Source organism: Tripterygium wilfordii, chromosome 5 (assembly GCF_013401445.1).
Source record: "Tripterygium wilfordii isolate XIE 37 chromosome 5, ASM1340144v1, whole genome shotgun sequence".
NCBI classification, from domain to species: Eukaryota; Viridiplantae; Streptophyta; class Magnoliopsida; order Celastrales; family Celastraceae; genus Tripterygium; species Tripterygium wilfordii.
The window spans coordinates 9,451,286-9,592,157 of NC_052236.1; the positions used below are offsets into that span (position 1 = coordinate 9,451,286).

Consider the following 140,872-nt stretch of genomic DNA (forward strand, 5'->3'; position numbering starts at 1 on the left):
TTTTTCCTTTCCGAATGCCAATGTCGTCCGGTGGGCTTACAAACTCTTCCAACAGTAGCCCCAGGAACCCGACGGCGGGCCTTACGGCCACCCGACGACGCTTGGACGCAGTCGATAGAAATTCCAATTTGTCTGACGATGAGGAGGACAACGTTAACCGCTCTGCCGCTGGGCCCCACCACCATTATCACAATCACCATCACCACAATCATCACCATCCCGTGATCAAGTATCTATTGTTACGGAGGAAGTGGTTGTTGTTTATGCCCGAGGCGTGGTTGTTTGGAATCGAAGAAGGGTGCCAGTGGACTGTTACGATGGCGGTTGCATCAGTGTTCGTGAAGTTTTCGTTGTTGAGACTTGAGTGGACATGTGGAGGTTCACGGTAAGAGGTCGGATAATGGGTTGCTGATCTTACAGACGTTCAAGGACGATTGGTCTTTCGCTCAACGCGTTGTGGACGAGAAAATGGCTTCCAGGCCCAAGCATGTTCTGGAAAAGTTACCTGTAAGTGGAATGGAACTATTTCTTCTTTTTTCCTTCAACTTTCTGTTTGGCTACTGTGAAAGTCGTGGGTGGTAATTACGATTAAGCACTTGCGCCAACCAATTTGCTGATGGATGGTTTTGGTTTTTTTTGTTTTGCAGACTCCAGCGATATGGATGAAACCAAATAGCGATAACTACTATCAATGCATAACTCCGCCCAGGAATCAAATAAGTATGTGCTACTTTCTAAACTTTAATTTATCAGGGATTGTCTGCAATTCTATTAAGTGGTCTGATTTTTGTATTAATTTTATTTAGAGCCTGGGAAGAAAACAAATGGCTATCTTATTGTTCATGCCAATGGTGGATTGAATCAAATGAGAACAGGAGTAAGTTCTATGCTACATAACTTCATTATACTTTGCAATGTGATGTGATGCTTAGTCATTATGGCTTCATCTCTAGATGATAGTTAATAAATTGACTTGCAGATATGTGATATGGTGGCTGTTGCTAAGATAATGAATGCCACACTGGTTCTCCCTTTACTAGATCACGAGTCCTTCTGGACGGATCCTAGGTAGGGTTCTCAATTATTGTGGTTGTCAAACTATGTTCTGGTTCTCATGTTCTTTTTTTACTAGTAAAGTTTTCAAAATACTTCTGTAGCAATTTCAAAGATATTTTTGACTGGAGACACTTCATCGAAGTTCTGAAGGATGATATTCATATTGTTGAGTATTTGCCGCCTAAGTATGCAGCTTTGACTCCTCTTGAAAAGGCGCCTGTTTCTTGGTCGAAGGTATATAAGTAGCATCAATTTATAGGAGCACAACTCTTTATGCTTTAATTTCTATATATGTGGAGACGTATCTCAAGTCAAGCACTTGATTCACAGGCTAGTTACTACCGACAGGAGATGGTCCCTTTGTTGAGGAAACACAAAGTTATAAAGTTTACCCACACTGATTCTCGGCTGGCTAATAATGGGATTGCGACCTCCATTCAGAGGCTAAGATGCCGTGCCAATTATGAAGCACTTCGTTATGCCAAGGAGATTGAGGACCTTGGAAAAGTTTTGATTGATAGACTAAAAATAAATTATGAACATTATATTGCTCTGCATTTGAGGTACCATTTTTATCTTGAATCTCCATTGTCTCTGCATTTTGCGAAGGCACTTAACTGAGGTGTTGAAATGTTGATTTCAGATATGAGAAGGACATGCTTGCGTTCACTGGCTGCAGCCATAACCTTACTGCAAAAGAGGCTGAGGAACTTAGAATTATGAGATATAGTGTGAACCATTGGAAGGAGAAAGAAATAGACAGTGAAGAACGGCGTCAGCAGGGGGGATGCCCTATGTCACCTAGAGAAGCAGCTATGTTCCTCAAGGCCATGGGTTACCCTTCCACTACAGCTATCTTCATAGTTGCCGGGGAGATATATGGCAGCAATAGTATGGCTGCCTTCAGTTCAGAGTATCCAAATGTTTTCTCGCATTCAACTCTAGCGACTGAAGAAGAGTTGGAGCCCTTCAAGCCATACCAGAATCGTCTTGCTGCATTAGATTATCTTGTTGCACGTGACTGTGATGTTTTCATATATACATATGATGGAAATATGGCTAAAGCAGTTCAAGGGCACAGGAGGTTTGAAGGATTTCAGAAGACGGTTAATCCAGACAGGTTTTTCATCCTACCGTGCTCTTATTTCTATATACCAATTCTCGTGTTACCTGTTTGATTAGAAATGACTCTACTGATGACATTTCTTATGTTTCAGATTCAATTTTGTTAGACTGATTGATCAGTTTGATGAGGGTTCTATATCCTGGGAAGAATTCTCTTCAGATGTTAAGAAGTTGCATTCAGACAGGGTTGGGGCACCATACCTTAGACTGGTGGGAGAGACACCGAGGCTAGAGGAAAATTTTTATGCAAATCCTCTTCCAGGATGCGTTTGTAACTGGTCTCAGGAGCAAATTAGTAGACTCAAATTTGAGCAGAGACGAAGTCTACGGATGGCATTACAAAGATAGGAACTAGTTAGGGAGAATATCTGGCTTTATACTTAGGGATTCTTTGACAACCATTGCTTAATTTAGCGGTGGTTGAGATGGGTTCTTGAATTGAACTGCATAGAGTGCAGAAGCTGCAGCTGGTCGACAAGTTACGAGCTTTCTCCGAATGGTTTGACAAATACACAAGTTTCAATTTTGTTGCACAAATAGAGAACCCATCCAGCAGTTGCAAAGGTTCTTAAATTTATGGGCAGATCAGGTTAGTGTCACAGGAACAAATGCATACTTGTTTTCAAGTTGTATATTTCATTTATTCATTATTCTTTCCATAATTTGGCTGCCCAACTCAATTGCTGATCATTTGAATGCAGCATCTAATAGCAAAAGGTTCTCCACATGGTCCCTGCAAATATTTTGCTTTCTTTATAGTTGTTTCTGTCACTTGCTAGCATCATGCAGGGACAAGCTATTATTTAAGAGATTATCTTGGATCATGCCGGTTATTATTCTTTGCAGACTTCATTTATTAACTTAATGGTATCCATGAGAGATTTAGCTTATAACACAAGGAATGCAGTTATCTCCCTGTTCTACGTGACATCTTCATTCTCTACATTCTAATTTCTAAGTTTAGTATTTGTTCGGTGACAACGATCGGAAAGTTCGAAAAGTCGGCCTCTCATCCCTTCCTATGGAATCAATGAGGTCGTTCCAAAGAAGCAATGTACTCAAACTGGTAAGTTAACAGACTGGACTTGGAAATAAGCTTTAAGCACTCAACAATGACAACGAAAAAGGATTAGCGAAGTCCTTTTAATATACGCAATAACAACGTAACCCTAACCATGAGTTGGCCAAACATGATTTCTGTTTGCATTATCAAGCTTTCTTTTCCCGGAATCTATCAAATACAATCTGTCACATTGCTCTCAATCCCTTTCTCCTTCATAATACTCTCAATATGGGAACTGAAGTGGTAACAATTTTATATCATTGTAGCAATACCCACAATCAAAACACCAAATGGATTTACTAAATCAAACACCCAAAAGTTAAATATGCAGAGAGTCAAAGGCTCAAAGCAATAAGTAAAGAGACAAGATTTACGTTGTTCGGCGTAAAGCCTACGTCCTCGGACGGTAGAAGATAATTTCACTATGTTTGAGATGTGATACAAGTGGAGAAACCCAGCAAATACAAGTAGATCAAGCTCACAATAGCTCTCTCTCAAGTTGGATATAAAACCCTACAATAAAATCTATTTAAACAAACTGGGTGTTGGGTCAGTATCCGCCTATCCGGACAGCAGATATCAGCAACTGAATTATGCAGAAATGAGCCAACAAAACCACAAATATCACTGATGAATCTATCAGAATTCAGAGTTGGTCTTATCAGAAATTCACACCCTGGTACATGTTACCAATATTGTCCACCTTGAATGGGCTTGATGAGTCTAATGTTTTAAGACGAAGTCCACTCCTGGATATTGAGGCTACGTCAACTAAATGGGCCCAAGTTGTTGATTTCATTATCGGCCCAACGATCTCTCCGGAATTAGATCAGCCCTTAGGGTTAGCGCAAATCATATAATGCGCAGCCCTGACGGGCGAGAGGAGGTGTAGATCGTTATTTCAACCTCTCTTTGCTTCCGCTTCGGGGACCTCTTTCTAATCTCTCAAGGGTATCTGTCTATCGTTTCTCGTGTACTTCAATTTAGGGTTTTCTGAATTTTGTATTTTAGATTTTGAAGATGAGCATCGGTGATGGATTCTCACAATCGTTATCCTTGCACTTTGATTGACAGTGAATCTAGATGCTCATGGGGACTGTTATTTCTGATATGCTTCTACATCTTCAGTTCAATCTTGTCATTATGCATTTTCTCTTTCATTTTTATTTCTTCGTTGAAATTCTGTTTGTTTTCTGTTTTCTGGGATCTATGATGCGACTGATATATACTGCGTTATCTTTCTGCAAATTCCTACAAGGAATTGAAGATAATTGTAGCCTTCTGAGATCTCATCATCTATTTAAATACTGTTTTCCTCCATATTATCCTTTATTAATGTTTAATTGTTGAGGGATGATATCAGTGACTAAATGTGGTTTTTAGGTGACATTTTTAATATTTGATTCGTTCATTATGGATGTTGCTTTAGTTTCACCCTTGTGTTTTTGTTGATGGATGGTATATGTAAGTTAGTTTCATAGAAATCCTTGCTTGATTCATAATTTTTTAGTGGCAATTTGAGTTTATCAGCTTTTGACATGAGCAAGTTTTTAGGAAATGTTCTGTGAAAACATATGATCCTCTTGGTTGAATGAAATGTTGAAGCACAAATGTATCTGTTCCATTGATGAATGATGATGGTTGACTTTTCAATTTATGCTTGTGTTTTGACTCCTCTTTTTTTTTTTCTTATTAATAACTGTTGTTAGACTTAGAATAATAAAGGGGAATAAAACAAAAATTTTGACCTTGTATTGATATGGCTGAAAATATTGAGGGCTTGCTTGGATTGATGTTTTGGAGGGTTAAGGAGGGAGTGATAACTTCACATTGCTTGGATTGTAGGAGGGAGAGTTAAGTGGGGTGAAGGAGGAGGAATGTTCCCCTCACTTAACTCTCCAAGTCAACATTTTGTAACCCCTCCATTTGGGGGGTTTGTGAGGTGAGAGAAAAATTTTGTTTAGCATTTCTTAAATCATCCCATTAACTCACATCTCTTACCTCTCATTAACTCTACCCTCTATCCAAGTAAGGGTGAGTCATGGTACTCCCCCTCCCTTAACTTTCCCTCCATTAACCCTACTCTATCCTTCATTTTTCAATCCAAGCAAGCCCCACTGAATTGTTTTTTATACTAGAAAATTTTTCCAACTCTATTATAAAAAAAGAAAAAAGGAGTTTTCTTCGACTCTGCCTTTTCTCTTTTGGTATTCCTCAGCTGGGGAGAGTAATATTATTTTCTTGGTTAGCCATACACCTCTGATTGTGTTGCCGTCGAGTAGACTTGGGAGGCGAAATTGCGTGAGCTGCTAGCACATGAAAGGCAGACAATTAATCACTTTAAGGCCAAAGGTGTATACCTCGACTCCATTCGAATTATATATATGTGGGCAAACTTTGCTCACCAGTTTATTTTCTTTGTCTCAGATCAATACATGTTATATCGGAGTTAAATTCTCCCACAGTTTGTCCTCTCCTAGTGTGAAGGGCCTTGATTGTACTATTTAGAAAAATTAAAACAAGCTATGGAGTTCTCCAGCTTGTTCTCCTTATTCTAGCAATGGTGGTTGTTTTATTTTAAGCTTTCACATGAGCATACTTTTGCTGACATTGGATCAATGATGTACATTAGAAACTGCGTTATCTATCTGAAATTTCCTCAATGGAATTGTAGAAAGCCACGATGTTCTGAGATCCAATGCATCCTATTTTGCACGTCTTGGGTAATTTTCTTACTTTTGGGTTTATATGCGCTTTTGATTATGAGATTACACAGAATCTGTATGGGTAGTTCTCTGTGTAGTTTGATGGTTTTGTTGGAAACTTGCAATCTTGTGGTCCATTTCTGTTGCTGCTACAGTGTAAACCTTGCAAGTGCGGAGAAGGTTATAGGCTTTTTTCTCTCAACTTTTAACTAGAGGGAAAAATGTGTCAAGTCTCTACAGAGGTGTGTTAGTTTTCATTTAGTCACGGAGGATGTGGTTTCGCAATGGAAAAGGTTTGTTCTCACAGAGCAGGAGGAATCAATGCTCATTTGTGATGACAGTCATTTACAAGTTGTCCAAGAGAAAGTTGATATCTGTCTGCGCTTTCGCCAAACAAGGCCAATGAGTGAGGAACTAAGGAAGGGCAGTGAGGCTGGTGTTGGATAGAGAGGTTGCGGGTGCTGGCATGCAGGGGCGGGCTAGACAGATATTATAATTGAGACCCTTTAAATTTAATATAATTTTTATTTAAAATGTATTTTTCTTGCTTTTTGAGATGTAAAACACTAATTAAAATTTTATATTCAAGATTCTCTAACATTTTTTTTTTCAGTTGACAACAAAATCAATTCATTTAACTTTTCATGTGACATAGTTGACCGCAAATAGTTTTTTACAAGTTTAAGTTTCGTAAAACTTTGTTTTGTAGAAGCTATTGTTACGGATGTTGATAGTAAAATTTTATAAACAATCCTTGCATTCGGAAAATAATCTGACTTTTTTTTATGAAGTTTAATATATTAGTTGTAGTGTTTTTTCCTTCCAACATTTCTTTTAAAATTTTTAATTCTAAAAATAAATTAAAACCATCAATATCAGAATGTTTTTCAAATTTTAAAACATTCTCAAGTTTTAAAATTTTAAAACATTTTCAAGTTTAAGATAATTTTGTTTAGATCAATCTCATCTATCGATTTTAATATTTTTAAATAATATTAGAAACCGAAAATATTTTTATAAGTGGCAGCTAAACTTTGTTAAAGGCTTCAAGCTGTCTATCATAAATGCAAAAAATGACTTTTTGATAATTGGTAATTGAAACCTAACCAAAAAAATGAAATATGGTTACTTCGTAGGGGAGGGAAAAAAATCTATTATGGGTTGGACAATATCAAGGATTTACAAAATATTTACATGTCTAGACTCTAGTTGGATTAAATTTCAAACGTAATTGATTGATCCATGTACTTTAATCTGGACTGAATTTCAGATGTAATTAATTGATCAAGCTTTGTTTAAATTGAGATTGTTTGATTTGTCCTATTTGTTCAAACATCATTCCCTTTTTTGTGATAAAATATCGGATGACCCGACATACTTTTTTTTTCTTAAAATAAATTACAATTAATTGAAACAAGAATCTTAATAAATAAAAACACAAAACAAATAGTCATATAGTTACATTCAAGTTGAGAAAAAAAAAAGAAAATTATACTGAGTCAGTAACATCAATAATCTCAAGTTTCAAACCAGCTTGCCTCGTACAATCACCATATGTCATCAATCAATCTTTATATAGTTTGAATCGTGCATCATTTATATGTCTGAAATTTGGGTTCGGGTTTAAATCGATAATATTTTTGTGTTTGGTCATGATCTGGTTTTAAACCATATAAGATTTTGTGTTTATACCCAAATTTCAGACATATAACTTATGTCCAAACTTGATTTAATTCGAGTCGAACAAATTCGGTCATCTGAACTAGAAAAGAGTTTTGTAAATGTCAATATGATTTAGACGAACAAAAACATGCATCAATGTGCACTGTAAAATTAATAATAAAATTAAGAACAGATAAACATTTATATGATAGTTATTGTAATTCTAAAAACATCAATATATATGAAATTTAGATAATACCTCTACATTATTTGTGAAGAATTAGTTCTCATAGGTTATTCACCCCCACTTCAATGATTTTTTATAGTATGATGGGTTAATAGCCAATGACATGTTAGATGTTGAATTTGTTATATATATAAATTAAGATGTATTTTAACAACTCATATATATATATAGCTACACATTCTATGCATTATGCATGTACACGTATAATGCATAGAAAGAATATATTCATTTTTTAAGATAAAATCAATTATTTGTAATAATGTTGCATAGAAACAAAAAAATGTATGCATTATACATATACAAGGATAATGCATAGAAAGACATTGTCGATTTTTAAAGACAAAATCCATTATTTGTAATAATAATTTACTTTTATGACTGACATAACATTTGAGGCATATTAACTTTCCTTAATAATGCATAAGAATATAAAATGTGATTGTGATACAATGAATCACATTTTATTAATGAGATTGTTTATTTTTACAAAAAATATAAGATTCAATGATCACATTTTCTTTAAATTTTACTTAATTAAACATGTATGATACAATGTATCACAATTTTTTATTAATTTTTATAGATTGTTACAAAAAAAAGAGATCGTTTTTTAATGAAACATACAATATAAAATGAAATCATTTAAAAAAAAAAACAAAAATGCCACACTTAAATTTGTAATAATTTAAAGATAATGATTTGAATGCATGAGAATGCTCTAAAGTTGTTTTTTTTAGTATCGATTATTCTATTGTATATAGATTTTGTATCAAAGAAAAGAAATGAAAGTATTGAAAATCAGGATGGAATCTACCAAAATTGTATTCTAGTTATATCGGAGCCACTTGTTAAAGTGATAAGAATGATATGTATCACCCTAGTGATCAGGGTTCGAATCCCGCTTCGCTCGTTTAAAAAAAAAGAGAGGTTGCATTCTAGTTTTAGGTTTAGTGGCATTGCAAAATAAAACAAAAGTGAAGAAAAAATAAGAAAATTTTGAGGATTAAATGGTCAATGCGATGTCCAAAAACAACACACACTCCGTTTAAAGGGAAACCTCCCAAATTTTCAAAAACTCCCGCGCCGTGTCTTAAACCTCCTCTCTCCCTCCCTCCTTCTCACGCATTTCCCTCTCTTTTCCCTTCTCTTAAAAATCATAATCTGAATCTGATAACACAGTCAGCCTTTTCATGTCTCAAGTTTCTCCTCAGCCGCCGATTGAAGAAGCCATGGGAAGGCAAACCAGATCCAGAAAACCTGAAACTTGGGGCAAAGGAAAGGTTACTCCCGTCCAGGTCGCCTTCTTAGTCGACCGATATCTCTCCGACAACAACTTCTCCGAAACACGCTCCGTCTTCCGAACCGAAGCGGCTTCTCTCATTTCCAAATCGCCCGTTCGAGAGGTACGAATTTGACTTTCTCGCTTTCATTTTGTAAAATTGATATGAGAATTTAGGGGTTTTATTTATTTATGTACTGGTCTGTGAAGGCACCGAAGACTTTGTTGACTCTGGGGACTATTGTGAACGAGTATATACGATTGAAGGAGCAGGAGGTGATGTTGGATCAGGAGAGGGTCCGTTTGGAGCAAGAGAAACTACGGGTTCAGAATCTCTTGTCGGGGATGCAAGAGGCCATGAATGCTTACAATGCCAGTGGAACTGCGACTCCTGCTCCGATGATTCAGGCTCCTGAAACTAGACCAGTGGCCCTAGTTCCTCAATCCGACCCAAGTAGTGGATCTCCGGCAGGTACAACTCTAGATCCATTCTGTTCTCACATTAATTTTAATTTACCTAATATGATGGCAATTTTTTCCCTTTAGGTTTTTCACATTGTCATTCTTGAATGTGGATCTTGTAAATCCCCAATTACTAATGAATTTACGCTTCGTTAATCTCTCGCGAATCGGATCAAAACCCATCATTTTTTTACTTTGGAATCTAATTTGCTGTCTGGTTATTTGAACTATGGATCCCACAATCCTTAGGCATGCTTGTCGAAAATGCTCTCGGGGCTATTAGTTTTGTGGAAGAATTACTCTTAAAAGGTGTACAACTTCCTCAAACAAATTCGCATAAAAGTATTACACATCAGTGTCAAATTTCCTTAAGGATTTTCATCTTTTTGTTGATTGTGGAGGATTTATGTTGTTACTAATTGGTATTAGTACACATCAAGAGAAGCTAGGATGGCAGGAATGTATAGAAACTGTTTGACTGTTATGTAATACTCTTCTTTGTTATCTCTCATCAGGTTTTCCTGTGTATAATTCACCAGCCATCTTGCCAATGCCATTCCCTTCTGCTACCATAGTGGAGCAAAGAGCTTCACCTGTTATAGAAACGCCATTGATGAGAAAGAGAGCAGGTTCAGTTGTCATTCCTGGCACCGCTCCTGCTGCAAAGAAGTCTTGTCGTACATTGCCTTCCAAGAAAGTGCCACACAAAGGTTCATAATGAAACTAGTTATTTGCATAAATTGAGTTCTTGCGCTTTTGTTATCTTCAACTGACATTATTTCAAACAGGTAAACACTTGAATAATGCAGTCATGGATCAGGGAAGCACACAGCCCTCTGGAAGGGCCGTTGTACCATCACCACGCGTTCACATGCCTGTTGCACCACAGGTTCAGCGATCCAATGTAGCTAAAAGTTTGTTCAATCAGCCCTCACATTCACCTCCAACTAACACCTCTGGTCCTAATACTCCACCACAAGAGGCAGCCTCTTCTCAAAATGATAAGGTCATGACTCCGCTGGGTGTTTCTTCCACATCCAAATGCAGTAAAGACAATACTCCTCAAGAGATCACTCCCAACTGCACTATAATAACATCCGAGAGAGTTAGAGTGAGCCCATTCAAAGAAGTGGGATACTATACAGTGGAGAGAACGTGCTGTAATTCCTTCCCATCACCTTCAAAGACAATCTCAAAGACGCTGAACAAGAGGGATCAAGTAAAAGGAAGGCTTGATTTTAATGGTCCGGATGGATTAGTTGATCTGGACAAGCCAATTGCAACCAAGATTTCAACTTCTGAGCCTGATAAGGAAGTGGACTTGTTTGACATGGATTTCCTCAATCTTGATTCCCTTGGAGAAAATTTCTCCTTCTCCGAGCTGTTAATTGATTTCGATCTTGACAGTGAAGGACTTTCCTGTCCCTGCCAACCAACCTCGAGCTCTCTTGGGGATACTGCTTCAGGGTATTGTTTCTCTTTGATCTGCTTTTCATGTGGTGTTTATATACTTACATGCTCTATTTTTTAAAGTATCAGTCTTATTTTCTCTTCATCTGATTCGCTCTCCTATGGACAATATACAGGTCTTCTAATGAATCAGGAAATGGTATTATGGGGGCTGACCAAGTAATGTCAGAGTTTTCATCAACTGTAACAGAAGTAATTTCAGGGAAAGATGTGCATAATCAAGGTTATACATCTAATCAATATAATGCATTCACTCTGGTTCTTTCTGTAGGTTTACGGATTGAATGTATTGTTGCAGGGCCAGAATCTCTAACAACAATGAAGTCAGTTACAAAATGCATAAGAATTTTAAGTCCTGGTAAGTTCGCTTCCTCTCTTTTCATCTATTATTGAAGGCATGTGATTGCGAAAGAATAAGCTTTTTTTGGCTATTCATTCCTGGAGGTTAAATGAATATTTGGTTCCTCAAAATTGCAGCAAAAAATTCAAAGGGTTCTTTGGATTCATTCAATCATTCAGAGAGAAGCTGATCACCTTACCGTTGAGATGACTTAGTTCCAGTACAGCAAGTATTGAAGACGATGTCTAACCACAGTAATTGTTCAACACTAGCCAAATTCTTTGTGACTTGTAGAAATTTCCGAAGAGATTCTTCATTTGAATGTCATGACTTGCACTGCTCAAGCAAATATTAGATAGGACAAGATTATTTTCAGGCCAGGTAACCTTGGAGTTTCTCCACTTCATCTTGGCTTCCGATGAAAATTGGGGTGCGCTGATGTATCTGTTAGGAAAAAAAAAAGGAAATCATTTGAATCAGAATTTATATTGATTGTCCTGTGTAGTAATGGTTATCGCTTTACTGGTATATTTTCCAGCTTAGTTAGTATTGCTCCAAGTTTCATTGAATGAATTTGTGATTAAAACCATGTAATAGATGGAGCTAACTTTTGAACAGAAACATTACCTCTACTGGTTGAATATCAAGTATTCTCTGTTGACCATCTATTGCTTTGCCACCTGCTTGTTCTACTAGATAGCTCATTGGTGCGCATTCATATAAGAGCCTCAGGTTGCCATTTTTGCTGTTCTTGTTCTTGGGGTTGCCATAGATTCCACCACAAAGAAGCATTCTATGGATTTCACCAACCAAGCAGCCAATGTATCTGCCGGAATAGGGCTTGCCATTGGATCCCGGCTGCCTGAGGTGGCAGAGGTAGTTCTTCAACTTATCATCCCACAGATCATAGTTTCCTTCATTGAATGAGTATATCTTACCAGATGCTGGTATCTTGATATTCTCATGTGTTAGTACAAATTCCCCATAAGTGGGGTCCAAGGTGAAGGCATAGACACCTTTCCCTATTGAAAGTGTGAATACCACTGAGCTTGAATACAAGCAATAACCAGCCGCCAATAAGTTCCTCCCTGGCTGGCAAACGTTGACGATGCACCTCTGGTTTTCTTGATCGAGCTGCATTGTGTCCATAAGGGAAAAATGTCACAAATTGTATTTTGGTTTTCCAGTTATGACAGGGATCCAGGTTGCTAAGTTGTATGCACGGGATTTCACGTGCTTCACGTGGAACATATGGAGCTCACGAATTCACTTGAATCATGTGCATCCAAGTCAGCAATTGAGATAATAACTGCTATGATCCGTTATCATTTTCGTTTTCTTTTACGATTTTGAATGGATGGGGAGGATTACCGTGGATTCATCATCAATATCGATTAGGCATTGTCTGTCAGGGCCATATATGCCAAAGATTGATCCAGTAGTGAGTGCTGTGTCGATGTTGGCAGACCCGTCGATAGGATCAAACACAACAATGTAATTACCAGAGTAGGTTTCTTCAACTGCAACAGGCACATCTTCCTCCTCCGACGCTATAATCCCTGTTTTACCGCTCGATCTCAAACAATTGCAGAACACCTTCACAAATTCAAATCATGAAATCACACATTCTTCAATTGATTAGCTAAAACTGTGGCTCAAATAAGACGAACCTCATTGGAGATAACGTCGAGTTTCTTCTGATCTTCTCCTTGGATATTAATGGTGCCATGCCCGCCGGTGAGCTGGATAATGCTTGATCGCTGAAGAAGCGACGCGATCTGCTTGCAGGCCAATGAGATGCTGGAGAGGACTATAGTGAGCTCGGCATCGATGCTGCCTGCCTGTTCTTGCTTCAACAGCCATGTCGTTAGGTTTTCGATCTCGAAATGACTCCTCTTATTGCTATCTTTAGTCTTGATTTCCGGCTGTATCACCGGAGATTGCAGAGCGTTACAGCGAACAGTAGCAAAAGAAGTGCTGGAATGCGGTTGTTTCGAGCGGGGACAGAGATGGAGAAGAGAGAGGCAGGAAACGGAAGAGCGAGAGGTACGGAAGAGGAACTGCGACGACGGGGTTGGAATTGGAATTGCCACCACCATCTCTGTTTATGTTTGGGTTTGTTGCTGCAGACTTGCTTGCTTATCTTGGTGTGACAATTGTGTGAACCTGATTAGCTTGTGAGGACAGTATTTTGACCAACTTGCTGACGTGGAGGTGATGCCACTGGAAAAGTGGAGTTATTGGGGCTGCTGTAATCTGCTCTAACAATTTTGAACATTTATATTATTTTTAAAAATAATAAAAAAATTATATATGTGTAGTATTTTGTTTAATGAGTCTAACCATATTTTTTTTGTTTGAAATAAAAATTAAATTCATCGGAAAAAAAACATAGAAAATTTTAAGTTTATATCCAACGGTTCAAAATTATTATATCTTTTAGGTTTTTAACAATGATATATCGTTGGATTCGTATAAACGATCAAAATACAAATATAATTTTTTAAAAATTTTTAAAAAAATTACTCGAGGCTATAATGGAATTACAGCGGGGGTTGCTGTAAAAAAACTACAACAACCCCCAATAACTCGGAAAAGTGTGGCTATGGTGATTTTAGGCGCAGTAAGATCAATTGCAATGATATTTTTTTGTTGGGGCCAACAAAATACATTTGAGAATGTGTTTTGCAAATATGATTGAGCCAATAAAATATATTGATACAATAGTGTGCATTTGATGGCTTGACTTTTTTGTAATAGAGGTGAGACCCAATATTGATTTTAGTGTAAAATATATGTTGTGTGTGATGTGGGGCCCAACAATGAACAAACATATGGGCATTTGAAGTCTCATGCTCACATCTTTGCCACAACAAAATGAAGCCAATATATTTGCGTTGTTGGAGCATGAAAAATTTTGATAACCCATTAAAAATACACTTTTTGCAACTCATGCCCCATCAAATAACAACTCTAATTCTCTACAAATAACATTTTTCTAAATTTTGCGTTATTAGGATTTCGGAGTTATGATTTAGTGTTTAGGGTTTAGTTTTAGATTAGGAGTTTAGCGTTTAGTGATTAAGATTCAGGGTTTATGATTAATTTTTTTTTCAAAATTATCCACATTATAACATTAAGATGATCTAAAATACTAAATAACACAAAAAAAAACTAAAAAAAAATTATATTTGGGGAGATTTGAGGGGCTAACTACTGCTATTATTAGTTGTAGTAACTACAGCCTCCATCCCGATGGCACCTCGCTTTCCAAGTTGGCTCATATAATGTTAATACCCCACCTGCACTTAGCCACATGCTTGTACCCCAAAATTGTGTAAAAATCCGACCGATCATCCAACCGAAAAATGTATTCATTTATAGTTTAATAGTTCAATCGGGATAGCATTAGATTCGAATCGGTTCAATATAAAAAGAAATTCAGACTCATAATACTCACATAGAAATGCTTGAACATAATACAATATTTGCCAAGGATGTTCTATATGGTTTAAAATGTAGTTATAATTCATTGTCCACAAAATGTTCGAAAAAAATATCGTAATAAAATCACAACTATATCAAACAAATTTTAATAAATTCAATATGTTTATTAATTTTTCTTTGCACACATCACATAAATTAATGTTTTAAATTATTACAATCAATTTTATTAAAATTAATATTTGAAGCACATGTATATAGATATTTGTATTTATAGACAATTTTTTTTTTCATTTCTAAAATTAGTAGTTTTAGCAATGAAAACTGAATTAAAGCTGTTTCCATGAGACCATTGAATGATATTGAGGTGATCTTCATATATTTGTATCAGACGCAAGATTGGCTGTAGTGATTGTGAGTTTTTGCGTTGAGCATTACTAGACGAGACATCAAAGATAATTTAAGGGTAAAAAAGTATTTTTAATCCGTCAATTATTGGTCGGGTTTCATTTTCATCCCTTACGTTTTTTTTCTCCCTTTTTCATCCCCAACTATGAAAAAGTACCCCGTTTGTCCCTCAAATAAATCCGACGACGGGAAAATCCTACGTAGCATCCTATTGTTAGTCAGATCAGATTTCTCCGGTGTGACACATAGGTGTCACGCAAGCATTTCCCTACCCCATCTCACTTGAAGGACGAAAATGATACTTTCCAATAGTTGAGAGACGAAAATGAGAGAAAAAAAAACTTAGAGACGAAAATGAAACTCGTCCCATAATTGGAGATGAAAAGCACCTTTTTGTCATAATTTAAGTATAGTTCAAATAAATGTTAGTGAGAAGGTGGAGTGTGATAATCCTATATCTTGAAAAACGAGGGGGTCAAAGCTAAGTTGACCTTAACATAGGGCATATATGTGTATTGTACTCAATAAAAAAAAACGTGATTGAAGAGTTTCTTGCCATTTTATTTTCTCCTCAATAAGGGTATTCAAGTCTTTTCCTCAAAATAATCTCATGAGAACCATCCTCGTGCACAACATACATATATCATGTCAGAAAAAAAATAGTTGGTAGCTCCTTGGAATTGTTGTCTGATCAGGGGCAGAACCAATATCGAACATTAGGAGGGTCACAATTTTTCGAGGGAGTCCGAAGGCAGTGTTTGATCGAGGAATTATCAAGAATATAATAAGGTCGTTAAAAACATTCACAATAACCATTTAAAACGTTTATTTCTCATTATGACCTACTAGGTAAGCATGAGATATTGTCCTGAGTTGTTGTCATGACTCATGAGCTGACTCCATTAGTTGTAGGGAGTTGGAGGGAGTTGTCATGAGCCCACTCCATTAATAGTAGAGATACTACATCCGCAATTATAGGGATACTGACCATCCGTAATTATAGGCATGAGTTATGCTAACACTTTTCTGGATATGTATACATGTTGTAGTAAGTTGAGATAATGAGACAAGTGAGTCATTAATTGAACGACAATCACGTTGTCTGTAATGGATCGTCACCCATTAAGTCGTGGATTTGAATCATATCCCCTCTCCAAACCCTGTTTAAAAAAATAGAGATAATGAGAAGTACAAAAAATTTTTTTCCCCACCTCTCTCTTTCCGTCTACCTCTATTACACATGTCTATAGTTAACATGAGATACAAAAATTTAGAATCGGCCAGATTGGTTTAGGTCATATTTTCTCTCTAGGGTTCAATCTTCTCTATGGATGAGTTCACTTTTAAAAAATTTTATGGACTAACTAATTAGCAAACTTTTTTTTTGAACATATTACTCAAGTGTTATATAAGTTAACCTACAACACACTACCTGTGAGTATTACATCACAGGCAAAAAAAGTGTGTGGTAGAGGGAACTTATATACTACTTAAGCGGACTAAGAACAACCGATGTGGGATAAACACCCACACACAGCTGCAGGACCCAACGTATTAATCAAGTTTTTTTGAACATACTACTCAAGTGTTATATAAGTTAACCTACAACACACTACCTGTGAGTATTACATCACAGGCAAAAAAAGTGTGTGGTAGAGGGAACTTATATACTACTTAAGCGGACTAAGAACAACCGATGTGGGATAAACACCCACACACAGCTGCAGGACCCAACGTATTAATCAAGTTTTTTTGAACATACTACTCAAGTGTTATATAAGTTAACCTACAACACACTACCTGTGAGTATTACATCACAGGCAAAAAAAGTGTGTGGTAGAGGGAACTTATATACTACTTAAGCGGACTAAGAACAACCGATGTGGGATAAACACCCACACACAGCTGCAGGACCCAACCACTTTTTTTGCCTGTGATGTAATACTCACAGGTAGTGTGTTGTAGGTTAACTTATATAACACTTGAGTAGTATGTTCAAAAAAACTTGACTAATTAGCAAACTTGATTTGTATGTTGTTGTGTAGGTCGAATGAATTATTTGACTACATATTAGACACTTTGGAGACGTCCAATAAAATTGGAAATTAAAAATGAGTGGTCAGTTCTCATAATATAAACATCCATAAATTTACATAAACATGTGATATGTATATGTGGCTTCTTTAATAAAGTTTTTTTTTTAATCTATTTAGCATGCCTATTTGACTTGTCACCTAGATTATGTAAATTTATGGATAGGAAAATGATGGACATATATCATTTTGGTCCATAATATAATATTTCGTCTTACGAAAATGCTATATATCCATAGAGAATTTTTCCATAATCATACATAATCTAGGTGACATGGTGAATCCCTATGCTAATCTGGATAAAATTCAAATAAAAAATAGTTCCATCTCATTTTTGACCCATACACACTTTCCTTCCCCAATTTCCTTTCATTCCTACGTCTTCATCCCTTATTTACTGCATCTATCTCTCAAAAAGCTTTACTTTCTCATTCAGGTTCCTCATCACGGGAGCTTCACTTCTTGCCGCTGTAGTTTACCTCTCCTTTACCAACATCGTTTCTCAACAATCCCGTGCCAAGGCCGTAGCGATTTCGTCAAGGACCACCCAAACACCAGTTGGGCCTTCTTCATATTTCTCTAGAAATCATTGATTTCTTGTTTGATGGCTGAGATCCGTTTCTAACTTGACCTGTTGATCTTCTTTGTTCGCTCTGTCTACGTCTTCTTCAAACAAGCTACAACAATCATCGTCTTCATTGTCATCCGCGTCGATCAATGGTCGTCTTCATCACTGAGACACTTATTTGCTGATTTGTTCATATGGTGAATTGGAGACTCGAGCGAAAGCTTAGATCTATATACAAGCAAATATTTTTTGTAGAACGAAAGAGTTTCGTTCGTATAGATACGGAAAATGAAAAATGTCATTTTAATACTTACTCGACAAATGTTGGACACATAAGTCAAATTCTCTTTTTCATATAAATACATTTTTTTCCATATAAGTACATTTTTTAAAAATTTATAATTACATACTTCCACATTTATCATTTTTCTTCAATAGGCATGAATTTTTAAAAAAACCTATATCTAAGACACCTACTCTCCATCTCCGCCATTGTCATGTTTGCCTCCATCTCCACCACTGTCACTATCAGCCTCCATCTCCACCGCCACGGCCACCACCACCACGCCGTCCACCACCGTCGCTCCTCCACCACCATTGCACCTCCACAATCTTCTTCTTCTTTTATTTATTATCCTTCTTCTTATTCTTGTTCGTTTTCGTCTTTATCTTGTTAGATCTTAGATGTAATATGATATATGAGATTGTAATATAATATCTAAGATCGTAATCTGAGTTCAGATTTGAGATCGTATGTTAGTATTTCAATATTATTACATATCTGAGATTGTATGTTACTATTTCAATGTTATTGTTTGAAACAATAACATTACGCGAGAAAGCGTACCAGCTTTGGGTCTCCCTTTCTAGTGGCCATTTTGGACAAAATCCGGTTGGGCGTTGTGCGCCTCAATGAGGGAAGTATAACGGCGATGGTGATGTAGCGAATTGTCATTGAAATTGTCTGGATTTGAGAATTTCTCTTTCATGTTATTGTTTCAAACAGTAATATCATCATGTTGCTGTTGCAAAATTAATATTAGACTAATTTTGACCTACATTATCATGTTAATATATTGACGTTGTAATGCAGAACCATGAACTATAGATTGAGTATTTTTTAAAGTCATTCGTTCCAGTAAGAAATATGACAAGGGTTTTGTTTATTATGAAACAGTAACATGAACATGTCTGAGTGATTTTGCTAAACTTGACAGATTAATTATTTCAAATCTAGCACTCATAAATTCAAGGAAATCCTGAACGAAAATCATGTACCCAAAATCTACACCTAAATAAAAGCAATGAAGAATACAACACAATAGATCTAAAGTTTTTTAAACTTTAAATTATGAAAAAATAGATCTAGGGAGAGAGGGGAGAAGAAGAAGAAGAAGAAGAGAGAGAAGAGAGAGAAAAAGAAGAAAGAGAGACGGAGAAGAAAGAAAGAAAATAAAGAGACGAAAGAGGTTGAGGATATAAAAGTAAATGATCATCCCATGAGTACTTTTATGTCTATGTATTTTTTTATTGGACTTAAATGTCTAAAAATACATTAATGAATACCGACTAGACATTGTCCGTACGGAAAATGGCAAGGGTTTGCAGTTTTTGGACTCTACATGTTTGAACCAAAATTTTGTGGTGTGAACATAGCCGAATTGTGTGTGGATGTGGGCTCATTATTTTCAAATGGTTACTTGTTTGTGGCATATATATTGCGGGTTTCACGTGGATAATAATCTAAGAAGAAGTCAAAACAATGTAATAAAAAGCAGAAACAATGTAATAAAGGTTTATGATAGTGTAATAAGACATTGTGTCCATTTATGATAGTGTAATATGACACTGTCCATTTGGGACAATATAATTAGGCACTGTGTCCTATTTGAGGCAGTGTAATAAGACACTATTGGGAACAAACATCATAAAATCCTATAAAATAAGTATATAGAAATGAGTATCTATGCTTCTTTGAAATTTGAATTTAGTGTAAATTTCACCTTATATGAGGCCTAATATCAATGTTTTAATAAATTATATTTTTTTTTAGTATTGCATATTGTTATTATATTGTTTTTAGTGTTTCACATTGTTACTACATTGTTTTCATTATTCCAGATCTTATTACACTGTTTACGGAGATTGTGTCATTAAGAACGACCAGTTAAAACATATCAACAATGAGTCTTGTCGGAAAGAGTTTTACACGTTGATTCCGAATATGTAATTTTTTTTTAAATCCAATAAATATTTTGAGAGATAAAACGTTTTGAAATTTCGTTTATAAAAAAGGTAAAAAATTGTGATGTTATATGAATGATGTCAGCACTATGTTAGAAAGTAATTTGGACCAATTTTTTGAATAAATAAAAAAATTATAAAAAATAACAAATGACTTTTTATATGCGTTATGGAACGTTATGGACAAAATTTCTATGAATGTGTAGCAAACTAGCACTACCGTTGCATTGCATTTGGGAGACTCCACATAACTCGGGGATGATTGCTCGAAACTTCATTGCGAGACAGTTGACCCGTTTACCGTTTACTTTGGAGACATTATTAACTTTTCTTTCACGTTCGATCATGCAATCTTCGTATTGACGCGTGGAAATTTAAGCTCATAAAGCTTTATAGCTTCGATGTGAACAAGAAAGCCAACAACAAATTATTAAATTGATGTGAAATTTCTTTGAATCTAAAATAAATGGAGAATGACCAATCAATGTCGACATTGCCTATTGACTCGGTTCCTACCCATTTTACTTTCCTGGCTCCAGCTACTTTTCCAAACAGGTCAAATTGGCAACAAAATTTTAATCAATAAAACAAAAAATTATTTAGAGAAGACACACCAACTATAGGCATTTGAAATTTAATGACTATAATAAATCAAAACAAAAGTGGAGATCATATATTTATTGTGGGGCCTACTGCATCTATAATTAAAAAACAAGTGCGTAAAAGCTGGTGCGTATAATGGCGCCATGTGAGAAGTACTCATTGGAAGAATTCTCACATGCGCACAAACTATATGTACCAACTTATGCACTTGAAATTCATTGACTGTAATAAATCATAACAAAAGTATTTAAATTATTTATACTTAGACACCATCTAGACATGATTTAGTGTAAAAGAAATATGCTTAAAAATGTTAAGAGAGAAATTAATTTGTTGAACCAAACACACCCGATCCACTAGTTAGAGCGATAAGGATGATGTGATCAGGGTTCAAATCTCACTCTGTTCTTTTTTTTTTTTTTTTTTAAATTCATGAACCAAACAAAGCTACCCCAAGAAGCAAAGAAAAAAAATGTTGAATAATATTTAAATAATAATCAAGTCTTTGTCAATTGTTAGACGCGCTAATATCAAAGCCGCTACTTCAATTCTATAAATAGAGGGCATTTTATGTACCAAGTCAAGTACACATTCTCCTTCATTTTCTCTCCCTCACAAAACCTTTCATCTCTCCAACACACAAACCCAGCATCTTCAGAAGCTTAACACATCCATCCATGGATTCTTCCAAATTGGCTTTGGTTCTCTTCCTCTCCTCCCTCTTCATCCACGCAACTCTAGGTACCTTTTTTTTATATCATTAATTGTAATCTTAACGTCACAGATTCAATTTATGGAAAATTGATCGTTAATTTTTATTTTTTAATTTTTGGTTGCAGGGGAGATTGTGTGTGAGGAATTACCAACAAATGTTTGTGCTTTTTCGATATCGTCTTCGGGGAAGAGGTGCCTGCTGGAGACGGGTGCGACGGCCGGGAAAGATGAGCGGCAGTGCAGGACATCAGAGGTGGTGGTAGAGAGAATGGCCAATTACATAGAGACCGATGAATGTGTTAATGCTTGTGGTGTTGATAGGAACTCTGTTGGGATCTCATCTGATTTACTCCTTGAACCTCAATTCACATCCAAGCTTTGCTCCTCTGCTTGCTATAAGGGATGCCCCAACATTATCGACCTCTACTACAATTTGGCTGCTGGAGAAGGTAATTATAATAATATATTCAATATATATATGTATTCATTGATTGTCAGAAATCTCACCCATTACGGATTACTCTCATGAGTTTGTTCCTCTGAAACTCAATAACTCACCGAAACCCAACCCAATGAATCTAGAAAAATGCCTAGTTGATTGATTGTAAGAAAGTAGACTTACCCATATAAACCACTCGATAGAAATATTGTCTAATCGATGTGGGATTTATGTTCTTAACATAATCGTCAAGAACATGAGATTTTACGCTATAAGATTATTGCTTGGGAGTAAAGATTTCTCCCAACAAATCTACTTTTCTTGTGGTGGAAGCTTCCACTTTCTGTCTATTTGACAAGGTCCACCTAAGATTGATGTTTGCCTCTCCTCTGTTTTCTGTAAAAAAAAAAATTAAAATTTTAAAGGTTTTTTTTTTGAATACAGGTGCATTTTTGCCTGATATTTGCGAGGCTGCAAGAGTAAATCCTCACCGTTCGATGGTTGCGCTTATGAGCACCAGTGGCGTTACCGGGGTAGCACCAGGTCCTTTGGCTGCCAAGTCGAAAACAGTCGATATCTCTGATAGTCCTGCATCTGCTCCTGCTGAGAATGCATCTCCTCCGGATGAAGCATTGTCTCCTGGTTATATTTAAATTTTCACAACTAGAAATGAGAGATTCTCTTATAGGGATGATAAATAAATAAATAAATACATATATATATAGCGAGATTCTCTTATAGGGACTGTTTTTACAGTCTTAAAATACGGACTCTTACTTGAGCCGTCCGATCTCATCAACGGTTCAAATAATCTTACATATATATAGAGTTGGAGATTTTCGATTGTGAACTCTTGTGTTTTCATCTAATACAGCAATAAGAACACGTCTCAAGCTTTCCCTGTAACCAACCCCAACTTTAATTTACTCCCATACACACCTTTGATTTGTTTTGATTGACTTTTCTTCTCTCAATTAATAAACAATTAAACCCAATTTTTTTATTGTGTATTATAATCATTATATCTTGTTTCTTTTCACATTATTATTTTGATTGAAGCCCCAAATATAATTTACTTTGGTCCAAAGAAAATGGAGTATAAAACATGGCAATTGGTAAACTGGGAAAATATAGGAGAAAATGCGAGATTATGAGGAGATGGAAGGGGAGAAGAGGAGATGATTATTTTTGTACAATAAATTTAATTTAAAGGTTTGGGTTATAAAGTTCAATTCAATTTAATTGTATTGAAAAATAAATATGGGGTCTAAAGGGTAAACAAGTTCGAAGGTAATTTAATATAAAAATTATTTGATAAATTTAAAATTTTTTAAAAAATGTTTGTGAAATAAGTCTAAACTTGTGGCAAATAATGCTCCATTGTATTAATCTAAGCTATTTATTTCATTTAATGGTGATATTAATGGCCACATGCCACATCATCAAGACAACTACTTTGCAACAACCAAATTACTCAAAATTTTTATCGGCGTTCATTTTTGCACCCTCCTTTTTACTTGTTGCACCCCCTTTGTCAGAGATATGAAATGTGGGGGTCAACACTGCCACACTTGTACACATCATTCTAGAAGGTTGACCCGACACAAGAAGGGATGCATGATGTTTTTGGATCTCTAACACTATCTCTTGCCTATTATTGACATGACAATGTCTTTTTGTTTAGATAATTAATGTGTTTTTTTGAAATTGTGCGTAAAACTAAGCTCGTTTGTGCACCGGTGCATTACATGAGAGATTCGTATTGTGTAAGTTTCTCAGGTAAAAATGACAAGTTATGAAATTAAATTGTCTGATTTTCTATCAAGCTTAAATATTCAATGTAATCTCCCACCACTCTTACAAATTATGTAAATTATAACACAATGGTTTCAGAAGGAAATATAGAATGAGTACACTAAATGTATGATGCAAGTTGTTCCGTATATGATGTGATCCATGTAGCTGCGCAATCGTATCTGTATCTAAACCATTGAATCATAATGAAAAGCATCGAGTAACCCTAAACCCTAAACCTTTTTTTATTCCCCTCTTTCTCTCTCCTTAAACACATGTTTTTTTTTTGTGAAAAGTCGTATTCCACAAAAATCGCATGTATAACTTGAAGGAGATCTTTCATTATCTTTCGAGATCCACCCAATAATATAGAGTTACAAATTCAAAATAAATTATTTTAACCCTTGAAAAAAAGATAAACGAATCCTTCAACTCTTTTTACGCTCCATATCACGTCAAGATATTGCAAAAGAAAAAAAAAAGAGTGTAAAATTCAAGTCAATCCCATTTTTAAGGCACTCCTTAACATTGAGGCAAATCAAGTGGTGGGGGAGACAACTTCGTTGATTGAGTGGGCCCATTCTCAACCTCGAAAGCCATGGCCATGCCCCATGACATGTGCACGTCCAAGTGGCAATGCAAGAACCATACACCTGTACAATTCACAATTGGATATACAAAACAAATCACCACACCACACAAACTCGGAATAAATTTGATGTATAAAATACGAAGATCATATTATTACCTGGATTGTTTACTGTGAATCTGATAACCATCCAACCTCCTACAGGCAGGAGTATAGTATTACGGTACGGTGGGTTCAGCATATTGTACTTTTCACGATCTCTAATAGGGTCATAGTTTCCAAAGCCTTGAGCCAATACGTGAAAGCTGAACCCATGCAGATGCATCGGGTGGTGGATACCATATGCGAGTAATGCCGTATCTTGAAATACAATCTCAACCGTCGAATTGAACTTCAATTTCTTCACGCTCGTTGATTTTCTGGTTGATATCAATGAACGGTCTAAGCTAATGCTGGTGTTGGTGTAGTCAAATGGGGTTGGAGGATTGTCAGGGAAATCAGTGGTGTAGATTCCGCTCACATTGTAATAAAATGCTTCCAACATGGATAATCTTGTTGGCGGCACAAACGATGCGTTGTTCAAACTTGAAGCCAAGTTTTGCCCAAATGGGCCAGAGCAAGTCACATTTGTTCTGCAAGGGACAAGGCCCAATCCAACTGTGAATAACATATGCTGATCCACCTTACTTGGTATTGAAACAAAGTGAGGCCCATTTGTAAGCCCAGTGAGATTACTTTGAAACCTATGGGCCGTAGATGTGTCGATAAAAGAAGGCAGAACTGGCATTAATGGAGTCTTCGATGTATCCGCACCGTCGTACACGACCACTCCTCTCGTTGTGGTGTTCTCACCAACTAATGGTACGACGTCGTATAGGCTAGCGGCCATGTAGTAAGCCCCCACCGGTTGGTTAAAGGTGACGAGGACGTCTGTGGTCTGGCCGAGAGAAATCAAAACGACGTCGGTTACGTAAGGAGTAGTGTAGGAGCCGTCAATGCCAACAACTGTCATATTGTGATTTGCTATCTTGAAGAATAGAGTGTTATCTAGTCCAACATTGATTAAGCGGAGGAGAGATGTATTTCCTTTCTTGACATTAAGCTTAAACATTTCTGATAGTAGCCATAAAAAAATAGTAGGTGAGACAACCAAATAAACGAAAATGATAAAAGATCTTAGTAGTTGTTATCGTAGTTATCCCAACTACTGAGTAAGACGCATAAGATTCAAGTGAATTTGTGAGCGTGACCTCCATAGATCCCACATGATGCACATGAAATCTTGTGTGTACAACTCAACATCTGGAATAACTGAGATACTAGAGATCCCGATTCCCGATCATTATTGATAAATGAAAATACAAAGAGAAATAGAAAGAAATTAATTGTTACTCACGATTTTGAGAGCAAAGATAGAGATCTCCAGGCAATCCATTAATGAAGAAGGCAGTATTTGGTATAGGAGTGCCACCTGAGTCCAATGCCATGTCTTCAACATCAATGATACTCATATTCCACCACTCTCCTGATAACATACATATTACATGTTAATTTAGTGGTGAATTATAAGAAGTTAAATATAGTTAACAAGGAGATGGTACCTAACATAATGGGAACTTCACGGGCGGGTTTAGGGAACGGGTATGGATGGCCGGGTCTCGGGCGGATAATAATTGCCCCAAAAACTGTGGCACGGAGCCAGTCCTCATGGGCATGCCAAAAGAGGGTTCCCTCTTGGTTTGTAATGTTAAATTTGTACGTATAATTATGTCCGGTGCCAATGGGACATTGGGTTATCATACTAGGCCCGTCGGCCCATGGGCTTATACCAGATACACCATGCCTGCATAAGCATATGTGAATCAATGAGATTATTTATAATCACATGTGAATAATCAATATTCATACATGAATGAATGACATCAACCGCTAGAATAACCATGACTATCATTAACCAGAAAGACAAAACAGGGATGTCTTATTTCTGAAAAAGAAAGGATGATTATTTCTGTATTTTAGAAATCAAATATAATGAACTAGTCAAAAATAAATCTTTATCAAATTACCTATTTGTTGCCTATTTTGGAGAACTAATAAAAGAAAACATATCTATTATTGATAGATACAAACGTTTGTTGTGTTATCATAAAAGTTAATAAAATAATAAAGGAAACAAATGAAATCATTATTATTTTAGTGAAGTAAATAATGGGATGGGGGGCTTCAATTCCTAACTCCAATTCTCTCCAAAAACTATGTCAAATCATGAATTAAAATGTGTGATTGAGTATTTTAGTGTTCATAATGTTAGACTATTAGTAGCTTTTGGGAAAAAAAAATTCTAAATACTAAACTCTAAACTCTAAACCCTAAACACTCATTTCTAAGTTCTAACTCCTAAATTCTAATATTTCATTTTTTAAAAAAATCGTAATTTAAAATAATTTTTGAGGAAGAATTGGAGTTAAGAATTAGAGCCCCCTCGATTCTATAAAAAATATAATAAATAATCTAATACAATATTTGTTGAATAGGGAAACCGTAAATTAATTAGAGAACAATGACATTTTATCTGTATTTAAAGAATTTGTTATAAGGAGAGAGATGTACCAATGAATGGTGATGTTATAAGGAGATTTATTGAGAACATGGACAATGACGGTATCACCCTCGTGAACTCTTATAGTTGGGCCGGGAAACTTTCCATTCACGGCAGTTATCACCTGCTCTCTGCACAGCCTATTGAGAGTCAGATTTTGTACCTGCAATAACCCAGAAAGAAAGGGAAAAAAAACAACGACATATATGATTCAGAGTTGTAGAATCTGAAGACCAATCAAGAATCAAAGTAAGAAAGAACAGAAGAGAAAAGAAAAGAAGAAAAACAAGTGAAGGATATACATAAGAAGGAAATAATTACATGAAAATAGTGTTCGACGATGGCAGCAGAAGCAAGAGTTGAAAAAGATAAAAGAACCACAACAAACGCCATCCAAGCCATGAGTGGGTAGTTCGCCATTTCCAACTCTTGAAGGGAGCTTCAGCCTTTGGAAAAAATACAGAGAAACCCTTATTTATAAGATAAATGGTAACGCTACGTATCTATAATGAAATCATCCATAGGGGTTCATAATCTATATGAATGCTTACTAAGCAATAGAGACCTCACAACTTTTTACTTTTTACTTCTTAAACGAAATTTTAAAATGTTTTTTTTCTCTAGATTTAAAAAAAAATATATATTCGGATTCAATATGTAAAACTCTTTTCAAAAAGATTTATTGTTGGTCGGTTTAACCTGGACGTTCTTAATTACATTGTTTTATTACATTATTTTTGAAACAGTGTATAAAAATATGCAACACTTAAAACAATGTAATTATGTAATTAAAAGTGTAATTAGAGACTGTGTTAGTCAGAAACACTGTGTTAATAAGAAATAATGTAATATGAGACTGTGTTAAAACAATATAATTACTACATGATTATGAATAGTTATATATGAAAACCCAATATATATATATCATTTTCGTAAGATAAAACATGCACTCATGGTTTCTTCTAAAGAAACGTTTGAAATTTACACACAATATAATGGTAAATCATGTTGGGTTATTTACACCAACATCTGAAAGACCCTGGAATCTACGTGATAGGTTAGGCTTGGACTTGGACTTGGAAAAACGGACAATATCTTATAAGGATAGTCAAAGTTGGGCTAGGGAGTCAATTGTTATTTCCTAACTGTTTTATAAGTTAATTTTGAAGTTTATGAATTTTATTTTATATAGATGAGAAAAATAATTCAATTAAAAAAACAAATGCTTTGGAGGAAATTCTTTCATACCTCAATTGTTGACAAAAGTCCTAAATCGCTAAAATAAAGATCTAATTGACATGTTATTTCGTAGATTTAGTAATACGCATTTTAAAGTTATGAGCCCTTAGAGGCCTTGGAAGCCTTGTGACGGAATGAGTTGGGAAACCGGAGATTATCTTAAAAAATATAGTCAAGTGTATGTCCTAATGACATCATAAACATAATTAATTTTTTTTTTAAATTACAAAACTAGATATGATTCTGGCTAAAAAAAAAAAAAACACCATGCTACTTGATTTTCATTTTACGCTTTGGAGTTCAATCTTTTATCTTTTTTCTACTTTTAACTGTTTTCAGTATGCCTATGATAAGATTGGAATTTTACTTTTTTATCTTTTTACTCTATTTATTTCATTTTGTCTCTTTTATTGCTTTTTGTTATTAGTAAAGATGAGCTTTTGTGTTGTTCACGCAAAGGCACCCAACAAACACGTCACTAGGGATTTATTTTTTTTGAAGAGTTTACGTCACAAGGGATTTTGGGACTTCCAGAGCCCGCAATTCAAATCCATTGGTTTTATATTATGCCACATGTTTTGATCTTATGGCCATAAAAAAGGGTTATATTTTACCAATTTCTTTCCAAAAATAACATGACTTTGTCTCTCTCATCCATTCCAGCCTCGAAATCATATCACCGGTGACACCAAAAGCCATTTCCTTTGTCTCTCTCAACCTTTCCAACCTCAAGATCATCAAAATCTACCTCCATTCTTACTTTCCATCCAACATCCAACCTCAAGATCACCTCTTGGTCCATCCCTTAAAATCCAAGTCACCGAAATCCCATCCACCGGAGTCCGCAGTGCACGATGGCGCCTCTGTGAAGGTCGATCTGCCCCTCTTCAAGCCTTAGAGTGTGTTTGGATTGAGGGATTTGGAGGAAAGGGAAAGGGAAGGAAGAGAAGGGAAGAGAATGGAAGGGAAAATACATTTCCCTTTCTCATATTTCCCTTCTCTTCCCTCCCCTCCCCTCCAAATCCCTAAATCCAAATACACTCTTAATGACCTACCTGTAGTACCCGGTTTTCGTCCGGCCAAAAAATACAAAAATATATAATATAAAAAAAATATATAAAAACAAAAAAAAAACAAAACAAAAAAAAACAAAAAGAGGGTAAAGTAGCCGAAAGTGAGGGGTAAAAGAAAAAGGTAGTGGAAAGAAGGAAAAAAGAAAGGTTTTGGTGGGAAAGGAAGAAGAAAAAGGAGGCAGTAGGATCGGGTGTGAAAGGAAGAAAAAGAGGGCACAAATTGGGGAAAGAAAAAGAATAAGAAGAGAGGAGGCCAAAAAAAAAGAGGGAGAGGAGCCGAGGGAGAGGAGGAGAATTAGAGCCAAAATCAAGGGAGAGTGGGGGAGAAAACCTTTCGTCATTCAAGGAGAACTTTGATTCTAAGAAAAGGAGGACTTTCTATTGTTCTAAGAAGGTAATATCTCATATACACTTTGGTTCTCTGGATTCCATTTCCTCAGCTCTGTTTTCGTTTTATTGCAGATTCATTTTCTAGATTTCTTTGGGTTCTTGGTCTCTGTTTCCCTTTCATGTTTGTCATGTTTGTTCTATGTTGATGAATGACTGAGATTTGGCCCATATTTGAGACTCTTCCTCCTGTATGCATGTATGTGGTTTCTGTATATTTTGTATATTGGATTTGTTCGCTGTATTTGTGCCCTTGCATTTTATGTAGACATATGTTGATTTCTGTATGCATATATATATTGTATGTGTTTATATCTGTTCATATGTGATGTGTATATATATATATATGATATGTTACGTGGAGTGTATAATATATATATATATATATATATATGGCGTGTCTATGAGTTCATGTGTGTTTGTACGTGTATATATGCTGTATGTATATATATATATATTTATGTTGTGTATGAATGGATTTGCTTGAATGTATATATACACTGTAGGTATGGGTGTTTATATAGACCGTGGGTTATGTGTGTATATTTTATGTGTTTATATATATGTATATGTGGTTTGTAGATGTATGTGTATATTACCATATATGTTTATACGTGCATGCGAATTCTTAAATATTGGGTTTTAGTTTGATGTTATGTTTGGACATCCATTTGACCCATTCTTTGATTTTGGACATGGACTGGGCTGGACACTATTTGCGCCGGAGGACATACTTAAAAGATATGGGCCGGATTGGAGCAATGGGTCCCAAGGGCAATATTGGGTTTTTGTACATTTGTATAAATTTTGTTTTTGTCACGTATCCTTGTAAAATGTAAATCTTTGTAATAGTATAGTGGAAAATAGTGGAAATGCATACATAAATGTTTAGGGTGCTAAAAGCATATAGACATTAGGAGATGATTTTGTGAATGATGATTGCATTAGAATGCATGCCTAGGACTTTGATTTCTCGCGCTATGCCATGATGCTTAGATGTATGCTAGGATTGTTTGAGTGCAATAAAAAAATGAATGCAACAGTCATTAGAATTAATCCAAGCCGTCTCACATTAATAAAACACATCAAGATTAAATTATGGAATCCTTATGTTTTGATTAAATACCAAAGAGCCTTCAAGATATTGGGGTTCCATCGGCATTCATTGAAAACATTTGGATTTCGTGGATCCGGAAAGCAAATGTGTTTTTAGGGATTAGGAGAATTTATTTACGGACTCAACGGTGGGTTTAAAGATATTTGACTCATTCAATGAGCCATAAATGGATTCTTTCTTTTCTCATAAAGAACATAATTGTGAGTAAGGCTTGAATTGAATCTTTTTTTTCATTGATTGAGGGCCTTTTTGGTGCATCAACCAAGTTCCCAAAAATCTTCTCTCTAAAACCATCAAAACTCATTCCAATGTTCCTATCTAAATACCCTTTTTCCAAATCATCAAAAAATATCAAAACCCACTCCGATATGGATTTTTCATCCAAGACCAAGTAAAATGTTTTCGGCCAAGCCGGGAATGGCCGTAGTGATCCCGTGCATCTTTTTATCCAGAACCACTTCAAGTGGAGTCCTTTATTTAACATTTTTGGCCAAGCCGGGAATGACCATAGTGATCCCGTGCACCCCTTTTTTTACCAAAGACCACTTCAAGTGGAGTTTATTTTCGGCCAAGCCGGGAATGGCCGTAGTGATCCCGTGCACCCTTTTTTCCTTCTTTTTTATCAAAACCCATAAAAATAAGATTTTTAAAATCAAATCTTGGTCTAACATTAATGGAACATTTCCACCCATTTGATAATACATGATTTTCCGGGCATATGGAAAACTCATTAAAACATTTGGGACATACAATCATTTCTCAAAACAAAGTAGAGTCAAATAGGAAAACATTTTTGAAGGTAACCGTTTTCGGGAGTTGTGGGGTGCCTAACACCTTCCCCACGCTCAATAGACCCCCTTACCCACTTTTCTCGTAGACCAAAATGGATGTCCAATTGCATCCTAAAAATCAATTGGTGGCGACTTCATTGTTCATATAGCCGGTTGCTTCACTACCATGTCTGTATTTGTCAAATTTGGGCTCTCTCCTCGGTCCTCGGCCTCGGCCTCCATATTTATTTTATTATTTTATAAAAAATAAAATCTTCCTATCTCATCAAACAATAAATGAGCAGGCACATGACTGCTTTTTTGTTCTTGGATTAAATGAACAATTAGGTAGAATTGTAGACTCTAGAATTCCTTAGGAATTTGGGATCCCCCAGATCCGTATGGAGCTTCAAGTGATTCACAAAGATCAGTTGCTTCGGGACTCGCATAATACCAAAAAAGTTTTAAGGTGCTTCGCGTGTGTGGAAACTTGAAACGCCAATCATAAACACAAACCATATAAGGGCAAATGCAATGAGAAACAACTTACTGGGCCAACATTTTTGTTGGCCCGGTCCCACCTCTATTACACAAAAAGTCAAGTCAAACACGTATTCTAATACAGCCACATCAGCAAAACACAAATTTCTATACACTTTTTCTTCTCACACACTTTCTCTTTCCACCCAACCCAACAACATTCCATTCCTCCATATTATCCACAACAAAACTACACCAAAACATCAAATATCAATACATCCACATCAGCAAAACACTTATCCCAATATAGCCACATAAGCAAAACATATTTTGCAAAACAGCCACATCAGCAAAAGACAACATCTTTGTTGGCCCAATACCAGTTCACCATTGCATTTGCCCTTAGTCGAGCGATGTAGATGAGTGCAATACATGCCACCGTAAATTTTACGGAGCTAGTGAGAAAAACTTGTATTGCTGATAAGTAGTCTTGAGGGGCTGTTTGGCTTTGACATAAAATTTCAATTTATTTTGATAATTTATGTAAGTGACATTTATTAATTTTTTAACATTAAAAGATAACATGAAAGAAGAAATTTTTTTTGTCAACAGCGTAAAAAAATAAAAAACTACGTATATTGATTCAGGGTAGCGTGATGAGAGAACACATATTTAGACTTGTTGTTTGGAAAAATGAATATTAGAACAAGTCTATTTAAATTTGTTGATTCGACAAATAAATACCAAAATTAAGGCTTCAATACTTTGTTGATTCTAATGAACACCAAAGAATTAGCAATAAGACTAACTGTCTCTTAATTTTATTTAATCAAAACTTAAATCAATCAATAAGAGTTACCACCTTCAATAATAAATGGAATGAAATTTAGTGAAACTCTAAACACTTTTAACGAGAAACAAATACTTAAAATAAATACACCGTCTGGCACACAATTTTAAGTCGCATATATGTCACTCATGTGCCAAACACCAATTTTTGTACACAATTTTGAAATGCTACAAAGTAGCATTTTCGGACCATTTCAGATAGTATTTTGAAATGTTCCCCATTTGAACCATTTTACCAGCAATTTACTTCTTCTTCTTAACTATCCTCATCTTTTTCCTTGATTCAAGAAAATACCCTTGTTGCTAATTGCCTAGGTGGGAGGAAAGGATAGCAGAAGTGATCACGCCTCTGTAAAATCAATATGAGACAAAGACAAAAAATTTGATCTGACCGCACTAGAATCTTTTCTGGCACCAGGCACATCGATTGCTCGCCGACGACAATCTTCCGGTGTTGTTGAATCGGAGAAGGTAGATAAGATTGAGGTTGTGTATCATAGGCCCAAAGGAAGGCTTATTCACATCAAACCCTCCACCACCATCACCTCTGTGTCACTAACTCGTCTGGTGACGATGACCAGAAGTGGACAATCGCTGGCAGGAGAAGATGAGAGAGAGAGCGAGAGAAAGAAAACAAATTTTTATAAGAAATGAGATTCTTGGATCTAATGTAGGAGTAACATCTATTGAAGATATATAAATTACGAGAAAATCGGTTAAGATGATATGGACATGTCCAACGTAGAGATAGCGATGCGAAAGTGAGGAGGAATTAGACGATTTTTATAGGAGGGAGTAGGAGGCAGCGAGGTGGACCTAAAAAGACATAGCTTGAAGTTATAAGAAATGATATGAATTTAATAGGAGTAGACGAATGTATGATCATGATAAAAATGAATAGAGAAAACAAATACATGTGGTGGATTTCCAATGATGTTCTCATAGACTCGTGTAACAAACCCCAAGCTTTTGGGGTAAAGGTTCGGATGATGATGATGATCAATCTCAAGAAGGGAGATCTAGCAAACGAAAAAATATGTAATTATCTAGCAAACATAATTATTTATTTAAATATTTACATTTATTTTAGATACCTTTTATTTTATTTTAAATATTTATGTATTATTGTTAAAATAAAAAATATAATATCCTGACACGTAATTTGACACATCATTTTAAACAGCATATATGCTATCAACATTTTAGATAGCATATATGCTATCATTTTAACCAGCATATATATCCGCATATATGTTGGCATACATGCAACTTTCAAAATGGTATGTCAAACGAATCCTAATTGATTCAACAAACGAATACCATAATTAATACTTAACACTTTGTTGACTCTAGTGAATATCAAATAATTGAAAATAACACTATTTGTCTCTTAATTTATTCAACTAGAACCTAAATCCTTCAATGAGGGTTACAAATTTAAATAGTGAATGGAACGAAACCTAATCAAATCCTAAACATTTTTAACAAAAAATAAATTAACAAAATTACTTCTAATAAAAAATACTCTACTCCTAAAAAAAATATTAATTGATTCAAAAATAAGATTTCTTAAAATACTAAAATAAAATATTTAAAATTAATATTTCAATCTCCATATATATAAGTTGACATAATTTCTATTCTCACACCAATTAATAAAAATAGTTTCTATAAGACTGCGTATATATGTGTTGTCTTTGTAGAATACAGGCAGTAGGAGCATGCTCCTTCAAATATCCACCGTTGGAATATTTGAACACCTTTTTTAAGGTGATTCTTAACATTTCGGCAAATCAAGTGGTGGAGGAGGCAGCTTTGTTGATTTAGTGGGCCCATTCTCAACCTCAAAAGCCATGGCCATGCCCCATGACATGTGCACGTCCAAGTGGCAATGCAAGAACCATACACCTGTACAATTCACAATTGGATATACAAGACAAATCACCACACGATACAAACTCGAAATTAATTTGATACTTAAAATACGAAGATCATATTATTACCTGGATTGTTTGCTGTGAACCTGATGACCATCCAACCTCCTACGGGCAGGAGTATAGTATTACGGTATGGTGGGTTCACTAGATTGTACTTTTCACGATCTCTAATAGGGTCATAGTTTCCAAAACCTTGAGCCAATACATGAAAGCTGAACCCATGTAGATGGATTGGGTGGTGGATACCGTATGCGAGTAATGCTGTATCTTGAAATGCAATCTCAACCGTCGAATTGAACTTCAATTTCTTCACGCTCGTTGATTTTCTGGTTGATATCAATGAACGGTCTAAGCTGATGCTGGTGTTGGTGTAGTCGAATGGGGTTGGAGGATTGTCAGGGAAATCAGCGGTGTAGATTCCACTCACATTGTAATAAAATGCTTCCAACATAGATAAGCTTGTTGGCGGCACAAATGACGCGTTATTGAAACTTGATGCCAATTCTAGCCCAAATGGGCCGGCACAAGTCACATTTGTTGTGCAAGGGACAAGGCCCAATCCAACAGTGAATAACATATGCTGATCCACCTTACTTGGCACCGGAACAAAGTGAGGCCCATTTGTAAGCCCAGTGAGATTACTCTGAAACCTATGGGCCGTAGGTGTGTCAATATGAGAAGGCAGAACAGGCATTAATGGAGTCTTCGATGTATCCGCACCATCGTACACGACCACCCCTCTCGTTGTGGTGTTCTCACCAACTAATGGTACGACGTCGTAGTGGCTAGAGGCCATGTAGTAAGACCCCACCGGTTGGTTAAAGGTGACGAGGACGTCTGTGGTCTGGCCGAGAGCAATCAAAATGACGTCGGTCACATAATGAGTAGTGTAGGAGCCGTCAATGCCAACAACTGTCATGTTGTGATTGGCTATCTTGAAGAATAGAGTGTTATCCAGTCCAACGTTGATTAAGCGGAGGAGATATGTATTTCCTTTCTTCACATTAAGCTTAAACATTTCTGATAGTAAAAATAATACAAAAAGCGTATGTGAGATAACTAGATTAAAAAAAAAAAGAAAAAATTGTTAGATACCACATCGGTTTGGTAAACCCAAACCACGTGGTATACGTGAACGCCCATGTTCCTACAACAGTACGAGTCTAAGTACTATTAAGTGAGAAGATCTAAAAAAAACAAAATCTTGCGAGTCCGATGTATCCACGAAAACATGTAAATCCAATGCAAACAATATCTTTGATGTGGATAGAACTGTGATTTTCAACCAAAACAGAAAGAATATAATTTAATAAATTAAGTGTTACTCACGATTTTGAGAGCAAGGATAGAGATCTCCAGGCAATCCATTAATAAAGAAAGCAGTATTAGGTATAGGAGTGCCACCGGAGTCCAATGTTATGTCTTCAACATCAATGATACTCATATTCCACCATTCTCCTGATAACAAACATGGTAAATATTAATTTTACTGGTGAATTATAAGAAATTAAATAGACTTAGTAAGGAGATGGTACGTACGTACCTAATATGATGGGAATTTCACGGGTGGGTTTAGGGAATGGGTATGGATGGCCGGGTCTGGGACGGATAATAATTGCCCCAAAAACTGTGGCACGGAGCCAGTCCTCATGGGCATGCCAAAAGAGGGTTCCCTCCTGATTTATAATGTTAAATTTGTAGGTATAATTATGTCCAGTGCGAATGGGACATTGGGTTATCATACTGGGTCCATCGGCCCATGGGCTTATACCAGATACACCATGCCTGCATATTCATTTTTTTTTTTGCAATCATTGAGGATTGTTTATTAACTTGCTAGAAAAACCATGACTATCATTAATGAGAAAGACAAAACAGTGGGGTCTTATTGTGAAAAACATAGGATGATTATTATTTCTATCCAAACCTACTCTATAGATAAAGTAGTAGACTCCTAGTTTTTATTGTCAATGTGAAAAGTAATATCTTGTACACTGACCGCAGTCACATTAGATTATCTAAATATGATTCCTTCTGTATTTATGATAAAAAAATATAAATAATTTGTCAAAAACATAATTTTATCATATTATCTACGTGTTACCTATTTTGTGGAGCTGGTCAAAAAAAAATATTTATCATAAAAACTAATAAAATAATAAAGGGCAGAGAAGAAATCATTATTTTAATAAAATAAATAATATAATAGATAATCTGATGCATGCAGTATTTTGTTGGATAGAAAATTTATGAATGAAATAACAATAATAGTTTATCTTAGAGAATATGTTTAGAGAAATTTATAAAGGTCAGATGTTAAAGTCAAAACAAATAATTTTTTTTTAAAAAAAAGAGGACAAACAAAGAGAGATATGTACCAGTGAATGGTGATGTTATAAGGAGATTTATTGAAAACATGGACAAAGACGGTATCACCCTCGTGGACGCTTATAATTGGCCCTGGAAAATTTCCATTCACGGCTGTTATCACTTGCTCTTTGCACAGTCTATTGAGAGTCAGATTTTGAACCTGAAATAACCCAGAAAGGAGAAAAAACAACATATATTTTTCATGAGAGGTTGGTTTTCCTCCAAACAAACGGAGCATAAGAGTTGTACAATCTGATTATAGTTTCCAATCAAGAATCAAAGAGAGAAGAGAAGAGAAATAAGTGAAGGAAATTCATAAGAAGGAAATAATTACATTAAAATAGTGTTGGACGATTGCAGCGGAAGCAAGAGTTGAAGAAGATAAAAGAAGCACAACAAACGCTACCCAAGCCACGAGTGGGTAGCTCGCCATTTCCAACTCTTGAAGGGAGGAGCTGCAGCCTTTGAAAAAAAAATACAGAGAAACCCTTATTTATAAGATAAACATGGTCTCTTGTAAAGAAGCGTTTGAAATTTGCACACGATATGGTAGTTTCACTTTCCTTGATATATTAATTACAAAAAGTTTGTAAGTTAATTTCAAAGTTCATGAATTTTATTTTCTATAAATAAGAAAAATAATTAAATTAAAAAAACAGATGCTTTGGAGAAAATTCTTTCCTACCTCAATTGTTGAGAAAAATCCCATATCGGTAAAATAATGATGTAATAAACATGTTATAAACCAATGAGTAAGACATGTTTTAAAGTCGTGAATCTTGAAAGACTCAAGAAAACCTTGTGATGGGTTGGGCTTGAACTTGGTTTTAGGAAAACCGACACTATCTATCTGATAGTCAAGTTTTAGCTAACGAATCGATTGTCAATTACATGGTTTTTCCACATTATATATTTGACCAACCAAGTGGAGACTTATCATGAACATGTTGAACACAAGAAGAGGACACATTAAATGCACTTATTTATACTAGTGGTCCTGCTAATTGTGATTAATTTGCAGCGTTTCCTGAAAGTTGACTTGTACTGTTTTTTTTTTCCCTCTCCTCTCCTCTCCTCTTTTTCTTCCTCCTAAAACGAAGAGGGAGAATTTGAATCCTAATCATCAGAGTGATACACACAATTCTTACAACTTCAACTAGTGGCTCGGGGGTTGATAAATGTATAAAAGTCTATATATAAACAGTGTTATAGGTAGATATATACATATATAAGTCTATATATATAGTTGTATATATATATGTGTGTGTGCTACGAAAGTCAGAGTAATAGTTATATATATAGATATATATATGTATGTGCGTATATATATATGCAAAAGTCCAACGTAATAGTTATATGTATAGATATATATGTATATGTATATAAGTGTCTGACATTAATAAATGATCTTTGTATTGATATTTCATGTATGCAGCCCAACTTTCCTCTAAAGTCTTCAAAATACGGTATTCGTGAAGCTTATCAGTAACTTTTCACTTCTATAAAAGGACCAGACACTGAGACAAAAAGAGAGGAGTCTCTCTGGAGAAAGCAAAGAGCAAGAGAAGAAAAAAATATCAGAGAGTGAGCTAGAATCATAGAGAGAGTTCTGGAGTTTCATTTTCTCTTTTACAGCAATTCTATCACATATTCTTTCTAGAATTTTGTGAGATAAATTGCTGATTGTGTAACCTAGTATGAGGAACTAATCCTCTTACTAGGGTGATGATTGATCCACTCTATTATGTTTAAATAAATTTGGTTTGATTAATTGTTAGTTTATTCATGCTTTGTCAAGTGTTAATTAGCTATTCTTTATTGATAATTAAATCCTGATGTTTAGCTATCATGTAGGGTTGATTACCATGATGCAACTTGAGACATATGCCCATGTCCAATTTGAGACCAGCTTCTTGCAGTTGACACCGGAGTTACTTAGACATAAATGCCATATGCTAGGATCTCTGTGATCGCTACATAAGTTACCATAGGTCTTAATGCATTTTTTATTGTCCTAGCCAATCCATATGCCCATGGATGGTTGCAGTTGAGAATATACGTGGTAAGTCAGATGCCCATGACTATTACATAAATTAGGGGACTTGATCTTTGACATGCATGAATGAAATGAGAATTATTGGCTAAACAATTTAAATACAATAGAGTTGGTGAAATCGGATCCCTAGTGTTTGTCTAGTTGTGTTAATCTTTATTTATTTTGTTTCTACTGATAATTACGAAGAGTTGGAATTGCATATATTTAATATTCAGTCATTGTGGGTACGACACTCGTATTTACCACTTCTATACTACAATTGATTCGTGCACTTGCGAGTATAATTTGGGTTTGAAATCGCTATATTTTTAGTAGGTCTTAAATTTCATATCAGGTGTTAGAATCAGGGATATATATGTTATTTTCGTATTCTTATGAATCAATATTTAGTATACATGGATCCTCATAGATATCTTAAACTAAATCTTTGCTACACAATTATTCTATTAAAAACCATAAGCAGGATCACAAGTTGCAATTCAGTAGAGTTGACAAATCGTTTTTTTTTTTTTTTTTTTTTTCTGTCATGGGGATAAGGTTTTTGTATAGAGGTGATGATCCACGACTGGATGGATAGAAGTGATCTGAATGAAGAATATTCATTGATTGTTTGCCGCAAGCAACCAGTTTTGACTATGCTAATGCTCACATGTGATTACGAATTGATGACAATAATCCAACTTTCCACATTTAATTATAATTTTGTTTCCTTTAGTCAACAATTCAACCTTTCTTTAATGGTACGTGTGTTCACAGATTACATTTATTAACAGATATTTGTGATGGGAAAGATAATTTTCACAAGATCCTCCTCTTTTCTTTGAATTGATCAAATCCAAAAAGTCAAAGTCAAGAGGAAAAACAAAACCCAGCCTCTCTAGTCAAGTGCTTGGGCTTGACGGTTCTCGAGCTTAGTTGCAATTGCTCACATGATTGTTTTATTCCGCTAACACTCCTATGATCAAATATTCAAATGTAATACATTGAATTATTCTATGGTATTCTAATTAACGTGATCAACGCCAAGGTAGATCAAGTGGTGGTGGAGCCAACTTTGCTGATGGAGTGGGCCTAGTGAAAGTATTGAAGAAGAATGGTATTGTGTATATTAGCTCTCAAGATGGCACAAGAGAAGTATACAAGTATATATACTTGGCTACTAGGTAGCCCTACAGCATTACAAATTAGGGAGTGCCACTTGGCACATCTACAATGGCTAATCTAAAATAATACAAAACGGTGACGTTGAGTTGAGTTGAGTTAGCTTGATTGCTTAGTAGCCTCCCTCAAACTTGTGGGTAGTGAAACACTGTGAACAACTCCAAGTTTGTCTCTGAGGAAAGCAAACCGAGCGTGTGATAGAGGTTTGATAAGGCAATCAACCAACTGATCATGAGAAGGGACGTAGCAAACTTGTAAGGACTTAGACATAACTCTGTCCTGAGCAAAGTGCACATCAATGTCGATATGTTTGGTTCTTGCATGGTAGACAGGATTGGCAGCAAATGCTCCAGCACTGATGTTGTCGCACCAAGTGATAGGGACTGCTGGAAGAATAAAAGAGAGCTCATTTAGGAGGGACTGAATCCAAGTTAATTCACAAGCAACATTGGCCAAAGCTGTGAATTCAGACTCGGTGCTTGATATGGCAACAACATTTTGTTTCTTAGATTACCACGAGACAATAGTATCTCCCAAGAAGACACAGTGCCCTGCATCTGTGAACCCAATCAAAACTAATCTACCACAAGGTTTGATGTGAAGCCCTAAGGTTCGGGTTCTTTTCAAATATCTCAAGATCCATTTGACTCTTTGCCAGTGAATGTTGGTAGGACGCTGTAGAAATTCTAAGTTTGTAGACAATGAAAGAAATATCAAGTCTGGTGTTAGTCAAATATTGTAAGGCTCCTTTGCGCTTCTGTAGATAGTGGGATTGTTCATTGGATCACCAACAAAGGAGACAAAATGTTTGCCAACAAAGAGAACAACCCATATCCTTTAGAGTAAACCGTTGATTTAGTTTTTGAACAAACTTTCGGAGAGATTGTGGATCGTTGCCAGTGACAATTATATCATCTACATACATCAGCACCAGGACTTGATTCATTTCCTGAAACACAAAAAGAGAGGTATCATACAAGAGTTCTTGAATTTCCGTGCAAGCAGTGTTCTCCTCAACTTCTCATACCAAGCACATGGTGCTTGTTTAAATCCATACAAGGCCTTGCGAAGTTTGCATATGTAAGTAGGATTTCTAACATCAATAAAACCTTTAGGTTGTTGCATATATATTATTTCTTGGAGACTACCATTCAAAAAGGCATTGTTGATATCAAGTTGTCTCACAACCTAGTACTTTGAGACAACAATGGTCAGAGCATCCTTGATGGTGGATGTAATATCCCGTCCCAAAATAAAAATAAATAAAATGTCAAATAATAAAAATAAAATGAATAAAAAAAGACTTAGTTATGAAATAAAAAAAAATGAAGAGAAAAAGGGTGCAGTAGCACCCGAATTTCACAAATAAAAAAAAAGAAAGAGAGATTTATTTTATAAAAAAAATAATAGAAGAGAAAAGGGTGTAGTAGCACCCGATTCTCATTTTCACAAAAAGACAAAGGGTTGTCTCTTCCTTTTCTCTCCACCACCTCCGGCCAGCTGCTTCCGGCGACGTTCAAGAGAGTCTTCCGGCCGGCAAGGTACTCTCCTCTCTAAGACCACACACATGCTTCAATTTCTTACAAGAAAATAGAAGATTAAGGTAGTTTTTAAACTTAGGGTTGTGGGTATCAGTGGGTTTTGGGATTTTGATTCTTTGGGAGTTTACTTTGTTCAATAGCTCAAATTAGACTCTAATCATATTGTATTACTAGATTCAAGTGTGGGTTTTGAATCAACTCTAGAGAAGAGTTTGATTTCTTGAATTGAAGACACTAACAAGCTTCAAGGTAAGTGTATTAATTTTAAGAATAATGCTTGAGACCCCCAAAAAGTGATCACCAAAAGACCCCCATTTAATGTGGAGTGTTGGATGTGAAGTGACCCTACATGTGTGTTTTTAATCAATGACTATTTTAATGCCACATAGATTTAGGGGACTTTTGGGGATAATATTTTGAGGGTCTCTAGCATTGTCCTAATTTTAATTGTTCTATTTAAGGTTGGGTTGACATGAGAAATAATATATGGTGGGATCAAATTGTTTAACCTTTGAATTTAGGGTAGAATGTGGATTTCTAAGAAATGGATTGAATTTTAAAGTATGGAATGTGAGACTTGAGTGATTGGTGAATATGGAAATTTAACGAAGTTTATTTTATTGAATAGGTTAGTGAATTTACGTGGAGTATACGTTGCGTTTGTGGTAAGAATTTGTAATTCGCTTTGAGATAGGGAAATTTCATCCTTTGCTATTCTCTTTGAATATGTCTCCTATTAAGAACGTTATCTTTTCTTCTTGTTCATTATGATTCATTCTCGCCTTAATTGCACCTAAGGGAGAGCAACCCCACTTTGTGATTTCTTCGTTGTATGATTTGAGTTATATTGCATATCTACTTGTTCAATCTTCCATTGAGCATGAATTATTCTTGAACATGCATCATGTAGTGTATATATATATGTAGGTTGTATGTATATCCTATTGCATCATCATGTTGGACACTCATTGTAGTTGCATGGTAGATGTTGGGTATGGACCCGTATATCTCTTAGGTTTGAGTGATGTGTAATGTGGAATGCCGATGGGCCGTTCAGGGTTCCTATGAGTACAGGAATGCCGGTGGGCTGAGTCAGGATTCCATATGTGCTCGAAGCACCACGCGATGATGTCGTTGGGCTGTTCAGGATCCTGATATGTATAGGGATTCCGGTGGGCCAAGTTAGGATCTCGTATGGTGTGGTTATCTACTTGTGTTGGTGCACATGATGTTAGCTATCATATTGTTGCATTTGTGCCTTTCTTTATTATTTCGGCATAATATTATTCACTTACTCTTTATTATTCCCTACTGGGTCTTTTGCTCACCCTTTTCCTTTTCCTTATTCCCTCCTCGCAGGTGAGTCTAGTTTCGGTACTAGGGTTGCGGATCAGGAGGAGCATGCGTGACATGGATAGGCCCCTGGAGAGTAATAGGACTAGATGGTTCTAGAATTTGATTATGTTACTAGTATTTTGTCATACTTGTTTTCCTTGATTGAGATATGTTGTGTGATACCTCAATTCAATGGTTGGATGGACGGTTGGGAGGGTACTCCATGTTATCGGGACTCCCGAACCGGGTTTGTGGACTTCGTGTCTTGACAATTGATTATGCATGCAGAATTGCTCTTTACATTGGTTGTTTGATTATACATGATATTATGTGTGAAAATTTATATGTGATTATTAGGTGGCCTAAGGCCCTGCTTAGATTTGTGAATTTATTGGTGATATGAATTGTTAGATGGTCTGAGGCCCTGCCTAGGATTGGGAACGTAATTGTGATATTTGCTGCGCATTGACTCTAGGTTGGCATCCTCCATAATAGGGGAGGTGCTGCAGAAATTTTCAGTGACTTAATGATTGAATTAATTAGGAGATTGATTAAGATGATACCAAAAGCAAGGCATTCCGGGTCGGGGAGTTACATTTTGGTATCGAAACCAGGTTCTGTGTCTTAGGGATCTAAGGTTATGGGTAGTGAGACTCCAAGCCATGTCACGACCTCCACTGATCCGGTATGTTTCTTTATTCCCGTAAATCTTCGCATAACTTATGTTGATAAGTTTTTGTGTTTGTGTATTTGTGTGATATAAATGTATACACATAAAGGTTTTTGCTTAGATCAATCCCGTTGTGAGGGACGCGGTGGAAGACGAGGCTCAATCAGTGCTCAATCAATCGAGACAGGATAGGGATAAGGATTGATGTTGATTCAGTAGTGGCGGATACATCTAGTTTTATAGTGCATAGGATATCGAGGGTCGACGATGACATGTTTCCAAGGTTCAATATTGTGAAAAATTATGGTTGTCAAAACGCAAAATAAATGGATAATTTTGGATATGATTGTTTTGAAATAACAAAAGAGGACGTTAAAGGAAACCAGTGTGAAAGGGAAAATCTGACTCATTGAAGATTAAATGTCTAGAGATGTAAAGCTGCCCCATGGAGCTAAGGCATTTGAAGCCGTTATGAGATTCATTGTATATGAAAATACACATTCAGTATAATGGCATTGGAATTTGTGGGTTTGATTGGGGTTGAGGCAAGGAAAATAGGCACAACCAAACTTTTTGAGAGCTTTGTAGTTTGGAGATTTAGCAGTTAGTTTCTCCAAAGGTGTGTGGTTGTTCAACACAAGAGTTGGGAAGTATGTTAATGAGGTATGTTGTAGTTTGGAAGACTTCCCATAAGAATTTGAGTGGCATGTGAGCTTGGGCTAGGAGAGTGAGGCCAGTTTCAGTGATATGTTTGTGTTTTTTTCAGCTCTCCCATTCTAAGCTAAATTATGGGGACATGGATGTCGAAACTCGATGCCATGCTTTTTTACAAAGTCACTCAGGCTTCTATATTCGCCACCCATCTCAAATTGAAGGCATTTATTTTTTTTTTTCAAATTGTGTTTCGATAAGGGTTTTAAAGTTAAGGAACATAATATAAGATTCGTATTTGAATTTGAGTGGGAAGATCCAAGTGTCCAGGTGTATCGACTGTGATCATCAATGAAATGAATATAATAATTGTAACCAGAATTTGAATAAATTGGTGATGGTGCCCATAGATCAGTGTGAATAGGATCAAGAACATCTTATGCATGAGATTGAGATGTTTGATAAAGGGGAACACGAGATTTTCTAAATCGGCAAGCATCATAGAACATTGAATTGGAACTGAAGTTAATATTTTCATTACAATTTTCCAAGACTAGAGACAAAGTGTTACTAGAGAGGTGGCCTAGTCTTCAATACGAAACCACCTATAAAGATGCTACATGATTTGAGTTAACATACTCAACCTCTTTGGAATATAAAGACACTTATGTACAAAGAAAAGACGCTGAAGTTGGTGAATGTTTGGTGGCTTTGGCTGAACTTTGGTTGATTGTAGTAGACATATCAAGTTGGTAGAGGGCATCCTTAAGCTTCCCAATTCCCATCGAGCAGCACCACTCCTGTCAGCTTGTCGTTGACAAAACAACCAAATGAGTTAAATTGAACAAACACATTGTTATGCATGGTAATCTGTGACACACTAATCAGATTTTTTGTAATAGTAGGAACATGCATTGGATTATTGAGTCTCAAGTTCCTTTTATCTCTGGTCTGGAGCTGTCCTACACCAGTATATACAATTTTGATTTTTGACCATTACCAACTATAAGAGTATCATTACCATTGAATGAGCTCCTCTAAGAGATGTTATTGAGATTCTAGTCATATGGTTGCTTGCTCCACTATCAGCACACCAAGTAGGTTCATTGATTGTATCTGTTTGTCTCATAATTGTTTCTGGTGGGGTCTGGTTAAGCACCCATATAGTTGTTATCAAACCTATAGTAGCAGTAGGTAGTAGTGTGTCCTTTTTTGTAACAGACTTGGCAAGTGGGTCTCCCATGATTCCCTGACCTTCCACTTCTGCCACCAGATCGTCCACCACGACCTCTGTAATTGCTTCATCCTAAGAATCTATTTGAACTCTTGTTGTGGTTTCTATTCTTATTGGAGGATAAGCGATGTCATCTGTTTTGGTTGTGGTGCCTAGTGTTGAAAAAGTTAGCACTAGCTTGATTGAGGGTTAGGTTGGAGAGACTGTCATTGAGTTGTTCCAGTCGTCTCTCATAGCTTAGCAAGGTAGATTGTAGCTCCATCCAATTGATGTGAGCCTTTTCATTCAGTTGACGTACTACTGGGTTATATTTGATTGAATTTAGACCTGCAAGAACTTGAGAAACCAAGTCATCATTTTCGTATGGCTGTCTTGCCAAGCTTAAATAGTTTGCAAGCTTCTTCATAGCTTTGGGGTATTCACCCATTTTCAAGTCCTCCTTTGCATCCTTCTGAACTCCTTTTTGAAAACACGATGTTTGACCGTGTTTAGACTACAAAAAATGTTTATAGAGAGTCTCATAGGGCTTTTGAGGTTTCATTCCCCAAGACTTCTGAGGCTACTTCAACATCTAGAGAGTTGTAGAGCCACCCAAGAAGGGGTTGGTCCTAAAAGACCCAGTTTTCATGTTCTGGGTTCACCCGACTTCAACATCTGTTGAGTCCTGAATTGTGGTAGTGATGAACTCTTGAGGGCAGGTTTTGGACCCTATGATAAAGCCTTCCAGTTTGTTCCCTTTGATGATGGGCAGGACCATGTTTTTTCACAATAAATAGTTCTTGTGATTCAGCATCACGGAACAATACACACCAAGGGTGTTAGCTGACTAATTCTTGGTCATAGATTGGTTGAGTTGTGTGACGCTACTCTCTACCATTCGTGAGGCGTCAGAGTTGGATTCTTTCTTTTTGGTGCCTAAGAGATCATTGTACTCCGATACCAAGTGAAAGTATTGAAGAAAAATGGTATTGTGTATATTAGCTCTCAAGGCGGTACAAGAGAAGTGTATAGGTATATATACTTGGCTACTTGATAGCCCAAAAACATTACAAATCAAGGAGTGCCACTTGGCACATGTACAATGGCTAATATAATATAATACAAAACGGTGACGTTGAGTTAAATCATGTTGATTCCTTAATAGGCCCATTTACAACCAAGGAAGTCGTCTCTAATCTCGATGCCCCACGACATGTGTACGTTCTTGTGATAGTGCATCAATGTTTTTTTGTAATGTGAAATCCGCGCAACTGCTCATCGAATGACTAGTTGATAAATTTTGGGCTATATAAAAAATTCCTCAATCCCCATGGATTAGTTGAGATCTGGACTGAGACTCAATGCGAGAAGATAACACAGAGTGACATTTCAACAATTAAGTACTAGACTACTAGTACATTAAATATAAATTCACCTTCAACATAAAACAGTCAAAGACGGGAAAATGAGAGACAAGACAATGTAATGTAGAGTGAAATTTACCTAGAAAGAGTGTTGCATGATTGCATTAGATGCAAAACTTGCAAAAGCTAGAACCACTAAAAAGCACAGGCCAACCATGACAGAAGAGGTTATCTTGACATCCTTGCTGAGAAATTTCCCACTGATTGAGACCTTTGACTATCTAAGTGGCTGCACAGAAGTGCAAGATTAATCATCAATCCAAAGAAATTAATTATGATTCTCAACACGAAAATTCGATTCTCTATCACGCAAACCAGGTTGAATTTCAAGTATTCTGAGTTCTCACTGTGACCCAACTAATATCAAAGATAAAACAAAGCTCAACTATTCAAATCTGATTTTTTTTGGTAACCTTGAATCCATTAAGTTGTCCACTGTACAACTGACAAGTAAATTTCAGGCCACATAGGAGACCTCACAATCCCATGTAAAGGTGGAGCCAGAAATTTATGTGAGAGTAAGCAAAACTAAACGGGGGATCCAGGGGTAGCGCCATTGAAAATTTTTTTGGGTTATTTATTAATTATGCTTTCGAAAATACGAAAAATAACACTAAATTCATATAATAACGATAAATAATTATTATTTTTTTTTCGTACTTTTGAATCTATATTTTTTTCACTTGTACTTTGTCTATCCTGACATAAAATTATGCTCTCCGCAAAAGACCAACTCCATAAACGACGGACTTATTGCACGTCTACTGGGCTCAATGGGCCGAGATGTACCAGCAATCAGCATAGGCAACTCTCTACGTTTCTAAGTATGGGCCGACAAAGTTAAAGGCTTGGGCCGGTTCGTGACTCCATACCGACAGTAAATTGACTCTAATATTTAATTCTATACCTTCTTTTCCTTTTTTTTTTTCAATATAACTCTTTTTTTGTCATATAAAATCCACTAGTCATGGGGAATTACTTATAATCATTAGTGAAATATATGCAAATGCTCTTCTCGATTCCCAGTTCCTTAGGACCGAGAACCATTTTTGCCTAAGAAAAAAAAATTTATCACCTGTCATCGCTTAACCCATGTCAACTTACCAAAATCAAGCTTAAAACTCTAAAAAGCATATGCAAGGAAAATGATGGTGCCCCCAATCCAATATAAAATTTCTTTAGAAGTTGAGCCAACACGTGGAAGTTGAAGGCGGTGCAGTTTATTTGTATTTTTCTAATGTAGTTTCGTATTGTCCGACGTTTGTAAATTCTTAAGCTGAGATTTAACGGTTCAGGGGTTTAACCCTTTTAAAAAAAATAATTGTCATGTTTTGCAATACCTTCTCCACCGCAAATTGTACTTCCAACTACTTGACATTGCTTGATTTCGGTGCAAACAACAGCAATAAGAGCCCACCGTAAATTCATTATGGGGCTCAAATTTTCTTCTTAATTTTTAAAATTTATATTTTGATCGATTTTATGAATCTAACAATTTATTTTTTGTTTGAAACAAAAATCAACGATATATTTTTTGTTTCAAATAAAAAACAAATTCAACATAAATGGTATATGTAATTTTTTTTTTATTTATATATTCAGTAGTCTAGAATTGACATGCACTTTTCATGTTGAATTTGATTTTTATTTCGAACAAAAAAATATGGTTGTATTCGTACGACCGATCAAAATATAAACATAATCGTCCGCAATAAATTCACACACATTTGTAACAATTAAGTCTTGTTACAACTCAATCTCTTACGTTTCAAATTGGTCATTGACTTTACTGAGTCATGCTATCATCCTTAAATAAAAAAATACTTTTGAGGTAATCTTCTTTATGGTGAATTCCTAGTTCATATCCTTGGCTTAAATGCTAGTATAACCTAATTCTGCGTTTTAGATTGCGTCAACATCAATTCCCTAATCCCCACCACTTACAACCACCACCATCATCCCTACCCTGCACTTAGGAAGATCATCATTCGCCCAAAATGACGTTAGTAAAGTGAATTTATGGATATATTTCTGCATATCTCAATCGTAATTTGATACAGGGAAAAAAAAAAAAAAACAACACTAACAGGCCTATGCCACTTTCATACAGCAAATAACATCCGTCCAATCCCGATGACCGAATTTGTCCGATCTTGATTAAACCAAGTTTGGATACACGTAAATATTTTGTAAACACATCATGTTAACCCATCCGTAACCGATTTTTATGACATCCCTGCTTACATACGGAGAACTTTCTACATCACACTTTAGTAGCTCACATGCCCCCATTATTGTGGTCTGTGAAAGGTGACGAAATTTGCAATAAGAGGAGCTCTTCATTACTCATTGCCCCATCCATGATCAAATATTGTTAGGACTGTCTATTTTGAACATATATACCTTAGCAACTCAAATTCTTTTTTCTGATGCCACATTGAAAAAGACATGATATATATATATGTATGTATGTATAGTTGGTGAACAAAACAAACACAAGTGAACACCAGATTTCATGGATCTTTCTTGTATGTGGTTATGAACCAGACCCCAGATACACATGGATTGTTATATGAGATCGACTTGAGCCTATCAAGGAAAGGCCTACTGTATTAGTACGTGTCCAAAATAGAAGATGGTACATCAACAGCTTGTACCAGCTCCACCCCACCAAATTAAAAACCTGAGAGTGCATAGTACTGGTCTCCCAACCAAAAAAATCCGAAAAGTTTTAGAAAAATCATAAATTTTTACTATTTAGTATAATGAATCCAATCCAACGATACTTTTTTTGTTCAAAGGAAAAATCAAATTCAACGCGGTAGAAACATTCAATGTTTTGAGTTTATTTATGACAGTTTAAGATTGTCAAGTCTGATTATGATAAATTTGATTTTTGTTTTGAAAAAAAAAATATATATATATATATATATATATAATTAGATTCGTTGTAGGAAATATATATTACCTATTTATGATTTTTCAAAAAAATTTAGGGTACCAATTGGAGAATCTGCAGTGCAAAATGCAGTGGTCCTCCTCCAATCCCTCCCCTTATCAATCGTCGATGAATAAAAGAGATTCAAAACTGTTTCATTCATCTACAAGGTTTTGGAGTTATGGGGGGCAAAAAAAAAAAACACCATGCAACTTGATTTTCATTTTAGTCTCTGAAGTCCAATCTTTATCTTTTTTGTACCTTTTCCTCTTGTAAGTATGTATATGGTAAGATTGGAATTTTACTCTTTATCTTTCTATTCTATTCTATTTTATTCTTCTCTTTTATTGCATTTTATTATTTAATAAAGATAAAGAAAACTTTGATCTTAGCAAATGAGTCATTGGTTGGGTGGCAATGACTTTACATGTCCCTGACTGAGGTCATGAGTTCTAGTCTCACCTCCTCTGAATATTTATAAGGAGGTGTGTGGGCTTAGTCTGCCCCTGCGTGGGCTTGATTTGTGCCTCCTGCGTGGGTCCTGTTGACACCTGTACTTTCATAGGCGTGGGCTTGTTGACACCTGTACTTTCATAGGCGTGGGCTTGATTTGTGCCTCCTGTGTAACCTGTACTTTCATTGGCTTGATCTGATGGTGTGTCGTATATTGTATTCAAAAAAAAAAACAAAAAAAGAAAACTTTGATCTTAGGAAAATTATGAACAAGATTGAGTTAAGAGAAAACTCTCGATTTTGCCCCTGCGTGGGCTTGATAGTCTGCCCCTGCGTGGGCTTGATTTGTGCCACCTGCGTGGGGCTTGTTGACACCTGTACTTTCATAGGCTTGATCAGGTGGTGTGTCGTGGGCTTGATTTGTGACTCCTGCGTGGGGCCTGTTGACGCATGTACTTTCATAGGCTTGATCTGAAAAAAAAACTTTGATCTTAGGAAAATTATGAACAAGATTGAGTTAAGAGAAAACTCTCGATTTTGAGAACAAGTACATGTTTTTTGTATAATTTTATTGATCATGATACTATGCAATTTGTTTGGCTTATATAGCCAACCACTAATACCAAACCTACTAGAATTATAAATTCAAGATGAATAGGAAACTACCTAAAGGAAACTTTGTTATAATGCAACACTTATTGAAAGTAAATACTAAGCAATAATGGAAGTAAACTATCAAAGTTTTTAATCAAAAGGAATTCTTCTTGCTTGACAACTCCTCTGTTGACGTGGACAAGCTACATATGTATGAAATTTCCTATTAGTATCTCCGATTTTTACCCATAACATATTGATTTGTAGGTGAGAGCCTCACTGTTTTTAACTCAAAAAATGACTCGTACATCTTCAAATCAGATAAAAACCAAGATTTCGAAAAGAAAAAAATTCATTATTTTTTCTTCCCAAAATATATGCCACACATCAATCACTCGCCCAAACCTTCTATAATATATTCAAATTCGTCTAGAAGTGCAGATCTAGAAAAAATTTTAACCGAAAATTAAAAAAAGAAGAAGAAGAGAGATGCATGATTCCAAAATAAAGTAGATATTGAGAGTCGAATCTTGGAGAGTAAGAGAGAGAAAAATGCGTGGGGTAGAGAGAGAAGAGAGATGTGTGAAGTAGAGAGATGCGTGAGTTTAGAGAGAGAAATGAGAGAGGCTTGAGATAGGAGATGATATAAAAAATGTGTCATGTAATATAAGGACATTATTGTCCAACAAAAAGTCAATGAGTTATTGACGTAATATGTCTATGGCGCATTGTTTTTAAGTCAGATACCTTTCAATAAATTTCTCTAATAAAATTACTCCTAATAAAAATGATATTTCACTCTTAAAATTGAAGGAAAAAACCATAGCCGCTTCCGTGTCTCCTCCCTCTCTCTAAAGTTTATCTCAATCAAAGTTTATCTAACGTAGTACATCTGCTCCTCCTTCATACACTTTTTATAGTATGTCTTTTTAATTTTTTGTTGGTTTGTAATTCGATACAGAATACAGAATGTTTCTTCACCATATGATTCTCACAATAATTAATAGAAAAGTAAATTTTATATGACTGCGTATGTGTGTTGTCTTTGTAGATTACAGGCAGTATGAGCATGCTCCTTCAAATATCCACCGTGCGATTTCCTGAAATTTCACGTCACAAAGCTGATGAAATCGAACGTACAGAATCTGCAGAGGACAGATCCCAGTAAAGCACGAAACTGTATACGATAACTATTTGTATTTTATCGGTGAAATCTCTTTGCAGTTCTGCGTGCAGCACCTACTGCACGTTTCTGTTTCTTCTTTGCAGTGAGTGCCTCCTCGGTCCAAGTCTACATCATGAGTCCTTGTCTCGCAGACCTTTGTTTATCTCTCTTTCTCTGTCTCTGCACTCATCAGTAAACACTAGTTACTCTTTAATTCTTCTGTTTTTTGATGGGCTTTTAATTCTTTTTGAGGAATTGTTTTGTTTTAGAGGAGTTGCAGGGGTCACCGAATCCAACACCCACGTCTTTAAATCTTCTCATTTCATCTCAAATTGTGCAAAGACGTCACCTTTGAGTCCTTTGATGCTCTGAATTCAATTTTCTCTTTCTGGGTATTTGAAATGTCGGCTCTAGAAATGTCCCGCATCGATTTAGAGCAAGGAACCCACCGCCGTTCCCTCGCCGGAAGTGACGCCAGCGTTACCGCCAATGGAAGTCACTGTTTTCCCGATGCAGAGGAGGGTTCTTGCTACTCGCAGTTCTATTCGACCACTGGTGGGTCCTACGATGAGTACAGCTTTGCTTGTGTTGATCCGGAGATTGGTGGGTGCATGTCGGAATCTAGAAGGGCCTCCTCGGTGTCGGATTGTTCGGTGGAGGTGGGGGTTGAGGGTGGGCCCCCTGAAATGAAGGTGCATTTGGCTAAGGTGGAGAGAGACTGTAGAATTTGCCATTTGGGTTTGGAAAGTAACAGTCATGAATCTGGTGTTCCCATTGAACTGGGTTGTTCATGTAAGGATGATTTGGCTGCTGCTCATAAACGATGTGCAGAGGCTTGGTTCAAGATCAAAGGAAACAAGTGAGTGAAAAACTAAATGCCCAACCTTTTCATGATTTCTTTATATTTCCCCACTAGTTATGATTATAGCTTAATTGTTTTATGTTAAATTTTGTTAGTATGTGATGAATTAGAGATACCTATTTTTTGGTAGGACTATGAGAGCTCAGACCTTTACAGATGTGCCTGATTAGTTTAATTAAACTGTCTGTACCTAGATTACCTTTTACTGAAGTGTCCAAACTTGGAATAAGCTTATTTGGTTGACACTTCTGGGTTTGCTTGAACTTGAAGGAAAGACGGTATAATTACTCTTTTAAGGAGGATAAAAAATTTATTAGTTGGGCTGTTCTGGATTTGAGTGATCTTATTGAAGGGTTAGAGGATGTAAGTAAGAATTTTGATCAATGAAAAGGAAGTTGGAAAAGATACGTAGAGAGGTTGGAAATGGTAAAACTCAAGAATAAAGCATTAGGAAGCCCTGATGAAATGTATGCGTACACCGACAATTCTTCGCTGCTCTTTTCTTTTTCAAAGTTTAGGAATCTCAATAATTCTCCTTTTGTGGTTTCATTTCCTTTAGAGGGTAGTGACTTGGCCCCTTATTGATGTATGCATTTCATAATTCATACTTGGAGAAGATTATTGCGGTCTGGTGTCCCGCTAAATATTTTTTCAATAATGCACTATATGAAGATACCTGATTCTCTTTTTATCCAAGATATTTTATTGATATTTAAGGTACAGTTTTCTTGATTAGTTTCTGCTTTGACAGGTGAGTCCCCCACGTTTTTAGCTTTCTTGTAATTTTCTTTGTACTTATTTATGTCTGTTAAGTGTTTTTTTTTGGTGAATCCATCTGTCATGCCTGTCTATATCAGAATCACCGACCGGTATGTAACGTGATTGATTCCATCACTTGATGCATTGTAGACATTTTTATGCCTATCACCTCTTAGGTCCCGATACTGACTTATATTATACCTCTTTAGCAATTGAATCTGTTTGCCATCCACAGGTTTCCAATCTGTGAGCTGAACAAAAGGTTCAAGGTTGTCTAGATTCAAGAACCTTTGAAGGCAATAAATTTGAGTGTATAATTTGAAAGCTCAAAATAAATTATGCTTTACCTGATGTGACGGATGTGTTCTATCATATTATCATATACACTAGTGGAAAATGGCCCACCATGCATGAGCTCCTTCCTACTCTACATTTTCTATTCAGGAAACGGCATCGCAAAAAACTTGTAAAGATAAAGTAGCATGATTGATCGTTTTCTCTTGTAGTAGTAGCCTAGGTAAGAAAAGCCTGCACGGGCACTTAGAGGAAAAAATTCTTGTTCGAGCAACGAGTTTGAGTCTATAGTCTAAGATTCATTGTATAACTTGAAAGCAGATGCAAATACCCGTTAATTCTCAGTTCATGTGTAACAACGCATGTGCTTGTAAGCCAATTATCTATTACCAAACCCTCACGACTACAATTAGTCTAGATAAGTCTATAGTCTAGATTCATTGTATAACTTGAGAGCGGATGCAATGCCCGTTAATTCTTGCAGTTCATGTGTAACATTGTATGTGCTTGTAAAGCCAAATATCTATTACCAAACCCTCATGACTAAATTAGGCCTGCTACTCTTTCTCAAAATGGCTTTTTTGAATTTTCATCCATTATGAAGCTGCTTGATACGGGACTACGAAGAGGATTCGCAATCTCGTATCTAAGATAGAAGAGAAATTATGAACAACTAGGTTGACAAGAAAAGTAACTTGATTTTGTCGAATAAATCCTCCGGATACAGAACTCACCACCGAATGATTCGACACAAAGTCAAGGATCTAGTGACGAATGGATTCGATACAGAAACACCACGAGTCCACGCTCACTATCTAGCCTAGTCGTTGATACAGAAGCACCACAACGATAAAACTAGGGTTTTGGAAGTTTTTCACAACCAAGGAAGAGAAAGCCTCTCAATTTTATTAAGCACCAGAATTCTAAATCCCATACAAACTAGGGCCTTTAAATAGTTGTGACATAAATCCCCACACATTAGGTTTAGGAAAACCTATTAAAAAAAACAACAAAAATACCAAAATTCGTGCTAGCTAAAAAAAAGGAAACAAACTCGAAATAAAATAGGACGCAACATGACAAAGTCAATCGTAGGCTGATTTGGCTCGAGCTACCAAAGTTTGCCTCGAGCTAAAACACACGGTTCTCACATAAGCTGCTACTAACGCAAATTTGTTATGGATCCGACGTCCGCGTGACTGCTTCTCATGTGTGTTGATTCACATATTTTACTTTTTCTTTTTGACTTATTTTGGATGAATCTGTATTTTAGTTCTGATTGTTTTGTTGGCTGATCTAATCTGCCAGCTTAAGCTTTTAGGTTTCGCACTTATTTTTTTCCCCATTCACTTCTTGTCTTTCCATTGGTGGATGTTGTGTGCCATTGTATCTTGAGAATTATAATGCAATGCTTCTCTCTGGAGACTAGATCTTGCTACTCTATCACTTTTGCCTTCGAATTAATATCCTTTACTTCTTTGCTAGGACCTGCGAAATTTGCCATTCTATCGCACGAAACGTCACGTTAGGAAGTGACAATGCATCAATAGAGCAGTTGAACGAGTCCAACAATGCCACTGCCACAGCCACAGCCACAGCCACAGCCGTCTCAGCATCAGTGCCGCATACAGAATCTCGAAGTTTTTGGCATGGCCACCGTTTCTTGAACTTTCTGCTTGCATGTATGGTATTTGCATTTGTCATATCATGGCTCTTCCACTTCAATGTGCCATCGTCTTAGTACGCAAACACGATATACTCAAGAATAGAACGGAAAATTCTATAGATGAACCTGCACAATTTTGTTGTTATGATGATGAGCAACAGGATATGGAGAGAGCCTTGGGATTTAATCTGTATTTATGCCAGTATAGCTCTGGACTTCTCCATCATACGTGTGGAGAATTTATTGTATCTATATATAGATCTCTCTGATGAGAGTTGTCCAGGTTTTGTGTTCCGGGATATATAATTCCGATATTTGGTGAAACACTGCTTGAATGTCAATCATTTTGTTTTTGAGAAACTGTATTGGATATGACGAATTCAGAGGAGGACTGCTCAATGTGCTTAGTTGCAATTTTGTCAAATAAAGTGGTGCTGACATACGAAATTGTATTTGGTTTTAGTGTCATATTAGGCGGTAAGATTGACGTCGGATGTTATTGCTCTCTCTCTATAGTAACAAGTAAATTGCAATGTTGATATCGCTCTACAAGGTAAATTCTATCCTGATTTACTTCCTAAGTTGGTCTCCTTTTGAATTCTTGATTTCCTTGATATTCGGTCTTCACGGACTACGAGGGTCGATGCTTGATATTATACCGAGGGGGCATTTTGGTCTTGCCGATATACTCTCTCTCCGGTTTCTGTGTCCATTGTTCACTCTTCGGATGTTTTATCCTCGGTTGGGATTCTCAGCCCTACCTTGGTCGATAGCTAAGAAGACTTCTCAGCTAATGTAAGCTCGGTTCTACACGCCACATGTCAATCAAGTTGGGTTATTTTGATTGCAGCCAACTTCAGTAAAAATGGTCTAAGTGATCTGGAATGTGGCTATAAGTGGCCAGTAGTACACAAATATACATCACATCCAACGAATCTTGCGTCCCCTTGTATAAGTAAAACTGAAGACAAATGTCTCTGATCCCCTCTTGCAACATTCAAAGAAGACGTGCACAAATATATAACAACAAATACCACTTACAATAATCAAAGAATTCTGTAATGTTTGAAAAGACTGACGGACAATAGATCATGGAATTAGATACAGGAGCCTGAACAAAACTATAGAGTATAGAAAAGGGGGAGCGAAGTTGAAAATGCAAACAAAAGAGAAAACCTATACAACTCTTAATTCTTGTTCTTTTTGGCTTCCAAGTTCGTGCCGTCTTTGAGTGTTTCTTTTGCATCTGTCTCCATCCCCAGGCTGAATAGGCAAGCTGCTTGAAGATATAGGGCAGTGGGCCACTCTGGAGAGATCACTTGAGCTTGCATAGCATCCCCAAGAGCTTCTTGTTGCATGTCATTCATCAAGTAAGACAAGCAGCGCCTAGCATACACTGTCGGTGATACCATGGTTCCACCGTCGATGAACTGCAACAGAAATGAGAAATTAAACACCTGGAACAAGTCACCATCCATTATAATTACCCCTGACTAACTTTTAACTAAGTTGAAGTGAAATCCAGAACACATCAATGACGAAATTGCTATATTAGCGCTCCTGAAAGGATTTTCAAGAATACATGTTATTGCGACCAAATTGCTAGTTCAGAATCAATTATGCTTTCCAGATAGAAACTTACTAGTGTATAACAGTCTATGGCAGTAGCAAAGTCCTTGGCTCGAAAAGCAGAGTCTCCGTGCTTCTTAGAATTCAAGGTCTCCTGCATTTGACTTGTCCACATTTGAAAAGATAGCTGAAAAACAGTAAAACCCTTAGAGGGACTTGCATTTGAGGAAATTTTTTAATGCAACAGCTTTGTTCTCTTACTCTCTCCCTCTTTTTAATTGTGAACATGTGAATACTGCTTTGGGCAAAGTGTTTATCATGACTAGTGAGGAAATGTGCAAGCATGAGAAGCAAAAAACTAAGAAATTGAAGATGAATAATTTGTATGCCTAGAAAGAATCCGGCTTTGTGTTGTGCTAATTCCTTTGCCCACTTTCTTTTTTCATTGAATGCAGGTATGATAGGTCAGTTTAGGAAGAGGGGAGCCTCCCACTAGTAGGATCATACAGAAGTCACTTTGCACATAGCTGATTTGGGCATTATAGGGTTACATCTTTCGCATTGTAATCATAGGAAGCTTTGCTTATGGAAAGCACAGTAACTAACCTCATTGGCAATCCCTTCATCATCCTTGTATCCAACTTTTTCCAATATTTCATGAATGGCAGTGAGGTCCGTTCTCAAGCAAGCCTCACCAAACGGTGTTAGCAACATTGGTGGAGTAGAAGATACAGTCTCAGGAGGGATACCCATCAAAGCATATGATGGAACCTGCTTAAACAACATCAAACAGCAATGGCCAATGTGTATGAATAAAATTACAAAAGAACTACAGAAATATAAAGAGAGATGAAAAAGAAGAAGAATTGTTCAATAAACTGTTGGTAAGTACCTCTGTTTCTTTTTGAAGAGATGTGAGAGCACTGATAATGGACTTAACATTTGGCCTCTCACGAGCTTCATACTGCAAACATCGAGTAGCTAACCTCACTAATTCAGTTCCATCATCATTTGGACATTGGTCCTCCAGAGCAGAATCCATCAACATCAAGAAGTTCTTGCCACGTATCAGATCGAGTGCCTAGACACATCATTTCGCCAGTTAAAGTAATTAATTTACACAGCAGAAGGGGCAAGAGTAATCTGCAATGCTAGTACAATATAGATATTTATCGACATTATATATCCGTTAAAAGTGGTATAAACACGAAGAGACAAAACCTACATGACTTGGTGGGATATGTTTGCCACTAAGAAGATCTAGCAACATGGTTCCGAAGCTGTACACCACACTTTCTGGAGTCACTCTACCTGCCATGATAAATGTATATAATTGCATTAGCTAGGGCTTAAAATGGAATTAAGAGGCTTAGTAGCAAAACAGTTAACCAGATGAAGAAAGATATGATGTGCTATATGTTGCTATCCTCGGGGGGGTTCCCCTACATTTTATTAGCTTATTTCGCATTTAAGTAGGCATCAATCACCAACAATGGATTAGTGTCCTTGACAAATAAATCTACAGGAATATAATGGCCTTCACTTCTTGAAATCTAAGAGCATGCAGCCCCTACATATTAAATACAGAAGTTAATGAAGATGATTTGATTGATGCAAACTGCCATTCCCTATGGAGGGAGATAACAAGTTTTTTCTTAACATGCATCCTCCCAAAATGTCAATAAAAAAAAGGCAGCGGATTTGTATACATTCATAGATACCAATATCTGAGTGAGGCTGTTAGACATTACCAATAATTCAATCAAGATATTATCATAAACAACTGACCAGTTCTCAGGTACTCTGGTGGTGTGAAAGCTAGGTTTGTGCTGTAACTCTTTCCATCTCGGCTATTCTTCATTAGTCCAAAGCAAGATAGCCGTGGATTACCATCCTGTGATTCATTAACCCAATAGCAGGAACCACACACTCACTCAGTACAAAGAATCGACAAATACGGAAATACTGTTTCATCTGTAAAACCAGTTCACCTTATCAAACAAGACCCTGTAAGCATTGAGATCATGATATATTGCCCTCCCTTTGCTACTATAGTATTCCAGAGCTTGAGCCAAATACAACGCCACCCTCAACCTCATTGCCCATTTCATGGGCTCGTTTTCCCCTATATTAGTTGTCATCAAACAACCGTATGATAAAGAATCCAAAACGAGAAATCAAGTTACTGTAAAACAAATGAAATCGCATTTCTTTAAGTGGCCATAAAAGGTAACATATTGTCAAAACAACGTTTAGGCTTTCATTTTGTAGGCCATAAAAGGTATTGGGTACATATCAAAGTCCATCCAGATTCGTGAATCCAAACTCGATACATTATAAACAAGTAGCACATTCAAACTAAACAATAGAAAAACTGTAGTAGATCTTTAGCTGATTATCAGAAATTTATGTCAATTTACAAAACAGCCAATATATTCACTTACAGTGAAACAAATGCTTTGCAAGGGTCTCATGCGGCATAAACTCTGCCACGAGCAATCTCTCGTCGCCTTCACAACAACATCCAACCAAGTTCGCTAATCGCTCACTCCTCAGGTTCCCCACGGATCTCGCTTCTTCCTAAATCACATCTCAAAATGATCACATCGATACGAAGAGTAAAAATCCTCAAATATCAGACAATGAAAAAGAAAATCCGGAGTAAGATTAACAAACCAGGAACTGTCGAGAATCAGGCCAGGCCAGCTTGTTAAATCGTTTAACGGCGATCCAACGGTCATTGTCGAGCTTCCCTTTGTAAACAACGTTCGGAGCCTTTTCACCGTGCTCCGACACTATGTTATCCGGCGAGAACCCTGACGTGGCAGCTTTCAGTTGCTCCAAGCTGAACTCACTGAAACCCGGCCATTTGCTCCGTTCATTTTTGCTCCCGTTTTCTGTACACACACCACGAAAACCTTAGCTGGAATTTAATCAAATTAACGAAAATGCCAGTGAGAGAAAGAAGTCACTACCGAGATCGGAGGATTCCAAGACGGAGGGTTTGAGCCGAGACTGAAAACAGCAGCAAGAGAATTTGGAACAACGAGCTCCCATCGAATCAGGCGATCAAACGGCTAAGAACTTGAGATGCAGGCGATCAAACGGTGAGCATTGCCGCTCTCTGAATACGAAATTCCGATTGACAGAGGAAGAAATTTGAGCTTGTGGATCCAAGGTTTATACAGTTAAAAGCTGCACAATATTCTGTTTTACTGTAAAATTGGTGTGAAGGTGGGGGCAATTTAGGGTATTTGGTTCTTATTCTTTATTGGTGGATAAGTCTCGTATTCTTATATGCGTAGGCAGCGACGAAATGGAGATGACGGGCGTGTTATTACGGTCAAAGTCAAAGAAAACGATGACGTATGAACCAACTCAAGGTACGTCAATTATTCATTAATTAGGCTAAGTTGCATTAAAAGCTGATTATTTAGTTGAACACTCTCCTGTGTTATTTTTTTGATGGAGAAGGCCTCAACCCAACGATCACCTGATGACCTTTGACCCAGTTTTAAGTTCTGGATGGTTACCCCGTGCACACGACGAACCACCAATTTGATCTTGAGCTAAAGCCCCGTGCGTAAATAAGACTGAGCTGAAGCTCAGAATAGAGTTTTTAATCTCTCCCAAGAAGTAGCTAAATAGGTCAGTGCCATCTGTCTACAGAACCCAAAAAACCTCAAGGAATTACTTTCCCTGAGTTCGAAGATATAACCATTACGCTAATGTCAAGTTGTTAACACTCTCCTGACCTAGTTTTAAATTCTAGATGGCCACCCCGTGCACATGACGGACCACCAATTTAGTCCTTAGCTAAAACCCTGTACGCAAGTAAAACTGAAGCCCAGAATAGAGTTCTTAATCCCTCCCAAGAAGTAGCTAAGTAGGCCAGTGTCATCTATCTACAGAACCTAAAAAACCTCAAGGAATTACTTTCCCTGAGTTCGAAGATATAACCATTACACTAATATCAAGTTGTTAACACTCTCCTGTTCTTCAATGCTCAAGTCATTTTCATAGTTTACCTTATTACGATTCCTTTATCCAACTGTCTTAAGCAAAAATTGTTTGCGTATTTAATTTGGAGATTGACAAAACTAGATGGCCCTCCCTCTTTTTGTATCGTACCAAAGAAACCATGGAAAGGCACCTGGCTTTCTCAAAGAGATCCTAATTAGACAATGACTTGTCTATACAGCCAACTTTGAAGAATATTATCTTGGACAAAAATATGAATAAAAAATAATTTTTCATTTTGAAAATTTTTCCTTTCTCTTTTTAAAAATGTACAATTGATAAAGTATCATCTCTTCAAAAGAGGCGTATCGTTTCATATTTTCATTTGAAAAGACGTGACTGTTAATGTGTATGCAATTTTTCATTCCAAAAAATATAAATATATATATAATCATTCATTAGAAAAATATATCATTTACATGGTACCTCTTGTGAAGAGTCAGTTAGTCATGACAAACTCTATGAATAGAGAGTCCATTCAAATATTTCACGTAGAGATCCGAGATAGATTAATCATTCATTCATTTGAGTCAAATGAATTTTTACATACAAGAGAGTGTACAATTATTTTGGTTCTATCATAGACATAAGAAATGTTGTTTCATTTTTTGTGTGAGGAAAATCATTTTATCCTGGGATATTTTTTGTTCAATTTTTAGAAATAAAATTGGGACCAGACAAAAAAATTCTAAGGAAACAGTGTTCAACGCTAGTCTTGATCAATATTTTTTATAATTATTATTACTGAAAACATGTTATGTTTTTATTCAATTAATTCTCATTATTTTCCCCACTTGAGTATAGCATATTGTTAACCAGGAAATAACATATTAAAGGCTCGAAGGAGACCCCTGGTGATGCCCCACATCAAGAAAAAATAAATTCAAGTCGTTGACAACTTCTTTGCTTTTACCTTTCTTTTTTATTTGATTAATTTAGATTCATGCTTAATTTTGTTTATATGGAGAGAATAAAGAATGCTTAATAAAGATAAACCAACAAAATTGAGAATAAATTTAATAATGACCTATTTTGTGTTCCTGGCTCAACCGCTCAAGTTCAATAAAGCAGACTGAAACAGTAATTCATGAACTGAGCACAAGTGAATCAATAACTCGGGGCACATGAGCCGATCTTAATTCATCAAGAGGCATGAATACGCACCCCACGGTTTATTAAGTGCACTCCAAAATATAGTCAAAATGCTCAATCTTTAAACACTCCACTGTCCCTACCATATGAGCCCCAAATCCTTCCATGTTATTCCTCACCAATTCCTAGGGTTTGAATCCAATAAATGTTCTTCCTCACCAATTCTTAAGGTTTGAATCCAAGAAATTGCGCAGATGCATATCCTTATGAGCAAGTCAAATGACGAATCACTCTACATGAATCAGTTGCAAGTTCATCAAAGGATTGCCTGAAGATGGCGAGACAAATGGGTCTCGCATCAAGTCTGAACTGTGAAAAGTTATCGAGCTGAGATAGAATGGTACAAAAAATGTTGTGATTCGTCCGATGCTCAACAAGGTTAATTACTACGATTCCTTCAAGCAAAGGCGTGCCTCAAGACCGGTCCTTCAAGCAAAGCATGTTCATCCCTTCCAAACAACAAAAGCCGGTGGGCTCAAAGAAGGGATTAACATCCACGGACAACACATTGTTAGTCAAAGGTACATACCCACCCTAAACCTGAATCTACTACTACTAGTTGTTGTGGTGGTGGTAGACTCGTCTGTGAGGGCATTCAGGCAAAGTCACAGATTTGATTCAGTACATGTCGGAAGAAGAAGAAACCCTAATAGTGTAGGATGAAGAGGGGTGCAGATAGTATTTTTTTTTGAAAAAACTGAAAAATGAGTGTACTACTGAATGTTATGTTTTTAATTGTGGAGCAGTAAGATTTCGGTGTACCTAATTATTTTTGGGATATGTGTATATAATGTTCATCGTTTTATATTTGAGGTCCTATAGTACTCTACCCTGATAATGCACATTTTTGGAGACACACTACACTACACTACAGCTGCAAGGACCAAGACAGAGATATAATCTATTAAATGTTGTGGTTTGACCAGAAAATTCCTCTCACAGACAACCCCACAAGCCCACATCATGAAACTGAGAGAAGATCATATGATGATTCTCAGTATTCAGACTTATGTAGTAGAACTGAAGCCATGTTTAATATCTCCAATATAAGCATGCCTTGTGACATATTGATTAATATCAAGCAGAGTCTTTTCCAGACACAGTTGTCGCCATTATATGTGTTGTCCATTTGGGGATCAGAGGGGGCCTCCCCATACAGGGGAAAAAGGGCATGTTAAGGGTTGCTTTAAATTGGTCGTGTTATGCAGACAAACATAATGTTGTTGTCTGTCTCAAATCACTTGTCTTTATTGATCAACTTTTTTTAGCTGAAATTGCGCCGGCCAGCATTGCTTTTGCCTTTCTGGTCCTAGCCATTGGTGGGGGCATTTCTCTTGCGATTAAGCTTCACAGGATGATTAGGTTATGGGGCCTCTTTTATGTCAAAAGAGTCGTGAGAGACACAATTTGAAGACAAAGCTCACATGGGCGATAGGGCAAGCAGCAGTAGTTAGATGTGATGCCCTTTGACGATAAACGAGAAAAGTGAAGAATATAGAGATACTAATGCAACTTTTGGTGAGTAAAAGAGTCGATCAGGTTAAACTCGATCACGGAGCGTTCAAATGTTCCCACGTGAAAAATCAAAATTGAGAATTGTTATAATATGTACACTCGAACATATTTTCGATTATTCGGATGATCAAATTACTGATGTGGCATACAAAAATCAATATAAGAAATCTGCATGAACAGTGAGAAATCTGTATTTGTGTGTGCATATTAGAATAATTTTCAACTTTGAATTCCCAAATTGGAACGTGTGAACATTCGGCGACTGAGTTGAAATTTAGCAACTCTTTCGATGATCAAAAGTTACATTGTCCCGATATATAGGCATGTGCCTTGTTTCATTAAATGAGTAAAATCTCCAATGAATGACCCTATCGTATCTGTGTGGGGTTGATGACATTGAGTAATCATTCTTCAAGATTTGGCTCAAAGTCTTCAGGTCCATATTCACACTTAATAGGACACTTGAATCAGTTGAATGTTCACATTCACATTTATATGAAAAATCAGTCCATCAGATGTTATTCAATTCTTAAAATAAATACATCTTTCCAGTAGAGCATGCAAGATATACCGATGCTGCAAAAAGGATGATAGAGTATCAGGATAAAGGAATAAGTTAACCACTTAGCGATAGATAGTCGGACTAGTTATTTCTCCGAATTTAGAAGGTAAAAAATCTCATTCGAGGTCGAGAGTTCGATCCCAAGTTGGTGCACTTTTTTCAAGTAGTTTGTCAGGTGGGTTTGCACGTTCCTAGTCCGGGTTGAGTTTGAACTTAATGGACTATCCAAAGAACACGTTTGCTCAGTTGTTCTCGGTGCAGTACATTTTATATTTTTTATGTAGAAACCTTTCATGCTAATAATAAGGGGTAAAAAAATGGACACTGGAAGTGCTGAGGGCATGGACAGAAATATTTCTTTCAATCCACAGTCCAAAGAACATCCAACTGTAGAATTAAAGAGAGACCATGTGCTCTCACATGTCAATATATTGTAAGCTATTGATCCATAGTCGGTCTAAACAGGGAGGAGTTTGAAAAAAAAAATATCAATTATCATAATAATTATGAATTTATTAAATACTTCCCCTGCGTTGCGTGGTTCTAATTAGAGAAATATTTTCAATACGACCAATTGCTTGATTCAATAAATATATTATTGGTATAATAAAATTTCGTGCTGCCATTAATAAAATCTCTTGAGGTGTCCGGGAGACTGCTATAAGCCCCCGTCTGGTTGACGACTCTAAAAACAACATTTCAACAACAAAATTTACCCCCACACAATCCGAATCAACTCCAAATTTATTCATCAATCTAAGGGCTAGTTTGGTAGAGTATTTGTCAAATAGCAGATATGCCAGCAAAAATGGTGGTAGCAGAAATGCTGGATAAGTGTTTGGTTGAACTTTTATTGTTAACATTTGTGTTGTGTAACATATTGGATAAATTACGTGCAAGGGTAGCATACAAATTAATTCATAAAATTAATATAATGAATTTAAATTAATTAAATATAATAATAAATTATAAATTAATTAAAGATAATAATAAATTATAAATAAATTAATTAGTTAAAGTTTTAATAATAGTTAATTTATTTATTTATTTATTAATTAATTAGTTAATTATTTAATTTATTAATTCTGTTACAAATTACGTATAGGGGTATTATACGCATTTTAGTTGTAAGTAAACTAAATAACAAACATTGTTTAAAATAAAAATCAATAATTAAAAAATAAATATAAATAACAAATGAATAAATAAGATGACTTTTTAGGGGTAAAATGGAGATTATAATAAAGTAGTGAGGATATGATAGGAAAATGAATCAAAATACTACCAAAATTGTTTAAAATTAGAGCATTTTCAAAAGAGCATAAAATGCTCCAAAAAATTCCTTGAAATTTGTACCCGAAAATGGTTGTTTGGCTTGCACAAAGCATTTGTGCTAAAAACTAATATAAATGCTGGTCAAAATGCTTAACCAAGCGGGCCCTTAACATTCCTACACGGGAGATGAGTGTATCGCACCCCGCGGGGGTGGGGCTGAGTCCAGCCTCTTATCCCCTCAACAAACTAGCTCTAGAGGGAAGAACGGATGCAAGCCTAGTTTTATAAACGACAAAATCCATCCGCTAGGTTTAATTTCATGGGCATATGGGCCAATGATGAGCTAGAAGGTCTAGGATGTAAGATTTTGATGGGCTTGGGGCAATAAAAACAATGGATTTGGAGTAATGGATTGGGCCAGCTCAAAAATAAACAGGATAATGTCTGGGCCGACTTGTTAGCTAAATGTAAATGGGTCACACTTACAACATTGGGCGCCCCATACACAAATTATTATATGTAATTTAATGGTAAAATAAAAAATCTCCACCTCTCTTTTCACAATCACACTAGGAGTAGCAATTGCAATGGTGTCATTGTCATTGGGCCATTAAAATTATCGAGAAATTCGTTTTGATAACACGGCATAAGAAGGGATACGAAAACCACACAATGGTGCATTTTTGCTTTACTTGGATTGCCAAGCATAGCATTGCATCCTCTTGCCTTATTAGTTGATGAGAATTTCCAACGATGAACATTATTTGTATCCCATTTTTTACTAAATACGTCCCATTTTAGTGTATTTTTAAAGGATTAATGGGATGTATTTAATAAAAAACGGATACAAATAATATTTATCTTTCCAATTTCTACAAAAAATTAAAGAAACTGACGGGAAGGAAAGGAGAGGTCGGGGAGATGAGGATAATGATAAGATGGACAGATACATTAGCATCAAGGACAAGAAATCATTCAATTCTATAATAACAATAATACATTTTTGTCTTCATCAACTGTTTACGCATGACAAAAGATCGTAAATCACAAAAGAAATTTTGTCCATATTGCAGTTCTTGCTCGTAAAATTCAGATATATCAATGATTAACCCGTAAATTAAATTACTGTTTGAAAGGGGGGATTTGTATTTAGAACTTCTGAGACTAATGATTAGCGTGAGTTCTATTCTGGTTGACAACAATATCTTACTTAGACAATAACATCAAATAATCTCAAGTTCCAAATCAGTTTATCCCGTATAATCATCATATGCCATCAATCAATCTCTATATGGTTTGATTAATTAGAAGATACATTAGTTATACGTCTAAAATTCGGATCCGGGTTTAAATCAAACAAAATTTGTGTTTGGATTCAACCCGATTTTCAACTAAACAAGATTTTTGTGTCTAGACTCAAATTTAAAATATATAAATGATGTTCAAACTTAATTTACAAATTTAGTCATTTAGACCCTGAGAGTTTTGCCACCCGTAATCACCAGGAACGTAATATAACACCCGAGGAGGGCTATTTTCGACAAAAACATAGCGGAAATTTGGAATGCCAAGTACGGGCCTCGACTGTCTTGAGCTCCAAATTCTTGTTCGGCTTCTCCGTCGAAATTTCAGAGTATCACAAGACCCTACCAAATTAGCGAGGGTTTATCTGCTCCTGACTGATCTTTGCTGTATTATCTTATTAGGTATTAGGGATACAATACAGTTATTCTTTCGATTAGTTTTTTTTCCCATTCCTCCTCTTACTGTCAAGGGAAACGCAAAAGATCCGATGAATCTCTCAGTGACTAGGGTTCTGTTGATTTGTTTGCTATTGTTCGTTTGTTTGGATTTCGCTCATGGCGACGACTCCTCAGAGAATAAGTTCCGGAAGCGGGAGGCCACTGACGATTCCCTCGGTTACCCCGATTTGTGAGTCTATTTTGATCTTGATTTATTGTCCAATGTTTGTTAGTCAAATGGTGTTAGTTTTTGAAAATTATTGACTCAATTGGGCTTTGTGCGATTGTGTTGGGTTGATCAACTATTTGTCTGTTTTGGGTGTGTAGAGATGAGGATGCGTTGTTGAATACGCAATGCCCCAGGAATCTGGAGCTTAGATGGCAAACGGAAGTTAGTTCTAGCATTTATGCGACTCCATTGATCGCAGATATCAACAGGTAATTTGTACGTGTTTTTGGAGTTTAATTAGGGTCGAGTTCTATTGTTTGGCTTTGCGTGCGAGCTGAATTTTATGTATGAAAATCCGTATGTTGAAATTGCATTTTCTTTTTTGTTTCTCAGTGATGGGAAACTTGATGTAGTGGTGCCCTCCTTTGTTCACTACCTTGAAGTTCTTGAAGGTTCTGATGGAGATAAAATGCCAGGTGCTTTCCGTGATTATATTTTCATCAGTCATCACTGAATTTGTCTGGAATACTCTGCTGCCACCATCATCATTGTCGAAACCTTAATTCTACTTATTTGTAATAAAACTACACGAATAGAGGACAATGATGCGTAATCATTACATGGGATCTCTGTCACCATAGTTCTCTTACCTAAACTAATTTTTCTATAATTTGTGGAATTCAGTAAGTATAAGAGATGTCTGCATTCAAAAGGAGAGGAATTGTAAGAGAGTCTAGTGGGGAGAGGATGATGGGTTCTGTTTGACCTTGTCAAGGTTCTGCATTACAAACATCTAACACGCACTAACATAAGTAGAGAATCAAGCTCTAGTGAAGCAGACCCCATTCTCATAATTGTTCAATCATTTACCAGGTTGGCCCGCCTTTCACCAATCAACAGTACATGCAAGTCCTCTCTTGTATGATATTGACAAGGATGGCGTGAGAGAAATTGCTTTGGCTACCTACAACGGGGAAGTGTTCTTTTTCAGGTAATATGTTCCTCGCATTCATGGCAATATCTTCTTTTGTCAAAATTTGAGCTTTCTTATCAAGGGACTTGCATCCTAATATACCCAATCTCGTTGCAATATTTTCTATATTGCTCTAGGGTATCTGGCTACATAATGACAGAAAAATTGGTGGTACCCCGTCTGAAGGTTCGTAAAGATTGGCACGTGGGTTTGCATCCTGACCCAGTGGACCGTTCTCATCCGGATGTTGATGATGACCAACTCATTTTGGAGGCTGCTGAAATGAAATCAAAGACTCGTCAGTAACTCTTATTTTCATAACAGTTCTATACACTTTCCTTTCAACTAATTCAAAATTTTCTTATCAACCAACCAAGCTGCTTATTTGGCTATGTAACTTTTGAGGTGCTTCTGATATCTTTACCTGTTGAACAAAAATGCTTTATCTTTGCTTCTTAACAGCATTCTACGATAAAACAAACTTCTCATCTCCTGAGGATATCCATTAGTTGATTTTCATTAAGTTTTGACTCGTCACGCTATACTAGGTTGAATACAATGCCTTGTTCTTATTCATATTTATTCTGCGTTTCTCCCCAAGGAAAAATGCAAATGACTTTTAAGAGTGCTGGGTTTATGGTGATATCAGTAAATCCTGGTCATTCTTTTGCAGATACAAATGGAAATACAACGGAACGAAACATATCAGGTTCTACATCTATGGAAAGTCACAATGGTATTGGGAATGTAGCAAATGGAAATACACCTGAGGGAAACACTTCAGGTTCTACATCTACAAAAACTCACATTGGTATGGGGAATATGTCCAATCCAACAAATGTGTCGAATCCGGAGAATGTATCCAATCTAGCAGATGAAAAGAAAGTGAATGAAAGTCAAAAGGGAACAAACATTAAGCTGTCTACTGGTGTGGATGATTCTCCTGCAAATGCGGGATCATCCGGATCAAATAAATCTGAGATCTTGACAGGTACGGGGAGAAGGCTACTAGAAGATAACAATTCAAAAGGGTCGGAGGAAGGTGCTTCTGAATCCAAAGATAATGATAAAACTAATAGTAATGAGGATATCCGTGCAGCAACTGTTGAAAATGATGAGGGATTGGAAGCAGATGCAGATTCATCTTTTGAGTTATTGCGTGATAACGATGAGCTTGGTGATGAGTATAGTTATGATTATGATGATTATGTGGATGAATCCATGTGGGGAGATGAGGAGTGGACTGAAGGTCAACATGAGCAACTGAAAGATTATGTTAATATTGACTCACATATTTTATGCACTCCTGTGAGTCTTAAGTCAATGCTCGTGTGTCCATTTTTAGCTTATACTTTTCTGTTTTTTAAAGAAGAAAAGGAACTTGCACATCAGATGCAAACAAGATGAAAGTTTCATATATTTTTTTCTTTTTGGTCAGGTTATAGCAGACATTGATAATGATGGGGTATCAGAAATGGTTGTTGCAGTCTCGCACTTCTTTGATCACGAGTGAGTTTGCTTTCATAATAAGTTATGCATTTACATGTTATTGTTTTATTTATGAAGTCAAAATTGGATGATTATTGGTGGCTAGACTATTGTTTGCTGGAACAGACATTGGTCGCCTTTCAGCATTATATTTGCTGTTATTCTCTGTACATTAAGGATCACTGTTTTATTTTGTGGTTTGAAGCATTGGATACTGTATAATTGTCGTAAACTATTTGATTATTCTTTGTATTTATTTTCTTTATCACTCCAGGTTATTTGGAACCATTATTAGCTGTTGTTCTCATTGACCACTGTGCTATGACTCATTGAATAGTTTTGAGTGTAAAAGAGCAGATAGCTGGCTGAATTTTGCCATGTACAATAGATGAGAAAATCTCATTGATTCAAGATAGTAATGAATCTATGAAAGATTCATTTTATTTTTGATTGGAGCTTCCCCTAAACCCTACATTAGATCAAATAATAGATGTTGGTTCTTTAGTTACAAAAATCTAGTAAAAGAGACTAAAAAGAGTGGAGAGGTCAAAAAAAGACATGGATGTAATTGATGGAAAAAAGATGTAGGCCAGGTAGGATTGGTGGAGAGGGTGTCTTTATTTCAGAGTAACGGCATTGGATTTGGTGCATTCTAATTAATTTCCTGTACAGATTCATGTGGCTGACCCAAAATTGTTGTAAGGCTTTGAGGAGGATGATGATGTATGTGCTGTTTTTGCCCACCAATCGATTACATTGGTAGTGTCTTTATTTCAAGTTACTTTGACCATGTAATACTTATGACTTTGGCGGACTAAAACCCATGTTATATGCATGTAAGATATTCTCTTTGGTTTACATCAACATGAGGATATGTTTGGGTTTTTTATTAGACAATCCCGTAAGAAAGCTTGAACATATATCTTCTTGCCCATAAGTCTCCCTCTTTCTTTTTTGTGCTTCTTAATGACACATCTAATTTTGAAAAGAAAAACTGGTAGCTTGAATTTATAGTATCTATTATCCAGACTTTATTTGGTATCTGTATGCTTGCCCTTTTCCGATGTAATTATTTAAATTAATTATGTTATTTTCTGTTTAAGGACACTGACAAAAATTGAATACACCATTGATTATGCACTAACTATTGGGAAAGAAATGGTCAGGTATTATGACAACCCAGATCATATGAAGGAGCTGGGTGATATTGATATTGGTAAATATGTTGCTGGTGCTATTGTTGTTTTCAATCTTGATACAAAGCAAGTTAAGTGGTCTACACAACTAGATCTCAGCACAGATACTGCAAAGTTCCGTGCGTACATAAATTCTTCTCCAACTGTTGTTGATTTGGATGGTGATGGAAATTTGGACATTCTTGTTGGAACTTCGTTTGGCTTGTTCTATGTTTTGGATCATCACGGTAAATTAAATTCCGCCCTCTTTTTTTTTTAATTTACTTGCGTCTGATTATTACAATGTTGGCCCATATCGGTCTTAGATTTCTTATTGTGAAATAGTTATATATTGCATTATTTTGCAAGTTCATTGGTTGTGATCTCTGAAACAATGGTAACAGGATAAGTTAGATTGTTTTAAATAGCTGTTGAGAGAATGGTGTTTAGTACATATTTTTCAATACTTAGCACTAAGGGCAAATTCATGACCTACTGGTAAGTATGTCAGCAACTTCATTAATCTGTGACCTAGTGGCTTTGTCATCTTGATGTAGTAGCCATGTTAATATAAAAAACTTCCAAGTGTTTTGGCTCTCTTTTGCTACATGAAGCTGATATTGGTACAACCTTTCTTCCCCTCTGACGATTTTGATACTAAAAATGTTTCTTTTATTCAGGAAAAATCAGAGAGAAGTTCCCTCTTGAAATGGCTGAAATTCAAGGTGCGGTAGTTGCAGCTGATGTTAATGATGATGGCAAAATTGAACTGGTGACTACTGATACACATGGGAATGTTGCTGCATGGACTGCACAAGGAAAGGAAATTTGGGAAGCTCATGTTAAAAGTCTTGTTTCCCAGGTAAGTTGCAGTGGATCAAAAAACACATTTCCAAGTTATAAGGTTATTGGGCAATGCATTTAGAAAGATTTTGTAACTCTTACATATAAAATCATTCCCGTTTCAAACTTCGATTGCTATTGGGTAAGGCTACCCAGCCTTCAACACATGAACCTTTTGCACGGGAGTCGTTTACCTCTACTTGTTTTGCTGCTAGTGATTTTGGTCGTAGTCAAATTGTAGATACTGAAGTTACTTGTCTTTATTAACCGTGTCCAATACGTAAGCTGCCCAAAAGTTTGACCCATTGTTCCATATGTAGGGTTTTTTGTGCAGACAAATAGACTATATATGATGAATTAATGCTCTCTCGACCTGATAGTTGTCAATCTTATGATAAGAGTTGGACATTAATCCAAATGAAAGAGACTTCCAGGAAATCTCAAATGCAATCTCTTCATGACACGGGTGTGGTAGATGCTATACATTAGTTGTCTTACGACCAAATGTAGGAGACGCTGTCACTTCAACTATCCAGTGCTCTTTCTTCTATTTATCTGAAATCTTGAATGTATTGTGCTTCAAATATGATGACAAATGTCCTTGTTCTAGAGGGTAAGCTGATGGACACTACCTGGATCAGTGCTTATGGTAGAGTGATTTAATTTCCACTTCTGTATTTCTCAGGGTCCAACCATAGGTGATGTTGATGGGGATGGGCGTACTGATGTTGTGGTTCCAACACTGTCTGGGAATATATATGTTCTTAGTGGCAGAGATGGTAAACCTGTTGGTCCTTACCCATATAGGACTCATGGGAGAGTGATGAATCAAGTTCAACTTGTTGATTTAAGCAAACGTGGGGAAAAAAGCAAGGGACTCACTCTTGTTACAACATCTTTTGATGGTTACCTATACCTAATAGATGGACCTACAGCATGTGCCGATGTGGTCGATATTGGTGAAACTTCGTAAGAGATTCTTACATCCTAGATTTTATTCCTTCAAATTTCCTTCTGTAAATTTATATCATATGTAGATTTTTTTTAATTGCAGATATAGCATGGTCTTGGCGGACAACATTGATGGTGGGGATGATCTCGATCTAATTGTTACAACAATGAATGGGAATGTCTTTTGCTTCTCAACTCCTGCTCCACATCATCCCCTCAAGGCAGGATAGATCTCAAACTTACGTCTTGGTGCTTTCCAATAAAATCTCCCAGCATTTAAAATATCATTAAATATTATTCTGTTCAGGCATGGAGATCAAGCAATCAAGGAAGAAATAATCTAGCCAACAGGTACAATCGTGAAGGAGTCTACGTAACATCTCCATCAAGAAATTACCGTGACGAGGAAGGCAAGAACTTCTGGGTGGAGATTGAGATTGTAGATAAATACAGATTCCCTTCTGGCTCACAAGCACCTTATAATGTTACTGTAAGTTACTTCTTTCCCATGCTTTATAATTTTTCAAAAGCATTCGACCCTTACATTTTCCGTGTATCCATTTTCTTTTTGCAATGGAACTCTGCAGATAACTTTGTTAGTGCCCGGAAATTACCAAGGAGAAAGAAGGATAACACAAAACCAGATTTTTCGCCATCCCGGGAAATTCCAAATTAAGCTACCAACCGTTGGAGTCAGGACCACTGGGACTGTTGTAGTCGAGATGGTGGACAAGAATGGACTCTATTTCTCAGATGAGTTTTCCCTGACATTCCATATGTACTACTATAAACTATTGAAGTGGCTCATTGTCCTCCCGATGCTTGCCATGTTTGGTGTGCTTGTCATCCTTCGTCCACAGGAAGCCATGCCTTTACCATCATTTTCTCGCAACACTGACCTTTGATCACAACGTTTCATGACATGCTACATATACTTTAGATTGAACACACAGCAGTTGATATTTTGCCTGGCCAAGAACTCTCGGCGCTACTGAAGACTTCAAATTGAAACAGAACATCTACCATTTAAAAGGGGTTTGGCATGGCAGAATTTACTAATTTAGAGTTCAAGAAGATATAAGGTCCGAACTTGTAACATAGACGAATGAGTAGTTATACTGGATTGGATTTTGGATTCCCAAACCATTTGTAGCTTTGATTGTAATTTTGTGAGGCATCTTGAGGGAAATAGATAGTTATCTACAAAGGGAAATCCAAGTAATTTCTCTTCATGCCCCAAGCAAGAAAAAGAATCCTTCTTTTTGTTTCTATGGTGAAGATAGAATATGCCCCTTGATCTGAGCTTGAGTTGAGCATGTATTGTGAACATTCATGTCATATGGAATGGAACATTTTTAGAGAATAAATTAAATCGGCTTTTGAATTTTTACACTCGGAGATTTTGCGTCTATTTTGAACTTAAGACTGTTGAATTTTTATATGGTGAATTTCGCAGCATGCATTTCTCAAAAATGGTCTTTCAATTGAAAATTTTAAGATTCCAACGGCGGTGACTTGTTAACTCTCCGTTTCACTTAATCCAAACAGATAATTAACCAAAAAAACCTAGAAATTGTTCTCGAGCAATGGTAAGCAACAAAAACTTTTATCGACACAAAGCACTCTGTTGGGCCAACACTGCTAGACGAAAGCTGGGGGAGCGAACAGGATGCTTTGTAACCTGGTTTGGTTCTTTACCAAGCTAGAGTATGTATGATAGGGTGGTGAAATGCGTAGAGATTGGAACTGGAAAGAACACAAACAGCGAAAGCACCTCTGTTGGGCCAACATTGCCTGACGAAAGCTGGGGGAGCGAATGGGATACCTTTTAACCTTGTTTGGTTCTTGATTTTTGGCCGAATGGATGGATGCATGTAATCCTAAATCCTAATCAAGATGACTCCTATTGTGATAGAAGTTTGAACATATAGCATTTACTTGAAACATAGTAATGATAGTCTTAAGCATTTTTAGAAAAAGAGAACCAAAAACAATCCAAAGAACAAAAACTCAAAGATTGGGGAGATCTAACAGGGCATTCCCCGGAGTTGAAGAGTTGAAGCTTATAAGCTCCAAAGTAAGCAGTGCCAGATAGGCACTATATGACGTTGTTAATTATATTCTTAGCTAAAACCACTCGAGATTCGCAGAAGGAAGGATGTTTCAGTTTGACAGCATAACACCAACCAATTCTTCATAATTATGCATCTTACATTATATTCAGCTCAAAGCTAGCATTTAACTATAGAGGGTGCTGCACTCTGCAGGTATAGTTCTATAGAGAGAAGAACTGCCACACACATTGGGAAAAAATTAGCAAAAAGAAGAAGAGAAGAGGATGTCGAACCCCACCGCGGATACAATGGTCTTGTTGTGCTGAGGTGAACTAACTTCAGTTTCTAAGAGATCAAATCAATAGATGATGATGGTAGCAAATGCAATCCTATTCCTCCCTTGGAAAGTACTAGCTCCATCTTCCAATCCCAATTAAACCATCAAATTTCCAAAGTCTAGGAATACAAAGGAAGAATTTCCATTGCAATTCAATGCAAACATCCAAACAACCATGTCCAATACTCTGGACGAACCAAAAGCTACAAGTTAACTCACAACCCATTTCGCAAGCAAACCTTAAGACTGAAACTGCTGGGCGAGTTGAACTTACGACCTGGAGTCACCACATTTAACTTCACCATCCCAACCAGAATTTCTTTGTTCATCCCAAAACCATAACCATAGGCAACTGAACAAGTAAATATTAAAACTATAACCATCATCCAGACATTCTTTCCCCAATCAATCAAATGTAAGACAACACATGGAGAAAGACATCAAATCCAGAAACCTATCAATTTACTTTACTAAAAGAATCATAACTAATCAAAATAAAAATGTTATAGCCGGGTAGCACAAATAAGTTTTTTGAGTACAAAAGGAGACGAAAGCATTGAGCATCTTTGTTAGAGATGCAAACCATATTACAAAGGAAGCAGAAACTGCTTACATTATGATCAGAAAACCTGCAACACAGGCCTTTTCCCAAGCCGCTTGATCTCTCTATCCATTTGGCCAGTTAGCATCAATCCAAACATCCTGAAATCACACAAAAGAGACCAAATCGGATGCCCAAAGGTGGCAGGAACATTCCCTTCCACAAAGAAATGGCTGTACCAAGCAAAACCATATCCAAACAAAGGCACAAAGATCATTAACTTCCAATTAAAGAGCAATGAGAACAGCAAAACTATGATACTTGTAAGAGTGCCCACAAAGTGCCAACGCCTTGTTGATGGTTTTGAGTGTTGACTCATATAGAAGCTCCAGAACTCTTCCAAGCTCCTAAAATTCATATCTTCAAGAGAACCCCAAATTCCCAATTCACAATTTCGATTTCCCTTGCCCTCTTAAAGAAAAACCCTAATTCCCAATTCACACAACTCTTGATTGGCAATGATCTTGCAAACCCCAGGGAGTAAAAAAGACCAAATTTTCTATATGGGTTTGGATTTAATTGCAAGAGATGGAGGGTTTTGAGGCTAATCAGATCCTCCTGGGTCAGATAGGAACAAATCCCAGAAGAATTTTCAGCAAGAAAATCCCAAGATGGAATAGAGGGATCTTTGAAATCTTCACCTAAGCAGCTGCTTTTGATGTAGACGACAATACAGAGTTGAAAGGGTGCATAGGAGCTATCTCCCTCTGTGCGGAGAAATCAAAGTAGATTTACGGTCTCCTCTGCTACAGTTGGCTAAGGTTTTTGTCATTTGAGATAAGTGATGGCGAGGAATTTAGGAGAATCTGGTCATCTTCAGTTCATCTGTTGTGTAATTGGATCTGTATTGATATTTTATTGTTTCATATAATTAGCAGTTGTGCCCTAAAGAATAAAAAAAATACTGACTTTCTTGTTTGTTTTCATTTGTCGAATGGTATGTGGACGGATTTCCTGGTATTACAGGTATTCAAAACCAATCTGAATTGCCCACGTAAGTGCTAAAGTGTTCTAATTTATATTTTTTGTCTCGGGAAAAAAAAAATTCTGGACCTCCAAATATAAATCTGAAGCGTTTTGTCCTTTTCATGTCTAATTTAATTTTTGTTTTGGATAAAAAAATTGTAACGATCCACTTGTAAACCCGATCAAAATACATTTATGATTTTTTTTTTGTAGTTAGGGTAAAAGAAACCGAACCAACCCGAATCTTAGACCGAAAACCGAACCGAATCCTACAAATAGTTCGGTGTTTCGGTTTACGAGTTACGTTCGAATTTATTCATTTTATAAACGATTTATGTTACATAAACGATCTGGTGCAGTTTGATCAAAATAAAAATCGAAAAACTTCGGTTTTACAGATTTCGATTTGAAACCAAATCGAAACCCGATATTTATACCCTTAATTTATGACCATAAAAGCCAATACAGCATACCCCACAAACCCCTGATTTCAGTTGTCTTATAGCTGTGAATTTATGATTATCAAAATTTCAACATCATCTCATAATGGTACTAATGTCTTAAGGACAGACACAACTGTAATTACTGAATAAACACTTGAACAACACTTATTCTATGATTTTGAAACATCCCATTCATATGTTTTGAGTGTGGATGCTGAATCAATATGTTTGAATGGAGAGAACCACGAATACATCATATGGTAGTCATGTGTATGTGTATGGTATATCATAAAGGTCTCGAGTTCTCCCCATCCCCTTCCCCCGTAATTAGAAAAAAAAAAAAAATTGTTTCAATGGAATGATAAAACAGTGGAAGGAACCGGGAGGCTCTTGATGTACTGGTAAGATTGCTTCTTTACATATATGAATGTTACACTACTTTTTGTATAACAACGCTCGAGCTGCTGTACATATCAAACTCCTACATTTTGCAGAAACAAATTCATTCCTTGCTAATGAATCAAATTAACATTAATGCCTTTATCATTTCCCAAACTTGATCCTGGGTTTCGTAACTTTTTTAGTCGTAGAAAACTCGCTCTCCAGTAGCGAACAGGTTCCAAAACATGGCCGAAACAAAGTAGAGTCCTGCTGTGACAGTGAGGAAGGCCTGAAAAGATCCGAGCCACTGTACGAAATAACCTGTTCCAATCGTGCTGATGATTGCGGCTAATGTCCCTGCTGAATTTGCTATTCCTGTTTTTTTTCAAGGTAATTCAATTCCAAAATGTCATTTTCTCAAGTTCTCAGAAGTCCAAACAATAGTCTATAATTAATAGAAAATGTAGGCAAGAAAGAATACCATGAAGAAATCCTGCACACTGAGGTGCTATGTCCTGATAACAGAAACCACACAGGTTAAATCAAATTGGAGGTAAGAGAGTAGTTATCATCATGGCAGAACTAAAGAAGCTTACTTGCATATTGAGGAGAAAGCCAGCTTGACTAAAAGAGCTCAAGCTTAGCGCTACCGTGATGATTACGGAAGCAACCACAGGAGTTTTCGCGTAATTTAAGCATAGTAGTGCAACTCCAGGACCGATGAAACCAATCGACTGTCAACGGATTATAAATCAGAACTAAATTTTGCACTCATTGCAACAGAAATAAGAGTTACCTGCATGATCTTTCGGACCAATGTTAAAGAGTATCCTGCCTTGATTAAGGAATCCGATGCTGAACCAGCGATGAAGCCAGAAACAGCCATTGTTCCCCACGGAACAGCACTAAACCAAGCTGCTTGCTTCAAGTTCACATTAAATACCTGTATTTATTGAAATTTAAAACCTGTAACTTACTGTTTCAAAAAGTAGTGGAGTTGTGGAGACGAAGACAACGGAAATATAACTTACTGTGTTGAAATAGACCGGCATCCATGACAGAAGAACAAAGTATCCCTGCAATTGTAGGCACAAGTTAACGGTAATTTGGCATGCTCGGACTCACTTAACAGAGGAGATGAGTACTTCACTGCACCAAGAGAGAGACCTTACCCAATTGTTCGTAATATTAGCAAATATGATTGCCCATGTTGGTAGTTTTGACAGTAAGAGGCGTAGGGATGGACGTTTCCCGCTGCTTGCTAAAGAGCGATTTTTTCCTGCTTGGATTATTTGCAGCTCTGATTTGCTGATAAAGGGACTATCTAGAGGATCACTTGTGACTCGATATGCCCAAGTCGTCAACCATAGCATTCCAAGTGATGAAAAGAGTATAAACGGACCAGAAATTCCAACAGTTGACAACATGATTGGAGTCAGTAGTAATCCTGTTACATTGCCAAGGTGAAATCCAGCCATGGAGATACCAACTGCACTTGCTCGCTCATTGCTCGGGAACCACCTAGTCAATATCGAACAAAGAAACGAAATTAGCTACAAAGACAGAATTCTATCATCATAAACAAATTGTTTTCACAATTACATTTTAAGGTGATTCTACCTTGATAAGAGGGTGGTCATAGAGGGGAGAGCTACGCCTTCAGCAAGACCAAAGAAGGCGCGAACAGCTAAAAGACTGGCTGTAGAGTAGTTGGCAGCCAATGGAGTGAGCAGAGTAGCCAGTGACCAGAATGCCAGTCCCCATGCCATCACTCTTTTGCCTCCATATCTGTCTACCAAGGCTCCTGCTATTACTGATGAGAATATGTATCCCCACAAAAAGGATGACTTCATCAAACAGTTTAACAGAACCACTTTTTGTTAGAAATTCAATCGAATAAGAATCCAGAAATGAAAAAAAATAAAATGAGTACTCTTATCTTGATTGAAATTTTTGGAAATTTGATTGAGAATGACACCATACAATGAGTTTGTTTTTTTGAACACCCAATATAAGTCTAAATCAATGCCGTCAGGTCTGCTTGCACAAAAATGAGTACTCTATCTTGGTTGGAGTCTTTTTGCAAACAAGATGTCTCTTTTTTTTTTAGTAACTAAGAATGGTGCCATACAAGTTTGTCTTTTGAACACCTGACTGATATTGACCTAAACTCGGGTCGTCAAGCCTGCGTGTATGCAGAAGTTTTCTAAATGATGACATGGTAAGTTGGACCCATAAGTGGGAACGAAACAAGATTTGTCTCATTTACACCCATTATTTGTGACACGTAATTATAATAATATCCAAATTAACATATGCAATTCATTTGTCATCGTTAGGTTTTATAAATCAGTAATTTTTTATCCTATTAAAGTTAATTATTTCATTAATAAAGAAAAAATAAATGACTTCATGTTGAAGGGCCACAATCCAATTCATTTCAATCTTTTGGAACTAAGTAAACTTTAGTGACACCACTAAGTTTACTAAAAATATTCCAACTTAAGTTGACCATCTCTTATAAAAATCAATTGACTGGATGTCTTTAGTAAATGTAGGGGTGTGACTAAAGTTTACCTTGAAACTAACCGACACAAAAGGTCCCTAAAAAAAGCCCATGCAAAAGTGTCTTTCTAAGTTGAAGTTCCAACAAGTACCAGGCCCGCAATTATACTCTGCCCAAATGGCCCAACAGAAACAGATGGCGTCATGGGAGAGTTCGTAGGGGTTTCTGTCAGGTCTTGGTTTGACAGGCTGCTGTAGGGCCCACGAGAAGTACATGCTTTGCACTAAAATGAACCAGGAAACACTCAATTCTCTATTTATTTAGCTTAGGGTTTTGGTAAAACATCATAATTAGGTATGACAGAGATGTCGGCGGTTGTTGAGCGTAATAGGGATCTCAGCAGCAGCTGATATTCTGTTATCCCAACTTTTGAGTTGTAGGCAGGTATAATAAAGATCTCAATAGTTGATATCAAGTTGTCCCAACTATTGAATGTACAGTTGTACGCAAAGATTTGTATGAAAAATTTAAGTAGGAGAGACAATTAGGAGAGAAAACTTGTGGATACAAGAACATGGAAGCATAATGCAATGCGTTGTTCATTCTCTTATCCCACATCGGCGGGTAGGTGGGAGCAAGTGAAGTGTTTTATATGGGTGGGCAATCCTCAACCTTGTAAGTCGGTTTTCAAGGGGTGAGTTAGACTCACTACATCATTTGGTATCGAAGCGAGGCACATGCTGATGATGTGGATGCATGTGGGTCCACGGGGTGGGGTGCCACACGTGAGACACAGTGTTCCTTGGGAGGGAGGGAATTGATGCAGTGCGCTGATCATTTTCTTATCCCATATCGGATAGGTGGTCGGGTAGGTGGGAAGGGAAGATGCAGTGCGCTGGTCATTCCTTATCCTATATCGGATAGGTGGTCGGGGATATCGGATAGGTGGTCGGGTGGGTGGGAAGGGAATTGATGCAATGCGCTGGTCATTCCCTTATCCCATATTGGATAGGTGAGAGCAATTCAAGTCCTCAACCTTTGCAAGTCGGTTTTCAAGGGGTGAGTTAGGCCCACTGCATCAAAGCATCAGACTGGTTTATCCGGAATGATCGAGTTGACTGAGGATGAAATCTTATGATGGAGTTTGATATATTCATGATATGATATAAAAATGTACCTGAACAATGCCCAGGAAGGAACTGGACCAACCCATTTTGGCAGCGAGAGGAACAACCGCAACAGACATAACAACGCGGTCAGCATTGGCGAGACACATCACGCACGCCATCAAAGCCGCCACCTTCCACCTCTCCGGCACTGCCCGTAGTCTCGCCTCCGCCTCTCCTCCGATCAACATTCCTCTCTCTATCCCCTCCGCCGTACACCGGACCACCATTAATCCTCTCTGCCTCTGCCTCTCCCTTTCTACATACTGCCCAATTTTCAATTCCTTTCTCGGGAAACCAATTCTCCATTTGATTGGTCTTGTAGCAAATTGAGGATCGAATCTCAACTGGGTTTTCCTACAATTAATCAAATTTGATTGGGAATTCGTAAAATAAGAAGGAATTGATGAAGAATGCAGTAGAGATTTAGTCGCCATTAGAAATGGAAATTAGAGGGAGAGAATGTTTAGTGGAACTATAAAATGTCTATAAAGAAGTGAGTAATTAATTAATAGAAGAGGTTTGGTGAGACGGTGAGGGAAGATGAGGAAGATTGGTGAGTGTTGTTGTTGGGATTGGGGTTGGTGAGAAAGAAGTGGTCAAAAGAGTATCGGCTACAAACAAAACTCTCCCTATATCAATTCAACGTGGCAAAACGTGTCGCCTAACACTATAGCCTAACCAACCCGATTTCTCTCGAATTCGCGGTTTCACAATTCTTTAGAGTATATAATTTCTATCGAATGGGAGAAAAAATGTAATACAAGTTTTAAAAATGAAAAAATAAAAGTGTGACGTGATGTGACACACCTTCTAAACTGTTAGATTTAAATTGTCGATTTTACAATTTTAAACAAATTATGGAGCCTCAGATCTATCCCCTATTAATTATTTTTAAACACAACAATTAATAAACACTATTTAGAAGAATGATTGTGGGTTTTTGTTTGAAAATTAGAAGTCAAAAGTATAATCTAATTAATCTCGTTAAAAAAAAAGAAAAAAATGAAATTGTTGAAATCATTATTGATTTACTTAGTGTTATCAAAACCGACTTGTATATCGATCCGTGACAATAATCTTTGAAGGTTCAATCATTTGGACCGAATGATTAATGGTTGAACCGCATATTTTTTTAAATAATTAAATTTATTTATAAATAATAATAATTTATTTATAAATAGAAATAATAGTTTCTATTTAGACCCCGTTTGGTTTAGGTTTTTTAATATCATTTATACTACAAAAATTAAATTTATTTATAAATAATAATAATTTATTTATAAATAGAAATAATAGTTTCTATTTAGACCCCGTTTGGTTTAGGTTTTTTAATATCATTTATACTACTTTGTAGTATAAGTGCTAACTCCAAACCAAACAGGTTTTTTTGACACATAATTCGAGATATTTTTTCTCAGTCTTTTATGTTACAACTAAAATGTATAATACCCCTACACGTAATTTGTCATAATATACTACACAACATAATTGTTACCAGTAAAAGTTCAATCAAACACTACCAAACATTCATGTAGCATATCTGCTATTAAAATTGTCTAGCATTTCTTCTACCACCATTTCTATTGATATATCTGCTATTTTTAAAAAACTTTACCAAACTGGGCCTTAAATTTATCACTAGCATTTTGTGATGTGCGATTTTCAACAATGAAATTTATAAATATATTAAGAAACAAAAAAAAGATAAAGATATTAATGAACCAAGTGGTCACTCAAGTCAGTGACAAAAACCTTAAAATATGGGAAGCTTCATTGTTTTGAATGTAATGGGCCTTCGTTAGGTTGTTTTGCATGCATTGCTTTGAATGAAATGGGCCCGCCACAATCAAACAAAATGTCAAGTCCGTATCAGTTAGGGCCCACGAAGCCATAACTCATTAGAATCCACATTGGAGAGAAATGACAGAACCATGGAACTTGGAAGACAGTATGTCCAACCGTGTATTTCAAAATGAGAAGCGATCGTCAAATTGACCGTTGGTCGATTATCTTTTAAAAAGCTTACTTAGAATCGACTAAAATTATCAAAATAATCACCGATAATCAATCGATTGGTATGTTAAATTCATGTCAAAAAACTAAAAAATATACCGTAATCGACCATTTATATCCCTACCCGATTTTGTGTGATTCGCTTTCCTGATCTTGAAGGATTAATGATATTCGTTGGAGTACCCTATCAAAAGGCTTTCTAAGATGGAAGTGATGAATTGTATATGTTTTTCTTGAATCAATTAGCCTTCAAGGCCAAACAAAGCGAGCAATCCCTTTCTATGCATTATAGAGAATTGGCTACAATTTTTTGTGAATTGGACCATCGTGATAAAAGATGTTGAGGCATATCATAAGTCGATTGAGGCTATGGGTACACATTTTCTTTGATGGATTGGATGGTGAATGTGGGGATATTTGTAGAGCTATTGCTATGCAATATTGCACCATGTTTGTCATTTGATCCTGGGGTGTTTTCGTCATTCCTTCATGTTTCCTTTTCATATTGTGAAAATCGGGTTGTGACAACAATTCTAGGATAAATTCTACTTTTACAGTTGCTTAAACCAAGATAGATGGAGATGAAAAAGTTACTGAGAAGACCTTTGATTCTAGTCAAGTGCTTGTTGATAAAGGAAGATGCTAGAGACTTGCAAGCCTTGATTGGATTGATATTTTAGAGAGTTAAGTGGAGAGGGTTAAGGAGGGAGGAGTAACTCTACTTTGTTTAACTCTCTCTATTGTTCGTGTTGGTAGTTTGAAACAAATTTGAATTTTTGAAACCCAACTTGAATTGTTTAACAAATAAGTTCCCGAGTTAAACTGTGTCAAATTATTCAATACCCAAAAATGCTATTACCACAAATCTTAAAAAATAGAAAATTATTTTTGGCAAGTTAATCGATTGTTGAAATATGAGGAATATATTTTGCCAAAATTATCAAAAATGTCCTCGCAACCATTATCCACTAGGGACTTTTTCGTCATTCCGACAATAAATCAATTGCAAAAAAAAAAGGATAAGGTTGGTCAACCGCTCAACGCCCAGGCCCAATACACGAAATTACAGTATATTTTTGATAAATTAATAGTCTCGATTAAATAAGGGAAAATTCCAAGCCAGTACCACTTGTAAAACTTTTGGACACTTAGTTCCAGTCCAAAAAACTTTATCCCTCTAAGTTACCACTAGTACGCTAATTACTTTCTTACCATTGTCTTCTTCCTCCTACAACTACTACACTTCTCCTTATTGTTATCCGTTAGTATCCAACCTAAACTGAAGCTCATATCAACACGTACATACTCCGACCTTCCACCACCACCCATGGCCGTCCATTTGCCCGGAAAATGATTAGAAAGCTGCGACCACCGCAAGATAAAAGTCTTAGATCGGACATATTTTAGCGACGGTTGGCTACACCACCACTACCGTTAGACTCCCCTCACTGAGTCGCACAATGTCCAACCAAAAACTACTCAAAACAACCATCGGATATGGTTGTTTAAAAATAGTAACATTGGTCGACCAATGTTACTGTTTCAAAATAGTAACATTTGTCGACTAACATTACTATTTGGAAAAAAACTTCAAATTTGGTAGATTCCGACTGTGGTTCGCCATACCACCATCATTGTTGGACTCCCCTCATTGAAACACACAATGCCCAACCATATATGGTCCCAAACGACCACCAGATATGTCCATTTTAAAACAGTAACATTGGTTGACGAATGTTAATATTTTAAAACGGTAACATTGGTTGGCTAATGTTATTATTTTGAAAAAACTTCAAATCCGGCTGATTCCAATGATGGTTCGCCACACCACCACTATTGTTGGACTCCCTTCATAGAGACGTAGAATGCCCAATCATATCTAGATCAAAACGACCACCAAAAAAAAGATGAGAGAGAAAGAGAAAGAGAAAGAGAAAGATGTGGTAATAAGAGAGAGATGTAGTAGGGGGAGAGAGAGATGTAGGGGGAGAGAGAGATGGAGTGATGAGAGAGATGCAATAGAGAGAGAAGATGTAGTGAGATGAGAAAGAGTAACAAGAGAGAGAAATCATATTATATCTAAATCTCTTTGAAAAAATGACAAAAAAGGAATTAGATAAAATTTAAATGATTTAAATAATTATAAAAAATAAAAATAGAAGTATGAGGGATAAATTTTTTGGAGTGAACTTAGATGTCCAAACAAGAGTTTTGAAAGTGATATTAATATTTTCAATTAAATAATACTTTTCATCGATCCCCACTTGGACTCAACGTGATATAATTGGGTATGAGCAACTGCAACAATTACTTTTTAGTAGCCCATGGAGGCATTTTGTTGTCCCAACTAATAGCCCATGAAAAAAAAGAGAGGTGCAATGGTGCTATTTTAAACCCTCCCTACCACCTGCCTCTAATACTATAGCCTAACCAACCCTATTTCTCTCGAATTAGCAACTTCGCAATTCTCTAAAGTCTATAACTTCTATCGAATGGGGAAAAAAATGTAATACAAGTTTTAAAAATGAAAAAATAAAAATGTGGCATGATGACCTTCTAAACTGTTGGATTCAAATCTACAATTTTAAACGAATTGTGAAGCCTCAGATCTATCTCCTGTTAATTATTTTTAAACACAACAATTAATAGACACTATTTAAAATAATGGTTGTGGGTTTTTGTTTGAAAATTGGAAGTCAGAAGTATAATCTGATTAATCTCATTAAAAAAAAGAAAGAAATGAAATTGTTGAAATCATTATTGATTTACTTAGTGTCATCAAAACCGACAGGTATATCGACCCGTGATAATAATCTTTGAAGGTTCAATCGTTTAGACTTTGGACCGAATGATTAATGGTTGAACCGCATATTTTTAAATAATTTAATTTATTTATAAATAGAAATAATAGTTTCCATTTAAATTTATCACTAGTATTTGGTGATGTGCAATTTTCAACAATGAAATTTATAAAATTATTAAGAAACAAAAAAAGATAAAGATATTAATGAACCGGTCACTCAAGTTCAGTGACAGAAATCTTAAAATATGGGAAGCCCTTTTCATTGTTTTGAATGTAATGGGCCTTCGTTAGGTTGTTTTGCATTCATTTGTTTGGAATGAAATGGACTCGCCACAATCAAACAAAATGTCAAGTCCATATCAGCTAGGGCCCACGAACTCATAACTCATTAGAATCCACATCGGAGAGAAATGACAGAACCATGGAACTTGGAAGACAATATGTCCAACCGTGTATTTCAAAATGAGAAGCCACCGTCCAATTGACTGTTGGTCGATTGGATGTGTATGCAGAAGTGTTAAGGTTTTAAATGTGTATGCATTTGCAATGAATAATGCATGGATACTCTGGTATATATACTTTAGTGGAGGAAGGATTAAAGCTTTGAATTGATTCTAGTCAAGTGCTTGCTGAATATGCTAGAGACTTTTAGGCCTTGTTTGGATTGATATTTTAGAGAGTTAAGTGGGGAGGGTTAAGGAGAGAGAAGTAACTCCGTTTTGCTTAACTCTCTCCATTGTCCGTGTGGGTAGTTTGAAACAAATTTGAATTTTTGATACCCAACTTGAAACGTTTAACAAATGAGTTCCCGAGTTGAACTGGATCAAATTATTCAGTATCCAAAAATGTTATTACCACAAATCTTAAAAAACAGAAAATTATTTTTGGCAAGTTAAGCGTTAATCACTTGCTGAAATATAAGGGATATATTTTGCCAAAATTAACAAAAATGTCCTCGCAACCATTACCTACTAGGGACTTTTTCATCATTCCGACAATAAATCAGTTGCAAAAAAAAATAATAAGGATAAGGTTGGTAAACAGCTCAACGCCCAGGCCCAATACACAAAATTACAATATATTTTTGATAAATTAATAGTCTCGATTAAATAATATTTTTCATCGATCCCCACTTGGACTCAATGTGATATAATTGGGTATTAGCAATTGCAGCAATGACTTTTTAGTGGTCCATGGAGACATTTTGTTGTCCCAACTAATAGTCCATGGAAAAAAAAAAAAAGAGTTGTAATGGTGCTATTTTGTTACGGCAAATATGCAATCATGGAGAGTTGCTGGCTTTACAAATGACTTGCTTTTGCACTCCAAGTGGATCCTATAATAAAACACATTTACTTCTATACCAAAATCAATATTGGGTTCACCTCTATTACACAAAAAATAAAGGCAACAAATTTACACCATTATATCAATATATTTTATTAGTCCAATCACATCAACAAAACACGTCTTCCAATACAGTCACACCAATAACCCATTCTCATCAAAAAAATTACCATCGTGATCCTTATGCCTCACGGCCTATTTTGGTAGGTGTGAGTGAACCTGTTAGATTTCCGGTGGGCTTTGATGACTGGACATCATTAAGCCCATCGACGATACTTTCTGGCTGGCAACTCCCAATCGTCCACTGGGCTTCAGTCGCCCAGAACTTCAATGTTGACATCCCTTCGAAAGGATTCCCAACGAATGCTTCAATTTAACTGCGGCTCTGTTCGCACATTTCCCGCCCGTGTAATCCTAACGGCTCAAGGAAATCTCTTCCAAGTTTTAGGGTTACATCTCTTCTCCTTCTTCTCTTCATTGATTCTCCTCTCACAGTTAGGGTTTCTTTTTTCACTTCAGAATGAAACCTAATCGAAAATCCAAAAAACCTGACACAGCTGCTCCAAAGGTACGTCTCCGACTCCGATCATCCTAACTACACCCATTCTTAGCCCTAACTTTCCCTGAGAAAATGAATGAAAGTAATTAGGGGAGTCTCTGCAATCACGGAGTGAGAAACTTAATTACTTGTGTCCACTGGTTTTTTGTTTCTGAATCCCAGCTGGTTTTGGAAGAGATCATCGGAATGACGGTGAAGAATGCGAATGGACTGGCCTCGAATGAATCGTCTGCCAACTGTGTGTATGTGGCGGGATGTGTTACGGTGGTTTACAATGTAGATACGGGCACTCAATCACACCTCATGGTGTCTCATCGGACTCCAAAACCGTTGAGTTGTGTTGCTCTGTCACCTGATGGGCGTTTTGTAGCTGCTGGAGAAGTACACAATCTTACAACTTATTTCTATTTCCTTTTTTGGATATATGTTGAAGTTTATGCTCTTAAATCGAATTTCATCATCAGGCGCAGAGTGAAACTCATCAATTTTTTTCTAGTAGATTGGTCGTCATCTTTGACGAATTTAGGAGCTACATATGGTTTTTATAGATGTTTTGCTGATGAAGATGGTCAAGATAGCAATGGCATGATTTACGAGTATTTTTGTTTTATCAATAGTAGCTTACGCTGTTCCTAGGTATTGGAATGTTTGGGGAAAGGCTTGGTACTGGCACTTGGCCCCAGTTTTTACCTTACTCCCACCTTGGAGTTTAGGCCAAGGACTTATCTGATTTTATTTGGACCACTTGTTTGGAGGCAGGCACACATGTCTTTGGGGGGGTTAATCCCACTGATGGTTGGTTGGAACACCCAACTCATCATCCCCTCAAAGGGAAAACAGTGGAAGTAGGGCTTGTTTCTGTGCAATTTTCCAGTCATTTTCTGAATTAGACTTTACCTGCTAGGTGTAGGAGATGTGACTGCGACTGGTGTGGAAAATGCAACGAAAAGTTCCTAATGCACAGGAATCTTAGATATATTCATGAAAAAAACGTTATTATTTCAACCCTATGGGCTTGTTGTCTTCTTGAACCCTAAGCCATTGTCATATGTTATGTGTTGTATTTTGCGAAGAAATGAAAAGATTATTCAAATTCCTCTGATCATCGATGTTTTGTTTTATTCTTCTCCTTGAAATATATGCAACTAATAAGACTTTGCAGTCAGGACATCAACCTGCAGTTTTGGTGTGGGACCTGACAACTCTGACCTTTGTATCCGAGCTTAAAGGCCATTTGTATGGAGTTGAGTGCATTGCTTTCTCACCTGATGGTCAGTTATAATCTTTTGGCGTGAATACCCCACATTTGCCGCTCCTTATACAACCTTTTTTCCTTTTTGTGTGCTGTACATTGTCTCAATTTTTTATTTTATTTGTCATTTCAACTTTATTTTTGAAGGAGAACACCTGGCATCTATAGGGGCCTCCATATACTTTTGGAACTGGCGTCGTACAATGCTAATTACGAAGCTTAAAGTCAGTTCCTCTTGTTCTACTGTTATGTCTGTGTGCTTCTCATCAGATACAAAATTCATTGTTACTGCTGGAAACAAGCACTTGAAGTTTTGGACACGAGCATCTACCCCAATGACTCGTTTAAATGGAGGGACGAGATCACTTGCATTGCATAAGAAGCCTGTTAATCTTGGTTCTCAAAAAGCAAGCTCATTCGTGTCTGTCGTGTCTGCCATTTGGACTGACAGCAGTTCTGTCAATTGCAAACAGACTGGTGAATTTCATCCGATCTATGCATTGAGTGATGTGGGTGGGTGTTTCCTTTGTGAAAATCAATGATGTTCTTTGGGCTCGAGACTCTGAAGTATAATACACGGGCTAATTTTTTTCCTTGCATTTTCAGGTGTTTTATGCCTCCTTGATTCGGGGCTATCTGTAAGAAAATCAGTTGACTTGAAGGTATGATCTTTAATTCCTGCAGTGGTCGATCTATAATCTCATATTCCTTGTGTCCCTAGCAAAGGAGCTTCTTTTTTGACGTCCATGTAGTTGTTAGAAAAAGTGAGTCATTTTTTTTTTCAAAGCCTTGGTAAACATTTGGCCAGGTCTTTGTTTTCCATGGTTCAAATTTGAATACGGACATAGTGAATTTTGGTTTGTGGTTTAAGGATTTTTAAATAGCCTATCTTGGTGTAGTTTAAGTCTCCTGAAACAGAGTATGGGTTGTATGCTAACACTGACAACTACTATTAAATGAGATGTGGTAAAGTGAGCATGTTAGTGCTCTGGCTTAAGTTTTTAATAAGTAGTTGTAGCTCTTGGAACTACACCATTGTAGCTCTCTTCATTACTTGTTTTTCTTATGTTATTCACGCATCATTCACCATGTTATTTCATGAATTCAAAATCTTAACTTATAGGTTGATAAAAGTTTTGCACTATCTGCATCTCAAAAGCTCATTGCTTGTGCTTGTGGTAATGGAACTGTACAACTCTTTACTACGGGGGCTCTCAAATATGCTGGAAGTTTGCTATATTCATATGCCAAAAGTTGTTGTGGGGATATTGATATCATTGGCCATACTGGTGCCACTGAAAATGATTTTCACCTAACACCCACTTTGCCCAATGCGGTTGCTTGTCAGTTTTGTACATCAGAAAAGCTTGGTGAGTATTTAAGTGTATTGGTTATCTTGACCAAGGATATCACCTACAGGCATAAGTTAAATTTGCTAGTTTTATGCTTTGCAGTGGTTGTTTACGAAGATCATAGTCTCCATGTATGGGATGTTCATGATGCAAAGAAGGTGATTCCATTAATTTTTTTTTACTATATCATTCTTCTTCTTCTTCTTTTTATAAAGTTTCCTCAATTAGGTGTTCTTGTTCGGTAAATTGGGAATTCCTTGTGGCACAAATCATGTTTCCAAGCTATTTTTATAACTTAGGTTGTAAGTCATTGCGAACAGGAATTATCTTTTTCCAGGCTACAAGGCGTTGTGTTCTAGTTTCACATTCTGGATGCCTATGGGATATTAAAAATCTTTGCTGTGAGAATATGCATGATCCAACTTTTGCATGTGTGGCTAGAGGTTGTTCTGGTGGGGTTTCTTTTGCGACATGCTCTGCAGATGGTACTATCAGATTGTGGGATCTTGCCTCAGGACCTGATTTATCAGAGAATGGTGCTAATTATCACTCTTGGAGTGAGAATACGGGGGGCACCACACATCTAGGTAGCCTGTCCATGAAACTTGGTTCAATGGATTCCTAAACCATTGCAACTTTTGCGGATGACAACTATTTTTGAAAATATGATGTCTTACTTGTTCATTCTCTTCTTTCACATTGCTGCAGTAAGTGCTGGGATTTTCCAACGTGATACAGTGCAGATGGGTGTTAGGACTCAAGGGTTAAGGGCAATGGCAGTTAGTTCAGATGGCATGTATCTGGCTGCTGGCGATAGTGAGGGAAACATTCATTTCTATAACCTACACACTTCTGATTATACATTTCTAGAGGTAAGCTGCCTGATACCTTTTGAAATCATTGCGTGCAAGAAACAAAACACAATGAGTTATGAGTATAAAAATTACAATTTCATGTGAAAGCAAAATTAACATATTTTGCAATTTATGTATTGGCTGTTGTGGCAGGGTGCTCATGATGCAGAGATACTCTCATTGAGTTTCAGCTTACCACAAAAGATGGATGTTATTTCTGAAGACAATATGGGTAATAATGAGTACTTCCTTGTTTCAGGGGGACGAGACAAAATAATTCATCTTTATGATGTCAAGAGGTATAATCTTATGAATTTATGGCCTTCCTTTAAACTTGTTAAATGTTGTCATTAATTAGGGTTCTCGTCTTTTCAGGAACTTTGATCTCATTGAAACTATTGATGACCACTCGGCTGCTGTCACTTCAGTAAAGCTCACTTGTCATGGCCAAAAGATTATCAGTTGTAGTGCTGATAGGTATGCCTTTAGAGTTTAATATAAATTTATTAATCATCATGAAACACTTAACTGCACAAAAGCATTGGGAGTGCTTGGAGAAGCACAATAAGAAAAATGCAATTAAATTGTTGTTGTTCCTTCTTGTATGAGAAAGCTGTGGTATTTTCATAGGATTTCAAATTGCTCTACATGTCCTTTTATTCTCTGTTTTATCACAGAAAGAGATTTGTTGTTCATGACCTTGCTTCACCAGTTCACCTTATTGAAATTAAATAGCATTTCTCTTCTACTATTGTGGACAATTTTGTGTCCATTATGTTGGAAAGTTTTTTTGATTTATTCTATTTTGTGATTATGCTTACTTCCAGAAGGGGAAACAAAAGAAATCATTATTTTTCATGCAGCATTATCTAAATACCTTCGTTTTCGGTTAGTGTATTTATTTAATTGCTACAGGTCTTTGGTACTCCGTGAAGTTGTTGCGACTGATACCGGATGTAAGATTTTGCGTTGTCATCATCAATTGGCATCTCGTGGAACTGTATACGACATGGTTGTGGATCCAATGATGGAGGTTATTATTACAGTGGGGCAGGTAAAGTTGCATCATAAACCTCTTATAGCCATGGTTATAATTTACATTATCAAGGGGTGGCTGACACGGCCTCCACTTCCTCCACTACCACAACTAACTACATTTCTTCACTTGTCCACATATCATGTTAAGGAAAGCTGTGGATTTATTTGCCTTTATAATGCTAGTAGCAGATCCTCAAATTCCTGGAGGAGTAGATGCCTGGAATTGATTGTTTAGTTTTGCAACTCATAGGATAAAAAGATTAACACATTCGACATTGCTTCTGGGAAGCTAATTAGATCATTCAAGCTAGATAAAGATTATGGAGACCCAATAAAGGTGAGTTTCATGACTAGTCATGGTCTTGGGCCATCATCACATTCTTAAAATGACATCCAAGTTTGTCAGGTTAATATGGACCCAAGTTATAATTACCTGGTGGTCTGCTACTCGAGCAAATGTATGTGCATATACAACTCGACCAATGGAGAAATGGTTGCCCAAGCCTCAGGACATAGTGAAGTCATGACTGGGGCCATCTTCCTACCTGATTGCGAGCACATTGTATCGGTGAGTGCCCATTTTACTTGGTTGACCATTTTTAAAACAATTCTTCTTTACATGCTCATTTTAATTCCAGAAACATCTTTAAGGCCTTTGGTTTCAGTTATTTCTTCTCAAACTGGTTATTTACATACATATTTTACATTTCAAACTGTAGTTGCTTTTATTCGATAAATCTTCTGGAATTCTTGACTTCATGTTCCTTGGCCTCTAAATTGATTGAGAAGATCCAGAGAACTTGAACATGAAAGGATTTATGGCATTGTTTCATTATGTAGAGGTAAGACTCATCATAGGTGACTTGTCAATGCTGAAACATCAAAACTGTACTAGATTATGGATTCTTTAAGATGACATTGATTGTGAGTAGATAAAATCAAATAATTTACATGACTCTTCGCTATTTGTATTTCATTTTCTATATCGTTAAACCGCTTCTAACATTATATATGCATTCAGGTAGGGGGTGATGGTTGTATTTTTGTATGGAAAGTGCCTGCTCATTTATCTTCCAGGATGCTGCAGAGTGTGAAGGAAAACCGTGGTCCACTATCTCCAAGAAGCTTGTCAAAGCCTCTAGCATTCAGTCAAATCATGTTCTGCGAAGAGGAAGATCAGGAGCACAGAATCATTCCTGATGGTTCTAGCATTCAGTCAAGTCATGCTCATGGTCCTCAGAAAACCCCAACATTTAGATTCAGCATTTCAAGACTTCCGAAGTGGGCACAAGTCAAAGTAGTGACCTATAGTCCCAGTCCCTTGAATCATAAACTCGCTACATCCCAGGTATTCTGTTTAATATCTCTGAGCACTTGAACATTTATTATTGTGCCAATAGGGGTTTTGTTTCCTGGATCATCTGAAATAAGACTTTTAGTGGTTCTGACCATAACAAAAGGAAAATAAAAGGGAGGATAACATTCCAAAACTTAGGTGGACTGACTTTCACAAAATAATTCAATTTTTAATGTATGTGAGTTATCACCAAACATTTCTTCTATCTGATGTTTTGGTGAGATCACTTGTTTCTTGAAGCTTATAACACCCTGGATTCTTTTGTTCTGAACTTCTGATATTCTGAAACTTTCCTGCATCTTGGCGCCTCCCACTCTCAATGCAGAAGCAGAAGCAAACCAGAAGTAGTTTATCTCCTTTGGTCAGTGATGGCACACAAAATGCTCCTGCCTCTTCTCCATGTTGTGAAGTTCAAATTCCTAGAACAAGCCGCAGCACTTCATGCCTCAGCAGCTTGTCCAGAACTTCTGATACTAGTAACAATAAATCTTCGGCAATAACTGAAGAAACTCATGGGTAAGGCATTGTAAATATCTGTCAATTTGTTATGTTTGGTGGATGATAGGCAGCCAATGCTCATGATCACCACATTTGTGTGTTAGTGGCTTTGCCATGGACAAGCGCTGGTTGAACGTTTATACTGTATGCCTGGATCTACTGAATTCTCCGGAGGCGCAGGATTCAATGGACGCGAAGTTCCCAGTGTTAGCTCCTATTTTTTGTAAGGCTGCCTCCTAATTTCACATCATTTGTTGGTTGAGAAATTACTCTGGAAAGCAACCCCAATCTTGACTGACTATATCCTAATTGCACCAAGAGCATTTATGGTTATTCTAGATTTTTAATGTAAGTTGTATGTCGTTTTTCTTGCAGCACAAATCCCAGCTGAGCTGCCAAGTAATTGTGAATATGTCTTTGGGAGTCATGACCTTGATGAAGATGGTAAGCAGGGTGCTACTTCTAACAACTGTGCTCATTCAGAGACAAGTTCATGCCAGGACCCAGCTGTTGACGCAGCAGAGCTATTGTTGTCGTGTAACTCAGGAAGTGATTTGCCAGTAGCAATTAACGTTGATGCATGTTCCGATAAGCCTGAAGAAAATGATCTTTTCAAGCAGCACTTTGGCAGTCTATCTATGTTGTCTGAGGTTAGTCATCTTACATCCAGGAACTAAATTTGAATTTTTCAGAGAATGTGTTGGACGGGGGTGTGTTTGGGTCGGGTGGAAGCGACATGCAACTCAAAGAAGTTTAGTACAAACTGAGTTCTATAAATTTTCTTCGTCCCCTAATCAACTTAAAAAAGATTTTGTTATGTTTTCTAATGTTCTTCCTTTTCAGATAGGCTGTTTGTTTTTAGCTCTTCAATGGAGAAACAGGGCTTTCCAGGTTTTGAAATAATAGGTTTCAATTCTATATTACTGTGTAATCTCTGCAAATTTGTTATCGTTGATCTGCGGAGGCCTTTTTTTTGTGTTCTTGCTTTTTCACATCTCAGTTTGCTTTCCTCTTTCTAGTTTCATGAATATAGTTGACTAATGAATCAAGACAGTTCCAAGTGTTTTGTGAATAATTCGTCAGTAAATCTTATCCACAGCGTTGATGGAATGATTGTTATTGATGAACGGTGCTCCCGAGGAATTAGACCGACACATATTAAATATTGTATTACTTGATTGCTTAAATTTGCATGGGACTATTGAGTGTTAAGCTCATGTTAGCATGTATTACTTGATTCAGATAAAAAAAAGGAAATTACCTGTGAGGAGATTCTCTGCAAAATATGTTGTGCGGCAGGACTACCTTGGAGGCAGCAAGAGACTATTTGAAACACCTGTTAAAGATTTATGTGGTAAATTGTTGAATCATAAGGAAGAAAGTGCCAAATGCTCTACACTGAAAGATCCAGCATGTCAGATTCAAGAAGGATGGCAACCGGTAGATTCTTGTAAGCAGGTTTGTCTATTAATAATATACGACCTTGGCAAAGTTTGCACTCTCATACGTCAATTGTCTATACTGAGGGGCACCTTGGAAAAGTGAATAAAAAACGACACCGTAATCTAATTGAGCTGAAAATTTTATAGGATGTCAAGTTAGTACAAAACAGTCAGTTTGTCTTTTGTTGAAGATGGTACCATACCTTACTTTTACCTTCATTGGGCATTTCTAATGTCTTAATTATGTTTGTTCTTCCCTAGACTTTCTGGCAGCAAAGTTTGAAACCCATATTGAGATTTCATCCATTCAGTTTAAACCAAAGGAAATATGTGCTCGAATAAACATACTGAACTGCTTTTGGCTTTGGATTTCCCTTGCAGGATGCAAAAAACTTGATCGGAAGCTTGCTTCGTCCTGGGTGTACCCAATTACAAGACCCTGTAGCACAAGAGTCATTGAATATCAAATCAGCAAAAGCCAATGAAGCGAATGAATATATTCCTCAGGGGAGTAAAGTGCAGGAAAGAATAACTGCTTGCAGGGAAGCACTAAACCAGTTGGAGGCTGCAGCCATCAATGCTGTCCGGTTATTTTCAGATTTTGGAACTTCACTTAGCGCAGAAGAATCTTCAGCTGGAGGTACAGCTCAATTATACACTGAGGCAGCTGGGCTACTGCCATCTATTGCTCAAAAAGTTAATGCAATTGCAAATATGGTGCAAGACAGCAACAAAAATTCACGCCAACCTAGCGGATTGGGAAATTTGCTGACAGTTTATGACAGGAGCAATGTACAAATTGTTGGCCATCGAGTACCTAATTCTTGGTAAGTAACCCAAACCTGCAATAAATTCTTCTAGTAATCTATTAAGTCTATTTTCTTGTGTCTTTCTTTTAAAAACAAAAGGCGGTTTCATATGTTGATTGAGTGTGATTGTCTAAAACACACCAATATAATACATGATAAAATGGCAAGAATCAACTGTAATGGCTTCAGAGTTGAGACCCTAATACTAACTTTAATCAATGTCGCTAAAATGTCCGGTTTTAAATACGAACAGGCCCATAAACTATCCTAGAGTTGGGCTCAGGATGAGTTACTGAAAGGCTGAAAGTCACAAAGTCATAGAGGGTAATTGCTCATCACCCTGCCCATCAATAGCCCGTATATAGCTACGATAGTCGTCGTGAAACTTGACGTTATTAGCATTAGGATGGTAAAACTCTATCCGGTCCAGACAATGAAATTCATAAGATATCATTTATGAAGGCTATTTATTTTTATTATGCATATATAATAAAATGATTAAATGGTGAGAATTAAAATGTAACGGGCCCGGAGTCTTGGGGCCCCAATACTAGCTTGAATCAATCCTGCTGAAATATCTGGTTTTAAGTATTAACAGGCCCATCAATAGCTCTTATATAGGTATGGCCTAAGTAGCAGTACATTGATGAGATTGTGTTATCTTTAGCACTGAAATCAACAGGCCAGGTTTCATGCTTGAAGAAATTTCCTAGGAAGAAAGAGGAATTTTTTTTTGAATCTTTCTTGTATGAACAGTCCTTTTCTTTCATGTGCATCCTTGAAAAGAAAAAGTGAAAGTGAAAAAACAACAACAAAGCAAAGACCCATCTTTTCTTTTCTCATATCCTTTCAAACTTTGAAATCCAATCCTACTAATGATAAAATCCAATACATTAAGCTCCCCCTTCAAATTTTATTTTATTTTTATATTTTGTCTTGCTTTAGTAACATGCCAAATTCTCTATCCTTTATTGGGATTCCTTCACTCTACTAGGTCTGTATTATTGTGTAGGTTTTCTAAGGCTATATATATGTGGGCATACCACTTGTAGTTTTAAGGATTGGAATTCATCTATGATGATACCAATATATGTCTCTAGCTAGGTAATTGACAAAAATTAGACTAATCATGACTACTAATTAGGTTCTAAAACATGCCCATGCATAACAATGGACAAAAATAAAGTTGGTTAGAGTCTAATAAAATAAGGACTCGCACCAAAATTGATAGGGTAAATGAATCTTCTTTGTTGCATTTAACATAAATTTTTTCCTCCTTTTGACTAACATTATTGTCTGAAAATAAGAAATAATTGGTGGCTCAGTATTATGTGGGGGGAATGTGAATGTAAGTTATGGAGAGGTATGCTGGGTCCAAAATGGGGGCTTTGTTGAAAGTGGCTTATCACTCCATACATTGTTTCTTTAAAAAATTTGGGAAATTAAAAGGTATATATGCTCTGTTTTGTGGGGTAAAGTGTCCTATTAAATTGTCCCTTTTCGGTTCATATTTCTTTTGTAATGATGGGTTCACTTTCTTTTCCCCCCTTTCAATCCACTGTTAGATTTGCAATTACAAAGTAAGTTGATCTCTTTTAGTCTTACAATAATCAAGACTCACAGAGAGAAGAAAAAGAAGCCTATGTTACAGTGAGGGAATAATAAACTACTTTAGCACTGAATATGGTTTTCATAACTATGGACAATAATGATGTATCGGTGTATAAATAAAACAACATTATTTCATACTATTAATGTATGTCTTTGCATATTTGTTGGCCAACTTGAATTAGAGATATTTTTTGAGATGGGGAGGGGGATTCGAACCCCTGGTCACTAGGGTTATACACACCATCTTTACCACTCCAACTAGTGGTTTGGGTGTTTGAATTAGAGATCTTAATTGCTCTTAGAATCTAATATTTATATCTTCACTACTGAACAAGGGAGAGAAATTTACAATATCATGTACAATCATTGATTCATTGTCAAGTGTGTATTTATTTTATTTTATTTTATTTCTGATGTTGCAACAACATGTTTGTGTACAGGGTGTAAAATAACAGAGAGACAGAAGTTCTTTCTCTCCTGTTGTTTTCATGGGAGAAGATGACAAATGTATTTAAAGGAAAAGAAAGAAAGCTCATTCTCACTGCATAAAACTTTCTTTAGAGGGACAAGAAAACTAGTAGCCCAGCCAGCCAGCCAGCCCTGACTACACCGATCGAATCTTCAGTTGTTCACAAGAGAACAGAAACACAAAGCTTAAACAAAAGATTGCCTTGTGTGAGCGATCCTAACTCTTTCCTTTGCACGCATGCTTTGTAGTCAGTTTCTTGCCCTTTCAGATGTGAACCTCCATTAGCTTGATTAGGCCCCATACTTTTGAAACCTAATATTGCATTAAAATTTTTATAATCAAAGCTCTCGATTTGATTGTTGTTCCTGAGTTAATTTGAGATATTCTTGATACATGAAAACTGGGACATATTACAGTGATTGATTTGAGAGCTGGGACATATACGGATTGTAAAGTAGTCTAATGTTACAACATTTGGTGGGGTCTAGTTGGACTATCACAGTATATAAACCATGGATGAAGTCATAGATACATACAGTACAGACAATATATATATATATATGAAAGATGGGGGAATGTGGGGGGTGATGGGATGATTGGAGAGGGTCCACACCCCACTTGGGGAGAATTTGTGTCTCAGCTCTCAAACCTTTTTCTCCCACTACACTTTCTATGGACGTATAATTCCATGCACTTTGGATATATTTATATATGAAGAAAATTTGAAAACTATGTGATGATACTCAACAAACAGAAACCCTAGAAAGACAAAACACTAGCCTTAGTAGTATTAGGTTCGTTTTGTTTATTCATTTTGTTTTGTTTTGTTTTTTTGTTGGTTTTAATATAAGTGGTAAAGGTAGAGGACATTGAATCACTTTACACACCCGCACACTATACACAATTTGGCTTCAATCCACACACCAACACCCACCCACCCACGACAACTTGAAAGCTAAACATAAGGTAGAGAGATTGATTCATATTGATGACTCATGTATGGGACCCCGTGATATGCAACCGAAAGCAACACAATGAAATGGACCCCAGTTGGACTTAGCCTATTCCATTAAACCCGCCCCGGTTAAATCTCGTGACCCGACGGTGGCTCTCAATTAATCAACTGCTTGGGTTATTATATTCATTAGATAGATACATATAAATACAAGAATTCTCATTTAACGGTGTAAAATGTAGATCACTTTTTTGATTTAAGTGAAATGATAAATGGGGTTAATATTTTGGCTCCGAACAATGCTAGAGACCCCAAAATATGACCTCCAAAAGTTTTTCAAATTTCTGTGGCATTAAAATAGTCATTTATTAAAAATACACATATATGACTCACTTCACATCCAATACTCTACATTAAATGGGAATCATTTGGTGGTCTCAAACATCTCACATGTTCTAAATCAATGGTGAAAAAATTGTCTGCATTTTTCACCATTATGTGAGAAAATCTGCATATAAATATACCTCGGAAAATCGAAAATCGAAATATGTGGAGAAGACCCACACGTGGGAATCATACGACTACAAGCTTTCCTTCATGGTTTGATTTTAGATTATAGACTTGGACTTCTGTAGAGTAGATTGCCCCTACCGACAATAACTTTTACAACTGATCATGGCCGCTAGACACTACTTAATCATACGCCGACCATTTTATATTTTATTTTAATAAAAGGTTTTCATTTTATTCTAAAATATAAGTTGTTGTTTGGTTTGGAAAGTATTTTCTGTTTTATGAACATATTTTCCAGAAACTGTATTCAGTGTTTGCAGTGTGCATAAAAATGCGTTTGATTAAAATATGGATGTAAACTATTTTCAGAAACTGTGTTTGTGTTTGGTTTGTATAAAGACTTGTTAGCACATCCTCTTCCTCTCTCTGAGTGCTTTCATCAAACACTTTAAGCACGTCAATCACCAACTTTTCAAGCCCCATCTCTCTCTAATATAACTATGTCAGGCCCTGTCTCCGTCAAGACACCATCTGCATCTCCTTCTCCATCCAAGCCATCCCCTCCCACTCCGTTGTCAGTGAATCGTCCTGGAGAGAAGCCACCGACGGACTCCTCTAACCCGGCCTTCCTTGCTGAAGTGTCTCTCGAAAACCCAAAGTCACACAATATAGACGAGAGATGGTTTTCCTTTTTTTTTAATATATTGTCTCCTCTTTCAGAAAATAATTTTGATAGGGCAACAGAGTTTTCTAAGTTTTCATTTTTTCTAAAACGTCTTTTACTATTCATTTTGGGATAAGATCCAAAATGACCCCTCTACTTTTAATTGTTAAAAATAAACTCTCATATTATGCGAATCGGAATATTTAAGCCCTTATGATGAATTTCTGTTAAATCGTTGCTCACATGGAGTAACGACACCGTTAACTTATGACGTGGACATTACAGGTGGCACACAAATTACACTTAAAGGAACAAATAAGCCCTTCAGCTTCAACAAAAGGAATAAATAAGCATCTTTACTATTGAAACAATAACAAAATTGGTAAAAATGCTTCTCGGCGATATTCGCCCTCTGAATTCTTTTTTGTAAGAAGCAGGTGTCAAAGCAGGCTTGCTCTTTGTGAATGCAGAAGCGTGATTTGGAAGAGAGAGTGATTTAGGATTTTGAACTTTCAGAGAGTGATTTGGGTTTTTCGTTTTACACTATCAATTCATTTTCCACATTTTTTTTTGTTTTTTTAAAATAAAATCTACTTCACAATTCTTATGACATGTCATCATCCAAGTTAACGGTTATGGATGGTAAGTGCTTAAATATTCCGATTCAAATAGTATAAGAGCTTATTTTTAACAAATAAAAGTAGAGGAATCAAAAGGGCACTTTTGTCAAAGTAGAGGAGCCATTTTGGATCTTCTCCCATTCATTTTCTGTAAAATGAAATGAAATTGAAAATGGTAAACCAAACACCATTTTTTATATTTTCAGAAAAGTAAAATGAAACAATGCTCAAATCAAAAAGTCTTTAAATCTCACCAACATATATGAATGTCCCAAAATTGGTAAAGCTGGCTTATAGAAGTTAGAACCCCTCTTCTTTTTCTCCTTTGTCGACTCATCTTTTCTTTTGGTAAGAAACAATTTACAAAATACATACCTTTTCTTTTCCTTTTTAACCCTAGAAAGGAAAGGATGCTTGTAAAGGGTTCATGATAATAATGTATGCATTTATGTATTCACAACAAACTAACAACATTCATTTACGTGTTTCCAGTTTTCATGATTGCTTCATGTAGTTACCGTAACTAGATTATCACAAGTGAAGAAACGACACCGCTTTACTTTCACTATGTGTGTATATATATATAGAAGATAATTCTCACATATGTATCAATTTTATGCACTCAAAATCCAATTCCGATAATAAAACACAACAAAAATCGGGGGTCACACAATTGTTGTGGAATCCGTCGCTTCTATGGTTGAAAACTTAGTTCATCAAATTGTTCACATTTTTGGGTCACATATGAGAATTGTTGTGTGTATATATATATACATATGGTGTTTCAATGTGGGCTTCCAATAAATTGATGTTGAGGTTTTATAAGAGACAACTATATGTTTGGTGCAACAAAATAAATCCAAAAGGGAAAGCCACTTCACATATTGAACTTATTTGTTTGGAATAAAAGGGAGAAAAGATAAAGAAAAAGAGAGGAAAAAAAAAAAAGGATAAAGAGAGAGAAAAGAAAGGAAAGCGAAATGTGATAAAAGAGAGAAGAACAGCAACTTCTCACTTCTACCTCCTCTCCCCCCAAATCCAATCTAGTGATGGCGTGATTTGCTTTTGCCTTTTTCTCTCAGACGGGAATCTTTGAAAATCCAAAGAATCATCCACAATCAAATTAAACAAACACTAAATTCTGGATATCGATCACCATATTTTGTGAATTTGAGGACAATTTTGCTTTTAAAATAAAATCAAACATTTGTTTGTTTAGAACATCCATAGAAATTGGAATGATCAGAGAGTGGCTTCTAGGGAGATTTTAGATGAACATTATTTGCATCCCGATTTTTATTAAATACACCCCATTAACCTTTTAAAAACACACTAGAGTGGGGTGTACTTGATAAAAAATGGAGTACAAATAATTTTCATCGAGATTTTATGCGTAAATCATCTAAACTGTTATCGAATTTTCAATATGGATGACTCTATCAAGATCAATGTTGATTTATCTTGAAAATTGGATTCAGATTGTGCTAGTGTAATGACCATGAGGGTCAAGTATTAGTTTCGGATTTTCTATTTGGGATTCAAATTCACCTAGATTCTGGTTTTTCCAAATTTATTTTGGAAGGTCATGCTTTGGGAATTGTTTCAACCCTTGAGAGCAATTTATTTCGAAATAAATACGATTAGGTGTGAAAATGATTGGTTTTGTTTATTTTATTTATTTAAATTTAACTGATTGGTCGATCGATTATCATCAGATTTTTTGGTTTTCAATCCGTTTTCTAAATCAATCATTTAAAGAAATATATAAATTTGTTTAACTGAAAACCAATTGTTTAATTGGTTAATCGAGCGGTTTGATTTTGTCGATAAATTTTTATAGTCCTACGTGCTATGGTTTTGTCCTTGAAGATATAGCAAACTATAAAATAATTACTCATATTAGAAATTTTTTATCTATTACCTCAAAGTTATGAGGAAAGAGGAAGTTGTGGGAGAGTATCATGATCCCTAGTTGTTTGCCATTTTCAATATAGGACAGGGGTGCGGGGGCTTTGCCCCCATGGTATGGTACGATATTACTTATGTGGGTTGGTTATTTTTATATGTAGGGTAAAATTATATTTTTGGGTACTTAAGTAGTTGGTATATGAGAGTTAAAAACCTTAGCCGAATGTACAAATGAATTTCTTATATTGAAAAACAACCGCAAACTCCGAAGACGTAGGCATATTGCCGAACCTCGTAAATCTTGTGTTTTTCTTCTCCCTTATGCTTTTCGATTGTTTCTTTATATTGTTTTATAATCTGTGATCGTTTGTGAGGGAACCCGTTTTCAAACACAAATCTACTAAGGAAAGTTGATTACACAAAAATACAAACAAAGTGTGACAATAATAAATTGAAAGATGCACTTATCTCTCTAAGTATAGATACCATACTCATGGCTGTTTTGAAGGAGAAGTTCCACACGAACTCCATTATATATCGTAGTGAATGTACTAGTGCCGCCATATTGATGTTTGAAATTTATATCATCCTTTTCAAAAAAAGAACCGTGTTCAAGAAATTGTGGAGCAACGTAGTAGGAGTGGTAAAAAAAATGGGTTTTAAGTCGGACAATAACACATATTTATTAAATATTTATATGTTTAGACTCTAATTCAGATTGGATTTTGAACATATTTAATTGATCATATCCGAATTAATTTAAACCAAACAAATAAATGAGATAAAAACTTAATTCGGGATAGAGTCCGGATAAGATTTATTTGTTTAAATCTAGACGTGCTTTTAAACTGGATATAATTTTATGTTTAAACTCGAATTTATGATACATAACTTTTATTAAAATTTGATTTAATCCGAATCAGACAAAGTACACTAAAGGTAGGGGGCAAAATTGTCTTTTCTCAAGTGAGAGCCCGAGTAGCAGCAAAGCACAACGAAAAAGGAAAAGAAAGCAAACACAGCACAGATATAAAGACGAGAGAGAGAGAGACAACTCCAGAGAGAGTGTGTATTTATACATTTTTTATATTCTCTTTCACTTTCTTTGCTTTTCTTTTCTTTTCCCGTTGTTTCCATCATATTTCCTCCTCCTCCTCCTCTCTCGTCCTTTTCTGGGTCTCTCACTGTCCGTTGGAACCAAACAGTTAACTTCACTCTCTCTCTTTCTCTCACTCACTCAGTCACACGCTCTCTCAAGTTGCTTCTCTCACATATTCTGAAGCCGGTAACATGAGCGAGAGTGGGCTTATTACACACTAATTCTACTTATGAATCTCAACGCAGAGCCACCACAGCCTCCGCAGCCCCACCGTTTCTCCACCTCTTGTGACCGGCACCCTGACGAGCACTTCACCGGATTCTGTCCTTCATGTCTCTGCGAACGACTTTCCGTCTTGGACAAATCAAATTCTGCCTCCACATCACGTAAACCTCCTCCTATCCCCACCACCTCCACCGCCACAGCCGCCCTCAAGGCCATCTTCAAGCCATCCTCCTCGAATTCCGGCGCAGGAGGCTCGTCAAGGCCCTCTTTCTTCTCCGAGCTCCGTCGGACGCAATCGTTCTCTGCCTCGAAAAACGAGGGATTGGGGTTTTCTGGGTTGTTTGAACCCCAGAGGAAATCTTGTGACGTTAGGGCTCGAAGCACTCTCTGGTCTCTATTCTACCAGGAAGACGACCGAAAGACGTCGAAGAAGGAAACCAGAGGAGCAAATGTTGACACTGAGGTTGTTGATTCCAGGAATTTAGCGTCGTCTTCAAGTGTTCGCGTCGTGAAAGAAGAGGAGGAAGTTGAGATTGAAACCTTAAGCCAGAGCGATAACGAAGACGAGGACAACTCTCGGGATTCGGAGGATCCCAATTTAGCATCAAATGTCAACTACTCACGCTCGAACCCCTTGAATCCAATCGAACACAGGGTTCCAGAGATTGTTGAGGAAGAAGTTGAAGAAGAGGAGGAAGACCCAAAGCAAGAGCAAGAGCTCGAGCTCGAGCCCGAGCCAGTGCTGGAGATAGTGCATGAAGAGGATATGAAACCAATGAAGGACTACATGGATCTCGATGCCCAGGCCAAGAAGCCATCTGGGAGGGACTTTAAGGAGATTGCGGGTAGCTTCTGGTCAGCCGCGTCGGTATTCAGCAAGAAATGGCAGAAATGGAGGCAAAAACAGAAACTGAAGAAGCGGAGAAATGATGGTGGTGGGTCTGCCACATTGCCTGTAGAGAAGCCTATTGGGCGGCAATATAGAGAAACCCAGTCGGAGATTGCAGATTACGGGTTAGGGAGGAGGTCCTGCGACACGGATCCAAGATTCTCACTCGATGCGGGTCGGATATCCTTTGATGATCCGCGATACTCCTTCGACGAGCCTCGCGCTTCCTGGGATGGGTATTTGACTGGAAGAAATTTCGCTGCAAGTACTAGAATGCCTACAATGCTATCAGTTGTAGAGGATGCACCTGTCCATGTTTCAAGGTCTGATACCCAAATCCCAGTTGAAGAGCACACGAGCTCGACCTCGACCAATGAGGACGGAACTGTTCCTGGCGGGTCTATGCAGACTTGGGAGTACTACTCGGATTCTTCTTCCAGGAGAAGGAGGAGTCTTGACAGGTCAAACTCCATAAGAAAGACTGCAGCAGCAGTAGTTGCAGAGATGGATGAAATGAAGTCCGTTTCTAACGCAAAGGTAACTCCAGCTACTGTTGATTACTTCAATGGATTGAAGTTACCTGATATGAGGGATTCCAATTCGAATTCATTGAGGGATGATTGCTCTGAAACTTTTGAGATTGGATTCAGAGACAATGCATCTGTGGTGGGTAATGGTGAACGGAAGGGGACAAAAAAGTCTAAGAGATGGACTAAGGCATGGAACATCTGGGGTTTTATACACCGGCGAAGCATTAACAAGGATGAGGATGATGATAGATATAGTAGAGCAAATGGGGTAGAGAGGTCTTTCTCTGAGTCTTGGCAGGAACTAAGGGGAGAGGGTAATGGGGAAGCAAGGGGGACTTTCAATCCCAAAGTTTTGAGGAGCAACAGTAGCGTTAGTTGGAGAAATTCTAATGGCATTGGTGGATTATTTGGTAACTCAAGGAAGAATGGTGTTGAGACAACTGGGAATGGAAAGAAGAGGAAGGATGAATTTGTGTTGGAACGGAATAGGAGTGCGAGGTATTCGCCCAACAACATTGATAATGGACTGCTGAGGTTCTACTTGACTCCAATGAGGGGCAGTAGGCGAGCTGGAATCATGAAGAATAGGGCGAATCATGCACATTCTATTGCAAGGAGCGTACTACGATTGTACTAATATGAAAGGTTCATGAGTTGTTCTCTTTGCTACATTGTTGTTAATTTTGATGCATTTGCTGTGTTAAACCACACTTGCTTAATGTATTCTTGATGGTTGGTTGGATAAAAGAACTCTAAATTGTTGCCTTTCTTCGTAGTGACATACTTCTTCAATCATTCAAATAACAAGTTTTCCTTGTCTCAGATTATCCTTATGTGGATGGCATTGATTTTTCATTTTTCATTTGCTTGCTTGTTTCTTCCTCTTCTTTCCAGAAAAGCTGAGGTACACAGGTAATATATGTGCAGATATGCCAAGACATGCTATTCCTCTTCAAGAACCTTTTTTCCATGTTACATAGAATTAGCTGAAATGTGAAGTGGTCTTGAGAGTCTTTCAAGGCTTATTAACTGGATGGATTGCTGCCTTTGTTTTTTTTTTAATGTTCTTGACTTCTTGCTAAAGAGGGAATGATGTGGGCTCATGCTCTTTGCCCTTGTTATGGTCCCTCAGGGCAAAAAGACAGTCATTTTCAATCCAATTATTTGTCTTGGTTTTCAACTGTAGTGACAGGCAACATACTTCGAGCCTCCTAGTAAGTAAACACCAACGTGGGCGACATGGTTAGGATACACAAGGCTGGCTGGTATGGAGATAAATTTAAATGAGGTATGGAATGATTCTCGCTAAGACTGTGCTTTGGATCAAAAACTTGATCAATATGGTACTTTTTTGGCTTCAATATGGGTATTATGTTGATAATCAAGGTGACGTAACATTTTATTACTTGGGGTTCTGAGAGTTCTTTGTGGCGCTCTTGAACATGGAGTCGCTTTGAGAGGTTAGATGGGTTAACTAGAGTTGTATTTAAGATATCTTCTGCAGATTCATTGTTCAAGCTGAGTGAGCTAAACTTCAAATGAGAGAAGAATCATACAATTGTAGTAGATCATTTGATGCTAATGAAGCGGGGATGCCGGGTGTAATCTACTTATAGTACACGCAGCTTTTTTTTTTACTGCCATTTCTCTTGCCCCGTTCTTCTGTCTGCTTGAATTACGTTTTAGCCTGAACATGAGTGCAGTATTTTTCAGGAGTTTCCATTTTTTCATTTTACCAGTAGCCTGTGAATATAGTAGTTTGTTTCCAGATCATTTCCTTTCAAGGCTCTCTCCTGATCCAACGCAGATGAATGGTATCCAGTTTAAAGATTCTTTCCTTTATTGTCTATCTTCTTCATAGATGACCACTTGCCTTTTAGGTGCATAACCAATTTTAAAGATCTAGAATACCAGTGTGACTATTGCTCAATTGAAATGCAGGGATGATGTAAAATCCGTGGATTTTATTAGATGTCACCAGGGGTGACAAAACTCTGTCCGGTCCGGATGATCGAATTTGTCCAATCTGAATTAAACTAGGTTTGAACATATGTTATATGTCCGAAATATGGGTCCAAACATTAAAATTTTATCCGATTTAAAACTGGGTTAGGGTTCAAACACACTAGTTTACTTGTGTGTTTGAACCCTAACCCGGATTAATTTATTGTCTGGTTTATTTGTCCAGATTTAAACCAATCTATGTTTGATCAATTAGGTATGTCTGAAATCCAATCCGGGTTAGGGTCCGGACTTGTAAATGTTTTGTAAACACGCGATGTTGTCCTGATTGAAACCTACACGAAATGGTTTTTTTGTCATCGCTAGATGTCACTACAATTTTCCTACATATTTTAGGCAAAAACGTTCGAGTATGTTTTACCAGTGTGAAGTCCGCACAATTTTTTAAATTTGGTAAACAAACAGGATGTCGGGCCCTTGTCCTTCATTCATTCATAGTTTCAGGTTGTCCCTTCCCAAACATCAGATAAAATTCATAGTTAGTGTACATTGTCCTTACAATCATTTAGTCTCCATCATATGGATATACACTGGAGCCCCAAATCTTGATGAAATAATCACGAATCTAGAATGGCTTTTGACCAACAAGGAAAAAAAAAATTGTTTGTTGAACACTAGTAGGGTTCAAATCCCATTAGCAGAACAAAAAAAGATTGTTCCCCACAAAATGATACTTTATTTTTTTTTTTCTTCCTCGGTTTTTTCAAAGGAATCTAACCAATCACCAATATTATAAAAGTGATAGGGATCTCAATAAATAAAATCTAAACCATCTCAACAGTGAATATGTCGTTCTATGATTCAATCACCAATATTATAAAAGTGATAGGGATCATGTCAACTTGAGATTATGTTTTCTCTCTTTTTTTCCTGCTCCATAATCAAAAAATTCTTGGCAATTAAGTCAAAAGAAGTGGGAGAAAGAAAGGAAAAGAGAGGGATACAAAAGGCAATGGCATGTGAAGTGTGAAGTGTGAAGTGTGAAGAGTGGCAAGTGCAAATAATTTTTGTGTTTTTAAGGTGACAAAATGCCTTATTTTGTCAACGTTTGTACTCAAGAAGATTGCTTGTTTGAGTTGTTTCCCATTTTTTCTGACCATAATTTATTCTAGTGGAACTTGTAAACCAACTTTCCTTGTAATAAAAAAGAACAGATATCTTTGTCTTCCATGACAATTGGTGCGCACAAAGGATGACCTTTTTGACAAAACACTATTCAGTTTCCATTCATACATTAGCATCTGTGGAACAGTCCATGAACAGTTTTATATGGGCCTAATGGACCCGTTACTTTATGAATTGGGCCATTGAATCTTCAAACTGTCCAACCCCACGGCAGGCCCAACAATTCATTGAATCTTCAAGCCCAGCGACTTTCATCCCACTTGAGGAGGCCCATTAGACAGCAATTACTCACTGTCCATTTGGGGAGGAAAAGATATGTTTGGCGCCCATGGGCTTTGCTAGTGGACTGGGCTTGTCGAGTATGGGTTCTAGTGAATGCTGATCCGATATTTGGTTTTCTGAGCTTGCTTTGACCAGGCGTGCTGACTGGGATGGGCCAGGCCAGTGTTTGACCACTACAGTAGTTGTGTGTGTATGTATACAGAGATAAGAGAAATTTTATCTACACACCACAAAAAACACTATATTTATACCATTTTTTAATTTTTGATTGCTTACATAAATATCATTGTATACAATGACATATTAACCCTTTAACTAAAAATTTAAAATAAATAATATTTACGTATTTATTAGAAACTACTAAATTTACACCATAATTTTCCAAAGAAAAAAAAACTAGTTTTCACACCAAGAAATGTTAAAGAGCAAAATCAATTTCAGTGAGAAATCGTAATTGTAGAATATGAAAGATGTCACCCCTAATTGTACTCTCGCGTCTGAGCCGAGTGAAAGACTCGAGAGAGAGGATCTGTTCATCGTCTTTGGAGATTTCGACGTATTTTCATTCTCTAATTCAAGTTTTTGCTGCTAATGTTATGCTTAAAACACTGAAAATGGCAGGTTTAGTGATCAACCAATGCAATAGTATTACTTTACGGGTCTCAAGAGGAACTCCATTCCCTTGTTCGGGGATGCAGATCCATGCGGGAGATCAAACAAGTTCGAAAATTTCAAACCCAGAAGCTCGATTGTGCCTCCAGACAGCCGGATATCGCTGTTTATTATGACATTATCAAGGGCTTTTCTAATTGCAAAGAAGACATACAAAAGGTCATGGAAGTGTATTTTGAGTTTCTTCTCCTCAACCATGATAAAACCCCTCCCTCTATTGCCTACATTTCATCAAACACTTTGTGTGTCGAAGACCACAACTTTAATTTAGTCCTCTAAAACACAAACTACAAGGATGTTGAAGCAAGCTCTCTCCACATCCTCACTTATCTTCCTCTGCCTCCTCCACTGCTCCACATTAGTCCTAGCTCAATCTCCAGCGCTTGCTCCGACACCTTATGGCCCAATCAATGTCACCAAAATCTTCGAAAAGGTCGGCGCATTCTCGATCCTTATTCACCTCCTGAAATCCATCCAAATGATTAGTCAACTCAAATGGGTGTGTTTGCATGATTGGAATGCCCACGAATCACAAAAGTGGTGAGGGAGGAGAATATTAAGTTGTGATTAATTTGTGTGTAAACTTAACAAATTCATTTGTAATATTATATAAAGCAAGGGTATTTTCGTATATTTATCAAAATTTTGTGTGTAAACTTAGAACTTTTGGTAAACTTAGAATTTTTAAAAAGTGATGTAAAAATAGTATATTAGTAGTGTGTAGATAAAATTTTCCTAGAGATAAATAGATAGATGGATACATGCCAAGCTAGTCAATCTCCACATTATGGGTCCGTTTGGTAGAGCGGTTGGATTGATTTTCAATACTAACGGAAAAATTGTAGAAAAAAAGCTGAACTTAAACTGTAAAATATGTTGTGAGGTATTTGGTGAACTAAAAACTGACGCAAGCAGAAAACCTGTTGAATTAAATTTTAATTGCATTTTATGCCTTTTGTAATACATTTATTATGCAAATTAATTTAACAAATATAAACAGTGATTTTTAATAACATATTGTTATTAAATTTATTCTACAAGTTTAATGCCCAAATATAATTTGTTAGTCACATTCATTTTAAAACAACGAATTAGGAATATTTTCAAATGTACAAAATGGAGTCTTATATAAAGCAATACTAATATAATTAAATGTTTTCAGAATATTACTACATTGAAATAGTCATTCTTCAATTTAACCAATCGACAATAGACAAAGACCATGCAAGTCTTAGGTATGCATCCTATACCATATTCGTATTTACATTCATACATGCATATACCTCATACCATATCAATCGTACACCTAAACCACTATCCCCTATCCTAACTTGGCCACCCTACCTCAACGGTCGTCTAAGATTGTTGTCGAACCTCACCCCGACAAATCGAACAACCTAGCACGCCGTATCAAACAGTCTGCAACCACCTACTGACACCGAGCCGTCTGACCACTGTACAACCCTGACCTCAGCAAACCAAAATAGGCCGCATGTCCTGAAATTCGACACCACCTTCCCATATCTGCCTGTTAATTGTACTATAGTACCCAGTATGTTAGCCTTGGTCGGCAAGTGACCCCACTATAAAAGGCCCTCTCCTCCTCGGGAGGAAGGGACAGACAATCTTGGAAACTTAGACCCTTTGCTCTCTCACTTTCTTCAACCTTCAGCTCATTCACAGCCCTCTTGCACCCTACATCCACCATTTCCATACCAGCATTCACATTTACGATTCTTATATTTTTGTTTTGACCAACCTGATTCCGATGAACTGACTTGAGCGTCGGAGGTTCTTTGGTAGGTACCCCATCGGTGCCCAAGTTCTTTGATCTCAATCTTGCTTTGTTTCACAGGATTCCGCTGTAGAAGGCTTCCATATAAATTACGTTGACTATTCAATGATTATAGATTCGGGTATCTACACTATATGCATATGTTATAGGAGGTCCGTGACTCATGACCAATTAAACTCCAGCTTAACAAGCATCAACTCTGGCATCAATTCATAGGAGGTCCGTGAGTCATGACCCATTAAGCTCCAGCATAACAAGCATCAACTCTGGCATTAATTCATAGGAGGTCCGTGAGTCATGACCAATTAAGAAACTTTTCAATATATAGTTACTTGGTGTGTGTCATTTGGTTGCCAAATTTGTAAATTTGTATAGCAAGGTTTGAACAATAGACTAACCACTATTTTGTTTTACACCGTCAAGCTTAGTGGGTAGGGCCTGGACACCCGTCCCAACCTCTGAAGAGGTGTAAGGATCATAAATTTGAATCCCCACATTTAAACTATTTTTTTTTAATGAGTGAGACACCCTTATTAACCACAATTTGGTACCATATTGTATCTGTGGAGAGTGATCCATGATTATAAAACGAATTAAATGGGTTGATGGAGTTATCAACTTACCCACCGATTGGTTAATCTTTGCTTTCAAACAAGCCATGATTCGATGCCCTATCTGGATATGGGTTGTCAGATTCCTATGCATCACACATGAAAGCCATTTCTCAACCATTCCTTCTCTTACAAGCATAATAAACCTCTGAATCTAATACCAGTTTCAACTTTCAAGAAATCTAATACTCATCAAGAAAAAAAAGAACAAAAATTTACAGATTAAAGCAACTAATTAAGTACTTATGACACTAATTACATAATCAAGGTCGTTTAATAGGATGTTTCGACTTGCAAATTTTATGACAAGTTTCACAGAACTTAAATATTTTTCTCAGTAAGGTTGGTTGTGAGGGGGACCGACTAAACTAGATTTAGAGTAAATGGACTTTATGTAAAAACTAAGAAATTAGAAGAAACATAAGTTCGGCCTAAAAATCTTGTTTTTGAAGAATCCATGCAGACACGCACCTAACCAAGCAAAAACGACAAGGCAGCAATTAGACAATTCCCCTTCATAAGGGCAAGCTAGCGAGTCACACATGATTGTAACAAGCTCTCATCAATCAGATTCAAAACAACAAAACCTAGTAAAGCCCAAATATCAAAGTGGATCATATGGAGGTCTCTTATTGTCTTAGATTTCTGCTTCTCATTGCCTGCCTTTCTCCAGCTTTGGTCGAATGCAGGGTCCGGCACTACACCTTCAATGTAAGTACAATTCCAAGAGTAGATGATTTCAATAGTGTTTTTTGTCACAGATATCCTAAACGTTGAGATAAACACACATGATCCATGTGAAATCATGCTAAGGATCCCAGTATTTTTTTGTCACACCTATCCTAAACGTTGAGATGGACGGACAAGATTCATGTGAAATCATGAACCCCATATGTACTATATGATCCATATGAAATTGTGTGCATGTCCTCAGCATTTTAGATAGCGGGGACAAAAAAAACCTCGGATTCGTAAAGCAACCACTTCTTGTTTTTTGCTTTAGAATTAATTACTAGGTAAATCATACATGTAAAAAGTCAAAGTCTTGTTAGACTAAACCATATTTAGGTATGTGAAAAGTCCAACATGTGCAATTGAAACATATTTAGGTAGGTGAAAAGTCCAAAGGGACATGTAAGGTGAGACCTCAATTCACTACCAAGCACACAGTAGGGCACATCACAACAGATGAAAAAATGTATGTTTTTGTTGCTTGAAACAGGTGGTGATGAAAAATACTACCAGACTATGTTCAAGTAAGCCTATTGTCACTGTCAATGGGAAGTTCCCAGGACCCACTCTTTATGCCAGGGAAGATGACACAGTGCTTGTTAGGGTCATCAACAAAGTCAAGTATAATGTCTCTATTCACTGGTAAGTTCACCTAAATTAACAAGCACTTAATTAAGAAAAAAAAAACACTGATTAATCCAAAAATTACTGAAAAAGTCTCACTTTTTTTGGCAGGCATGGCATCCGGCAACTCCGAACCGGCTGGGCTGATGGACCTGCATATATTACCCAGTGCCCAATCCCTCCAAGGCAAAACTATGTGTACAATTTCACCATTACAGGCCAGAGAGGCACACTCCTCTGGCATGCACACATTCTCTGGTTGAGGTCCACTGTCCATGGTGCCATTGTTATCTTGCCTAAACGTGGTGTCCCATATCCATTCCCAACTCCCCACAAAGAAGTTGTGGTTATATTAGGTGACTATGAAACTCTTCAAGAACATATTTTCGATTATCATTATGATGCAGAAATTGAAAGCTTACAATTTTCAATTGCAGCTGAATGGTGGAAATCGGACACTGAAGCTGTGATTAATCAAGCTCTCAAATCTGGATTGGCACCAAATGTCTCTGATGCTCACACTATCAATGGCCATCCTGGAACCCTCTCAACTTGTCCTTCACAAGGTAGTGAAATCTATGAACCAAAACTTCACTCTTTTTCATGAGATTCCTGTTAAGAGCTTATACCAAAATTGTTGTTTGGGTTTGGCAGGTGGGTTCACATTGCCAGTCCAAAGTGGGAAGACATACATGCTAAGGATAATCAATGCTGCACTCAATGAAGAGCTCTTCTTTAAGATTGCTGGGCACCAGCTCACCATTGTAGAAGTTGATGCCACATATGTCAAACCATTCAAAACAGACACAATCCTGATTGCTCCTGGCCAAACAACTAATGCTCTCATCACTACAGATCAAAATACTGGCAAGTACTTGGTTGCTGCAGCACCCTTCATGGACTCGCCTATCGCGGTTGATAACGTGACCGCCACTGCCACCTTGCACTATTCTGGTACACTTTCTAATGCTGCCACAACCCTCACCACCCCACCACCACAAAATGCCACAGCAGTCGCGAACAAGTTTACTAACTCTCTTAAAAGCCTTAATTCACAAAAATACCCAGCCAAAGTCCCATTGAAGATCGATCACCATCTGTTTTTCACAGTGGGTCTAGGAGTTAATCCTTGTCCAACTTGCAAAGCCGGCAACGGAAGCAGAGTGGTTGCTAGTGTTAACAATGTCACATTTGTTATGCCAACCACAGCTTTGCTACAAGCACATTTTTTCAACATTAGTGGGGTATTCACCACTGATTTTCCTAGAAACCCACCACATAAATTCAACTACACGGGAACTCCACCAGCAAATTTGCAGACTACAAATGGAACAAAGGTCTATAAGCTGAAATACAATTCTACCGTTCAACTTGTTATGCAAGATACAGGAATCATATCCACTGAGAACCATCCAGTCCATTTACACGGCTTCAACTTCTTCGCTGTCGGTAGAGGAGTTGGAAATTACAATCCAAAGACAGACCCTAACAATTTCAATCTTGTTGATCCTGTCGAAAGGAACACAATTGGAGTACCCTCTGGTGGATGGGTTGCTATTCGATTCCGTGCAGATAATCCAGGTAAATTGTGCAATGGCATTGAAATTTGTATCTTCTATGAGCTTTTCGCTGCCAATAATTCTCACATATTTCTGCTTTGTGCGAATTTGTAGGAGTTTGGTTCATGCATTGTCATCTAGAAGTGCACACAACATGGGGACTAAAGATGGCATTTTTGGTTGACGATGGCAAAGGCCCTAATGAGTCACTCCTGCCGCCTCCTAGTGATCTGCCAAAATGTTGAGATAAATCCACAAACAAGAAGAGAAAATCAACGTGAAGAAGCAGAGAGTTCGTTAAAAAAATAAACAGCAGTTCGAAGATTCGTGAAGGAGAAGTTGTTCGTAGGAGCTCCTCCTTCTGCCTAGGCCTTTTGGCTTAATAAAACTGTTTGAGCAGTCTGATAACATTATACATTGCATTCTTTTTCTACCTTCGTATCGATTGATTCGTGTACTAAAGATAGAATATCTGAGCTTTTGATATTGTATTTAAGTTCCGAAAGGGATTTACCTTCTCTGCGTGGTCGCTCAAATTGTTCAATACGAATTATTTTCACAGACCAATTTACAATCAAAAACCTGATGAGGTATCCTCTTTTGATGATTCGATATAGCAATCGTAAGGCAATTTGTTGGAGGAGACGAATTTTCCACCATTGCAGTGGTGACCGAGAAGCATTAGGGATCGTCCTATTCACCTCCGCATCCGCCTCGGCCTCCGCCAATCCATAGTTGAGGTCAAGGCCTATAAATAATTTGCAGGATGAAGCTTTACTATCCACCTTATGTAGTAATCTTAATACATAGCTATAAACTATGTTACTTAATTAGTGAATAGATTAAGATTAGCATTTGTAGTACAAGTGAGTCATTAGTTGAACGACAATCACATTATATGTAAGGAATCACCCACTCATTAGGTCATTGTAGTGGCTAAAAATCGTATGGGGCTCATTTCAATGCAACTGATAGTTCTAGCCCAACAGTTCATGTAGGCCCATGACTCATCAATAGCTATGACCGGTCCATGACCTCGTTATTTTTATGCGCAGGTACTTGCCTCAAGCCTTCTTCTCAAACAGGTTCACAGCTTACCTGCCTGAAACAGACCTCCTACCCAAAACCAGCCGCCAAAAGTGTCTCATCAAACCATCACTACTCTTTCTTGAAAGGACCTCTGTCAAGTCTTCCTGAAAGATACCCTCGAGTCCTATGTTTATCTTGTCTGTGACACCAAGCGCAGTATCTATCCACTGGTTGATATGACATCTTTCTTTAAGAGCTAACATCGGGACTTGTATCCCAATTTCTCCTCATATGCCTTAATGAGTAAGCGCAAGTCAAACTAAGTGGACTCGTGATACAAAGCTCAGCAACATGCAAGCCTGCGGTCTACCTCAAGTCAAGCCCAAGTTCGACCTCGGGGTCGGGCCTCTCAGTCATCCTTTTAATGACATTGAGTCACAATGTCAGACTTTCTTCCAGCACAAGTTTGCTGCAACTTCTTTGTCAAAAGTCAACATTGGCATTTGTGCCCCCACATGTTCTTGACAATGCTCACGTCACCTAGAAACTCTTATAAATACCAAGACCTTCTAGGGGATTGGATTCCACGCATTCAGGAAACTTCATTCTTAAATGCTCACTTTCTATAGTTCCGGAAAGAGTTTCCTTATTCAAAGAGTTTCATCACCCAAACACCATCTTCAAACCACCATCAAGAAAATACTTTGCTACTTCGCCACTCACGTTAGCCAAAGGTTGTATCTCTCAAGCCTGTGTCAATTTCTCATTCACTTTTGGCCTAATGTCATTACTGACTTGCGGTCATAACCCTTTTGGCCGACATTTCACCGGTGCCAATGATACTCTAGTTGTCACCTTTTTTGCTTATTACAGATTGCTGATGATCCATATTGACTTTCCAACGGTTGTAGATTCTAGCAAGTTAGTCACCGCTTCTGACTATTTAAGTTGTTCTTGCCATATCTTTAAATTCAAAGTTTGTTTTTCAATCATGTAAATGTCCATCCTAGTTCAAAGGGTACTTCTCCTCAGACATTTGACATAGATGGTGTGTTATGTGAAAACAATAGAAGATAATTGGTGTTTAAAAGAACCTCTAGGCATTGATGCTCATTTTATAAGTTTCCATTAAGCATGGATGTTGAAAGGCTTGTGTTCTAGTGGTCGATCTTGGTTGCAGAGTGTAAGGCAGCAATAGTAATGAAGGCTTTCGGTTTGCACAAGAGGTTCATGTATGTGAAGCCCAAATTAAGATTTGTTGTAATCTTTTCTGCCTTAAGCCCAACTATTATTGTATGGCTTCAAGCCCAAATATATTGGGACTTCACTGATGAAGTACTATAATTGGGCTGCCTTCACCTGGATGACAATGAGAGCAAGAAGCGAAACTTTAATCGCATCCCAAACTTTACTAATCACACCTCGATTTAAGTTGACTTTAATTTGACTTTGTATTTTTTTTTAATGTCTGAACTCTTCTCACCCCACTTCCTTCGACGACTTCAAAAAACAAAAGATGGTGAACTTCTGCCGTACAACTCCCTCCGTCGACGCCTCATTCTTCGGTCTCAATTTTTCGACAATCGCATAACATGTAGAATCAACGGATGTCAGTCCTATTGCTGGTTTCGTGGCTCGACCGCTTGTTTCTCCCCAGAAACAAGATTGTGAGAAAGAACAATGCTTTCCTTGCTCGGCTATTGCCACGAAACATGTTTGCTACTTAAGTACCAAAATTCATTTTCTGGTACTTTGCCTTGTTCGATTCTCGCCTTAACCGGGGAAGGAACCACTCCGACCCAAGATGGGCGGCTGCCCCCTCTTGATTTTTTAATATTAATTTTTTTAATAACCATTTTCTTTTTTGAAAGAAAGGTCAGAGACCCTATTTGTATTAGAATAACCAATACACGTCCACAGCAAGTGGTGACTTTCTCCACCCGAAGGGTAGACGAAACAACATCGATAAGGATAAAGACAAAACTAGAACACAAAACCAAAGGGAGAAAAACACAAACCAACACAAAGAAAAGACTTCAAACTGCAGCCAGAGCCACAAAGCCCTCATACCGCACTAGAAAGGAAGCGGCCAACCCTGCACTTTGATGCAACTCCCTTGCCACTGTAGAATTCAGCTTCGAAGGGATATCTTCAATCCACGATTGGAAAATGGGGGAGGCTAGGCCCCTCTTAGCCAGCAGATGAGCCGCTTCATTGGCCTCTCTAAAAACGTAGGATGCATTCCAAGAAGAGAAGCCCATCAACAAATATCTTATCTCCAATACAAGTGAACCCCAATCTGACAAATTTTCTTGACTGGATTGTGTGTGTGTATATATAATTGAATTATCTAGGTTATTCAATATGTATCCCCTAGCCCAGTAAAATATTAGTTGTATAATTTAGGTCTAGGATAATGATGATGCAACATGTCCACCTTAATCCAATAAAAGATTAATCACAAAGAGATTATCATTTGATAAGGTATAACTTGGTGTATCTATTTGTGTATACACTAATAACACTAACAATTGACTTTGCTTATGGCAACTATAAACGTAAAAAGGACATTTTTAACTATAAAGATTGTGAAATAATGTTTGTAAAATCGAATGTTAACAGGTAATATATATAAAATAAAAAAAAAATTGCAAGCTCTACCCCTGGACCCCGGCACTAAAGTTTCGCCCCCAAATATGCAAAGTTGGTTCCGCCCCTTCCTTCAACAAATGCGTTTGCTTGCGCATGTCACGTGTACGTCTCTTTCCTTGCTCAAGTGATAAAGCTCATTTAGGCCCTTCTATCTATTTGGACAATACATAGAAAGACATGATTAAATGGAGCTTGCGAACGATGGTAGAGCCAACTAGGCCCCTGTGTTAGGGGAAACAATCATACTCAGAGATAAGCGGGGAGAGAGAATCAGTTGTATGGGTCTCTCCAACCCTGTGTAGGTCTCTAAAAGCTTTTGAGAAAGAGGGAGAGAGTATGATTTATGAGTTGGGGTGTATTTCAGGATTGTATGATATTTTGGTTACTTTTTGTGTGATTAGAAATATTTAAAAAATTTTGGGTTGTGATTAACAAGGGTGTGATTAGTAAACATTGGGGGATATGACTAAAGTTTTCCAAATCAAAAATAGATTTACATATCTAAGTTTCCGACAACTTGGCGTTTAGAGCCACTTACCCACTTATGCTTTACATCGGAAAAAAAAGAAAAATGAAAACAAAAATGATAAATATTCCAATAGTTGCTATCCCAATTCCCAACTACCCAGACAGAGACACGGAATATAAAAGTGAATTCATAGGCTCCACATATCACACATAATGCATATTAAATCTTATAAACACAACTCAATTGGGATGATATCCTCCATTATAATAGAACTTTTGACTTGGAAAGTGAAACCACTTTTGGTCAAAAGCGAGATTATCACGGTCAGACCAATCACAGGATTGCTGATACATACTGCATGAACTCTGGATCACTCTCAAGCCCAACCATCGTAGAAGGTGCCAAAACAACCTCAAGATCAACGGCTCCGTTTCCTTCTCTCCCAGGGAAGGCTGAGATCTTGCCGTCAAACTTGTTGGCCCTACCACTTCTCACCGCAAGAGGCCGGCCCCACCCAAAATCATTGTCGAACATCGGAAATCTTGGCGAGCTTCCCATCGTGATCGATGCCCCGTCGAAGTTCCCCAGAGGGAATACCCTCGGCTCTCTCTCCCAATCTTTTATGCCGCGCCGAACTGTCGCGTCATCGTGCGCCACCACGTTTTTGTGGAGTAGATCAGCTCCCCAGCACAAATCGCGAGACAGGAGGTCTCCCGCCGAAGCCAGGGTGGGGATACTCTGTATCGCATTTCCGAAGTAGTATGGGTGGAGCTGCGGCTCCAGCCGGCGTCGACAGTTTACAGCCATTCGAAACGTGGTCACTTTTGAAGGCGCCAGCTTTCTCGCACGTGTCACGGAGCGCCAGAGCTGAGCGCTCAGAGACTGAAAGGAAGAAATCTCCGCCGTCCGATTGTTCTTTAGTACAGTTTCCAAAACGGGCGTTATCTTGCCGTTTGCATCTCCGTTAACGTCTTTCAAACGGTCGTTACCTTGCTTCCCTAATATCTCTACGCACTGTAATAGAGTACCGTTATTGGCTCTGTATTTCAACTTCAAGATCGCTTCTCTGCTAAAATGGAAAATCCTCTCGCGCAGTGGCTCTTCGCCGGAGAACGTCGCCTTTGGTCCATCGACGGGCAATTCAAGCACTGTCGGAGAGTTAAACACTGTGTTTCGAGTAAATTCTGGAGTATTCAAAATTTTCTTCGCTCCCTTGCAGACGTCAGCGAACGTGTTGAAGAAATGCCAAAATGAGGTTCCATCAGTGACTGCATGATTTACAGTGCAACCGATGAAAACCCCATCAGCTAATTCCGTTACTTGGACAGCCACTAAGGGCTTGGAGTGGCCGGAATAGCTAAGCGTCCTGTCGAAAGTGAAGAACTCCTTGAAGCAGTCAGGGACATAAATTGGTGACAGAATCGTGTTTGTTTCTAAATGTCTGGCCTTGGCCTCAAGAAATTCGATTCCATCGTCATTACATAAGATGTGAACATGGCCATCTTGGTCTGTTATGAGACGGCCGGCGAGAGCCGGGAAGTGAGAGAGGGATGCTGAGAGAGAGGTCTTGAGGAACAAAATGAGATCCTCAAAGGAGTAAGGAGGGTAATTAAGAAGAACACCCTTCTGGATGTATTGGCAGGAAAGCATAGGAAGGTCAGAGACAGAGAGTTTCAATGTCTTGAGGGTGGATTTCTGGTCTGGATGAATTGTACATTTGGAGATGACAGTGGTAGAAGAAGAAGGCATTTTAGTGTTTGTAGTACTTGTGACCTCTACTTGTTCGAGGAAATCCCAGTGAGGAGCAGAGAGTATGGTTGGGCTTAAATAAGGAGGGCTATGAGTCAGGATTCATGAACATAAGGTGGTAGTTTCGCGGTGGTTGTTAATGAATTAGTACTTTATTGACCTTTCATTTTTTAAATTGTTTTTTTCATCAACAGAGAATGTGTGAAAATATGAATGATTGGTGTGTTTAAATAATGACTTTTAATCGATAAGAGGTGATTTGATTGAAAATCGGTTGGATTAGATATATATGTGTCTAACACTAATGAGAATCAAATTTTTCAATAGTATTTTAAAAAAAAAATAGTGACGTGGTAAGTTGAGGTGGAAGTGTAAGAGAGGAGATGGTTGTCCAAGGAGGGTACGTGGTGATTTGAAGGAATAATAATCAAAAGTTCGTGTTGGAATTTGGACTAGTTTTTTTGAATGCCGAGGTATCCATCAAGCATGATTTTGAAAATTCAAACATTTTTTAGATGTTTATCTCTCTAATGGTAGATTGCAATGTGTCAAGACTAATATTAATATGAATTGATATAACTCAATCGAGTCATATATAAGTAAAGGGATTGCACTTCTTACACAATGACACATTTTTTGAGTTTAAAAATCAATGACGATAGCTATGAATAAGGGTGGTAAAAAATTGATTCCAGGTCGGTTTTGGGTCGGACAACAGGACATGTTTACGAAATATGTACATGTCCGGACCCTAATCTGGATTTAATTTCATATGTACTTAATTGCTCAAACCCGGATTGATTTAAATTCGAACAAGTAAATCGGACGATAAACTAATATGGGTTAGGGTCCAGACAAATAAATTAGATAAGATTTTTGTGTTTCGACCCAGACCTAGTTTTAAACCACACAAAATTTTTGTGTTTCGACCCAAATTTCAGACATATAACTTATGTCCAAACTTGGTTTAATCCTGATAAGACAAATTCGATCATTCGGACCAGACATAATTTTGCCATCCCTAGCTACGAAGAACAACTTTGTGCTATCTAAAATGGACAATATCGTTAATGTGTTTGGGTTTGGATTTTTAACACAATCGCACTGCATATATTTTTTTTTTTGCTTGGAGGCATGAGGTGTCCTGAATGGGCCCCAACAGTGGGAGGCGTCTTTAAGCCCGTACCACACCCAGACTAATCCCCACTCGCACCGGGTCGGCCCATTTAAGGGGTAAAGTGCTGGCCAATTGGGTACTCCATACATGAGCGGGGACACTGCATATATTTTAAATGTATGAGCAATGTGCTATAGAAATTCCTGTTTTTCCCAAAACCAGGAATCTAAAACTAGATGATTGTGTTTCATGTGGAATTTGAATTTCTATGTGGATGCAACTACTAGTGTGTTCCCACGCACCTTTTGACCCAATAAATTGACAATTACTGGAGATATTACTAATACTAGGGAGTTAAACGTGGGACACATGATGGTTTGTCGTTTTACTTTTCTTCAATTGAATGGACATCACATATTCACATTACTGGTTCCGGCCAACATATTCACATTACAGTCCTAGATTTCTACCATTTAACCCTTTCTATTATTATTATTCTTCTTAAATTGACCAACAAAACTCAAATATGCAAAATATGCATAAACAAAAGAGAACAAGACACAAGATTTAAGGATGTTTGGTATAATTTGTCTATGTTCTTGAGCGAAGAACAACGAAAAGCTTCACTAATATATGGAAGATTTATAAAAAAGATGAGCTATTGAACTTAAGAAATAACTCAAATATCTCTCTTATACTTTCACACTCTCAAACTTAAGAAATAACTCAAATATCTTTCTCTTATACTTTCACACTCTCAAACCCATCTCTCTAGCTCTAGACGACAATCTCCCAATATTGGCAACTCAATACAACACTCTTACACGAAACCCAACAAAATAAAACTATTTATAGAAACTGTCAAGTAAATGTCACTTTTGATCATTGACAGATGGGTCATGTTACAATTCTGCTACTCACATTCCAAATGTTTCAAATTGACCACTGACTTTGTTGGGTCGTTCCATGGCCATTTTTTATTATTATTTCGGTCAGGAACTTGCTAACCTGTCATAAAAAAGTCAAAAAAAACTCTAACAGCTACCTATGTGGAAATTTTGAGCAAATTATTTTTTATAAAATACAAGTTCTTATAAATCTCTCTCAAAACAAAATCATCATTTCCAAACCCAACGACAACTCTAAATTAGGGTTTCAATCTCATGTTTCCAATTTTATAAAAAATACTTATAACCCACTAATACACTTCTGGTTGTGATTACAGGCTTATCTTACTCGGGTGCAACTGTCAGAGAGTCGATGCCAGTCTTATCTGCTATAAAGCTCATGGGACCATTGATTTACTTGCTCGGTTTGGGATTCAACTCAAAATTAGAAACAGATGGAACAATTTTAAAGGCAATATCGTGCATTTCCAACACCCTTTTTCATTCTTGACATGTTCAACTTTTGAAAAATTGTCGTTGATGTCAAAAACCAGCTAGTTTTTGTTTAGGTTGAGGCAAACTCTATAACATGATATGGGAGAAAGAGAGACGTGCACGGCCATGGTCCACTGTTAGAAATAATAAGGACCTTGGGGTCTAAAATTGGAGAGGTGCAAACGAGCCTGAGAAGAGGGTTGAATATGACTGGATTGTCATATAGGAGCATGAGAACAAGAGCGACAAGGTGCGGATTGTTGGATAAATTGCATGCATAAACAAGTGTAGTAACAATTATATTGCTTGAACAACAACCAATTAACACAAGTAGTAACAGATAACATTAACGGGTTGCATACATAACAGTAACCTATATATTCATCAACACAACATGACATAGGAGTACAATAATAAATCGTTTGAATTAAAATACCAAACCAAAATGTTGAAACAACTGAATAGGAGGAGCGAGATACGCATTAGCGAATCTCCTTAAAAAGAATTTGTTCCAACCATTGGTGCATTCACTTTTTGAACAATCTCTTCCCAATATACAATGCTCCACACCACGAATAAGCGGCACATCAGTACTGGTGGACTAAACGAACCAACTAAGAACAACACACTCACTCAGACAAATGATAGAGGAAGAAAAGAGAAGATGAATGAATGTTTTGGTGTTTTGGAATTGCTGCCAAGCTCTCCTTATATAGGAGAGTCCAGCAACCAACAACCCAGAAAAATCAGTGCACTATCATTCATTTTCGAGCCTCCACTTGACCAGGACGTGTAATCATTATCCTTGGGCTGCAACTAACTTGACCAGGTAACGGGGAGTGGGCCGCAGATATTGCGGGCCTAACTTAAATAAGTCATCTGTCTATATTCAATGTATCAGGATTACTAATGGGCCAAAAATAAACTGGGCCAAAAATAAACTTTGTGCAAAAATTAAGGAGACTATTGGGCCTAGCCCGCTCGCCTCGCCATGCCGGTCCGATGGGCGGGCATGTGGGTTTTCAAGCCCCAGCCCATAATGGAGAGCCTCTCCCTCCTACAAAAACTTGGGTGCCCTTGGGGCCATAGCTTTACTTCAAAACTTAAGCTTATAAACAACACATCCACATTAAATTTCTCCAATGTGGGATTCCCATACACACCCTTATTGCACTTTGTTCTTCATGATTAACATGGTTATTTTGGAGTCAATTTCTATTTAACCGAAAAATGATTTTGGACCAAATTAAACTCCAAACTCTTCTCTTTATATTGAAGATTAAGACACATCAATTATTATTCTATAACTCTCATTCATTAGTCATTAAATTTAGGTCAAACTATGGTACACCACCATTTATCCAACACGGATGAGGCCGCGATTGATGACTCTCGAACTCAGACTAGACAAGCAGGTCACAATCACCACGACCCACTCATCGGCCATCGTGTAGACATCATATCCACTGTCTGCAAGTGCATTCCGACGAGATATGGCCGGTGGCCAAAAGTAGGAGAGACATGGACCTATGGCATCTCTGTTCTTCTGGGTAAGCTGGACCTTGTGCCTTGTAATTAACATGTCATTTTTAGGTGGTTTCATCTGGTCAATGTGCCATGTCAACACTTTGACTAACCGAAATAATAAAAAAAAAACCCTAATTGTGGAACGAGTTAGCAAAGTTGGTGGCCAATTTGAAACGTTTTGAATGTGAATGGATGAAAGTGACATTTGCTCAGAAACTATCTCATAACTTAAACTGAGACCCCTATCCGGACTCCAGACAGCATAGGTCTTGTCCGGACAGGTCTTGAGCCTTCGTCGAGCGTCAAGACCGGGAGACGAACTCTACAACTTGTTTCAGGCCTGCTGTCCGGACAACACCTCTAGACAGCTCAATTTTGAGCCAAAATAAACTACATTAACTAATCATGATGTTTAGGCTTGCCAGCATATAATTAGCCATTAAAAAGTGGGACCTTTTTCCAGACACTTTATGACATGGTTTAAGTAGCAAACAAAAGTGGGGGCTCGGTAGGCCTTTATGTTCCCATTTTCCACAATATATAGATATTATACACATACAGTGAGACTGAGGTAGCCCTGCCTGGCTGAGATAAGCTTTAGCTTAATTGAGCTTACCGACCTGTCATAACTAGTTTGGTTAAGCTGTATAAGTCCACTGATATAATTGATTTTTAAAATCAATTATAACCTTTTGTATTAGTGATAGAGACTCCCGAGTCCTGATGATTTACACTTTGGGCCCGGCCCAGTAATGAACAAGACCAAAAGGGCAAATGTACGTCCCCGTTCATGCATCTGAGAAAACATGACAGTGACACCGTTGACGCCACTTCTTTAAACATGAAGTAGGCCCCACTAGCCACATATCTAATACAAGTCATTCATGCACTCCCTCAATTCAAATGCACCAATTTTTACAACCACAATAATAATAATAATAATAATAATAATAATAATAATTACTCTTTCCTTTAGTCAAGTCATTATTATTACTAGTAGGAGTGATAAAAATGGGTTTCGAATCAGTTTTGGATTAGACAACATAAATAGATTACGAAATTTTTACATGTCGAGATCTTAACTTAGATTAAATTTCAAGTGTACCATGGGTTGTTCGATTTGTTCAAATATCACTCCCTTTTTTTTTTGTAATAATACTGGTGGATTGTCGAAACAAAGATATGTGGTTTATCTAATACTGGTGGATGTTGACATATACACATGACAATGGTAAGCCTAATTACAATTTTCTTCGAAAAAGGAAAAAGGAAGAAGATGATGGTGTCCCAAGTTGTTAGTTAGGTCCAAATGTTTGGAAACAAATAAATACAATTAACGAAATTAAAGTAGATTGTCTGAACACAGTCCTTTCTTGTCTTTTCAGTTACAAGGGCCCATGTCAGACACTCAGACAGTAGAAATCTTCCATCTTCCATCATCCATTTTCTTTTTTGTTGAGGGATTAGGAATTTTAATTTATTGCAAAAAATATCAATTGCTTTTATTGAAAATAATTAATATATATATATATATATAAATAATATAGGTTGTTATGATTGTTTTGGTACTTTATAAATACTAATTACTATTACTCTTAAAAATTGACAAAACAAAATTTAAAAATTAAACAAAACTCAAATAAAAAAAACTAAATAAAATATTTATTTTCTTATCTATCATCTGTCAACGAGGACGGGACAACCTGTGTGACACCCTATTGGGACGAGGATGGTTTAAGAAATCCAACCTCGACCGAGTCATGGGACGGGGTACACCAACCCCAAGGCGGGGTTGACGCATGCATGTAGACCTACTTCATTAATTGATAATTTGGGATGTTATATGCCAAAACTTTTATGTTACTTTACATAATGCTTTGTGTTCATTAAATTGATGGCTTGTTTTTTTTAATACATTCATTTTTTTAATGTTACTTTACATAATGCTTTGTGTTCGTTAAATTGATGGCTTTTTTTTTAATACATTAATTTTTCACGTATCAAATAATAAATAAATAGAAATTTAGTGCATAAATAGAGAAGGTTTGAGCACAACAGGTGCTGGCTCAAGTGGCGGACAATAAATTTTTAATTTTAAAAGATATGAATGTGTAGCATTCGTCGTAACGAAATGAATCTAACGATATAATAAATGAAAATCATACAATAATAAAAAAAAAACCAGACAAGATATAAGATATGTTATAAGATATAACTGATTAGCAATAAAGCGGGAATTTAAGTGTTTGGACAAGTAGCTATAGGCCGGGGTAGGACATCTGTGTGTGTATATATATATATATATATATATCAATTACTTCCAAACAGAAGAATATGGAATTAACACACATAAAATTTATGGCAGACATTATTAGGATAACAAAGACGACTCACTTTTCTTTTACCCGGTCACATCACTACGTACTCTGCCCTGATTTCCAAACCCTATCACTTCAAATTGGGCATGCCTGACTTCGTGTCTATTTTATCCAAAATATACAAAACTCACTCTCCACCTCTTTCTGATTTGTATATTTAGAATCTCATTTGAGGAAATGTAAGGTTGTGTTTGGTATTACTTTCAAAAAATTTAAAAACAAAAACATAACACATAAAATGAAAATATAAAATTGAAACTTGTTTGGTTGAATACTTAAAACTGAAAGTATAAAATTGAAGAAAAAAAAGTGTGTTTATGCTTTTATTTTCATAATAATGGAATATATCCACACCACTATATTTTTCATAACTGTAGCATTTGCCATGTCTATTGCAACGTAATTCACCATTGAAAACATCAGTAAAAAGAAAGAAAGAAAGATAAGAAATAAAACAATAACCCAAAGTATATTTAATCATTGTCTTTGTATCTCTATGTAATTTGCAATATGAAATCTTAAATAAAGTGCAATCTATAATAAGTGTAACTAGTTTTTTTTCCAAAACTTTTAAAAAAATTTTTTGAAAACCTGTTTTTGGTTTTCATAAAAACCAAAACAGAAAATACAAACAAACAATATTTTTTGTTTTTATTTTCTATTATTGAAAACTAAAACAAAAAACAAAAGTGATACCAAACAGACCCTAAATTTACAACTCCGTTGATATGATAAAAACTAAAAATGAGTATACATATTAACGATAATGATTTTATATTCTCATATACATCCTTTGTCGAAGTTGCTCTAACAAAATAAACCAACAATAATGCAACCGAAACATGCACTCTTTGTCTATATGTATATGAAGATTGTGAAGTAATGTTTGTAAAATCGAATCTTAACAAGTGATACATATAAAAACAAAAAAAATTCTGCAGGCTCTGCCCCTGGACCCCGACACTAAAATTTCGCCCCCCCAATATGCAAAGTTGGTTCTGCCCCTGCCTTCAACAAACGCGTTTGCTCTCGCATGTCACATGTACGTCTCTTTCCTTGCTCAAGTGATAAAGCTCATTTAGGCCCTTCTTTCTATTTGGACAATACATAGAAAGACTTGATTAAATGGAGCTTGCGAACGATGGCAGAGCAAACTAGGGCCCCTGTGTTAGGGGAAACAATCAGAATCAGAGATAAGCAGGGAGAGAGAATCAGTTGTGTGGGTCTCTCCAACCCTATGTAGGTCTCTAAAAGCTTCTGAGAAAGAGGGAGAGAATATGATTTATGAGTTGGCGTGTATTTCAGGATTGTATAATATTTTGGTTACTTTTGGTGTGATTATAAATATTTAAAAAAATTTGGGCTGCGGTTAACAAGGGTGTGATTCATAAAGATCGGGGTGTGACTAAAGTTTCTCAAGCCAGAAATAGATTTACATATCCAAGTTTATACTTCTTGGTATTTAGAGCCACTTGCCCACTTATGTTTTACACCGGAAAAAAAAAGAACAATGAAAACGAAAATGATAAATATTCCAGTAGTTGGTATCCCAATTCCCAACCGCTCAGTCAGAGACACGGAATATAAGGGAATTCATGGGCTTCACATATCACACATAATGCACATCAAATCTTATAAACACAACTCAAGTGGTATCTATTGTAACAGAACTTTTGACTCAGACCAATCATAGGATTGCTGATACATACTGCATGAACTCTGGATCACTCTCAAGCCCAGCCATCGTAGTTGGTGCCAAAACAACCTCAAGATCAACGGCTCCATTTCCTTCTCTTCCAGGGAAGGCTGAGATCTTGCCGTCAAACTTGTTGGCCCTACCACTTCTCACCGCAAGAGGCCGGCCCCACCCAAAATCATTGTCAAACATTGGAAATCTTGGCGAGCTTCCCATCGTGATCGATGCCCCGTCGAAGTTCCCTAGCGGGAAAACCCTCGGCTCTCTCTCCCAATCTTTTATGCCGCGTCGCACCGTCGCGTCACCGTGTGCCACCACGTTTTTGTGGAGTAGATCGGCTCCCCAGCACAAATCGCTAGCCAAGAGCTCTCCCGCCGAAGCCAGGGTGGGGATACTCTGTATCGCATTGCCGAAGTAGTATGGGTGGAGCTGCGGCTCCAGCCGACGTCGGCAGTTTACAGCCATTCGGAACGTGGTCGTTTTGGACGGCGCCAGCTTTCTTGCACGTGTCACGGAGCGCCAGAGCTGAGCGCTCAAAGACTGAAAGGAAGAAATCTCCGTCGTCCGATTGTTCTTTAGTACAGTTTCCAAAACGGGCGTTATCTTGCCGTTTGCATCTCCGTTAACGACTTTCAAATGGTCGTTACATTGCTTCCCTAATATCTCTGCGCACTGTAACAGAGTACCGTTATTGGCTCTGTATTTCAACTGCAAGATCGCTTCTCTGCTAAAATGGAAAATCCTCTCGCGCAATGGCTCTTCACCGGAGAACGTCGCCTTTGGTCCACCGACGGGGAATTCAAGCACTGCAGGAGAGTTAAACACTGTGTTTCGAGTAAATTTTGGAGTATTCGAAATTTTCTTCGCTCCCTTGCAGACTTCAGCGAACGTGTTGAAGAAATGCCAAAACGAGGTTCCATCAGTGACCGCGTGATTTACAGTGCAACCGATGAAAACCCCATCAGCTAATTCCGTCACTTGGACAGCCACCAAGGGCTTGGAGTGGCCGGAATAGCTAAGCGTCCTGTCGAAAGTGAAGAACTCCTTGAAGCAGTCAGGGACATAAATTGGTGACAGAATCGTGTTTGTGTCTAAATGTCTAGCCTTGGCCTCAAGAAATTCGACTCCAGCATCATTACATAAGATGTGAACATGGCCATCTTGGTCTGTTATGAGACGGCCGGCGAGAGCCGGGAAGTGAGAGAGGGATGCTGAGAGAGAGGTCTTGAGGAACAAAATGAGATCCTCAAAGGAGTAAGGAGGGTAATTAAGAAGAACACCCTTCTGGATGTATTGGCAGGAGAGCATAGGAAGGTCAGAGACAGAGAGTTTCAATGTCTTGAGGGTGGATTTCTGGTCTGGATGAATTGTGCATTTGGAGACGACAGTGGTAGAAGAAGAAGGCATTTTAGTGTTTGTAGTATTTGTGACCTCTACGTGCTCGAGGAAATGCCAGTTAGGAGCAGAGAGTATGCTTTGTGTTCGTTAAATTGATGGCTTGTTCTTTTTTTTTCTTTAATTTATAGCAAAAAAAACCGGACAAGATATAAGATATGTTATATGATATAACTGATTAGCAATAAAGCGGGAATTTAAGTGTTTGGACAAGTAGCTATTGGCCGGGTAGCACATCTGTATGCATATATATATATATATCAATTACTTCCAAACAGAAGAATATGGAATTAACACACATAAAAGTTATGGCAGACATTATTAGGATAACAAAGACGACTCACTTTTCTTTTCCCCGGTCACATCACTACGTACTCTGTCCTGATTTCCAAACCCTATCACTTCAAATTGGGCATGCCTGACTTCGTGTCTATTTTATCCAAAATACACAAAACTCACTCTCCACCTCCTTCTGATTTGTATATTTAGAATCTCATTTGAGGAAATGTAAATTCACAACTCCATTGGAATGATAAAAATTAAAAATGAGCATACATATTAACGATAATGTTTTTATATTCTCATATACATCCTTTGTCGAAGTTGCTCTAACAAAATAAACCAACAATAATGCAACCGAAACATGTACTCTTTGTCTATATGTATAGGCTTAACGTGCATGTATAATGTATAGAGGTACAAAGGCAGGCATTATTGGCAGGTAGTCCAGCTTTCATTTGGTTAGAAATTTGGCCACGTCGATCCTTCAGATATTTGGTATCACTGATTCTTGGCAAGCAAAATAGGGGCCATAAAACTCATGAAAAGCAAGTCTGGCACCCTATGTGCCCCCAGTTGGGCAGCTATCTAGCTTGTGTCCTGGGGATCAAACAAGTGGATGTGGATCATCAGCAGCACTTTTCTCATGAGACTTAATATCATCGATCAGTCCGACAACTCCAGATGGGATTTAAAGGAGATCTTGCTATATATTCATGTCAAATTATGTCCTTTTTTTTATTATTCTTATTTGGGTTTTGTGAAGTGGACAAATTAATTAGGAATAAAATGATATTTTCTTCTCCAATCTCCACCAACCATTAAATATGTCAATTTCTTTTGGATAAGGACTTATCAATCAGGAATAGAAAGTCTTATGATTAACCTGACTTTATGAAAGAAATATACATAAAATGAAAAAAGCTTAATGCACCAATTAAAATAATCTTTCTAAAATATTAAAAATAAAATTAATGTCCTCAATCATTGATAAAAGCAACAACCCTAGAGGATAAATGAGGTTAAAAAAAAAAACAACCTAGAAGATTAATGAGGTGTCCAAAAATACGAAATTGAAGGTCGTCGAATCATGTCTGGTTTGGATCATAGCGCATATAGAGTGCGTTGTTTGGTAGTGTGTTCGCACTTGTCAAACAAGGTTTTGAAAGTTTCGTAATTCTGTAAAATCTATAATTCACATTTAATATTAGAGAAAAACTCAACCAAAATATTGTGTAATGTGACACACATCCCAAACTCTTGTATTTAAATTATAGATTCTATCATTTTAAACAACCTGTGGAACCCCTAGATCGGTACTTTGGTTTGAACATATTGCATTCGAGTAAAAAATTGTTTGACTCAGTGATGCGCTATGGTGTAACCTCAACGCAGTGAGTTCGAAACAAAAGTTGCAGGGAGTTGCTTCCATTCACTACACAATGCGATTGATCGCATTTTTGGAATTAGAACATTGAATTTTTTTCCCCAATTTTACCGTTAATGAAATTTCATTATTCCATATATATTTTTACAAAAATAAATTCATCAAAACGTAAATTGATATCAATGAAAAATATCAAATTTTGACCTCTCTTCACCACCGTGTCTTTATTGACGCGCCAAATATTTTTTAACATCGCAAACTCACCACACCACACCACACCACAATTTAGGAACTCACGTCAAATGCACCTATAATATACTTCCAAATGCACCCATAGTCAATGGCTTTTAGTTGCAAACTTGCAATCACAATAAAAAGGAAAGCGAATCAAATCGAACCATAATTTTCGGTAACAAGTTGTTCAGTGGGATTTGGGATTCCAATCCACAAGAAAAAGGACAGCCAATCAATTCGAACCAGACAAAGAGCAACCCTAATTTTGAGTTCATTCTGGGGGATTTGGGATTCCAATCCACATGAGCATCAGGGCCCAATACGGCCCATATGTTAATCACCCCTATGGCCCAATAACCCCAACACGTGGAAAGAATGTCAAATTCGGCCCATATCATATTGCAGTTGTTTTGGTGGACCCAATTCGCTGTCGTCACTTCCGAAACTGGAGAACCAGAAAAAAAAAGTATGTTTGGAGCATAACACCCCCAAAAGTTAGCTTGTAAGATTAGAGAGCCCAATGCCTATATAAACTACATACCAGAATTCCATACTTTCGATGTGGGATTGAGTTTGTAACATTCCGCCATGCTTTGTATCCCGACGCCCACGTGGGTTGGCTTTGCACTACCTAGTCTTGACAAACCGGCGTCACCACTTTTGTGGCTTGACACTAACTAGTCTCAAACGAACACTACTATGCCGATGTCACCACCTGTGTCGCACGATTGCAACTGAGAGACATCGTGTAGACTTTGATACCAATTGATATGAACCTTTGGGAGACCCACACCCCAAAAGCTAGCTTGTGAAGTTTGAGAGCCCAATGCTCATATAACCCCCTCACCAGAATCCCATAATTCCGATGTGGAATTGAGTTCATAGCAAATACAACATTCGGAATCACATAAACACAACTCAAAAGAAAATCAAGATTAATAAAGCAACAATTAGTTGCTTGAACTAACTTCATTTCATGATAAATTACAGCACAAGTTCACAATTTGGTCCACTGTACACAACAATTGAGCATATCACAAACAATCAACCATACAAACACCTAATACAGGTTTTATTGATGCCAAAAGGAAGTTTACACCCTGACTACGCCTTAAAAAATCTTCACTTAAAAAAATCACCTGTAGGTAATAGCTTGAGTAGATGGGAAGAGACGTTTCGTCAGCCATTGAAGAGGTCTCAGTAGCTGTGCTCTCTTCTTGCGCCAGAACCAAATGGCTGCGTTGTATTGTTCGTTGCGTATTTTTTTAGTGGCTGCTCTCCAGTCATACTTCTCCATCTCTATGCGAGCAGCCTTGCCTATGGTGTCTCTTAGTTCATGATTGTCCAAGAGAGGCTTCAATTTGGCCATGCAGTCATCCACATCTCCAGGACTAAAGCAGAAGCCAGTTTTGCCTTCCTGATCTGATGGAATTATATCAACAATTCCACCAGCACGCGCTGCCACTACAGCAACTCCTGAAGACATGGCCTCCAAAACTACAAGACCGAGCGTTTCAGATTCTGATGGCATCACAAAAACATCCCCACTGGCATACGCCTGAGATAACTCTTCCCCATGTAACATCCCAGTAAACACAGCCGGCATCCCCGAAAACATATTTTCCAACTCTCCCCTGCCAATAAGGATGTCATATTATGTCAGATATGTAATTGCAGGAGATCTAAAATAATTTAATCCAATGTCTTTAACAATTAGTTGGCAAAAGCAGTAATATTTTTGTCTTGGTTTCTCACACAATGGCTAAAGTCTATTATAAGGGGGAAAAACATCTCGTGAGTACAAGACAAGATTACCTATATGGCCCATCTCCTATGAAAGCAATTCGTGCATCTGGAAGCCTATCCATGACACTGTCAAATCATGTCATTCAAATGTCAAATGTTTGCAAAATGAAACGTATATTGACAAGGCGTGTCACTAATAAAATATTAAGTAGCCAAATGACTTCAAAGTAGATAGTGTGCGAGATAAATACAAGCTTATGCAAGCAGAGAATCCTTGTCAAGGAGAAGGATGGGGACTAATGTGGAGAAAACCACCCAAAAAATAGTCATTCATTTTATAGCTTATGCAATGACAAGTGATACCTTTTAAGGAAATCCAAGCTCTTCTCTGCTCCAAGTCGCCCAACATGGACTATCAATGGTCTATCTGGTTCACCATTGCTGTTTAGAGCAGAAGTACAAGATCAAGCCAAATTCCTTGCACATGAATGAAATAAACTCAAAATATGAGACCTTGGTCTTACCTTAGTCTCAATCGCATTTCATGAGAGCGATAGCGAGGATGGAAGCTGTCAGAGTCAACACCCTTGTTCCAAAGGCGAATCCTATTAGCTAAATGGGCAAGGGAAAAAACAAAGGCAGCTTAGGAAACTTCTGCAGGTAAATCTTTCAGCTGTCAACCCAACAATGATTGACGACTAAAAGCAGAACTACTAAATGGACGACCAAGTTGACATGCAAGCTCAGATCCACAAAGGGGGGGGGGGGTGTTGTGGCGGTGAGGGGGGTGGTGAGTTTGGTTGTTAACGAGAGAGAGAGAGAGAGAGAGGAATTTACAGATGGAACGATCAGACTACTGTGATTCAGAATTTCATATAAACAACTGTTCATCCCTATAAAGTAGTAATCAAAATATCAAATAAGTCAGATCATATTCACCTGCTGTCACCCTTGCAGCTTCGAGATCCCGCCCAATGGCAGCTGACGGCACAAGAGTAAGATCTGCAGCTCGGTGCAGAAACTCTGACACAGAGTGACAAATAATCAATTTCTTACTAGAAGATCTTGGAGCACAATCATACATATTGAACCACGTGACGAGAGAAAAAAGGCTACATACTTATAACCAACCACATAGGTTTTACTAGCCAACTAAAAGTGTATCTTGGGATGTAACTGCATATTTAAAACAAAAATCAACTCAGCCAAAGAGATGTATTTATCAATATAAGACTCTCTATCATCAAGCAATCCAAACACGCTAAAATTTTGAAATTTAGCTAAAAATTCTAAGAGCATATATATGTGCATGAAAATCACGATTATGAAACTCACACTGGCACGTGAGTGTGATAAGACATCACTATGGGGACACATAATAGTTTTGCAATAGCGAGAGCACCAAAAACCTACAACACAAGTTTCAGCTTTCAGTATTCAAGCACTTATATGAGCAAGGATCTTCAAGATTTGACATTAGCAATTTCGACTTTTGAGAGACCTACCATGATCCCAGGTGATGATGCATGTATTATATCAGGCTTAAACCGTGCAACCTCTGAAATTATTCTAGGACTAAGTGCTAGAGAAAGAGGGACCTTCTGATACCAGGGGCAAGGGAAGCTGCAAATAAGTAACAAAATGAATAAATGATTAGAACCGTGACAAGAATGCTAGATTTTAAGCCTTGATCACCAAATTGTAGCAATAGGCAAGATTATTAAAATTATAAGACCAAAAAGAGACATAATGATTTACGAGGGTGAATAAACTATAGAGTTCGTATAAAGCTACATAATGATTTATGAAGACAAATGAATAGAAACTATTGTACAAGTTTATTTTGAAAAGTCTGAAGCTAGTATGTGAATGTGATGTATCTATTATATTTGGTTTAGGGCCAAAGAAATAGTTGGCTGAATACTCCTCTTCTTTGATCAAGCCAAGAAAGTCCAAAACCAGGGCTTCTACTTGCCCGTTTGAAAACCAGAAGCCACTCCCCACCCAGCACTTTTGAGTTTTGAGGACTGGCTCTCCTGTATTCACAAGATCTTTTGTCGTAATTTACCATAAAGTTAACCTTAATGGCCATTATCTTAGCACTTCCTGGAATTCGTGCAACACTATTTCCCTTATCAGCCATTTCATTCTCTTCGAAAGTGGGCATTTTTCACCTAAAATGCACCATAAATTGTCATTTTCAATCATTAATTATTAGACTAGCCCACTCTGTGAGCTACATAAAACCAAACTCCCAGATGCCGTCCTACATTGAAGAACCTGAAGAACTTAAAGAATAGCATATAGAAAGCATTATTTGCTTAAAAGCGTAATTGTGTCTCGCTAAAAGACCCAAATCGAAGTACAAGGTAAAAATGAGAATTATCCAAAAAATAAACGTAACAATAAGACTTATGACGAGGAAAGAAAGGCGACAAGAATTTGAAATTTTGGGATGAAAGAAACCTGTGGGAACCAATAATTTTTGCTCCATAAAATTCCTCGGGCACTCCTTCATGTGTTGTGACAACCATTACCTACGTGAACAAGTCAATTTGTCACATTCTCTTGTGATGACATTTCTACCAGCTGTAGCAAAATTGATGTCCAAAACTGCTAATTCAGGGGTTTAAAGAAGACAAGATGATCATAATGTTGGCTGGAAAATTTGGTCAATGAACAATTTAACAACAATCCAGATGCTCAAACCTCCGATTCACAAAGGGTTTGCTAGCATAAGATAAGGACGGGTGTCACTGACAATAAAACTATATAGCAATAGGTAATAAATGTAATATACCTCATCTCCCATTTCACGTAAATATCTGATGAAATTTTGGAACCTGTTTTTATAACCTGACACATATCTGCAACATAAAAATCAACAAATACAATTGGATCAGCACCAACCACAGATGATGGTGAAATACATTTGGATGAAATAAACTAATAATAAGAGCACTTCAACACCAACAGCAACTCTTAACCGTGAAATTCACTAAGTTATTTATCACAAACATGGAAAGAGTGCATCATGCCTTCCATCTATTGCATATACAGCTTTCAGAAGTTGGACAAGACATAATGAGAATAGATATCACTCCAATATCCCAAATACAGACGAGTGAGGACAGCAAAACGGCATCTATATGTTTTAGTAAACAAGGTAGAGGATTGTTTGAGAAATAACCTAAGTAGATAAGAACTTCAAGTGAAAAGCAGCTGGCATAGCATACTAGACGATTGTTTCAATGTCAAAAGCCTTCATCCGTTCCTCTTGCCCATAAGCAAAGCCAAGTTTAACTTATAACCATCATAGCAGAAGATAAAGCTTAAAATGCTTAACAAAGCGAAAACCCATACTATCATAGTCAATTCATCAAACAGAAAGAGGACATAATAACAAAATTAAACAATCTATAAAAAAAATTCCAGAACACCGGACATGTCTTTAATCCAAAAAAATTGAAGAATTTGGAGTACTGGGTATGCAAGAAAAGAGTCAAAATACTCACGCAAATGGAGAAGGCTCGACAAAAAGAGCAATACGCCTAGGCCTGGAAACTGTCTCGTTCTCGATCAAAGCAGGGCACTCTTCGTCCTCTTCCCTCAACTCTGCAATGGTCATCTTGCTTGCGCTAACAAGAAGCCTCCTTTCACTATTTCTGAGCCTCCTAAATTCACACAAATTAGATTCTCCAACAATCAAGCTAACGCTAATGGGTTTCCCTCTTAAGGAACAAACACTTGAAAATCCGGGAGTAATTGGGAAATTCAGCAGAGTAGGAGAACTTGAAGAAGAAGAAGGGTTAGCAAATGTAGGAGGAGAGAGATTGGATTTTATAGAGAGAGAAGCGGAGGATGTCATGGTTGAACAAGTAAAGGGTATGTAAATTATATAATATAGTGTGATATTGTTTGGATTAATTGTCAGGTCGAAGAGAAATTAATGGAAGTGTTGAAGGAATCTGAGTGGATTGAAGCGCACAATGTTAATGGATATTCTGTTCAGGGAGGGACAGCCAGGGATCAATTATGTGTTCCTTTGAGTATATGCTCCTCGGTCATACTCATGTTCGTTTCTTACATGCTTATACGCTGTCGTACACGTTTCTTCATACGCTATTGTTACCCAAACATACCACTTTTACCGCCCTCCTTGGTAATAAATGGAGTAATGGACAGGAATAAATACCTGTAAATGAGTGTCACATACTAATAAGATGATGAGCATGGTGACATCAACGGTGTTGTTGAGAACATTTTTTCTAATCTTGTAAACACATACAAAATTTTAGTATCCATAAAAATACATAATGACATGATTTGTCATGTAATATGTTTGCTCTGCTATTTCAAAATATTAAGAAACTGAATGGGCTATTCAAAAATTAAAAATGGAACCCTATATTCATGCTTCTAGCAGCGATAATACCAGTTTGAGCCCTAACCTCCCTCCCAAATTTCAAAGAAATATCGAGAAGCTCGACGAGAACTGTATTCTATCACCCACAACTACCATTTGCGATTGTATTCTATCATCGATGGCGACTAAATTTATAATAGTTGCAGTTGTATAATTACATGGTCTAATTACACAATGCAATTACATTATACAATCAAAGAGCATATTATAATGACAACTCGGTGCATTTACAACGTTAATTATGTTATGCAATACAATAACAAATTGTCATTAAAAAGTGTGAACAATGAATAATAGTTTTCAATACACTTATGGCTAATAATTACACTATCTTAACAGTAGTATAATTATAATATGCATTATATTATCACTGCCTTTTCCACACAAAAAAACACATCACACCATCCAACATCTCCACCTTCATCTGCGGTGGCACCTTTGGCCAACACCTCCCCCTCATGTGCCCCCTAAGAGTTCTCATGAATACTAAATTTTATGAACGTATATCATTTTCCATTAAAATGAACAAGTGTCCCAAAACTGTAAATTATTGATTTTTTATTTAATAGTATATAATTCTTTCATATTTTTTATAATCAAAGAATTTAGCATTTGATTAGTGGTCTGTGAACAAAAATGACATAGCAATAATTATTTTTTTAATGGAGAATAACATCATACAAACTTACCATTTGGTCATCCGATATGGGCCCATAAGACTCGCGTGCACATAAATTTCTCACCTGACGACAGGGAAAGTTGGACCAAAATCCAACACGTGGTTACAATACCTGACGACATGGTAAGTTTGGCCAAAATCCAATGCGTGACCACAATGGTATTATTCTCAGTGAGAATTGAACTCATGATCTTCCTAGTTCATACGACTTGGCCCTAGAGCGATTTACCACTAAATTATCACTAATGGTTAGTTTTCTTTTTATCTCTTATTGCCTCTGGACTATGAAACCATCAATGTTGTGGGAGCCCTCCTCCACTCCTCCACTGGCAACCATGATTCCTCCAACTTATCTTACTCTTATTCTAGTGGCTCATACATTTTCTTGTAGTACTACTTCCAGTTGTCACTTTTATCATTGGCCTCACTATATATATTCCAAACATGACACAATTTTCACCCCAAAAAATATGACTTATTTATAACTAAATATGTATATAAAATAAAAGTATATATGTGTGGATACGGGCAAGCAGGATTGGGTAGAGTAGTTGAGCAAGAGAAGGTTGTTTGAAGTTTGAACTAACTAACGATCAACTTTTATTCATCATAATTTGCATTGTTTAACGTGTATTTTGTTCCAACAAACACTCAATATGGAATCGCCCTTAATTTAATGAATGGGCATTGCTTATGATG

At 37.0% G+C, this 140,872-nt stretch overlaps 16 protein-coding genes, 1 long non-coding RNA gene, 3 other non-coding genes and 1 pseudogene across 28 annotated transcripts; 12 read left to right on the forward strand and 9 right to left on the reverse strand.

Annotated features, from left to right (window-relative positions):
- Positions 1–3,071, forward strand: part of LOC119998312 — a 3,228-nt pseudogene extending 157 nt beyond the window's left edge.
- A 1,194-nt stretch (positions 3,072–4,265) lies between these two features.
- LOC119999195 lies at positions 4,266–4,360 on the forward strand. The gene has a single exon (XR_005468369.1). It is a non-coding gene; the product is annotated as a small nucleolar RNA snoR26 (small nucleolar RNA).
- An 84-nt stretch (positions 4,361–4,444) lies between these two features.
- On the forward strand, positions 4,445–4,537 carry LOC119999197. Its single transcript, XR_005468371.1, has one exon. It is a non-coding gene; the product is annotated as a small nucleolar RNA snoR27 (small nucleolar RNA).
- Positions 4,538–5,853: 1,316 nt separating this feature from the next.
- Positions 5,854–5,944, forward strand: LOC119999196. Its single transcript, XR_005468370.1, has one exon. It is a non-coding gene; the product is annotated as a small nucleolar RNA snoR27 (small nucleolar RNA).
- Positions 5,945–8,935: 2,991 nt separating this feature from the next.
- LOC119998412 lies at positions 8,936–11,687 on the forward strand. Its single transcript, XM_038845740.1, has 7 exons — positions 8,936–9,261; positions 9,348–9,609; positions 10,115–10,309; positions 10,388–11,066; positions 11,186–11,292; positions 11,368–11,427; positions 11,547–11,687. The coding sequence occupies exons 1-7, from the start codon at positions 9,049–9,051 to the stop codon at positions 11,597–11,599; spliced, it is 1,569 nt and encodes a 522-aa protein (XP_038701668.1). The 5' UTR covers positions 8,936–9,048; the 3' UTR covers positions 11,600–11,687.
- LOC119998413 (fructose-1,6-bisphosphatase, chloroplastic-like) lies at positions 11,588–13,549 on the reverse strand. Its single transcript, XM_038845741.1, has 4 exons — positions 13,080–13,549; positions 12,781–13,005; positions 12,037–12,543; positions 11,588–11,853 (listed from the first exon to the last, which is right to left on the reverse strand). Exons 1-4 carry the CDS (start codon positions 13,506–13,508, stop codon positions 11,782–11,784), a joined length of 1,233 nt encoding a protein of 410 aa, XP_038701669.1. The 5' UTR covers positions 13,509–13,549; the 3' UTR covers positions 11,588–11,781.
- A 7,800-nt stretch (positions 13,550–21,349) lies between these two features.
- LOC119998340 lies at positions 21,350–22,828 on the forward strand. Its single transcript, XM_038845641.1, has 3 exons — positions 21,350–21,510; positions 21,609–21,932; positions 22,367–22,828. Exons 1-3 carry the CDS (start codon positions 21,447–21,449, stop codon positions 22,573–22,575), a joined length of 597 nt encoding a protein of 198 aa, XP_038701569.1. The 5' UTR covers positions 21,350–21,446; the 3' UTR covers positions 22,576–22,828.
- Positions 22,829–24,026: 1,198 nt separating this feature from the next.
- LOC119998966 (laccase-7-like) lies at positions 24,027–27,343 on the reverse strand. The gene is made up of 6 exons (XM_038846449.1): positions 27,226–27,343; positions 26,916–27,067; positions 25,907–26,148; positions 25,702–25,830; positions 24,465–25,418; positions 24,027–24,369 (listed from the first exon to the last, which is right to left on the reverse strand). The coding sequence occupies exons 1-6, from the start codon at positions 27,322–27,324 to the stop codon at positions 24,239–24,241; spliced, it is 1,707 nt and encodes a 568-aa protein (XP_038702377.1). The 5' UTR covers positions 27,325–27,343; the 3' UTR covers positions 24,027–24,238.
- Positions 27,344–34,367: 7,024 nt separating this feature from the next.
- LOC119998961 (laccase-7-like) lies at positions 34,368–37,654 on the reverse strand. Its single transcript, XM_038846443.1, has 6 exons — positions 37,461–37,654; positions 37,135–37,286; positions 36,300–36,541; positions 36,086–36,214; positions 34,823–35,776; positions 34,368–34,727 (listed from the first exon to the last, which is right to left on the reverse strand). The coding sequence occupies exons 1-6, from the start codon at positions 37,557–37,559 to the stop codon at positions 34,597–34,599; spliced, it is 1,707 nt and encodes a 568-aa protein (XP_038702371.1). The 5' UTR covers positions 37,560–37,654; the 3' UTR covers positions 34,368–34,596.
- Positions 37,655–41,739: 4,085 nt separating this feature from the next.
- LOC119998410 lies at positions 41,740–43,543 on the forward strand. Of its 2 annotated transcripts, none has more exons than XR_005468234.1 (3): positions 41,740–41,946; positions 42,059–42,133; positions 43,244–43,543. It is a non-coding gene; the product is annotated as an uncharacterized LOC119998410 (long non-coding RNA). The 2 variants fall into 2 exon arrangements; XR_005468233.1 differs by lacking the exon at positions 43,244–43,543 and adding an exon at positions 42,513–42,673 and having other exon boundaries at positions 41,741–41,946.
- Positions 43,544–51,955: 8,412 nt separating this feature from the next.
- LOC119998793 lies at positions 51,956–56,299 on the forward strand. Of its 2 annotated transcripts, XM_038846225.1 has the most exons (4): positions 51,956–52,081; positions 52,214–52,430; positions 52,597–53,186; positions 55,728–56,299. In XM_038846225.1, exons 3-4 carry the CDS (start codon positions 52,729–52,731, stop codon positions 55,981–55,983), a joined length of 714 nt encoding a protein of 237 aa, XP_038702153.1. In that variant the 5' UTR covers positions 51,956–52,081; positions 52,214–52,430; positions 52,597–52,728; the 3' UTR covers positions 55,984–56,299. The 2 variants fall into 2 exon arrangements, with proteins under 2 accessions (XP_038702153.1, XP_038702152.1); XM_038846224.1 differs by having other exon boundaries at positions 51,996–52,045; positions 52,214–53,186.
- Positions 56,300–56,834: 535 nt separating this feature from the next.
- On the reverse strand, positions 56,835–60,743 carry LOC119998791 (serine/threonine-protein kinase BSK6-like). Its single transcript, XM_038846223.1, has 10 exons — positions 60,453–60,743; positions 60,154–60,374; positions 59,922–60,057; positions 59,469–59,602; positions 59,266–59,371; positions 58,703–58,788; positions 58,370–58,558; positions 58,084–58,248; positions 57,551–57,664; positions 56,835–57,338 (listed from the first exon to the last, which is right to left on the reverse strand). Exons 1-10 carry the CDS (start codon positions 60,532–60,534, stop codon positions 57,096–57,098), a joined length of 1,476 nt encoding a protein of 491 aa, XP_038702151.1. The 5' UTR covers positions 60,535–60,743; the 3' UTR covers positions 56,835–57,095.
- A 6,789-nt stretch (positions 60,744–67,532) lies between these two features.
- Positions 67,533–74,734, forward strand: LOC119998757 (protein DEFECTIVE IN EXINE FORMATION 1-like). 2 transcript variants are annotated; one of them, XM_038846162.1, is made up of 13 exons: positions 67,533–67,933; positions 68,071–68,181; positions 68,306–68,388; positions 68,786–68,903; positions 69,023–69,183; positions 69,559–70,193; positions 70,324–70,394; positions 71,540–71,796; positions 72,229–72,410; positions 73,077–73,360; positions 73,446–73,563; positions 73,650–73,834; positions 73,916–74,734. In XM_038846162.1, exons 1-13 carry the CDS (start codon positions 67,566–67,568, stop codon positions 74,016–74,018), a joined length of 2,676 nt encoding a protein of 891 aa, XP_038702090.1. In that variant the 5' UTR covers positions 67,533–67,565; the 3' UTR covers positions 74,019–74,734. The 2 variants fall into 2 exon arrangements, with proteins under 2 accessions (XP_038702090.1, XP_038702089.1); XM_038846161.1 differs by having other exon boundaries at positions 73,650–73,832; positions 73,930–74,734.
- A 1,444-nt stretch (positions 74,735–76,178) lies between these two features.
- LOC119998305 lies at positions 76,179–77,213 on the reverse strand. Its single transcript, XM_038845601.1, has one exon. It carries the CDS (start codon positions 76,690–76,692, stop codon positions 76,354–76,356), a length of 339 nt encoding a protein of 112 aa, XP_038701529.1. The 5' UTR covers positions 76,693–77,213; the 3' UTR covers positions 76,179–76,353.
- A 902-nt stretch (positions 77,214–78,115) lies between these two features.
- On the reverse strand, positions 78,116–82,388 carry LOC119998127 (probable anion transporter 3, chloroplastic). Of its 2 annotated transcripts, none has more exons than XM_038845354.1 (8): positions 81,808–82,388; positions 79,745–79,971; positions 79,297–79,645; positions 79,156–79,200; positions 78,921–79,067; positions 78,721–78,858; positions 78,606–78,639; positions 78,116–78,499 (listed from the first exon to the last, which is right to left on the reverse strand). In XM_038845354.1, exons 1-8 carry the CDS (start codon positions 82,231–82,233, stop codon positions 78,324–78,326), a joined length of 1,542 nt encoding a protein of 513 aa, XP_038701282.1. In that variant the 5' UTR covers positions 82,234–82,388; the 3' UTR covers positions 78,116–78,323. The 2 variants fall into 2 exon arrangements, with proteins under 2 accessions (XP_038701282.1, XP_038701283.1); XM_038845355.1 differs by having other exon boundaries at positions 79,745–79,937; positions 81,808–81,946.
- Positions 82,389–88,246: 5,858 nt separating this feature from the next.
- On the forward strand, positions 88,247–99,563 carry LOC119998171 (mitogen-activated protein kinase-binding protein 1). Of its 5 annotated transcripts, XM_038845413.1 has the most exons (22): positions 88,248–88,530; positions 88,684–88,902; positions 89,684–89,792; positions 89,921–90,286; positions 90,380–90,435; positions 90,897–91,143; positions 91,228–91,283; positions 91,463–91,712; positions 91,834–91,997; positions 92,133–92,278; positions 92,355–92,456; positions 92,895–93,033; positions 93,268–93,354; positions 93,424–93,585; positions 94,039–94,365; positions 94,700–94,890; positions 94,977–95,095; positions 95,248–95,316; positions 95,419–95,522; positions 96,115–96,330; positions 96,696–97,141; positions 99,175–99,563. In XM_038845413.1, the coding sequence occupies exons 1-22, from the start codon at positions 88,483–88,485 to the stop codon at positions 99,179–99,181; spliced, it is 3,630 nt and encodes a 1,209-aa protein (XP_038701341.1). In that variant the 5' UTR covers positions 88,248–88,482; the 3' UTR covers positions 99,182–99,563. The 5 variants fall into 5 exon arrangements, with proteins under 5 accessions (XP_038701343.1, XP_038701341.1, XP_038701339.1 ...); XM_038845411.1 differs by having other exon boundaries at positions 95,248–95,522; XM_038845412.1 differs by having other exon boundaries at positions 88,249–88,530; positions 94,706–94,890; positions 95,248–95,522.
- A 5,358-nt stretch (positions 99,564–104,921) lies between these two features.
- Positions 104,922–107,385, forward strand: LOC119998946 (protein OCTOPUS-like). Its single transcript, XM_038846426.1, has one exon. The coding sequence runs from the start codon at positions 105,192–105,194 to the stop codon at positions 107,241–107,243; it is 2,052 nt and encodes a 683-aa protein (XP_038702354.1). The 5' UTR covers positions 104,922–105,191; the 3' UTR covers positions 107,244–107,385.
- A 6,297-nt stretch (positions 107,386–113,682) lies between these two features.
- Positions 113,683–116,595, forward strand: LOC119998414 (laccase-4-like). Its single transcript, XM_038845742.1, has 6 exons — positions 113,683–113,824; positions 114,336–114,487; positions 114,581–114,825; positions 114,907–115,035; positions 115,124–116,050; positions 116,143–116,595. The coding sequence occupies exons 1-6, from the start codon at positions 113,732–113,734 to the stop codon at positions 116,271–116,273; spliced, it is 1,677 nt and encodes a 558-aa protein (XP_038701670.1). The 5' UTR covers positions 113,683–113,731; the 3' UTR covers positions 116,274–116,595.
- Positions 116,596–120,152: 3,557 nt separating this feature from the next.
- Positions 120,153–121,985, reverse strand: LOC119998967 (BAHD acyltransferase DCR-like). The gene has a single exon (XM_038846450.1). It carries the CDS (start codon positions 121,925–121,927, stop codon positions 120,512–120,514), a length of 1,416 nt encoding a protein of 471 aa, XP_038702378.1. The 5' UTR covers positions 121,928–121,985; the 3' UTR covers positions 120,153–120,511.
- Positions 121,986–129,729: 7,744 nt separating this feature from the next.
- LOC119998968 (BAHD acyltransferase DCR-like) lies at positions 129,730–131,649 on the reverse strand. The gene has a single exon (XM_038846451.1). The coding sequence runs from the start codon at positions 131,432–131,434 to the stop codon at positions 130,019–130,021; it is 1,416 nt and encodes a 471-aa protein (XP_038702379.1). The 5' UTR covers positions 131,435–131,649; the 3' UTR covers positions 129,730–130,018.
- A 2,608-nt stretch (positions 131,650–134,257) lies between these two features.
- Positions 134,258–139,098, reverse strand: LOC119999158 (sulfoquinovosyl transferase SQD2-like). The gene is made up of 11 exons (XM_038846674.1): positions 138,584–139,098; positions 137,869–137,935; positions 137,535–137,605; positions 136,574–136,691; positions 136,404–136,477; positions 136,189–136,244; positions 136,008–136,091; positions 135,593–135,680; positions 135,432–135,509; positions 135,138–135,194; positions 134,258–134,956 (listed from the first exon to the last, which is right to left on the reverse strand). The coding sequence occupies exons 1-11, from the start codon at positions 138,934–138,936 to the stop codon at positions 134,458–134,460; spliced, it is 1,545 nt and encodes a 514-aa protein (XP_038702602.1). The 5' UTR covers positions 138,937–139,098; the 3' UTR covers positions 134,258–134,457.
- Positions 139,099–140,872: the final 1,774 nt, after the last annotated feature.

Coding starts and splice junctions, on each gene's coding strand:
- LOC119998412 (XM_038845740.1), top strand. CDS start 9,049: ATGTCTCAAGTTTCTCCTCAGCCGCCGATTGAAGAAGCCATGGGAAGG. Junction 11,293..11,367: donor GAAAGATGTGCATAATCAAG/GTTATACATCTA, acceptor GTATTGTTGCAG/GGCCAGAATCTCTAACAACA. Junction 11,428..11,546: donor CATAAGAATTTTAAGTCCTG/GTAAGTTCGCTT, acceptor TCAAAATTGCAG/CAAAAAATTCAAAGGGTTCT.
- LOC119998413 (XM_038845741.1), bottom strand. CDS start 13,508: ATGGTGGTGGCAATTCCAATTCCAACCCCGTCGTCGCAGTTCCTCTTC. Junction 12,544..12,780: donor ATATTGATGATGAATCCACG/GTAATCCTCCCC, acceptor GACACAATGCAG/CTCGATCAAGAAAACCAGAG. Junction 11,854..12,036: donor TTGATATTCAACCAGTAGAG/GTAATGTTTCTG, acceptor TTTTCCTAACAG/ATACATCAGCGCACCCCAAT.
- LOC119998340 (XM_038845641.1), top strand. CDS start 21,447: ATGGATTCTTCCAAATTGGCTTTGGTTCTCTTCCTCTCCTCCCTCTTC. Junction 21,511..21,608: donor CTTCATCCACGCAACTCTAG/GTACCTTTTTTT, acceptor TTTTGGTTGCAG/GGGAGATTGTGTGTGAGGAA. Junction 21,933..22,366: donor CAATTTGGCTGCTGGAGAAG/GTAATTATAATA, acceptor TTTTGAATACAG/GTGCATTTTTGCCTGATATT.
- LOC119998966 (XM_038846449.1), bottom strand. CDS start 27,324: ATGGCGAACTACCCACTCATGGCTTGGATGGCGTTTGTTGTGGTTCTT. Junction 27,068..27,225: donor TCGTCGAACACTATTTTCAT/GTAATTATTTCC, acceptor GGGTTATTGCAG/GTACAAAATCTGACTCTCAA. Junction 25,831..25,906: donor TGAAGTTCCCATTATGTTAG/GTACCATCTCCT, acceptor GTATGTTATCAG/GAGAGTGGTGGAATATGAGT.
- LOC119998961 (XM_038846443.1), bottom strand. CDS start 37,559: ATGGCGAGCTACCCACTCGTGGCTTGGGTAGCGTTTGTTGTGCTTCTT. Junction 35,777..36,085: donor CTATCCTTGCTCTCAAAATC/GTGAGTAACACT, acceptor TTTTACTATCAG/AAATGTTTAAGCTTAATGTG. Junction 34,728..34,822: donor GTTCACAGCAAACAATCCAG/GTAATAATATGA, acceptor TGAATTGTACAG/GTGTATGGTTCTTGCATTGC.
- LOC119998793 (XM_038846225.1), top strand. CDS start 52,729: ATGTCGGCTCTAGAAATGTCCCGCATCGATTTAGAGCAAGGAACCCAC. Junction 53,187..55,727: donor TTCAAGATCAAAGGAAACAA/GTGAGTGAAAAA, acceptor CTTCTTTGCTAG/GACCTGCGAAATTTGCCATT.
- LOC119998791 (XM_038846223.1), bottom strand. CDS start 60,534: ATGGGAGCTCGTTGTTCCAAATTCTCTTGCTGCTGTTTTCAGTCTCGG. Junction 59,603..59,921: donor TGCAAAGCATTTGTTTCACT/GTAAGTGAATAT, acceptor CAACTAATATAG/GGGAAAACGAGCCCATGAAA. Junction 57,339..57,550: donor CCATAGACTGTTATACACTA/GTAAGTTTCTAT, acceptor TTTCTGTTGCAG/TTCATCGACGGTGGAACCAT.
- LOC119998757 (XM_038846161.1), top strand. CDS start 67,566: ATGCCAAGTACGGGCCTCGACTGTCTTGAGCTCCAAATTCTTGTTCGG. Junction 70,395..71,539: donor TCGCACTTCTTTGATCACGA/GTGAGTTTGCTT, acceptor AGAAATGGTCAG/GTATTATGACAACCCAGATC. Junction 73,564..73,649: donor CTCCACATCATCCCCTCAAG/GCAGGATAGATC, acceptor TATTCTGTTCAG/GCATGGAGATCAAGCAATCA.
- LOC119998305 (XM_038845601.1), bottom strand. CDS start 76,692: ATGAATTTTAGGAGCTTGGAAGAGTTCTGGAGCTTCTATATGAGTCAA.
- LOC119998127 (XM_038845354.1), bottom strand. CDS start 82,233: ATGGCGACTAAATCTCTACTGCATTCTTCATCAATTCCTTCTTATTTT. Junction 78,859..78,920: donor TGGTCCGAAAGATCATGCAG/GTAACTCTTATT, acceptor ATCCGTTGACAG/TCGATTGGTTTCATCGGTCC. Junction 78,640..78,720: donor GCTTTCTCCTCAATATGCAA/GTAAGCTTCTTT, acceptor TTCTGTTATCAG/GACATAGCACCTCAGTGTGC.
- LOC119998171 (XM_038845411.1), top strand. CDS start 88,483: ATGAAACCTAATCGAAAATCCAAAAAACCTGACACAGCTGCTCCAAAG. Junction 91,998..92,132: donor CTGATTATACATTTCTAGAG/GTAAGCTGCCTG, acceptor CTGTTGTGGCAG/GGTGCTCATGATGCAGAGAT. Junction 93,034..93,267: donor TTATTATTACAGTGGGGCAG/GTAAAGTTGCAT, acceptor TGCAACTCATAG/GATAAAAAGATTAACACATT.
- LOC119998946 (XM_038846426.1), top strand. CDS start 105,192: ATGAATCTCAACGCAGAGCCACCACAGCCTCCGCAGCCCCACCGTTTC.
- LOC119998414 (XM_038845742.1), top strand. CDS start 113,732: ATGGAGGTCTCTTATTGTCTTAGATTTCTGCTTCTCATTGCCTGCCTT. Junction 114,488..114,580: donor TATAATGTCTCTATTCACTG/GTAAGTTCACCT, acceptor TTTTTTTGGCAG/GCATGGCATCCGGCAACTCC. Junction 114,826..114,906: donor AGAAGTTGTGGTTATATTAG/GTGACTATGAAA, acceptor TTTCAATTGCAG/CTGAATGGTGGAAATCGGAC.
- LOC119998967 (XM_038846450.1), bottom strand. CDS start 121,927: ATGCCTTCTTCTTCTACCACTGTCATCTCCAAATGTACAATTCATCCA.
- LOC119998968 (XM_038846451.1), bottom strand. CDS start 131,434: ATGCCTTCTTCTTCTACCACTGTCGTCTCCAAATGCACAATTCATCCA.
- LOC119999158 (XM_038846674.1), bottom strand. CDS start 138,936: ATGACATCCTCCGCTTCTCTCTCTATAAAATCCAATCTCTCTCCTCCT. Junction 137,606..137,868: donor TACGTGAAATGGGAGATGAG/GTATATTACATT, acceptor TTGTTCACGTAG/GTAATGGTTGTCACAACACA. Junction 136,478..136,573: donor CATCATCACCTGGGATCATG/GTAGGTCTCTCA, acceptor CTTGTGTTGTAG/GTTTTTGGTGCTCTCGCTAT.